General features: G+C 34.4%; 11 protein-coding genes and 1 long non-coding RNA gene across 24 annotated transcripts; 6 read left to right on the top strand and 6 right to left on the bottom strand.

Annotated features, from left to right (window-relative positions):
* Positions 1-11,663: 11,663 nt before the first annotated feature.
* On the bottom strand, positions 11,664-14,514 carry LOC113702790 (scopoletin 8-hydroxylase-like). Its single transcript, XM_072048035.1, has 3 exons — positions 13,870-14,514; positions 13,221-13,566; positions 11,664-12,049 (listed from the first exon to the last, which is right to left on the bottom strand). Exons 1-3 carry the CDS (start codon positions 14,376-14,378, stop codon positions 11,798-11,800), a joined length of 1,107 nt encoding a protein of 368 aa, XP_071904136.1. The 5' UTR covers positions 14,379-14,514; the 3' UTR covers positions 11,664-11,797.
* Positions 14,515-23,870: 9,356 nt separating this feature from the next.
* LOC140006459 (serine carboxypeptidase-like 7) lies at positions 23,871-29,411 on the bottom strand. 2 transcript variants are annotated; one of them, XM_072048428.1, is made up of 14 exons: positions 29,103-29,411; positions 28,858-29,003; positions 28,581-28,657; positions 28,288-28,410; positions 26,721-26,784; positions 26,160-26,197; positions 25,888-25,989; positions 25,676-25,762; positions 25,332-25,493; positions 25,025-25,099; positions 24,608-24,726; positions 24,393-24,506; positions 24,269-24,314; positions 23,871-24,166 (listed from the first exon to the last, which is right to left on the bottom strand). In XM_072048428.1, the coding sequence occupies exons 1-14, from the start codon at positions 29,255-29,257 to the stop codon at positions 24,083-24,085; spliced, it is 1,392 nt and encodes a 463-aa protein (XP_071904529.1). In that variant the 5' UTR covers positions 29,258-29,411; the 3' UTR covers positions 23,871-24,082. The 2 variants fall into 2 exon arrangements, with proteins under 2 accessions (XP_071904529.1, XP_071904495.1); XM_072048394.1 differs by having other exon boundaries at positions 26,682-26,784; positions 29,103-29,409.
* Positions 29,412-31,085: 1,674 nt separating this feature from the next.
* Positions 31,086-38,385, bottom strand: LOC140006493 (DNA repair protein recA homolog 3, mitochondrial-like). 5 transcript variants are annotated; one of them, XR_011814182.1, is made up of 9 exons: positions 38,135-38,385; positions 37,987-38,036; positions 37,846-37,872; positions 37,470-37,547; positions 36,879-36,937; positions 36,035-36,222; positions 34,143-34,205; positions 32,460-32,669; positions 31,086-31,359 (listed from the first exon to the last, which is right to left on the bottom strand). XR_011814182.1 is itself a non-coding variant. In XM_072048483.1 (8 exons), the coding sequence occupies exons 4-7, from the start codon at positions 37,514-37,516 to the stop codon at positions 34,143-34,145; spliced, it is 357 nt and encodes a 118-aa protein (XP_071904584.1). In that variant the 5' UTR covers positions 37,517-37,547; positions 37,846-37,872; positions 37,987-38,036; positions 38,135-38,385; the 3' UTR covers positions 33,317-33,495. The 5 variants fall into 5 exon arrangements, 2 of the variants coding, with proteins under 2 accessions (XP_071904584.1, XP_071904646.1); XR_011814148.1 differs by lacking the exon at positions 34,143-34,205; XR_011814199.1 differs by lacking the exons at positions 31,086-31,359; positions 32,460-32,669 and adding an exon at positions 33,317-33,495 and having other exon boundaries at positions 36,035-36,226.
* Positions 38,386-50,385: 12,000 nt separating this feature from the next.
* Positions 50,386-51,780, top strand: LOC113736576 (uncharacterized). The gene is made up of 3 exons (XM_027263618.2): positions 50,386-50,952; positions 51,052-51,174; positions 51,256-51,780. Exons 1-3 carry the CDS (start codon positions 50,386-50,388, stop codon positions 51,778-51,780), a joined length of 1,215 nt encoding a protein of 404 aa, XP_027119419.2.
* A 129-nt stretch (positions 51,781-51,909) lies between these two features.
* On the top strand, positions 51,910-52,419 carry LOC140038448 (uncharacterized). Its single transcript, XM_072083808.1, has one exon. The coding sequence runs from the start codon at positions 51,910-51,912 to the stop codon at positions 52,417-52,419; it is 510 nt and encodes a 169-aa protein (XP_071939909.1).
* Positions 52,420-64,969: 12,550 nt separating this feature from the next.
* Positions 64,970-68,102, bottom strand: LOC140006550 (uncharacterized). 6 transcript variants are annotated; one of them, XR_011814297.1, is made up of 6 exons: positions 67,702-68,102; positions 67,324-67,467; positions 66,570-66,742; positions 66,024-66,190; positions 65,389-65,446; positions 64,970-65,296 (listed from the first exon to the last, which is right to left on the bottom strand). It is a non-coding gene; the product is annotated as an uncharacterized lncRNA (long non-coding RNA). The 6 variants fall into 6 exon arrangements; XR_011814263.1 differs by having other exon boundaries at positions 65,389-66,190; positions 66,570-66,739; XR_011814224.1 differs by having other exon boundaries at positions 65,389-66,190.
* Positions 68,103-69,783: 1,681 nt separating this feature from the next.
* LOC113720320 (serine carboxypeptidase-like 18) lies at positions 69,784-73,278 on the bottom strand. The gene is made up of 10 exons (XM_027245225.2): positions 72,870-73,278; positions 72,121-72,158; positions 71,861-71,962; positions 71,653-71,739; positions 71,303-71,464; positions 70,993-71,064; positions 70,550-70,668; positions 70,335-70,448; positions 70,203-70,248; positions 69,784-70,100 (listed from the first exon to the last, which is right to left on the bottom strand). Exons 1-10 carry the CDS (start codon positions 73,276-73,278, stop codon positions 70,017-70,019), a joined length of 1,233 nt encoding a protein of 410 aa, XP_027101026.2. The 3' UTR covers positions 69,784-70,016.
* Positions 73,279-100,709: 27,431 nt separating this feature from the next.
* On the bottom strand, positions 100,710-103,064 carry LOC113720319 (tetrahydroanabasine acetyltransferase-like). The gene is made up of 2 exons (XM_027245224.2): positions 102,102-103,064; positions 100,710-101,356 (listed from the first exon to the last, which is right to left on the bottom strand). Exons 1-2 carry the CDS (start codon positions 102,923-102,925, stop codon positions 100,822-100,824), a joined length of 1,359 nt encoding a protein of 452 aa, XP_027101025.2. The 5' UTR covers positions 102,926-103,064; the 3' UTR covers positions 100,710-100,821.
* Positions 103,065-110,360: 7,296 nt separating this feature from the next.
* LOC113720317 (feruloyl CoA ortho-hydroxylase F6H1-3) lies at positions 110,361-112,227 on the top strand. The gene is made up of 2 exons (XM_027245223.2): positions 110,361-110,958; positions 111,417-112,227. The coding sequence occupies exons 1-2, from the start codon at positions 110,456-110,458 to the stop codon at positions 111,988-111,990; spliced, it is 1,077 nt and encodes a 358-aa protein (XP_027101024.1). The 5' UTR covers positions 110,361-110,455; the 3' UTR covers positions 111,991-112,227.
* A 5,311-nt stretch (positions 112,228-117,538) lies between these two features.
* LOC113735317 (feruloyl CoA ortho-hydroxylase F6H1-3-like) lies at positions 117,539-119,273 on the top strand. The gene is made up of 2 exons (XM_027262605.2): positions 117,539-118,041; positions 118,585-119,273. The coding sequence occupies exons 1-2, from the start codon at positions 117,539-117,541 to the stop codon at positions 119,156-119,158; spliced, it is 1,077 nt and encodes a 358-aa protein (XP_027118406.1). The 3' UTR covers positions 119,159-119,273.
* A 4,896-nt stretch (positions 119,274-124,169) lies between these two features.
* On the top strand, positions 124,170-128,748 carry LOC140006617 (zinc finger BED domain-containing protein RICESLEEPER 2-like). 3 transcript variants are annotated; one of them, XM_072048870.1, is made up of 4 exons: positions 124,170-124,530; positions 126,205-126,686; positions 127,898-128,329; positions 128,422-128,748. In XM_072048870.1, exons 2-4 carry the CDS (start codon positions 126,207-126,209, stop codon positions 128,488-128,490), a joined length of 981 nt encoding a protein of 326 aa, XP_071904971.1. In that variant the 5' UTR covers positions 124,170-124,530; positions 126,205-126,206; the 3' UTR covers positions 128,491-128,748. The 3 variants fall into 3 exon arrangements, with proteins under 3 accessions (XP_071904971.1, XP_071904989.1, XP_071904949.1); XM_072048888.1 differs by having other exon boundaries at positions 126,215-126,686; XM_072048848.1 differs by lacking the exon at positions 124,170-124,530 and having other exon boundaries at positions 126,544-128,329.
* An 8,501-nt stretch (positions 128,749-137,249) lies between these two features.
* Positions 137,250-139,008, top strand: LOC113736166 (feruloyl CoA ortho-hydroxylase F6H1-3-like). Its single transcript, XM_027263399.2, has 2 exons — positions 137,250-137,752; positions 138,348-139,008. Exons 1-2 carry the CDS (start codon positions 137,250-137,252, stop codon positions 138,919-138,921), a joined length of 1,077 nt encoding a protein of 358 aa, XP_027119200.2. The 3' UTR covers positions 138,922-139,008.
* The last annotated feature ends 4,568 nt before the right edge of the window (positions 139,009-143,576 follow it).

Raw genomic sequence — 143,576 nt, forward strand, 5'->3', positions numbered from 1 at the left:
GTTCTCTTGGTGAATATATACATGTGTGTGTGTGTGTGTGTCTTGTGAGAATTATTTGAAATGGAGTTGATGTGGTTTGGAACATCCCAGTGGTTAATGGTTGGATAGTTGCCTTTGCTATGTAGTAGGTTGAATTCAACTGAAGCTGGGCATTTAAAAGTAAAATATCATCATTGTATAGAGTGACCTGGACTCAGTTATCCTGAAATTCATCAGATAGTTTATCATGGTGTTTGAAAATATTAAAAAAAAATTCTGGAAAATTATTAAAAAAAGAAAAAGAGCTGTCACAGTATCATCGGCCAAGATATAGCATTGATAGGTCGAGTTGTTGTTTTGGGAGCAGCGTGGTAGACTTTTTCCAACGATTGCACGTTTTGCAAACCATCCGGTACAATGTTCATTCAATTGGTCAATTGGAGTAAAATAGTGTGTCATGGGTATTAAATTTTGTTATGGTTGGAAGTGTGAAACAAAGGTGTTCGATAGATATGGCAACGGATAGAAGGATGACTTGATGCTGGTGCGGTTTGAGGTTTTCAAGTATTTATATGAAGAAATATATCAAAAGGGAATGTTATATGTGTGTATGTTTGGATCAAAATTGTATTATGATACCTTATTATTATATGTTTCGTAAAGTTCATAGCACTAAAACGGTTGGTGCTTTGGTCAATAGATACCTAATGAGTAATTGTTAGTACAATTAAAATCACACCAACTTACCATATAAATGGACACAGTAAAAATTATTGTCCTCCTGTGTATTTGTACAAATTCCTTAATTAACTTTGTTTTTATTTTTAAATTTAACACTTAGACTACGCCATAACGAATGTCCGGTAAACAGACCCAAATAATTTAGACTTTTTTTTTTTTTATTGTGAGTAGTATCTTGTGTTTTACACAGCTGTTCTAAGATTGTAGTACTTGTGTAATAGGTATTCACAAGGAAAGTGAATCATTTTTTTAGGCAGGGAAAGTGAATCTTTAGCCGTGTGAATAATTGATTTGAGATATATTTTAACGAATTAATCTTTCCTATACTGACAGTGTATACATTGTCAGCGTTGGATGAATGACAATTATGTAAAATTTGAATTTGAAATTCAACTTTTGCACACATGTCATTTATCCAACACTGATAGTATATACACTATAAGTGTATATAAGATCTATTCTATTTTAAAAGGAGTTTATCTAAGAGGTGTCCAATAAGATGTATTTCAGGTGTTCGATTTTAAGAAAAGTAAGATTAATTAGGAAAAGTATATAAATTCAAGGGAACAAATTAGGGCAAGTGTATAAATGCAATAGAATGTTATAATTGTTGATATATGTATATACATGATAATCGGTGGGGTGGAATATAAATATGTTAATGAATGACCGATAAGACAACTCGTTTAAAAAGATTCAACAAATTGTGTTTGCTTCTGCCATTGAATCTATTTACTCCAAGGCGAAAACTTGAATAAATCTGGTCTACTAGAGCTAGTGGCCCAAAATTTATCACATTTTCATTGCACATTTAATGCTTGACTTGGTGAGATGATGTGACAAATTTGGATCCACTTTTTGTGTCGAGGTAGGGCTTGTAGACCAGGATTACCTGAGTGTTTGCCTTACTCCAGAATTCCATATTCTAAAATTTGGACGTGTGTTATCCAATAAATGAACCTAAGTTCAATTGCTATTACTTACCAATCAAATCTACTATTCACCCCTTCATCAAAAATATAGTTTTTCTTTTATTGCAAAAGCCTTCAAAACAGGATTATATGCGTGTACACTTGAGCAATTACATGATTGTGTCTTAGAAGGAATGGGTACGTGCAAGGAAAGTGAGTGTACTGTTTAATGGCTTGACATTGACATGGTAAGGATCCCGTTGTCTAAATCAATGAAACTTACATTCTCCAGAATTTCATTCTCTATTGTCAGTATATGCAATTAGTTCCGAGTAGTATTACCTATCGCGCAAAAGCACGCAATCGGATTATTCTCAAGTGTAGCATTCTTTGGTGCTCAAATTCTTTGACAAGTTTTGATTGTCAACATTGTAATATAACATTTTTTAAAAAAATTTTCTTTTGCCAATTTGTTTTTTAAAATTATTTGCATTGAAGTCATCGATATAATTTTTTCAAACTTTCTATTGAACTATTTGAATAATTTATAGGTCAAAGTCTAACATATTATAATACTGATACTATCATTTTTAACCAAAATTAATTACACTCCTGATATCATGACATTTAAGTTATAAAAATAATTTTTTTTATACACAACTACAAATATGACTATTCCAAAGAAAATCTATGAATGTCATACAATACATACACACACACACATATATATATATATGTGTGTGTGTGTGTATGTGTGTGTATATATAGATATATGAGATAGCAACAAATATTTCTTTAATAAGTGCCTACCTAAATCAAACATGGTTACTACATGAATAGATATAATCACAATTATTACACCTCCTGCATTTGGATCAAGGTTTTAATATCTAGATCATTCAGTGAATTGGAAATCTTATTAGGTTAATGGTCACTGGTTCAACCTTTAGGCCAACTATAATCAAACCGTTTTTGACCCTTAACATCATAAATATGTCATAATTAATTAATATATTATTTTCATTATTATTTAGATCATTAAAAACTAAAAAGAAGTAACTTTGATAAAACATGAAATTAAAATAATATTAAAAATAAAAGCCTATGAATTTATGAAATAGTAGAATTGCATAATGGTTTTTAGTTAGAAATATAAATTTAGTAATAAATTTTGAAGTTTTAAACAATTTAGAGCTAAACTATATTTTTTAAAAAGTGAAATGATACAAAAATAGATTTTGCATGAATTAGGGATTACTTTGCAATCTAAAATGAAATATAAGGATTAATTAAAAAATATTGGACGAGTAGTCAGCACTTGCACTGTGTGTATCAGATGAGTAGGGCCAGCCTTTTCGAATTGAAACCAAGAATCGAACAGTTGAGTGGAAACTGTTCTGTTTCATTGATTCACTGGTTCAACCAAATGATTCAACTGCTTTGTTTGGATCCACTAGTTTTTTAAATATTATAAAAATTTTTAAAAAGTATTCTAAAAGATACTCTAAAAAGTAATTTAAATTTTTTTAATATTCAAAAAATATCTCAAAAATATATTTTAAAAAACTCTACTACTCTTAAATATTCTAAAATATTTTCTAAAAATATCGCAAAATATACTCTAAAAAATTTGCTACAGTAAAATTTTTCAAAAATATCCCAAAAAACAACTAATCTAAATGGAGAAATGGTTTTTTTAACTCTATTCTAAGCATGGCAATGCGGGGAGATAGCCACGGGCACCCACCCCGCGGGGGCCTATTGGGGCGGGTGTTGGGACAGGAGCGAGAGGGAATTTTTTCCCCTTGTTTCGAAAAGGGGCAGAGGATGGGGGTACACCCACTTAAAAAAATAAATATATAAATAAATATATATATGTATATAATTATACATATAATATTTAATTTAATTAGTTATAAACTTATGATAATAATATTATTAGTTATATGTATTATATAATGTATATTAGTATATGTAATATAATTGATATTATCAATTATACTAATACTTATATATGACTACTAATAGAAATTATTAATTAGTTATACTAAATTTACTAATACATTTATACTAATCTCTAATTACACTTAATACAATAATATTTTTTTTCTCAAAAAAAAAAAACACAAGTACAATAATGAATTAGTGATTGTATTTGTGTCAAAAATGAAAACTTAACTACTTTAGTTGTATTTATTTTTATCATATTGGATTGTATTCAAATAACTTTTGTTTGATTATTTTTATAAGTTTCAATTGTGAAATTACAATGAATAACAATTTGGTAATGTGTTGATATTTTAATATTTGATTATTTGCTAAAATTTAACTATAATAAAATTATATAATAAATTTTTATTAACCCCGTGCGAGCACCCGCTAAGAAGCATGGTGGGGCACGGGCGGAGGCGTGGGAAGTGGGGGGCGGGGGAAGGGGCGGGAGCGGGGGGAATTTGTAGGTAGCAGGGCGAGGGGTGAGGGAGGGGTGCCCTGGCCCATTGTCGTCCTTACTTTATTCGGTTTCAACCTCTGTTTTAAAACTCGGACCAGACCGGCCGGTCGAACCGGGAATCGGTCAGGTAGCCGGTCCGAGTCATATTAAAAGACCGGAAATTTAAAATCCGATCAAAAATCGGGGTTTGACCGGAAAAAAACCGGTTTTTCCGGTTCAACAGTAATTTTTTTTAAAAAAATTCAAACTTTTTAATATTATGTTTTGACCCCCTAAATTGTTGGTTTTTTTCCGGTTCAACAGTAATTTTTTTTAAAAAAATTCAAACTTTTTAATATTATGTTTTGACCCCCTAAATTGTTAAAACTTATTGATATACCTCAAATATTTGATACTTTATAAATATTGTCCTAAAATTTGATGTTATTTTTCAATTAAATTCATAAATTTAATTCTAAACTTGTTAATATTTATTAAATAATATAAATTGCTACTTGATTGTTCTAATTTCTTTGTATTTTCTTGTTAAATATATTTGAAACATCAAATATATATGAATATACATTTATTAATATCAATATATTATTAGATATTATATATATAATATTTTAATTTTTAAATAATTTTTATTTATGACGTCATCCGGTTCGACCTCTATCGACCCCCGGTCGAACCCATTGACCCCTGAGCCCTGATCTCGGCCAAGTCACTATCCGGTCCGGTTCTGAAAACATAGGTTTCAACCTCAGCCCAGTCCAGAAAATTACCCGATCATTGGTTTAATCGATTTGACCAACCGAACGATCCAGGCTAAAACTTTCCTCAACAATTATTACGAAAAGAATCCCACTTCAAATAGCATGCCCAAAGCAGAAAACATGAAAAAGGCTACGTAGCTCCACCAGGCATACTTCGACCTCCTTTTCCAAGACCCGACGAGCTCCAGAAAAATGGAAATCGAACAACAATCAAGCTTTAACCCTGGCATTAGATTCCGGTTCTGTTTTCAAAAATCATAAATTGTTTGATGAAGATACAGAGGAGAATGCTGACCCTTATACTTTACTTGCTATTGTTTCCTCTGAAAGCATGATTCTTGTGGTAAGTATTGTTGAATGTGGCGTTTGTCCCACATCGGACAAAGCCAGAGGAAGACGGCTCATTAGGGCCTATAAATATATGGCCTTGGTGGTGAAGACATTTGCACCACTCAAGAGAGTTATATGGGCTATTAGTTTCTTGAGTCATCTAGCCCATTCAGTTAAATATTTTAGGCTCTCTTGTTTTGAGTTTAGGAATATTTTCTAAACTCTTTTGTAAGTGCCTATTGGCCTAGGAACCACTTTCCTACGGCTTTTGTATTTCTTCTTCATATTAGAAATATTGCTCCTCCCTCGCCCGTGGACGTAGGTCAATTTGACCGAACCACGTAAATCTTCTGTGTCTTTTATTTGCTTTGTTATCCGTCTTTATATGGTCGGTTTTACCGCCTAATTATTATATGGCTGGTATCTACCACCTATCTATTATATGGTCGGTTATACCGCCTAATTTGTGCTAACTTGAGTTTGTCTATTTCCTGGCCCGGTCCTAACAAACTGGTATCAGAGTTGGTTGTTATATTTTGCAAAGACAGGTTCATCTGGTAGGCCCGTTCATCCAGTGGGGCCCGTTCATCCTGTGGGGCCCACTCATCCTGTGGGGTCCGTTCATCGGTGGGGCCCGCTCACCTTGTGGGGTCCGTTCATCCCTGTGGGGCCCGCTTATCTCGTGGGGTCCGCTCATCCTGTGGGGTCCGCTTACGAGACTTGCATATTTGTTTGGCCAGTTTTTGAGACAAACTTCAGGTTACAGATTTTGTGGCAACAATGACGATAACAAAGACGGTTGTAGAGAAATTCGACAGGAATGTCAACTTCGGCATGTGGCAGCTCAAGATGGAGGCCATTCTTGTTCAAGACAGAGTTGATTTGGCAATTCAAGGAATTGAGAAAAAGCCAGAAGATGTGACAGATGCAAATTTTGCTAAGATGGATAAGAAGGCAAGATTCAGTATTATCCTAAATCTCTCCGATGAGGTATTGCGTGAGGTAGCAACGGAGACTTCGGCCAAGGCTATGTGGGATAAATTGAAAGACTTGTATATGAAGAAGACAGTCGAGAATCGGCTATATTTGAAGCAGAGTTTATATATGCTTCGGATGTCTGAAGGTACATCTATACTCTCCCATCTTGATAAATTTGATTCCATTATTATGGATTTGGAGAATATAGATTCGAAAATTGATGATGAAGATCAGGCCCTATTACTTTTATGTTCCCTTCCCCAGTCCTTTAAGCATTTCCGTGATACTATGATATATGGAAAGGAAATAATTTCGTATCGAGAAATTAAATCTGCATTAAAATCTAAAGAGCAGATAGATAGGGATATTACTGGGGAAACTAGTGGGAGTCAAGCTGATGGCTTGTTTGTTCGGGGTAGATCTGAAAGGAGAAACACAGAAAATAGAAGTAGATCTAAGTCCAGACATAAAAATGTGGTGTGCAATTATTGTAAAAAGAAGGGTCATATTATCTCTGATTGCTTTAAATTGAAAAATAAAGAAAAGCAAAAGGAGAAAAGGAGTGAAACCACCGAGGCTAGTATTGTTGTTGATGAGAATGATGGAACTATTTTCTGTGCAACAGAAAATAATTTTAGGTCTAACAATGAGTGGATTTTAGATTCGGGTTGTTCATATCATATGTGTCCCAATAGGGACTGGTTTTCAACATATGAATCAACTGAAGGTGGAGTTGTCTTAATGGGTAACAACGCCGTTTGTAAAGTTGTTGGCAAAGGCACAATCCGGATTAAAATGTACGATGGTATTGTGAGGACGCTCACAAATGTTAGACATGTTCCAGATTTGAAGAAAAATCTCATCTCTTTAGGCACTCTTGAGTCCATCGGGTGCAAGTATTCAGGTGGAGATGGAGTTCTCAAAATCACTCGAGGAGCTCTTGTTGTTATGAAGGCACACAGATCTGGTACTTTGTATATTTTGCAGGGATCTACTGTGACAGGTGCTGCTGCTGTTTCAACATCATCTTTGTCAGATACAGACATCACCAAACTATGGCATATGCGTTTGGGGCACATGAGCGAAAAAAGCTTGGGCATACTGAGCAAAAGAGGACTTCTGTGTGGACAAAGTACCGGTCCATTGGAATTCTGTGAACATTGTATTTTTGGGAAGCAGAAAAGAGTCAGCTTCAGTTCACCAGCAATTCACAAGACAAAAGGTACTCTTGATTACATTCATTCAGATCTATGGGGTCCTTCTCGTGCTCCTTCTAAAGGTGGTGCCAGGTACATGTTGACTTTCATTGATGATTATTCAAGGAAAGTTTGGGTCTATTTTCTTAAGCATAAAAATGATGTTTTCCTAACTTTCAAGCAATGGAAAGTTTTGATTGAGAAACAAGCAGGAAAACATGTTAAGCGGTTGAGAACAGATAATGGCATGGAATTTTGTGGAGGTGAATTTAATGAATTTTGCAAAAATGAAGGAATTGTTCGGCATCACACCGTCAGGATGACGTCTCAACAAAATGGTGTGGCTGAACGTATGAACAGAACGCTTTTGGAGAGAGCAAGATGTATGATCTCCAATGCAGGGTTGACAAACGACTTTTGGGCAGAGGCGATCAATATGGCCTGTTATATTGTCAACCGTTCTCCTTCTGCATCTCTTGATTTCAAAACTCCTGAGGAAGTTTGGTCAGGTACTCCTGCTGATTACTCCAATTTAAAAGTTTTTGGGTGTCCAGCATACATGCACGTGAATGATGGAAAATTGGAGCTTAGGGCTAAAAAGTGCATTTTTCTTGGGTATGCTTCTGGGGTGAAAGGATACAGATTATGGTGTCCTGATCCCAAATCTCCAAAATTTGTAATCAGTAGAGATGTTACTTTTGATGAATTGTTTATGTTATCTTCCAAGAAGGAGTCGGTCCTTGTACTACTGATAGTACACAGAAACAGGTGGAGCTTGATATTGGCAGTTCTGGTCCTTCTCAATCCAAATCTTCTATTCAGCAAGTGCCAGTAGATGCACTTGAATCTACTATTGAAGATAGTTCAGAAGAAGAGGAGTATTCCATAGCCAGAGATAGACAAAGGAGAGATATTCGACCACCACAAAGATATGCAAATTTAGTTGCATATGCTTTATCTGTTGCAGAAGAAACTGATGCAGCTGGTGAGCCTTCCACCTATTCAGAAGCAGTTTCTTGTGATGATTCTGCAAAGTGGTTGATTGCGATGAATGAAGAAATTGAATCTCTTCATCAGAATGAAACTTGGGTTCTTGTAAAGTCGCCGTCAGCTAAGAAAATTGTTGGTTGCAAGTGGGTCTTCAAGAAAAAGGAAGGTATTCCAGGGGTTGAAGATACAAGGTATAAAGCACGATTAGTTGCAAAGGGCTATAGTCAGGTACAAGGTGTTGATTTTAATGATATATTCTCACCTGTTGTTAAACATAACTCTATTCGTGTTTTGCTTGCTTTAGTTGCCATGTATAATTTGGAGTTAGAACAACTCGACGTTAAGACAGCTTTCTTACATGGCGAACTTGAAGAACAAATTTATATGAGACAACCCCAGGGTTTTGAAATTGAAGGTAAGGAAGACCATGTTTGCTTGTTGAAGAAATCCTTATATGGATTGAAGCAGTCTCCAAGACAATGGTATAAAAGGTTTGATTCCTTTATGTTGGGTCATGGTTATTTGAGGAGCATGTATGATAGCTGTGTTTACTTTCGGAAGTTAAATGATGGTTCTTTCATTTATTTGCTACTTTATGTTGATGACATACTCATTGCTGCCAAGAATTTGTCAGAAATTCACACCTTGAAACTGCAGTTAAATAGTGAATTTGAAATGAAAGATTTGGGAGCAGCTAAGAAAATTCTTGGCATGGATATCAAGCGAGATCGAGGAGTAGGGAAGTTATTTTTGACCCAAAAAAATTACCTTGAAAAAGTTTTGGAGCGTTTTGGCATGAAAGATGCTAAACCAGTATCTACTCCTCTTGCTAGCCATTTTCGGCTATCTGCTGCTCAATCACCAAAATCCGATGAAGAGGAAGATTATATGGCACGGGTTCCTTATTCCAGTGCAGTCGGCAGTATTATGTATGCAATGGTTTGTACTCGTCCAGATATTGCACAAGCAGTCAGTGTTGTTAGCAGATATATGTCTTGCCCTGGTAAAACACATTGGCAGGCTGTGAAGTGGATTCTCAGATACTTGCGAGGTACTTCAAATGCATGTTTGGAGTTTGGAAGAAATAATAATACTTTGGTTGGTTTTGTAGACTCAGACTACGCTGGAGATCTTGACAGGAGAAGATCACTTTCAGGCTATGTATTTTGCATTGGCGGTTGTGCTGTTAGTTGGAAAGCTACTCTACAACCTGTCGTAGCTTTGTCTACTACAGAAGCAGAATATATGGCTGTGACCGAGGCAATCAAAGAAGCCTTGTGGTTGATGAATTTATTTAGCGAGTTAAGTCTATATCAAGGTGTTATTGATATTCACTGTGATAGTCAAAGTGCCATACACTTGACTAAAGATCAGATGTATCATGAGAGGACGAAACATATTGATGTAAAATATCATTTCATTCGGGATATCATTGCTGAAGGAAAGGTCCTTATTCAGAAAATCAATACTAAGGACAATCCAGCCGATATGTTTACAAAACCTCTTCCACTTTACAAGTTCAAGCAGTGCTTGGATTTGGTTGGTGTTCATTGTTCGTGATTTCGGCCCATTGGGGCTTATGTAGCGAAGGTGGAGAAGATTTGTCGATGTTGGGACCACGCCAAGGTGGAGATTTGTTGAATGTGGCGTTTGTCCCACATCGGACAAAGCCAGAGGAAGACAGCTCATCAGGGCCTATAAATATATGGCCTTGGTGGTGAAGACATTTGCACCACTCAAGAGAGTTATATGGGCTATTAGTTTCTTGAGTCATCTAGCCCATTCAGTTAAATATTTTAGGCTCTCTTGTTTTGAGTTTAGGAATATTTTCTAAACTCTTTTGTAAGTGCCTATTGGCCTAGGAACCACTTTCCTACGGCTTTTGTATTTCTTCTTCATAGTAGAAATATTGCTCCTCCCTCGCCCATGGACGTAGGTCAATTTGACCGAACCACGTAAATCTTCTGTGTTTTTTATTTGCTTTGTTATCCGTCTTTATATGGTCGGTTTTACCGCCTAATTATTATATGACTGGTATCTACCGCCTATCTATTATATGGTCGGTTATACCGCCTAATTTGTGCTAACTTGAGTTTGTCTATTTCCTGGCCCGGTCCTAACAAGTATCATTATTGAGATGCAATAAGGTTAATTAGCGTGTGAAGGGTAGTTTGAATATCACAAAAACTAAGATTAAATTTAGTTTATACTTTTAATCAATCAAGACTGACAATACCTTTCATATATTACTATTTATTCCCAAGAATATAGAATATATTTATTCCCAATCAAGTCTACCGTCTAGTGTTTATCCATTCATTGAATCTTTGAGCTGATTTTTCTAGCGGGTGCATGTTTGATACTCATGCACAGTCACGAAAACGCAGTGGGGACATTGAGGGCTTGGAATAGTCTAAGCTGTCCTCGCAAATAGCAGAACCTCTCCATATTGGATTCTCATTGTTAACATGGTTCAAGTTTCTAATGGGTTCAAGTTTTTTACACACCCAGGGTAGACATTCTTTTTGTTTAAACGTCTTTAAATTCATGACATATGTGAAAAATATTTAGCTATCCTTAATGCCAGAACGATAGATTCAAATCAGGTGCCTTATAAATTGAGTATTATCCTATTTAAATTGATTCATGTAATTCTTAAGAATTTTGGTATAAACTCGTACAGTTTGGGTGTAAGTATAAGATTTATATTAAATGTAGTAACAATTCCGCGAAACGGCTGGAATTGAACAAAATTCAACTTGTGAGACCCGTAATACTTTATCTTCTAGTGATGGTATACATGGAAAATTCCTCCTTAGTCTTTACATACAATTAAATTAACTAGATCATGAAGATGGACTTATGTGGACCATTGTAACCCTTCATTTTGTGGCTATTTATTTGATGGAAAATCTAATTTGCAAGTCCTAATTTTATCACCTCTCTACTTTCAAAGACGTAGAATATTAAAATGCTGTTCAAGAACGGAAATTAAGCAACTTGTACAGACCTGAACCAATTAATAACTCCAATGATCATCATACACCAATAACCGATGTCAATCAAATTTAAGCTATTGAATTTTGGTATTTGATAATGTCTTTGATGTTATTCATTTCCTTGGCGGTCAAATGAAGTTTAATCACTCTCTCCTACAAGCTAGGTGGGTTTCTACTTTTCCTTGTTAAAACTTAAAATATACTTCACAAAACAAAAAAGTACAAAACACCTTACTTATACTTTGTGTTATGACTAGCAGCTTAAAATATTGAAAATTATTGGAAGAATTGCTTTCATCAAGCAAACCTATTCGAGATTGACATGAATATTTCGGACAGCATGAAGAATTGTAAATACAACATAAAATAAGCAATCCCAATGTCTTTCAGGATGAACTATTTTTTCTTTATTTCTCACTGAATTCTGAATTGAGAATCCTGTGAAGAAGCTCCATGCTTCACTTCAGTTTGCATTTGTTTTGGCAAAGTCAAGGGATTTCTTTCCTTCATGAGAATGTCCAAAAAAATTGTTCATGTACTCTTGAAATATAACATCACGGTAAAGAGCTCCACCATCAAGCTTTGCAAGATGAGGCAGCGGACCTATCTTCTCTGTTGGTCTCGGAGCAGTGAAAACTGGAATGGAAACTCTTGATTGTTTGCTTGTGGTACGAACTCTATGTTCAGCACTGGTGTACCTCCCATTGCTTAGGATCTAGGAGTCAGAAAAAAAATGTTTTAGTTCCTAATGATGATAGCCAAACAAAAAGAAAAAAATTTTTTGTTCTAAAGGCGCCTAATAAAACAAAAAAAAAAATCTCAATCGGATATTCAACTCCTGTAAAAGTCATTTAGTTGGAAAACTTTGTACACCGGATCGAATATTTAGGCAAGCAAATTACTACCAATTGAGATTTTATGACATGCATAGCTATGTCTTAGCATTTCAGTGCTTCAAATTTTGAATACTAACTTAACATATCATTTTATTGAAATTCTAGATCATAACTACAATTCATTCTGATTTATCTAATTAACTGCAAATTAAGTGTGCAAACTCTAGACAAAGTGCCAAAATTAGTTAATTGACCAACAAAACTTTTTTTTAATGCAACGAGCAACCGAACTTTGGGCCTGTTTGACAAACAAGTTTTTGGCTAAGTTTGTCTGCTACAAGTTTTTTAACATTTTTAGCTATAGTAATCTTAAAAAATTTCTCAAAATTTTTAAACTATACACTTCAAAATATTCAAAAATTTACACACTTCAAAAATTTTTCCTACAATTTTTACAATAATTTATAGTAAAATTTTAGACAAACATAAAAAAAACTCATTTGTCAAACAAGATCTTTATTTGTTACAACATTAGGATTGACAATGGTCAACATTCAACATACTGTTGCGCCAACCCCTGTGCGGAAACATTCATAGGTTTGCAACAATAATTATTATTATCATTATTAGTAGTAGTAGTTTGATTCAAGGGGAGAATCAAAGTCGCATAAGGGAAAAGTGAAAAAGACTACCAACTAAACTAGATCTTGAAAATGTCCGTCACAATTTCTTTTAAAGTCAAAAATACCCATTTCGTTTTTTCCCCTTTTATTGGAGAAGAGGTTTTGGCAGGATTCAAACTTTTGCCAGAAGACTGACGGCTATGGATCAATTGTCAATGTAAATTATAATTTTGGATCTCACAAGTAATCTAAAACAGAAAATCCTTCCTTGGATTTTGGATCTCACAAGTGACTGAAATGTCAATGGCTAGCAAGTAGCCAACCGGACAAGGGGGACAGAGCTATAATGCTTGTGAACCCATAACGAATTATAAAGGTTGACTTGTTCAACTGAACTAATGAAGATGGTGATGGGACGTGAACTAACCTGTAATGAATCGCCAACATTAATAACTAGAGCACCAGGAATTGGTGGAATCTCTATCCATTCTTCTTTTTTGCCAACAAGTGCATCTTCTTCCAGCTTTACATATAAACCTCCAATACCATCTTGCAAAAGCACGGTTAAAGTGCCCATATCAGAGTGGCGCCCTACACCAATTGTTAGTTCTGGATTTGGGCATGTTGGATAGAAGTTCATGTTCACCAACTTCGTGCCAATGAGTGATTCAAGTTTTGAGTCATCAAGGGTCACCCCAAGATTTCCAATCAATATTCCCAACAGCATTTTTACCATGTTAGTGGATGATTTCAAGTAGTCAAGTGCCACTTCCCTGAGGAAATAATCCAAACACGGACATATTTGGTTATAGGAATATATTTTTTTTTGAAATTTTTTTTAGAAATTAAAATTAAATCGCTTCTAGTAAATCGAGAAACATGTAATATGCAGCGTTGGATGATTGATATGTACGAGAAGTATAAAATCAATCCAAGGTGGATCCATGATTGAGGACTTCACCAGTAAGAATATCTCAAGTCCGATTTTCTTCCTGAATCAAATAATCTTTTCTAACTAAGATCTAGCCACTTTGTGACATATTAGCTACTCTATTGAGGTAATCAAGAAAACTTACTTGCACTCTTTAGGCCAATGTTTTCGTGCATCACTGTCATTGGTATATACCATGCTAAGATAATCTTTCCACTCCAGAGCCTTTTCTTGCTCGGGTGCAAAGCTTGTACCGTACTTCACAAACGGACTAGGACTAACTCCCTTCAGATAAACAGCTTTTGCATCTGCAGGTTGCTTGAAAAACCGGTGTGCAGCATCTTTGAGGGACTCCAACAAGTCCAAAGACATGCCATGGTTAATTACCTGAAAGAATCCTAGTGTTTCAGCAGCTCTAATAATGGCCTCCACCACTTGATCATGGTCGGGACCATCAAGCTTTGATAAATCAATTGGGATTGATGAGAAGTGATCTCTCGAGTTTTCAACGAGTTTCCCTATTCGCTCATATGGTGGTTGGATGTATCGTTCTGGTACTTTTGCAATTCCTGAATCCACCAGACCTTTGACACCATTTCCATCTTTCACAACAAAATCAAACAAAGTGTTGCCATCATCGAAACTTGATGCCATATTCTTATGAAGCCTGTTTGTCAATTGCTGAAGAACTCGTGCAAAGAAACTGATTAGTTTTATTGAAAGATGTCCCGGGTGGACTCCTTAAATAAGCAAAGATCCATATGATGGAGACCTTTGATACCAGTGAATCTATTTACTCAGATTTTCCTTTCATAAATCTGAGCATGTATCGAGTAAAGATTTTTCTTAGTGCATGCACCTAATTTGCATCTAATTGCTATGTGAATGCGTATATTCATATTTATTGTTCCATTACATTTAGACACTGTGCCAAATTAATGTCATTTGTGCAAAAAATGTACACTTGAAATCTCTATAACAAGCATTTGTCAGCAAAACCTAAAGTAATATATACACTTGATTATTTCCTTTAAGCTATGTTAAACCTAATTGATTTGGAAATTTCTTTAACAGGTGCCACTAGACACTCAATATTAAACCAAATTTGCTACCTGATTTACCATATTTAAATGTACAGGATCTTGTTTCCCAATTTAACTTCATTTGTTCAAAAAAAGGAATAACAAAAGTAACTATCGAAGCCCCTCTTAACAGGTGTCTACAGGTCAAAGGTGTAACCTGCCGGCACTGCGGCAAAACGGATACAATTCCGCAAGTATGCCATCTCGAGAAAAGTCCAAAATCTATAAAAAATTCTGCCGTCTCATGCAAAGTCTAAAATCGATCGAGCATGCTTCGTCATCTCAAGCATGTATGTGCTATAAATGACCGTATTAAGTAGTCTTCCCTCATCTATTACTCCTAAAAAGAATCAACAAATTGAAGTTCTGTTAGGATCAGTGCGGAACAAACAACAATTGAAATATCAAATACATAACAATTTAATGAGAAACAAATCACAAGCATGAAAGATAAATGACACACAATATTTAACGTAGTTCGGCTCCACCATTGAGCTTACGTCCATAGAGAGAAACCCGTTCTTTATTATGAGAGGAAAACCCTATACAAGAATACAACTTGAACCTAAATCCAACCCTTATATACCATCTCTTATATCCCAAGAACCCTCTCTCACCCCATGTATAAGGCTACATGATGTCCTCTTGTGTGCCCTTATGTGTCTCTTATGTAGTATGTCAACCCATCTATTTATAGGGAATATTATTTGGCCAAAACCCAAATAACAATAGGAAACCAATTCTAATTCCTAGATTTGTACAGAATAGGAAATAACTTCTAATCCTAAACTAAATAGAATATTTCTTGGCTACTATTTCAAGTAACTAAAACTTAGAAAATTAGTTACTTCCACACAAAACAAGAAATCTATCTAAAAAAAATTAAATCAATTTCTTAACAAATCTCCACTTTGGCGAAAATTTCTTTTAACAACCATTTGCCTTCAACTACCAAATAATATAGTACCAAACTACACACCCGAATCAACACAGTCCTGACACCAAATTGATTCAATCGGCAAATGAACATGTGTAGTTATCCCGAGTCCAACCTCCAGTTGACTTGTGAGAAGGTGGCTCAATTTATCATCTCCCTTTGCAGCATTTCTTCTCACCACCACTTGCAATCCGGGATCTCCTTCTATGAGCTCTAACCCTGACCATCGAGGCAACCAAGTGGTAAAATCGCCATATTTCTTCCTATCATCAGAACTGTCTCACCACGTGTGGTTTTCAAGACTCCACCTAAAACGAAAAACTCGTAACTGTCAGAGTCTTCTGGCGCATGAAAATTATATCTATTTGTTTCTTTAGGACACGTGCCACACCACCCAAAAAACATAATTAAAATCTAAAATCACTGGGATGAAGTATCAACCGTTGGAGGTGTGAGAAAATCTCCACTGATTCACGTCTAAAATCAATATTGGACTCCACCTTTTCCTTGACCCTTGAATCACCTGCCTAGATTCATCGTCAATATTTTCATGCTTTTCGACTTCCCATCCTTCACCATCAATACTTTTTGCCAAACCATTGAAACAAGAATACTACTTATTAAATTGTTCAATTAGTAACAACTACCAATCCACTTGATCCCAATAGTTAACTAGGATCCAACCACGAACTTTGTTCTATTACCCAATCTCGCAACCTGAAACTCTGATACCACTTGCTAGGATCCAAGCGCTGAATAAACAACTATTGAGATATCAAGTACACAACAATTTAATGAGCAACAAGTCACAAGTATGAAAAATAGATGACACACAATATTTAACGTGGTTCAACTCCACCATTGAGCCTACATCCAAAGAGAGAAACCCGATCTTTATTATGACAGGAAAACTATATACAAGAATACAATTTGAATCCAAGGCCAAAACTTGTATGCCATCTCTCATCTCCCAAGAACCCTCTCTCACCCCATGTAGAAGGTTACACGTCGCCTCTTATGTGCCCTTTGTGTCTCATTGTGTAGCATGTCAATTCATCTATTTATAGGGAACATTATTAGGCCAAAACCCAAATAACAATAGGAAATCAATTCTAATTCCTAGACTTGTACAGAATAAGAAATAACTTTTAATCCTAAACAAAATAGAATATTCCTTGACTACTATTTCAAGTAACTAAAATCAATTAGAAAACTAGTTACTTCCACACAAAATAAGAAATCTACCTAAAAGAAATTAAGCCAATTTCCTAACATGTAGCTGAAGCTTAGCTAGCATCTAGCTAGTTTGATTATAAATGTCCACAACTTGTTGGAATAACAGTTGTCGTAGATTTTTGACTCTGTATAAGGAAATATTTGACAAGAATGCTCGGAAGGAACTTAAGTTTGCACCTATTTCATACCAAAATCAATTAAAAAAAAACTAGATTTTTTTTCTACTCTGGGCTCTAAGAATTGAATTAAGGGCATTAGAAAGGTACAGTGTAAGATGAAAATCTATTCTTACAACATGACCAATTAATGGTAATTAACTCTAGTATCTTGATTGATATTATGGATTCCGTATTCATTATGGTGAGTCAATATTTAATTGATCTTATTCAGCTAAATCCAACGAGCATTCTGAAATTATAAAAATTAAGGAAGCGATTTTTGTAAATAGGTGTTTAGTGGGCAGTCATTAATGCACTTAATTTATATCCAAGTTAATATTAAATGTGAAAATTCAAGTTAATTACATTACACTTGAATTTAAATAATTTACCAATTTAATTTCACATGTACAAATACATTTGATAATAAAAAATAGAATATCTAAATTAATGAAGCGACACTAAATTTTCTAAACAAAACTTGATCTAAAAAATAAGTGATAACCTATTCTCTTATCACTTAATGTGATATTAATGTGATACACACTCAAATATATCATATTTAGTACTTAATAGTTAAGTAATTCAACAGATTTAGACTTTAGATTTAAGATTTCTATTTTTAAACTTTAATTTTATCAAATGCACCCTAATTAAGATCCCTCTTAATCAGTGACTTTAAATAATTTACCAATTTAACTTCACGTTATAAAAATACTGACTGAGGCCCTTCTTAATCACTGATGGCTGAACAAAGACTCACCAGTTTCCATGTTTTACATTGCCCCCATGCTAGGGCCGTGAAAGTTGCTTTAAAAACTTGCAATGCCAGTTATTTTATTTAGGGAAAATCGTTCAAAATATCCCATATATTTTGCTAATTAATTTTTTCATTCTTTACTTTTAAATATTAATTTTACATCCTTACAAATTCAAATTAGCAAAATTTAATCCCAATCTAAGTTTTCGATCACTTTTTATTCTAAAATCACTATGCTATCCAATACAACCATTTTTTATTTACAAAAAGGTCAAATTTCATTTTTTTAATAGTAAAAATGAATATAGATTGAGTCAGATGTCACTTTTTTGGGGAAAAAATAAATATAGTTCGAGTTAGATCTTACCTATTTAAGAACAAAATGAATAAAAATCAAATCATTTGTTTAACTATAATAAAATTTAACCTTTTGCCACCAAAACAATGGATCATATGTGAGTCACGTAATTGATTCAGAGTAAAATGTAGTCAAAAACCTAGATTGGGATTAAGTTTTGCTAACTTGAATTTATAAGGAATTTAAAGTTAAAATTTTAAAAATAAAGGATGAAAAAATTCATGTGGCCAAATGTGAATGACGGTTTGAATAATTTTTCCTTCTTGCTTAACATATTGTTTACTTGCAAAAAATACATTATTTTACTATTTTGTTCGTATTTGTGTCGCAAAGTAAGACTTTGGTATTGATCCATGATTAAAAAGTTAAATGTGACGTATGCCCATTTGACCATAGTGGCAGATAATTTGGGGCACGCACGATTATACATCCGATAGGCATCTAAAGTCAGGAATATTAATTGAATTATTGAAAGGTCAAAGTAGCAACATAAAATGGATGGAGACTTTTCTTTTTTTTTTTTTTTTCCGGTGATTAGTTTAGGTGAGAAGAGAAAACAGAATGACAAATTGCATGGGCCAGCCATAATGGTGCACTTCGTTTGTCAACTTTCTTCACTACTTCCAAGGGGCCTTCTCTTTTGATGTTTCTTATCTTTGTCCTTAAATAAAGAAATTAATTTATGAAATCACCGTTTTGGCTGATCAAGTCCAGTCCAATATTTCTTTCTCTGCATTTTCAATTCAAAATATCTTGTTGAAATTTCTGGTACTTGGACCAATCGGTGACAAAATATTAGTCATGTCTTCTTTTTTTTTTTTTTAATGTGCATAATGCGGCTAGCCAATCATACTTTGATCTTTGTGGTAGAAATGATGGAGAGCGAGTTCAATTCCAACCGCATGAAGAAAAGGATTTTTGTCTACCTAAGTATACTACAAATTCCACAACGATGTTGGTGTTAGTTATGCATTAATGATTGTCACAATATATGTGGGGTTGCACCTTATACTGGAATTATTTTTAAAAATATAGTATAAAAAAGTAATGGGGTTGGGTAGTCCATTGAATAGGGCTACCCTTTCTTCCTTTCCATTCAACATGTAAATGTTTTACGTTATTGTTCCATCGCAGTGGGAAGAAGATGACATGAAAAATGTCTGTTTCTGATGCACAATTTGTAATAGAAAATGGGTCATTTGGACATAAAAGACTTCATTCTCTCCAAGACCTAGTCTTTTTGTTGATTATTACTAGAAGGTCATTTTGTCAAACGCATGTAGCGGACAATCTAGACAGATGTGGAATCAAAAGAGGAACGTGGCAATAGTTGCTTTTTTTTTTTTTTTTTTACTTCTTTGGTAAATGAAAAATCATCTATTTTTGTCCTTCACATGTACAAGTTGAAGCCAAGTGGCGACTGGTCTAAATTCACAAATAGCTAGTTACGAACCTGTATAAGGCATGAAAAAAATTTTCAACTAAAAAAAATATGCATAAGTACATGTATTTAAATTATTTTTCACCAATTTATAAACCACTACTAGGTTCATGATTCAAATCTTGGTCTTGACCGTTAGAGTTGGGAAGGCTGGCAGGACAAAGTGCTATGAAATGAACCATTTCTGTGGAATTATGAATTACAGCTGCGTATTTATTGCACAAGCCTAAATATGGCCAGGCACGTAAAGAGAGAAACAGTCTTATGAACATGAGCAATCAATTGGTAACACTATAAAACACTATTGTAAGCAAAAGAATTATCAAAAGCATGAAGGATTGGATTTGGGTCTGCACAAAAACTAGTTTGTAATTCCACAGTGATATTAGTGTTAGCATTATTAATGCTTGTCACAAATGTTCATATGTGGGATCATTCTAAACAAAACAAACAAATAACTATAGGTTAGGCAGTCGATAGCAAACGTTTTAGGATATATTATACTTACCCTCTTTATGATTTATTGTTTTTTTCATAATTTTCCTATGATTTTAAAAGATATACATAATCCTTCAAAGGTAGAGTTTGTATGATGAATTATTCCTCACTTTCCATTAAAAATTGAAAGTATTTTCCGTCATTGTTCGAATGCTATCAAAAATGTTTTTAAACCCAAATCGGGAAATGAATCGAAAGAGCTTTTAGTTCGTGGTTCGATCAGTTCGACTAGTTCAATTTCGACTTAAAGGCTTAATAATTTTTATTTATTTTAACGTTAAATAATGTGAGTAAAGCTAAAATATTTATTCTAAACAATAAAAAGTTAGTAAATTTGGTTGAACCACCCAACTTTTATTGATTTTTATTGGTTTGATCGATTCAATTAAACTTTTAAATCAACTATTAAACCGAACTGAAAACATGGCCTCAGCTAGTCAAACCAACCGGTCCAGTTTGGTCTTCAAAACACTAATAAGAAGAAGACGAAAAAATGGTGGTGCCCCCAAAGGTCTTCTTAAATTTTGATTTTACCTATTTCTTTCTTTTCCCCGTTTATCACTTTAAATTTGGTGAAAATGAAAACTATAGAAGCAGTTATGGACCGAGTGATTTTGTTATAGACCCAATAACTGAATCTATATAACCCATACACTGGTCCATTGTTGGTTGTCCACACACCTGTACGAGTAGCCTTGGGCCTGTGGCAGCCCATCATCCTTTTTCGTCCTACACTTTAACTCTGCTTTGCTTCATAGGCAGCGAGTTTAAGAACTACTAAGTCCAGGAGCCACTACAGGGCCCTTTGCAGTCAGAAATCTGCCCAAAACTGATTCAAAAATGTCCGGGCATTCATTAAATTCATGGGTCTATTTGTTAGGCCGAATGGCTAAGAAACCTACTTTTGGGTATCAAGTTGTGGCCAAAATCGATGCCAGCCATTTCTTTGTATTGTGATAGTGAAGCCATTATTTCTAGAGCTGGCTAAATAGAATATATAACGGCAAATTTAGACATACAAGTCTAAGACATGAATATGTTAGACAACTATTGAATGATGACAATGTCACAGTGGTGTATGTTAGTTCATTCGACAACTTGGCAGATCCATTCACTAAAGCTCTCTCAAGAGATATAGTGAAAGCAACGTCGTTGGGAATGGGATTAAAACCCTTTGTCTAGAACCACTAGTAATGGTTTCTTTTGTAAATGATCATGAATTTAAGATGGAGCACAGGCCAATAAAAGTGCTAAATCATTTCGTGAACTATTCTACAAAAGGGATATAATCTTGTGTGTGCTATTTGTATTTTAACTTTAAAGTCATGGTTTAAGCTATGTAGCCACCTTGACTTGTTAGAACAAGTGAAATATTTGCACTGAGAAAAGGGTTTAAGTTCACAAACACCTTTCTCTATGCAAGATAATGTCAGTGCTGATTTAATTTCATTACAAACTAAGTGGGGGATTGTTGGTAATAGTTTGTAATGAAAAAGTTGAAGTTCATTGTTCCACATTGAAAGAGGATAGAGTGCTCATTGTTTAAATATTTCTTTGTCTTCTTTCCTTAACAAATTTGTTTCAAATATTAGTTTGGAGGAAAAGTTTGGTGGAAAAGTTATTTCAATTTATATTTCATTCACTTGAATATAAATTGAAAGATATATAAAACGTCTTGACAAGGGCACTTGGGGCTTTCTGATTAGGGAGGGGTGCTAATTGATTGTCTGAAATATTTATTTTAGGTAATTATTTAGAGGTAGTTAATGGCAATTACATTAAACAGATACATCTGTTAAATGGTTAACTATCTAGACAACTCTTCATTAAGAGTTGCATCTTTAATGGTGTCTTGAATAGGTGCTTCAATTCTTTAAAATTGTAGAACTTTGACAGAATTAAACAACTTTTATTGATAGTTCTTAAACTTTGTTGTATCCTAGAGGTAATTTGTCTAATATAGAAGCCAATAACACTTTAAGGAAAGTGTTTCTTTTTCACACCTCAAAGTCTCAACATCTGCTTAGTTTAAATCAGTTCTTACAATATTTCTATCATGTCTTCCTTAGAGATCGCCACTGTTATTCCAACCTCATGAACCGGTGATTTGAGGTATTGATCTTGGGAATGAAGGAGAAAACAGGGCAACTTTGAAAGTGGAGAATTAAATTAGATGCCACGTGATGAATGCAGGGTCCAGGATTAGCACCAATACCATTGAATAATGTAGTTTCAAGGAGTAAATGTGCGCATAGGATCTGTATTGCTGCTTTGGTATCCTCTGTACCACTATCCGGTCCAATGTCAAATTCAGTGTCAATATCTCACTTATCACGTGAGGGTAGAAAATATTTAAATAAATTGCATATGACAAGTTAAATAAACAGGACGTTTGGCATAAATATAAAAATGTCACAGAGTTGCCATTGAAAAGTAACACCAAGAATCCCATATGGGGATTTGATACCATAATGCACCGGTACATCTCATCTAATTACTTGAGGGAAATTGAAGTTTTGATCCCAATGTTTGGCTTGGCATAATTAAAATGATTTAAGATTAATATAATTAAAGTTCCATAATAAAAATAATTTAAAATTAAATACTAAAAACAAATAACAAAATTCTTGCATAATTTAAATTTCACATTTATTATAATTTTGGATACTTTATATTTGTTAAAGCATTAGTTCCAATTGGTCGTCAAAAAGATTAAAAAAAAGGAATATATTCAGCTGCCGTGTTTGTACAACGAACAAAAAAATTGAAACGAGCACCCATTGCATGCTTCTTTTTATTAATTTGCCAGCGGATTCAAACACGGCGAGTTTTATTAATTTGTTAGCGGCGTCTTTTTATTGGCAGGGATCAATTTGTAATTAGAGTCCACTATGTTCCTCAAACATTGCGAGTTTCCTTTTTTTAACAAAAGAAAATCCAACTAATAAAATAGTCCGATGTGTGTCAGAGACACGACAAACATAGACAGAGAAACAAACTTTTTCTCAGCTACATTTTTGAAGTTTTTAATTTTTAGACAATATTTTCAAGAAATTTGCCCATATGCAGGCTATAAATTGAATGGATTCATATGGATTAGGTATTTTTGAAATATTTTGCAAAAAAATTTACTATAATGGTGTATGTTAATCACATTTTTGTGTTGATAGTCCATTTAAATTAGGTGTTTTTAAAGATATATTTTGAAATATTTTTAAAATTTTATTAGGATATGTTTAAAAATTTATTAAATTTTCACCACCACTACCTACCACTGCCCCTTTCTCCTCCACCATCACCATCTTTTTTCCCTCTCCTCTCCTTCTCCTCTCCTTCTCCCTCCTCCTTTCTCCTCCCTTCCCATTCCCCCGCAACACACCTCCCCTCCCTCTCTCTCTTTGGTTGAGCGAGCCATAGGTGTGGAGGAAGCAAAGAGGAATTGCATGATGCAGAGAATGGGAGGAAAAGGAAAATGGTGAAGGGGAAAGAAGAGCAAGAAAGAGGAAAAGGGAAGAGAAAGAAGGAATGAATGGTTGACGGCAGTGGAGGGAGGGAGAGACAGCGGTGGGTGGTAGTTAGTGGAAAAGAAAGAGGTGGTAGATTTATTTTATTAATTTTTTATTTTTTTATTGTGTTTTTGGATTTCTTTTAGAACATATAAATGTATACTCGCAAATTCACAATCGACCATGGTCAAAACAAATTTTATCCAATAAAAATTCGATACATCCATTTCTTGAAAAGACACATTCTTCAATGACTACATCTTACTCATCTTTCATCAAGAAAGCTTTCTCTTGAAGTAAATGCTTATTAACTGAAATCAGACGGCGTTTGCAATAACATTTAACACTCGAAATTTTTGAATTCTTAAACAATCCCAATTGACTAGAGAGGCTGATAGGATATCCACCTTCCAAACATGGATCTACATTCCGCTGGCTTTTCATATGGAGCAACATGGCCTGCTCCCTGATAAAAATGAAGCAAGATATACAGTCAAATCTAACAGTGTTCTTAACTTAACACAACCTGAAAACCTACACTAAAGCAAGAGAAAGAGGGATTTCTTGCCTTTACAGTTGCAAATGTCATCTTATTTGCATAAGTCCTTGTATAACTGCATGTAGAAAAGAGAATTAATTTGTTTAACTTCATGTTAAAGGTAACTAGGAGAAATCTTCAATTTTCAACCAACCCTGCAACTTGGCCTTGATGAATCCATTGTCTCCAATCATCAATAATTGGGTAATTTAGAGATCTTATCCATTCTTCAGTTCCCAAATATGGTGAGATCATATCATAGTCACCACTGAAATAAATACAAATATTGTGCTTTCAACATATATAACCACTATTAATCCGCAAGTGTGATGACATAAGCTCTACAATACGAATATTTTGTTACCAAACCTGTATATTAGGGATCTGTAACCTTTAGTGCTGAGGTTTGCGTGATATGGTACAATGCTCCCTGCATCTCTTGTGTATGGTAGGCTAAGGTTGCATCCAACCCACACTTTAATAGTCCCCTGTCATGTAATCAAACAAAATATATGCAGAACCACATGAAGACAACAAGAATATTTAGAGAATTATAGTAGGTACAGTTGTGTTAGGTGCAATAATTTCTTGATATTGTATTTGTTACAAGTTTCGATGTACACTTACATTACTTTGTTAAACATATATATTTTGCTTTATGTAACTGTACATCAATTATTGTAAAAACTACAATAATCAGATACAATTGCACCAAATCACAACTGTACCTGTTCGTGCCCAGTTTAGGGAAGCTGGCTTCAAATGGAAAATCAAATTTTGACATGCCTTTCCCACATGGAGGGCCTCTTGGACACTCATGTCATTAGCCCAGTAGTCTATAAGCTCTTCTCCGGTTGCATCCTACGATAACCATGTGGGCAACAATTAATCACAATGTTGTGTTTGGATAGAAAATCATTTACATAAATTTATCTACTGAAATTAAAAACACATTTTTCAATCATTGTTTTATCTTATATATATGATATCAAAAAGTGTTATAATATATGTTTAAAAAATTTATTCCAAATAATCTCCTATCCAAATTTATTGCTTTACACACGATTTCGGAAAGATAATAGCAGTATCTTACACGACATTGAACTGGATTAAATTCCAAAACGTCAAGCTCCTCAAACTTCTTATAGAACGTTTCAACAGTTGATCTCCTGCCACTGAATAAGTTATTTGGTTTTGGTGAAACATCAGGACAAGTGGGCTTCAGCACATGCTCAGGGTTGATGTTATCAATCAGCTGCAGAAGCACATATTTTACCAAATTATTTTAACAGTATAAGTCTATATATCGTCAGTATATGGAAGATTAATTGTTCTTTTTTTAATTTTTTTTCCAACCTTTGTAGGAGGCATAGGCACTTTAATTTATATAGTAGGATAATAGTTTACAGAAACACAGAGGAGAGAAGGATTGCTGACCTTATTGTATGCCTGGATATTCTTCAAGCAGGGCGCATTGCTGGGGTCTATATTTACATATTCTCCTTTACAGGTAACTTTCAAGGACTGTAAAATTATAATATAGGTTAGTTAGCAAATCAAGGGTAATTGTACAGTAAAAAAAATGTGTGACACAATGTTTTAAAAGATTGTCATTCAGCTCAGCAGCGTGTAATTAAAGAAAATTCAACCTCGTAGAGTTCATCAGAGATTAGCGCCGTCCTATGAGCAAATGGGATTGCATGGTTTCCATCGCCTTCAGTGGTCGGTGCTGGGTTTCCAAGTATGTATCCCTGAAGCCATTGATTTTGAGAGCCGTGAGTGACATGTTATCAGTGAAGCATAAATATGAACAATCTAAAAAGCGATTATCAGACCAGGATTAAAAATGATATTTTGTCCAAGTATGTAATGATCTAGCTAGGTAGACTACAAAGAGAGAAGATTACGAAAGTTACAGGACCTTGAGATGAATATGCGGCTCAATCCCAGCAACATTTCCTACAAGGACACCAGATTATGGAAGTTTTAGGGACAAGAATTGTCCTGGAGAAATAAAACTTGTAGTTTTACTTTTGTTTATGGCAACTTCGATGGATTATCTTGTGGCAGAACGCTCTGAACCATTAAGGTCCAACTTGAGAGAGTAATGCCATCACGAGCACTTGTTCATCAACTATAACGAGGAAAAGGAAAAAGGAATATTTTTCTCTTAGAATTATTATATAACCTAGAATTCCAAAGCAACAGTTTCTTTCTTTATTCCCCAAGCATCTTGGAGTTAATATACTCACAGAAAAGAATAAAAAGCCTGCAAAACTTGAAGGAATCTTTGTATTTGTTCCTCTTAATGCTCAACCTACTTGAAGTAAGCGGGCAAGACCCCTAGTAATATATACAATTTGCTTACAAAGGCGTTGGCAATCTCCACTATCAGATTATAGCATTAGCAGGAAACTTGCCTAAATAAAGAACAACTTCATACCATTTGAAACGAGTTGAGCTAAAATTGGAACAGTATTGCCTGAATAGGAGTCTCCTCCAATGTAGAATGAATTGGATTTGTACTCGGGGTTATCATGTAGCCACTGCAACACAATCAACAATTAAAAGCAATCTTATGAAAGGTAATAATCTCTTTTATGATTTTTTTTTTCTATTTAAAGTTGAAAGTCCCAGGTCCTTTCCTTTTTTTTACTAATAAATGAGCTATGGGTGACAGTTTAGCTTTGTTTTTTGTGTAGGCGAAGCAGTCCACAATTTACCACATCATCATAAGTGCATTGAATATTCATAGATCTAAACTCTTATTTTCTTGGGTTAATTACATTTACCTCCCCTAAGGTTTGATCATATTACCAATCAATCCCTATAATTTATCCAAATAACGGTCTCACCTTTTGAATGATCAAACATTTAACAAAAACCCCCTTAATACCGAAAATGCCCTTACTGAGGCCATGTTGCATTAAAAAAAGAACATATTTTTATTTTATTAACCCTGAAGTAATATAAAAAAAATAGAAAAAAAATTTTGCTTATTATTTTATAAAAACCATATCTTTGCTTCCATAAATAGTTTTGAATCAATAATTATTTTAAATCTTAAAAATGAATATTAAAAATTAGATAAATTGAAAGAAAAATAAAAAAGAAGCAATTATTTTAAATCCTCAAGTATGGTTCGAATTTGTGGTTCAAGGCATGTTGCGGAAAGCACAAGACATGTTTTCCTCAATTTGAACCATACTTTAGGAATTAAAATAATTTCCTCTTTTTTTTATTTTTCTTTCAATTTATCTAATTTTTAATATTCATTTTTAAGATTTAAAATAATTATTGATTCAAAACTATTTATGGAAGCAAAGATATGGTTTTTATAAAATAATAAGCAAAAACTTTTTTCTATTTTTTTGGATTGCTTCAAGATTAATAATATAAAAATATGTTCTTTTTTTAATACAACATGGCCTCAATAAGAGCATTTTTGGCAATTAAGGGGGTTTTTGTTAAATGTTTGATCATTCAAAGAGTGAGACCGTTATTTGGACAAATTACAGGGATTGATTGGTAATATGGTCAAACCTCAGGGGAGGTAAATGTAATTAACCCTATTTTCTTTTGTTTCCTATTTTTGCTTTGGTCTTTTACTACTATTAAGTATCAAAGAGTTTTCCCTTTGCAACCATATTCATGCTGTACCAAGTCATTGGAACTGATTCTTAAGGACGCAACTCTGTAGGAACAAAATGGTGGCACTTCCATTTTCCTTTTAAACAAAGAAAGCAGGCGAAAATGGAAAAAGAAATAAACTCTGGGTAGGAAATTTTGGGAGAGGAAAAGAGAAAAAAAACCCATCCCTGTTCACTTCTATCTTTCTTTGATTTTTACATCTACTAGAAAAAATCCACTTAACATGCTAAATTAAATCAAGTGAGACCCTTATATATTCATGTGCAACTTTTTCATTGGCCTAGAAACAACTACTAAGCCTTCTGTATTGTATCTGTGACATCCATACAAATTTGCTAGCATATATGAACACAAAGCCTTCTGATTCATTAATTAGCTGAGTAGCGGTACATGTGTACCTTCCTAAGAAATTCATAGTTGTGTTCAGAAGCTTGCAAATCTGTAGACTGAGAAGCTTTAGCAGTCCTGGCATAAGAAAAGCCAGTTCCCGCCGGCGAATCCAGGAAGATCATGCTTGCAACCTAACAAATGATAACAAATTATTCTGAATCTTGCACTCTATTAGGTTCTTAAATCTTGGAAATTACACAAATGAAACACTTCTGTGAGCTATGATATACCCTGTCAATTTAAACCTCTGTTTGCCTTACAAAAATAACTTAAAGAAAAAAAAAACTCAATTATTGTGTACCTTGGTCCAAGAATAGTGATTTGTCACCAACTCGGTCAATGTCTCATTATACGGTACTGGCTGGAATTTCACTGGCCCTGCAAAAACTCACAAATCAGTGATTTGGTTGAATCCCGCTCCAGTTCATCATCTATTCATCACTTGAAGATTTGAGACGAACAAGGTTAGCATAAAACTTCGTTAAAACTATAGAAAATCAAGATCAAAATGCAAAGGAGGTGAACTTGGGGGAAGGGAGTTGACACGTAAATGCAAAGGCTGAGGCATAAAAGCCAACCTATCCCAGAAGCGAGCCCACGAATTGAAGAGCAGCCAGGGCCTCCAGTTAACCAAATCAAAAGGGGATCTGTTTGAGGATTTGACTCTGACTTGACAAAGTAGTAGAAGAATTGCACATCCTCTGATTCACCAACTCCAATGTACCTGGAAATGTCAGAGAATGAATCAACTGTTTCTTGTAAATTTGATCAACATTAGTTCAGTATCAGTGAGCTGCATATCATGTTATCCTTAGCGACTCACCCTGTTTCGAGCTCAAACGGGAGAGGGCCTTCAAATCCTGGAAGAAACTTAACCACGGAACCAGCCACAGCAAGGTTTGGACGTACTAAAACAAGAACAAGCAGCAAGAAAAGGTTGCCGCAGAAAGAATTGAAGAGCCCACGCACCTTATCCATGTCTTGGCAAATAATCAGAGCACCTAATTGGTTGTTTGTTGTGATTTGCCGTGCATAATATGAAGAGCAAAAGGGACGCCTTTTTGGCAGCCACCGCCTTGACCGTACCTACCGTAGGCACACGGTTCCCGTTTGACACGTGTCCGAAAGATTGTCTGTGTGGACAATGCGAGGCAAAATGCACGTGGAGAGTCCCTCGCGCATGAAATCCATTATACCGCCCATCGAATCCATTCTACCGGTTTCTGTATCCGGAAAAAAAACAAATCCATATTTGGTGAGGGTGTGCACTGGGGGAGGGGGGGGGTTGAGCTTCCATCCCACATCGGAAGATCGTGAGGTTTTTATCCTGAATTTAAGGTCCATGGGATACCCGTCCTGTCACCAATTGATTGGATCGGATTGCTCTCTGGTCCTCTTTAGATTGCTTGTTTATCGGGCCGGTTTATCTGTTAACCCTTGTGCTTACTCTAATTAAGTGTGTGTGTTTGTTTCTGTATCCGGAAAAAGAATCCATTCTACCGCTTCTTTTTTTTTTTTTGCCTTTCATTTTGAACAAAATTTGGATTTCACTAAATCACTCCTTCCGGTACAATTTATGACAAAGTTTTTGTTTCTCTAATTTATTTCAAGTATAAATGCTAGTATTATAATATTATTTATTATTTTTATGACACGAAAATAAAAACGTTCGTCATGCTCCCAAAACATGAAAATTTTGTGCAACTCCATCACACAATTTTTATTAACTTATAATTGTTGTTGTTGCAAATGTTAAGACCTATGAATAATTATAGAGTAAAAAACAAAAAGCTCCCTGTGGTAAGCCTAATACACAGAAAAGTCCTCTATGGTTTTAAAATATACAATACGACATCTCATACTTTAAACTAAGTTGTAAATGTGACGGAATCCGTTAAACTTAACGGAAATGATTTATTGGAACCTAAAAAAAAAATTTATACCTAATTTTTATCAAATATACCTATTCTACCCCTTAACCCTCAATTCTCTCTATTTAGAGAATAAAACAAATAATTTTTTTGAACTGTCTTTTGCTTAATTATAGCAGGGCATTTTGGTCATTTCGTCCATTTCCGTTAAATTTAACGAATTCCATTACCTTTATAATTTAGTTCAAAGTATGAGAGGTCGTGTTGTATATTTTGAAATCATGGGGGCTTTTCTGTATATTCACTTTTTTACAGGGGACTTTTTTATTTTTTACCCATAATTATATTGTGCCGTTGACCCGATCCAATGTGGGCAGGTACCCGTCCGCCCTACTTATCATTTAATCTTTTTTAAAAAAAAGATTTACAGGTTTTGCCCGTAAATTTGGAGATTTGTGTGTCCGTTTGTTAATGTTTGGAGGCTTTCTTGTAATTTTGACCATGTTTGTGCCCTTTTATTGTTCTTTTCCGGACATCAAAAAGCTGCCAAAAGTTTCGTTTTCTTCTCTTTTTTTTATTCTCATTCATTTCTTATGTTACAACTAGGAGAGATAAACCGCGCGAAAGACAAAACATGAATGCCCATAGAAGCATTAAAATTACGTAAATAGTAATTGGAATTGCTCATTAACAACAGAAAATTGTGGGTCAAATGTAACAATATAAGTTCTTTCTCTTGTTTTAGAAAGGAAATGTCGTTACAGATATAACAAGAAGATTCGAAATTTGCAAAAATACTAATATATTAGACGTGAAATGTATGATGCCATGGATACATGATTTCTTTTCGATCCCATGACCTTACTTACCCTAGTTCCCTAGTTTAATGTATAAACTGCGTATTAGCGTGGTGGGAAAAAAATGGAGATGCCCAGTTTAATAAAATGATTTGTATATATTCAAAATGGATCCATTTAATGGAATTGTTTGTGTCTGATGGAATTTAGTTACAGATAAACCAAAAAAAAACCTATAACAAAGAGAGCCTAATAAATTCAATAACGAATTGTCCTACACTAATTACACTGATAAATAAGAAAGCATGCAGCATGGAGCTTGAAACGCACAATGCATCTTTCCCCTATCCAAACGCAAATTTTGTTTCTGCTGCCGCCCATGGCAAGATTTGCTAAGTTCTCCCATGACAACCTAATTATGAAATTATAACAATAAAATCTTAGTATATATTCTATTGCAGTTAGCAATGGGCCTCGGCAGCAATACATGGAAACTGGAAATGGTCAGGAGACATTGATTGGTCCCAAAACAAACAAAATAAACTAAACAACTTCAAAACTGGAAATATTCATACAAAATCTTAACCCCTAGGACCTTTTCCCCTCTTAAGAGGAGCATGATATATACATTTTGTCCATTATTAAGTATCAGAGAAAAGATATCTAAAGCATCTTATAAGTTGTAAAGTTAGAACAACTTGCATGGTAATTCATAATTCCACCAAAGCAAATAAATTGGCTATTCTGTTATTTCCAAAAAACTGTAAGTTAAAAGAATTCCAAAATGCAATCTATTGCAATATGGCCATCCATGTATATAACCCAAAGGAAGAAGTTGGAAATAGGTTAACTGGCAACAAATGATCCTAATCCAATAGATAAATTCGAAACTCATTCTGTTGTCATAAAAGTGAAACATCGAAATAGCAGTTTTTTGTTTTTTTTGGAGGGGGAACAAGGAAGGAGCAGAACATAGAGTCAATGGAATGATCCTATAATGCAAAAACAAAGTGGAAACTTATTCATCATAGGGAGGACATCCTTTTATTATGTTAAAACAATACTTCATTCCAAAAAGTCAGAGGCATTGACATGTAAGCTAGATCGCATAGTTGCTTTCATCCCCAGAGAAACCTGAGATATTCTCATCTAAGAATGTGTTTTCTAGATCTAAAATTTAAAATCTTTTGTGACTGAAAAATTTAAGGTTTGATAGCTCAATTCTTCATCTAGCATATGATAAGAAGCATTAAGAAACAATAAAATCATGAAGGAATATTTCTGTACCTATAAAGGCAAAACCAAGGTTTGTATAGAAGCCTTTATAGGGAAATTTTCTATGCTATAATAATCGAAACTTATTAATCGACACTTAATAAATCCTAAGGTTTTTCAGGCTTTGGAAACACAGAACAAATGCAACTGATCACAAAGAAGTCCTATACTTCTAATCTTCGACTGAGAAAGAAAAGGAAAAACACATAAGAGAAGGAACTGTGTCGAGTCCTATACCTCAAGATGATTGCATGCTAATCCAAGCCAATTCTTGCTTTCATGAAACCAAAGCTTTCTTTAAGTAGTATTAGGCTTTCTTAACTTCGAAAAAAACTGTTCAGTGCTGCATCCAATGTTCCCCAACTGATTTTATCCTCTGGAAGGCTCATTGTGGGCTTCAAAATCCAATTTAATAAAATCACTTGTCGGGCATGTCACATTAGGTTTCTGCTCAGAAAAAAGATTCATGTAAATCAGTCGAAAACAGATATATAACAAAGTTTCATGTATTCATGTTAAAAGCAAGAAATATAAGTTACGAGCTAATCCCATAAGCCAGTCTGAGTTAAATTGCATGGGGATGGTAACATCTCCTATGGACATGAAATTACTAATATTGGCCGATGCCAAAATGCAATACTCCAATTACATCAAACAGATCCAATAGTGATACAAAGTAATAAGGTTAACAAAAAGCAATAGTGATACTAAGTAATTTAAAAGCTTCCATTTCAATAAAGGTTTTCAAGAACAAGACAATGCTTTTCTTTTGCTACACAATCTAGAAAGTGCAAATGCTAATTAATCATAATGGAAATATTCAAATCAAGAATAATTACAGCAGCTCTTAGTTGAAGTCCCAATTAGATAGAGAAAAGTCCTTTCAATGGTATATTTGCACACTAAAACGATGTCAATATGATTCTTTAGAAATTTACAGATGTTTAATGTGACAGCCCCACCTCCCCCTAAGGCGAACCAAAGGGTTCGGCGGACCGCCTGCCCAACTCTCGCCGGAACTTAGTCGATCACCTCAGTCCTCAATTAAAAATCGGAACAAAACCACAGGAATAAATACGGCAACGATCCAAAACTTAAAGCGAAACTTATATACATTTCTATCTCAAAAAGGGAGTGCAAACATCGAATATACAAAGATTCTCAATTCTTCATACATCCAACCCGTGCCAAGCACTAGGGCGAGAACCGTTACAAAATCAGAGGTCTAGCCTAAGGTAGTCTATACAAAGCTCCCGTCCTGGCTCGCCTTCCCCTGTTAAGGAAAACAAAACTAAAGGGATGAACTAAAAGTTCAGTGAGGTTCCGAACACATAATCAAACAATCAATCAATACATCAAACATAGAGTATCAATAATTCAAGAAACATTTACAATGAAAAGCGATAATAACACATTCATTAAAAGGATACGGGCTCACAGGGAGCCATTCGTTCGTTCGTTCGTTCATTCGTTCTCCTGACATTTCCCCTTATTCCTCCGATCATTTGAAAATGCATTTGTTTTTTTCTTTTTTTTTTTAAGTAAAACCCTCGTTCGTTCGTTCATTTCATTCACCCCCTCCTGGACGTTGACCAGGCTCCATCAGAATTCAAGATAATACTCGAGTATACCACTTTTACACCCAAGGTCACCATATCGCTCAACCGAGTCCACTTCTAGCTCGAGTCGATCAGTAACAAAGGGCAGGTCCCAGTTCAGCCAAAAGGCTTACATCATGCACAAGTAACATTTCAATCATTAAATCATTAAAAATTTCACGTTTCGTTTAGGTCGAGCGCGATAAAGTACACACTCGCCTAGAAAACTCGTTTTGGAAATCATTGAAAGCACTTAACACATTATCAAACAATAACAACAAGCCATGAAGTCAAGGAAGATATACAAATAAGGAACATTCACCTATGTACGCAAAACAATGTGCAAAATATCCTTCTGGATATTACCCTCAGTCCCCGATGAAACCTAAGATTAACGAGAAAGAACATTACAGTTCGTCTAGCAAAACAAGTAAGTGAAATCGAAGAAAATCCAACAAATGACGAGTAACATGTATAAAAACGACTTTCTAGTGAAAGAGGGTAGTTAAATCGAATGACAGAAATAACTAGGGTTTCATACACCAAATGCAAAACCAAACTCAAAAGGGTTATAAATTTTCCAACGAAAAACACTTGGACCAAAGACAAGCCGGAATCCAACTAGATAGGCTAAGAAATATTGTTTTCGGGATCACTTATGTGGTTCAAAATCAACTCATTTTCAAGTAGATATTATAGACTAAATGTCTTGATGAAAATCATGTGAAAAGGAGGACAAAAATACCTTAACTTCACATTAAAATCTTACTTAAAAGTAGTTCACTTGTGGCCGATAAAACCCTAACTCTTACCTCTTTATTTTGGTAAGGAGTTAGTAACATTTCGAGTTTTAAACTAAAGAGGTATCATGTTTTAAAATGGAAAAACGGTCATGGTATTTGTCAAACGAAAATATACAAGTTCAAATAGAAACTTAGCCCTCGAACACCTTTTGAAAGAACTGATGAAATTTTCAATGAAATACGTCCAAATTGACACAAAACACATTTCCAAAACCACTTTAACTAACTCACAATACAAGAAAATAAACGGACGGCATTTCCCCTTAAATTCTACATTTTCACCCTACAAATAAAAAACCCATTCTCATACCATTAATTACAATCACACATATGGTCCATAGGTAATAAAACATGTCCAATTAGGGCACAAAACCCCTCAATCAAAACCAATTAGAGACTCAAAAGCCAACCATAAGAAAACCCCCAAAATAAAACCCTAGAACCGAAATTTACCCTCACAAGCGTAAATTTTCCGCAATCAACCGCAATTAACGCACAAAGGTTCCATTTAACACCATTTCAATCCATCAATCTAAGACCAATCCATGACTTTCATATAAAATCAGAAAAATCCCCAATAAATCAGAAAATGGTCCAACTTGACCTAAAACCATGAAACCATCCACAATACAGCATCTTTAACCTTCACAACCCACCAATATACCATTATTAAAACAAAACAATAACTTCCTTAGCAACTCACCTTGCAACTCAAGAAAGGTAGAAACTTAGAGCTTCACTTCCAAAAACAACTCCACTATCACCTTTAACTCACCTAAGCTAGCACTTGAACGGAGTAGCTTGAAAATCCAATGGTGAAAACTCAAGATTGAGGTGAAAATTGAAACTAGAAAATGAAGTTTTCTTTCTTTTCTCTCAAACACACGGCTGGACAAGGAGCAGAAATGAAGATATTTAGGCTCAAAACAGTATAAAAAGAGAGGAAAACAGGCGGTCAAAGTTGGTGGCCGCCTGTGCCACGTCACAATCCGACCAGAATCTGGCCGGATTTCCGGCCGGATACTGGCCAGAGAGGAAATCAATATTTTTTTCAAAAATCCACAACAATCCGGCCAGCAATCCGGCCAAGAACTGGCCAGATTTATGACCGGATTTGGCCCTTCAGTTTTTCACAAAATATTTTCCTCTTTTCCGAATCCGATTGCCGCGCTCAACCGTACTTCCAACACATGCACATATATACATATCTCACACACAAATACATAAACAACAAGGCCTTCCTTTGTTTAAAACGATTAGTTAACAAATTTTCACTTAAGAGGGAGAATGAGAATAAACAATAGGCTAAGAAAATCTGAAAATTCTAGGTTCTCACATTTAATGTACTTGAAACAATAATTCAAAATCAACATCTGGCATTGCAGCATAAGAGACACATAAGATGTCCAACCTTTGGAAGTCCTCCAATCCCAAGTGCAATATCCAGAGCAAATGAACCTATAGACACAACTGGAACTTGTTTGACAGGGGTAGAGCGGCCAAGCCACATGATAGAACCTTTTCCAAATGATGCAGTGATCTTATCCATTGCCTGCCTGAGCACCAAATCTTTCTTTGACATCTGACTTGGATTTTCTTCTATCTTCCATACAAAAAATGACTTATGTTTATAATGAACTAATGAAGCAAAAAAAAAAACAATTGATATTTTCTATTACAAAAAGAGCAAAAAGTAGGTACTCTCAAGTAGGAAAATATAGGTACTCTCAAGCAGGAATAACACTATCCCAGCCAAATGTAAAAAATATCAAACTCAACAAATTTCAGCAAAAGAGCTATACTTAAAAGAACTCATCTGATTCAGAGAATCACAAGCGAGAAAAAGGGCCAAGTGATTGTTACATCAAGGATGATGCACTTAATGTTAAAATACTCTAGGAGAGAGGTACAAGGCCAAAATATGGCAATAAACTTGCATACCTGGGTGCTTTATAATTTTTTTGCCGAGACAGTTGGTTTTAAGATTCTAGTGAACAGAAAACCCCAAAATATGGGGGAAAACATGCAACTGTCACATTAAATAAACATGATGTTTGAAATATTCAAACACTAAGCAAATATATGTATTAGTTTTAACTGGTTTTAGCAAGGGGCTAAAGCCTAAAAAGATAGACTTTATATGCAAAAGTTATTTTACTTTATCTATTTTTGAAACCCATCAAAATGATCACCAAGATAAGAAGGTATGAAGACCAAATGCAAGCCAGTTCAGCGGGAAAATAAACTTCAGGCACCTTTTGGTGGAAAAGTATGAGAGTTGAGTGGATGCCCCCAACAAGCCTTTCCTATAAATCTGCATCAACAAACAACAAATTCATGTTATAACTCATGAAGAAAATGAGAAACAAAATAAAAAAAATAGTACTAATTGAAAAACGATGTCAGAAATGCATCAAACAAAAGACTTTTTCTTTATACAGAATGCAAGTTCAATAATTTTTAAAAAACGGAACAACTTCTGCAAGCTAGCAAAGTAAAACATTTGACTTTCGTAATTGATAGGAAATTATAGTATAATCATTTATTTGCAGCTTCCAACTACTAATAACAAGTATAAACACTATATTACACCTATAACTTCAAAAGAATAGTACAAACAAGCCATAGGTAGCGTAAAAACATTGAAACTCAACAAAGCTATGAAAAACATATTTGAGAAAAACCTGAAATTTTTTTTTAAAAAAATGCTTCAAATTTCTACAATGGGCCATTACCTATCATTAATCGTAACCAAATTGTTCTCCAAAAATACAAAGAAAATAAGAACAAAATCTTCCCTATTTTAAGTAGCCTTTCTTGCATTTCTGGTTTGTTGGGGAAATTACCTGAGAGAGAGGTTGCAGAAACAGAGTGCATCCGAGGGAAGAAGCATTTTGGAGAAGCCTCGCCATCATATTCAAAGGCTTCCACCAAACCCAAAAATGTAATTGACCAAAAAGGAAATAAAAAAAGACAAAGTACAGGAAAAAATAAATAAATTATAGAAATTAAGCAATTTATATTGGAAAATTTCTCTTTGCCTCATACTGTTCAGTTTGCTGCATAGAAATAAATCTTTCAAAGGTCCTTTAGAAATGCATCAATACTTTCGCATGTCGCAATTGAAAGGGCTCCTATGCATTTTAAAAAGGAAAAAAAAAAAAGATACGCACATAGGAAAATAAACAGTAGGGGCAAAGGGAGATCTTGTAGAAAAGTTACCTGAATTGACAGAGGATAAACAGCTTCCTGTAGATTTTTTTTTAAAAAAAAAAGATGAAGAACAACAAGATCAAAAAAAAAGTCAACCAACTTGAAAAGGGTAAGAAAGATAATGAACAACAATATAAAAAATAATCTAACCTGAAAAGGTTTAGAATTTTTTCACGCCTAACGGAGGATGAAAGAGCTTTCTGAGAAAAAAATATATATAGCGAAGGAGAATAATCGAAAAAAAACATGTTATAAATCTGGAAAAAGCAAAGAAAAGCCCTAAACCAAAGTCCCAAACCTTGAGCTAGAAATGATGCTGGCCACAGTCCACACGCTTTGGAGGATTCTAGCACCAGCTTCTCAAATCTCCATCTCCTTCTTTTCATTCAATTTTTTATTCTCTCCCGCTTTGGCATTGAAACTAAGAGTAAGGAAGCTGCAAACTTACAAAAAAATAAGCAAAGAGCGAGGAGGCTTAAGCGTACTGAAGATTTTGGCATTATAATATTGGAAAGGAAAGGCAGGAAAGAAGAAGCGGCGGCGGACAGGTTTTGGAAAGAAAAGTCAGGAGAGAATATATTTTGTGTGTCTAACCCTAAGCTGACAACCCGCGCATCGCGTGGAAAAAAAAAATACTGAAGGCATGCTTGTGGCACGTGACGACGACCAAAAGAAATGAATAGTAACTCCTTTGGCTCTTAGAGTGTTATGTTAATAATAATAATAATGCCCTTGGTGGTCCGGTTTTGCCAGTAAATTTGGAGATTGTGCGTCCGTTTATTAATGTTTGGTTAGGTTTTCTTGTAATTTTGACCATGTTTGTGCCCTTTTATTGTTCTTTTCCTTAACCTTATCGGGATTAGGACACCTTATGGGGTGGAGACCGAGGAGTCAGAAATGCCCACTTTTCTTCTCCTTTCTACGTCGTTGTCTCACTCTTCACCTCATCTTCCCTTCAATCATCCTCTTATTTGTCTCATCTTCTTCCTCTTTTCTTTTCTTGGGTTTTTTTTTTATTCTGACCGAGGGCAACAACAAGAACAATAATGGTCTGGACTTTTTTCTCCTTGTAAGACTGTTTTTCTTTCTCATCATCAAGACTTCTCTAGCCTTTAGGATTTTTTGGAGGGTTTACCAGTCGAATTTTAACATATAATATGTATATATTTGTGATGTTGCAGGTCCAAAAATTTGAAAATGTCTTCCAACATTCAGCATCCTCATGAGAGTCAGATTGTGTAAATTTTTTCCCCCGATATAGAAGAAATACAAGTATTACGGGTCTCCTCTGGCCTCAAGAGGGTTAAGGTTGGACTTGCATTTTTTCTCTCTCGACTTTCTTCTCTGTATTTTTTTTGGGTTTTTTTCTTTCCTGTCATTTTGGCCATGTCTGTGGCACTTATATTGTTCCTTTCATTTTCTTTATCGTAATAATACATCCAACCAACTCGATATAGAAAATGGCAAAAAAAAGCACGAGAACGGAAAGCCAGCGGTCCAAGCAGAAAAGACGTTTTTATAATAAAAAAAAAAAAGAGAGAGGATGCGAGGCTATGATTTCACTTTGAAAGTGTGAGAGCATTATAATTCACAGCATCAGTGGGGCAGAAGAAATCAGAGTATCAAGAGTCTCCTCCGGCCTCAAGATCCTTAAGGTTGGAGCTAGATTTTCTGTTTCTCAGCTGTCGCCTCTATATTTTTTTCCCTTTTTTTCCCGGTAGGAGTATCAATCTATGTTGTTTGCTTTCATCAGAAAGGTGGAGCATCAAAAGTTTTTTCCCTTTAATAACCAGTTCCTAAATTTTTCCTTGCCATCTTTTTTTTTTAACATTACTATCATATCAACATTACTTAAATTTTGTATCAACATTACTATCGTCATTTAACGTGTTTTGATTATCTATCAATATATAATGTAACTTGATTGTGCAATAATTGCTGATCGAACATTTGTAATTGTGGACCAAGCTTGACAAGTTATCTAACCAAAGATTGTTTGACTTTGCTTTACTTGATTGAGGCACAATCAATCACTAACCCATATTTAGAGCTTGAATCAATTGTGGATGTCTAAAATTTCACCCTACATTAAGAGAGTTAAATTTGTGCTCCCTCCGAGCCATTATTAAAACTGTACTGTTCTTTTTTTTTTTTAAGTGCAAAATATTTTTGGTCCTATTCTCTGGTACAACTCCAACTTTCAATATTAATATGATCTGAAACGAAATTAGAATAATATACCATATTCTCGTAAAGTTTTGCTCCTACTAAAACAAAAGATAAACCAATAAATACGATTTTTTCCCACTACTGCCCCTTCCGAACTTTCCATGTCTTTGGATTGGACTGAGATCTTGTCAGATTTGTATAATTACGTGTAACTCTATGTGTATTGTTGGTGCATTTTATTCTAAATAATTTTTTAAACTCTAAAGTCTAAATTTGTAACGCTTACGTCAATATGAGATTTCCTAACAGGAATATGTTGGAGAAAGTATAATGATGTAGAAAACCGAAGGAAGCTAAATCAATAACTGAATAAAAAGTCAAGGCAGAGGAAGTCCTATCAATGTTTTTAAACTCGGACTGGCCAGTGAACCGGAGAGGGGTAGGTTCGCAATCCGATTGGTCCAATCGGTCCCAACCGATCGATTCACCAGTTCTCTTTTTTTTTTTTTTGGGGCAACTTCAATGCTAAGTACTTCACATCTTCACTCTACACTTGGACTTGATAGTTGATACACAATCTAATATGGTTATTGATAACTGAAGTTCCTAAAATGCACTTACCAACATAATTTAAAACTAAATTTAAGTTGAGATAATAATAAATTTTCTAAAAGTTATACATGAAACCTGGAATGATAAAAAGAAACATAATCCCAATTAGTTTCCATTGATACTAGTCCTAAGCGAAATCTACATAACAATTACTACAAGCTAGGCACCAAAGATGAAAAAGGAAAATCTGATTACAACTGCAAAAAATTGTAAAATTATAGTAGTGGACAATACAATTATTACAAGACAAACGGCATCTCTGTCGTGGGCTAGTTGAAAATTTTCTTTTGATTAAAATTTTCAAATATTTGTACTAAATCATTTGCAAATGGAAATAGAAAACAAAAACCTTGAAAAGGAAAAAATTAAACTCACCAAAATGGAAAAACTCTTGTGAAAGTTGAAGCTTCGAACTTGCTTATAAATTAGCTAAGATAATAGCTTGATAATCACGAAGAAGGCTTGAGAAAGATTTTGTCATGGGTATTTGATTTGGAGGTGGAAAGATTACAAAGAAAAAAATGAAAAAAAAAAACCGAGAGAAGAAGCAGAGACAAGAGAACCGAGAATTGAGGAAGTGAAGCAAAAGCCAAAAGGTGCTGTTTGGTGTCTACCGTGTCTTAGTGCTAGGGTTTCCTATTTTTTAATTAGATTTTTAGTTTTGCACTTAAGATAAGTAGGTTCTACACAAAAAAAGCATCTCTTGTGAATGTAGTCTAGTGGTAACAAGTCTTTGTTGTGACTGTAGAGACCTAATGTAGACACCAAAATTTCACCATTTTATTTTTCTTATTTTCCTTCATTTTATTCCTATTTTTGTTCATTTTAGTTAAATTTTATTTATTTTGTTTCATTTTCTATTTCTTGAGAGAAATCATTGTAGAAAAATCAGAAAAAGAAAAGAAAAGAAAACAGAAATCAGAAATCAGTTTTGTAAAAAAAAAAAAAAAAAAAAAAAACTCCTTCATTGCATGCGCGCATCTTCTCCTTTGAGCTGGTACGAAAACCAGCAACGAGCCATGGTACCAAATTTGCAGCTGGCAATTTGAACCCATTCCACTCTTTTTTGTTGTTTTCTTTTTTCCCCTAATCCTTTGCCACCTCAGCCTCTTGATTTCTACCAGAAGAATCTAGAAGCCTAGCCAATCTAATGGCTTAAAATGGCCACAAAAATGCAGCAGAACCTCCATCCTTGATCCTAGGTTTTGGGGAGGATTTAAGGCTATAAAAGGGATAAAAAACACAGCCTTAAAGAAAAAAAAAGGAGTAAGAGTGAGAGGCGGCGGAAGAAAGAAAAACAGAGAGAAAAGAAGAAAGAAAAGAGAGAAAAAAAAGAAGAAGAGGGCACAAAATTTCCGCCAAAAATGTGAGCCAGGGTTGGTAATTGAGTCACCTTCCCTGTCTGATTCCGTTCTCGGTAGAACCTCTTTGGAGAAAGTATCTAACTTCTGGGGAATCTATGATGATTAAGGAAGAAGTTTCATGTTGGAAATTTTTGGAGAAAACCTCAGAAACGTCTTCAAATCAAGGGCCGAATTTGATGCCTTCACATTCCTTAAAAAGCTGCAAAAGAAAGTTCTTGCTACTTTGTAGCACTTTGGGCAAAAGATTTCACGTTTTCCCAACCTGATTTCATCTTCAACCGTTTATAGGTAACAATAACTTCCCTTACTAGCTACCCCAGCAAAACCACAAGCTTGCTTCTTCCTTTCCTTTGCTGCGTTTTTCTGTTTGGTTTCCTTGTTGGTTCTTCCAAAGATAGGCAATCATGTTTCAGTGCTATTAATAATGATGGGTTGAAGTTTCTGTTGGGTTTTTGCTGCTGAATCCACGAAGTTTGCTTGAGTTCATGGCTGGTTTTTCGTGTGCTGAATAAGTTTTCTGGGTTGCTGCGGAAGAAAGGTTGTAGAAGATGCTTTCCTTCGAAGCTTTGCATGACAATTTCTGAAATTTTCCTTTTCCCCCCTCCCCAACTTTTGCCTAATTTCACTATGGCCCAAAATTTGGAAAAAAAATCAATTTTGCCCCTATTAAATTTTAATCCTCTTTTTCATGTGTTAAGTAGGTTTTCGGGCAGAATAATTCTAGACTTTAGGGCATAAATAAAGTTTAATAATTTTTTTTTATTTAATATGTTGGTTGGGTTTTGTAAGAAAGTGAGTTTTTGGGTTTAGGGTTGTTTTGGTTGGGTTTGACAAGTGGATTTTAGTTTATTTTTATGGTTTCTGGTAATGGATTTTGGTTTTTTTTTTTTTTTGGTTGGGTTTGATTTGGCTTTGAGAGATAAAACACATGTTTTTTCAGTTGGGTTTTGTTTGGTTAAAAAGGTAGGTTAGCCTGCTTCTTACCTTAGGGCTTTTAGATGGGCCAGAAGGGTTTTAGCCCAAGACAAGAAATACAATGGCCCAATGGCCTTTTTACCAAGAAGTCTAATACGAAAATTGCATTCCAGTCCTGAACCTTTGAGTTATTTTATTGTGGCTCTAAAATTTTAATTTATTTCCATTAGATCCTTAATGTAATTATATTTGGTCCCTAAACTTTATTTTTCTTTGATTTTGACCTCTCATCTTTGTAATAATTATAATTTGACTCCAAAAACTTTTTTATATTTGTAATTAGGTCCCTAATAGTTTTGATTTCTTAAATATAAGCGATTTATCTTTTTTAATTGTTAATTATACTTCATTTAAGTACTTTAGTTGATAGATTTCATGATTATTTTTATTCTTTATAATTAAATTGGTGTCTTGATCATTTTGTTGATTTTGGACTATAAATAGGACAAATCCAATCTCAATTAACCACAACTTCAAGGGATGTATCTTCTTTTATTATTTTAAACTCTTTTATGTGCTCAAATGTGTTTCTTATATGTAATTGCATGTTTTTGGTGCCTTTTGTTTTTAATTACTCATTTTATTCATTTTAAGTTTCATTTATTCTATTTAATTTTGATGATTATTTGTGAGGTATTTAAATGCCAAGTTATAATAGATAGGTGCTCAAGACATGTATTTAACTAATCTATGTAATAGATAGGTTTTTATTCCCCCCTTAAATTGTAGTTAGGGCTCCAAATGTAATAGTTAGGATTTTATTTGCTTTTCTTTGCTTGTGTGCTTGCATGCTTGTGCGCTTATGTATTTATTCGTTTTCTTTAGGGTCTTTGCATCTAGATATCATGCCTACATGTTATGTGATATATGTGTTTTATGTGTTTACTTGCTTTAATTATGCTTTATATGATTTATTTAATTATAATAAATGCATGACGTCATCACACCAGTCCAACGCTAATTGTGGCATTTCTTCCTGATTTCTCACTAGTCCAATGCTAGTGAAGACTTGAAGAAATAAGCTAGTTCAATGCTAGACCTTTTAGGCCATCCACGCTCTATAATCACATGCTTGAGTGACATTTAGTGCATTCCATGCATATTTTTTATTTTTAGAATTTTTTTCATATCTTGCATGATATTTCTTCTATATATATTATCCCTCTTATCCCTATGTGCGTGAAACATGACATTTAGACTTGCATCCCATTTAGGAGAATAAAAATAGGTTAGCCCATTTGCTTGATTAGGTTAGAAGAGTCACCTTTCAAATATGGGAAATGGACGAGTATGGCTTCTTAGCCTTAGCACGGTCGTATCTCCTCTATAAAAAAGAAAATTGAAGTCACGAATCTTAGTCCCCCGTACTCGTTATGTTGCATTCCTCTCTTTTAGGTCATGTATATTTATTTTCTTCTTTTTTTCAAGTCTCCTTTTTGCATATTTGTGACATCTTTTAAAGAATCATTTTTGGGCATCATATTTAATGTGATTCGCACCAATTAAATTTTGAAGAGATATTTCGACCAACTCGACATCCATTAGGTCTAGATTTGCATTCATATAGCAACATCTAAATGTGATAAGTTTTATAGGTTAGATTAAGAAAATTTCCGACTAAATCTCGCAACTAGTTTTGACTAGATTGAAAGGGTGCCTTAGATCAAGTCTTTGCCTTTCCTTTCTTCAACTGTGACTCCCGAATTCTTTTTTTCTGTTTTTCGAAGACCTAGAGTCGTTTAAAAAGTATTTTATATTTTTTTATTAAAAATACATTTTTAGGTGATTTGGTACATTTAAAGTTGATACCAAGTAACGACTCCTATTTTTTCTTAAAAATACTTTTTAGACTATTATTTTGGGCCAAAATCGTCGTACTTTTAAGTCCCATTTTAGGTCATTTTTTTTATTTATTCTATAAAAAAACTCATTTTTTCACTCATCATTTTCCAGATAAAAAAAAATTGATTTTTCTAACAGCCTAAACACTCTTGGATTTTATTTATTCTAAAAATGGGGTGAGTATTTGAAAATTTTAAAACTACCGGTTTACGATCTAAACGATTTTTATCTGTTCGTCTGCTTTCTAACAATTTTTCATTAACTTGCGGCTTGAGCACAAAATCAGACCAGTGACATGTTCGGTTCGCGGTCCAACCAGTCGGACCGGCCAGTCCGGTTCCGGTTCTGAAACATTGAGTTCTATTGCTCTTGAAGGTAATTTCTCCTACACAAGAATGTGTTTACCATGGGGGATGCATTTGTCGGTAATTACTCTCAAACATACAACAGCTAACCTTGGTTGTGCGCACTCACGAGCAAGGTTTGAGTATACTTTAATATTATTTAGACTATGGAGGAAGAAGAGAAAAGGCAAACGATTGAAGAATGTTTCAATTGTCTCTAGTATCAAACCCTACACCTATTATAAGGGTAAATTGACTTGTCCCTAGTATCAAACCCTACACCTATTATAAGGATAAATTGACTTAACTAGAAGAAGAAGTTGCTAATATAACCCAACAGGAAATGAGGTAAAAAGAGGCAATAATTTCAAGGATTCAAGTTTCTCTAAAATTTGTTTGGAAAAAAATTCCTTTATCTCTTCTTTTTTCAGTTATAACCTAGAAGTCTTGCCATTTGATAAAAGTTGAGCTATAATCGAAACGGTAATACCTCGATACGATTTTCCACCAACATAGAATGGACTAAGATGTACTCACTACAGACAAATTTGTTAGGGAGAAACACCTCAAGAAAATCCACTAAAAGTTCAATATGTAAGTTAGGAACCCAACTCTGATCCAAAAGTTTAACCTATTAGGTTTTGGACCATTACTTACATATTAAGTGCTCTTTTAAAAAACTTAAACTTTTAGGTTTTGAACCATTACTTACATATTAAGTGCTCTTTTAAAAAACTTAAACTTTTAGGTTTTGAACCTTTACTTATATATTAAGTGCTCATTTTTTATCTTTCGACTCAATATGGAATCTAATCCTTACTCATGAACCTAGCAAAATTTGGCTTTGATTACTTTTTCTTTTTATGATGTAAAACTGGTTAAAGTCCCATAGCACAAGACTTTCCTGAAGATAATTGGTCCAACAAATGTTCACGAATAAGTGCTTTGGTGAGATGTTGCAACTCCAAATTTAGAGAATAAAGACAAATAAAGATTAAGATAATACTTCGTCAACTAGCAACAAGTTTCATTTATCAATTGAGTCTTAGAGACTAGGAAGAGCTGTTTTCGGAGTTTCTAGATTATACGAAATCAAGATCAAAATATGGTTGACTGACCAACTCATAATGGCCACTGCCTGCCAACCTTCAATGCGTTTAGGGTTGGACTGAGATGTTGGCAGATTTATTCACTTGGATGTGACTCTGTGTAAGTGTGTGTATTGAGAAGGGTCATTTCAGCCCTCATAAGTACGCGCACCTCGCTTCCGCTACTATTGAAGACCGCCGAAGGGACCGACTCCCCGACGTGTTGGACCCCGAATAAGCTCACCTCGACATGACCCCCACCAAAGGCCGGGGTCAGAGACGTGTCCCTGACCCTGTCTCCTTGTCAAGTCATAGGATGGTCAGGTTCAGATACAATCTGACAACTGCTAGAGTTCAGAACGATTGATGGGACCTGCTGAGGCGCCGCCAATTTGTCAAGTAAAGCTGACAGTCTGGGCGTGGCAGTCCCTAGAGAACGGGTCCTCTTAATCCTCTCTCCCTCTCATATAAATACTCCTAGGGCTCCTGGAAAAAAGGTAAGAGTCTCCTAATCTAATTCAGTAACTTGACCCTCTCTGAAAAGTAACTAATTAGATTGTCGGAGGTGAATCAGGAGATCTAGCCCCATATTTCTTGCAGTTTGAGCAGGAGACTTTTGAGCAGTTTCACTTCCCCACCTGAGGACACTCCAATTGGTGAGGTAAAACCCAATCCATCCAAAAATCACCTCTTCAATTGGCGCTGTCTGTGGGAACGAAGACATCTCAGAATGAAACCCATGCATTCTAGGAGCAGGAAGGCCCTTACCATTGGGACTTAGTCGAGTGCTGCAGCCCAGGAAGAGAACATGGTTGAAAGACATGGGTCTCTAGAAGAACAGCTAGCAAACGAAGAAGCCATGGCTAAGATGGCAGAGTTTGTGGCGAAAAATCCAAATGTCTTCGAGGAGTTAGGCAGGTACTTCAAGAGGCAAGGCAAACAAAAAATTGAGTCCTCTAAAAGAAAATTAGATGAATCTCCCGAATATCCATCTGATGAAGAATCTGATGGAAGAAATTTGGCTAGGAGCGCCTCGAAACGAGCCATGTCCAAGGCTATTTCTAAAATCGCGTCCTTATTTAAGGCCTTCTCGTGGGGTTTACTAGGAAGGCGAGCTGACGAAAATCCTTGGCTCCTGAGGAGGCCCGGAGTGGATTACATGAGAGTTCCGCTCTTCATAGACGAGATCAACGAGGAGAGGCTTTCTTCGAATTTCAAACTCCTCATGATAGCATCTTATGATGGCCGAGGTAACCCGAAAGACCATATTCACGCGTTCATGTCGGCATTCCGATTATATTGCATCCCCGACCCTGTCATTTGTCGGGCCTTCCCGGTGTTTTTACAAGGGACAGTTCGAAAGTGGTTCTGGGGCCTCAAACCTAAGAGCATATCCACCTTGGGAGAATTGGTGGAAAAATTCCTCCATCGTTTTGTATTCTCCAGACCTACGACCAAGACCTCGACGTATCTGTTGAATATATAGCAGAACCCGGGCAAGTTACTTACGTCTTATGTGCAGAGATTTCAAGATGAGAGCGTACAGATACCCGACCCCAATGAGCAGGTGACGATAGCTGCCTTTACTAACGAGTTTGTGCTTGGAACGTTTCACACCGCGATACACAAGAAATATCATCGCACGCTCCAAGACCTCTGGTTGAAGGTCGAAAAGGGCATATAGGCCGAAAATCTTAATCGTATGAAAAGAGAGGTCCAAGCAGTCCGGCCGAGATCGGACACCCGGCGGAGGGAGCCAGGTTGAAGTGAGGCCGAAAATAGCAGTGGTTTCCAGAGCCCCAGCCGTGACCGCCGGAGCGTTTTCGATAGGATTGCCAAGGGAAAGCAACCGATCTTGGAAGCTGAGTTAACCCCCCTAAACACCAGCAGATCCCGTGTGCTGTCAGTGATGGATCAAAGTGAGTTTGGGCGAGCTCCTCCAAAGATGAATGGAAAAAAGAAGAGAAGAAATCCTAACCTGTACTGCCTATACCACCGAAATGTCGGGCATAAGACAGAGGACTGCAACGACCTCAAGAAGGAAATAGAGCGTCTCATTAAGCAGGGTTATCTCAAACAATTCGTCCGACGAGATGCGAGTTACAATAGGAGCGAATCTCGTCGTGAAAGCCGAGGCAACCAACGCCGAGATGACAGGCAGGATCGAAGAAGCAGTTGTTGCCTCCCAGAGGGTCTCAAGGATGCCAGAAGGCCCCCCGAGATGGGTTCCCCAGTCATGAGCCGGTTATGGCACCGGTCATGGGTCCGGACATAGATCCGGATATGGGCCCAACATCGCTAGAGTGATTAACACCATAGCCGGTGGTCCGACAGGAGGGGATAGCCAAAACTCCCGAAAGAGAACTTACAGGCAGGCTAACCCGGACGTAACAGAGCTGAGTTCTCGGTTATCCGAGGTGATCACGTATGGCCCAAGTGATCCCGTCCCGACCGCGTCTAGCAGCCATGAGCTCTTGGTGATCGAGGTACTCACCAATAATTATATCTCAAGAAAGTGTACGTGGATCCAGGAAACTTAGTAGACGGCATGTACTACCGAACGTTCGAAAATCTGAAACTGACAAGAGAACAGCTCAACCCAATCAGGATACCCCTTATGGGGTTTGGGGACATGTTGTTCACCCCGAAGGGATGGTGACGTTAACGGTGACCGTCGGCCATCAACCTTGATGCCGAACCATCCTAATTAATTTCGTGGTGGTCAGGGCCGATTCTCCATACAATCTGCTTATGGGTCGGTCCACCTTGAACGCTTTGCGAGTTGTGTACTCAATGTACCACTTAAATTTCAAGTTCCCAACTCCCGCGAGAATCGCTGAGATGAGCAGCGATGATTATGCCGCGCGGGAGTGTTACCTAGCTACCTTGCAGGCTGCGTTCTCGTCGACATCCGAGCCACGGACCGAGGGCAGAAGGTCTAGCATTTTGTCGATAGACTGCATCGATCCTCACCAATCCGTGAAGCCTCAAAGGTTGGAGAGTGGAGACGAGGCCGAGGATATTATCTTGACTGTTGCTGACCCCAATCAAACCGTCCGCATCGGCACAAACTTGCCCGAGCCGGTCAAAGGCGGGTTGATCAAACTCCTTAGGGAGTACCAGGACGTCTTCGCTTGGACTGCTGAACAAGTGGTCGGGGTTCCTTTCCAGCTTATGCTGCACAAACTGAACGTTGATCCTAGAGTTCGGCCAGTAAGACAGAAGAGGAGACATTTCGGCCCGAAACGCAGCAAGACTGTAATGGAAGAGTTGGACAAACTCATGCCAGCACGGATGATGAAGGAAATCCAATATTCCACTTGGCTGTCTAATCCGATAATAGTCAAAAAGGACACCGGAGGATGGAGAATGTGTAGATTTCACCGATCTGAATAAGGCTTGCCTGAAAGACTGTTACCAAGTGCTCAGGATCGACACGCTGGTCGACTCGGCGATGGGATATGATGTTCTCTGCTTTTTGGATGCCTTCAAAGGCTATCATCAAATAAGCATGAGTGAGAAGGATCAATAAAATACAGCTTTCTACACATATCAGGGGGTCTATTGTTACACAACCATGCCCTTCGAGCTGAAGAACGCCGGGGCCACCTATCAACGGCTTATCAACCAAATCGTCAAAGCTCAGATAGGTCGGAATGTCGAGGCATACGTCGACGACGTCCTCCTCAAGAGCAAGGAGATCTCGGCATTCCTGTTCGATGTGAAGGAGGTACTCGGGGTCCTCCGAACCACTCGGATGATGTTGAATCCCAAGAAATGCATATTCGGAGTGACTTTGGACAAATTTTGGGGGTATCTGGTGTCTCGGTAGGGTACAGAGGCGAACCCTGACAAGGTGAAGGTTATTCAAAAAATATCCTCATTCCGGACCCCTCGCGAGATGCAAAGCTTGACCGGACGCTTGGCCGCCCTTAATCGGTTCCTATCGCAGTCTGCGGCCAAGACATTGCCTTTTTCAAGGTACTCAAGAAAGCGGACAAATTCACCGGACTATTGAATGCCAGCAGGCCTTTAAAGAGTTAAAAGAATATCTTCACTACCTCCCCACGCTCACGTCACCTCGTCCTGGAGAGACCTTATACCTTTACCTCTCGGCCGCGGATGAGGCAATCAGTGCCTTTCTGATTCGAGACGATGGGGTTCAGGTATCCATTTATTACGTCAACCGAGTTCTCCGAGACCCGGTACACCCGAGCTGAGAAGCATGTGTTAGGGTTAGTCCACGCGACCCGTAGACTAAAGCCTTACTTCCTAACTTACCCTGTAAGTCTGCGGACTAACCAACTAGTTAGGCAGATTCTGTCACGCCCCGAGGCGTCCGGACGACTCACCAAGTGGGCTATTGAACTAGGGGAGTACGACATAACCTACGAGTCCCGGACTGCTATCAAGGCCCAGGCATTGGCAGACTTCTTGGCCAAGCTCACCTTTCCTGTGAGCCAAAACGTCATTTTGGCTGAGACTGAACCTCAAAAGTGGATCTTATATGTGGATGGATCCTCCACTAATGATGGTAGTGGAGCCGACTTGCTCCTCAAGGACCCTCACGGAAAGACGTGCTCCTACGCACTTCGGTCTGATTTTGCCGCATCAAACAATGAATCTGAGTATGAAGCGCACATCGCGGGATTGCAGTTGGTTCGAAAACTTGGTGCCAACCAGATCTCAGTTTACAGTGACTCCCAACTCGTGGTGTGCCAGGTACTGGGAGAGTACGAAATTAGAGAGAAAAGTATGCAGCGGTATCTTTCTAAAGTTCAACAGCTGGCAGCCTAGTTCGAATCGTTTGACATTCAAAAGATATCCCAATCAAAGAATAGGCGAGCTGATGCCTTATCAAAACTCGCCTCCACTGCGTTTTCTACTCCCAACAAATCGATTCACATGGAGGTTCTGTCTGAACCAGGGTACCTCGAGGAGAAGGTCTATCCAGTGACCTCAGAAAATACTTGGATGAGCTCTTTCATTAGTTTCTTGGAATAAGGAATTCTTCCAAATGACAAGGCTGAAGCCAAGAAAATTCAGCGCAAAACGGCTAGATACGCGCTCCGATGTGGCAATCTGTACAAACGTTCCTATTTCGACCCGTGGCTGCGATGTGTCACAGTCGAAGAGGGTGAAACATTCTCCGGGAGATTCATGAAAGACTATGCGGGCCGCATGTCGGCCATCATTCGCCTTATTACTTGGCTATTTTTGGCTGACCATTCCGCAAGACGCCCAGGCATTGGTTCTGAGTTGTCCCTCATGTCAGCACCACGCACCCGAACATCATTAGTCAACCAACTTCATGATTCCTATCATCTCGCCATGGCCTTTCGACAGTGGGGGACAAATATCATTAGACCCTTCCCGAGGGCCATAAGTGGCTACACTTATGTCGTGGTGGCGATGGAATATTTCACGAAATGGGTTGAACTCGAGACTTTAAGAAGCATCACGAGCCAAGCCATCCAGAAGTTCTTCTGGAAGCACATCGTCTGTCGCTTCGGATTACTTCGAATCGTCATCTCTGATAATGGAAAATAATTTACAGATAACCCCTTCAAGGCGTGGTGCGAGGAACTTGGGATTAAGCAACATTTTACTTCGGTTGGACATCTCCAAGCCAACGAACAGGCCGAGAATTTTAAACGAACACTTTTACATGGCTTTAAAATGAGACTAGACCAGATTGGGACCTCCTGGCTAGACGAGCTCCCTAGTGTGCTCTGGTTCTATCGGACCACACCTAGAACGGCCACTCAAGAAACTCCATTCTCGTTAACCTATGGGTCCGAAGCGGTGGTTCCCGCTAAATTCCTTACCTCGAGCCCTAGGATAGCGGCCTATGCCGTCGAGGCCAACGAAGAAGAACGAAGGACTGATCTTGACTTCTCTGAGGAAAAAAGTGATGCTGCGGCAGCCCGGATGGTCCTATACAAGAATATCCTAACTAGCTATTATAATTCCCGCGTGAAAAATTTTCGATTCATCCCGAGGGACCTCGTCCTCCGAAAGAACTCGGTTAGTCGAGTTGAGCCACAGAACAAGTTATCTCCAAATTGGGAGGGGCCATACCGCGTGGTCGAGATTAGTCAAAATGGATATTGTAAATTGGCCTACCGAGATACTGTCTTAGTACCTAGGACCTGGCATGCCCAAAATCTCAAATTGTATTTTTCGTGATACTTACATATTATTTGAAGTTACTTACACCTATTCTGCGTACTTAGTTATTTTCTTGGCACTATCATGTGTTGTTGTTAAAGAAAATAGGTGGACAAACAAGTAGTAAACGAATAAAGAAGCAAGATATTAGAAGGCGGAGGCAACAGAAAATGGAAATTTATATTAATATTCAGGACGGGTATAAAAGTTTGCAAGTACAAAAGATTGAGATTTAGAGCCCTACTAAGAGTCTATAGCCTCGGCAGATCCCTGACCCGTGTTCTCGGCTTCCCTCATAGCCGCTCCACCATCTTCTTCGCCTCCCTCAAATTCCGCCATCTCGCGGTTGAACTCTGCCCGCACCTCGACCAGGTTCCTCCCAACTTGAATCCCTTTGGCCATGCGATCGCAAAGCTCCTGAGCGTTCTCGTTATAATTTGCTTTATCCTTAAACAAGTCCACTTGCTCTGCAGTGAGGAAGGGAGTGACCTCTTTGATAGCCGTGGTATAGCCAAACATATAGTTGGGCAGGGTAAGCTGACCGAGGTCATGTGTGAAAGTCTCAGAAGAGCGGAAGGCTTCTACTGCCGAGCTTCCCGCCTTGTTAATTGCAGCCTGAGTTGACTGCTCCTCCTGAAGTCGCCTCTTCTTTTCCTCTTCCAAAGCAGACTTCAAAGAGTTGACGGTAGCCTTGGACTGTTCTATCTCGGCCAAGCGTTCTTTACGGAGCTGTGTTTTTTTTTCCTCAGCCAGCTTCCTTTCCTCCTCGGCCAACTTCAGTTTTTGTTCCAGGACGTAAACCCTGTCCTGCAGCTCGGTAGGGGCCTGATTTTCAAGCATATTAGTGTAGCACTGCATCAACTTAGACAGGAAGGTCGAGGTCGAAGCCAACGCTACCGAGGTGCTTTGCATCAGCTCGTCCGGGGTCAATTTTTTGGCGTAAGAGTTATCTCTTAGCAAGCTGGAGTGGACTAGCAAGTGGTGGGCGACAGTGGGATCCAAGCATCGGTCGTTGACACTGACGTCCCATTCCGGGCACCAATGCCAACCGGGATGCCTCTTGTCGTCCCCAACCTCTTGAGACTGGATGAAATGCCGGTTCCATAAAGATGATCTCATGATCGGCACCTCGGGAGCATGCACTTGAACCTGCTTGCCCCGACCTGTTGGTGGACGAGCCACGATGATTACACCCCTGGCAGGCACCCCCTCTGGAATCGTGGATCCCTGGGAGCTTTCTGGAACTGTTATGGGGGGAAGATGAGCTGGAGTGGCTGCTTTCTTCCTTTGGGCTGTCAAGGTCTCCCCAGTTGCTTTCCTCTTTTGCTGTTTCTTCGCGACTTCAGCAGTGCCCGCGGTGATCAGGTCGAAAACTCTCACCATTGCATAAGACGAAAATATTACTACTTAGAATCAAAGTAAGAAGAAATACAAAGATATGAGACGAGAAATACGATATTTTTGAAGTCTAGTAGAGAAGTCAAGAGGATAATTCGAGCTGATAAGGGCTCGGCTGATCCCACCTTTAACTAGAATCACTTCGGGGTAGGCCCAACAGTTGATCTTGAGGTCCGACCCGGGGAGTTTTTGGAAGTTCTCCTCTTCGTGATGACCTGGAGAAGAATCCTTAGCCGAAGTGGGCGGCCTCCACCAAAATCTCCTAGGAAAATCATCGACGGGAACAAAATGAAATTGTGCTTCCATTCTTTTATGGAAGAAGACGCGTCTACCACTAACTTCTGCACGTGCTTGTTTCGGTTGCCGAAATAAAACCACTCCTTTTTATCGTTGTTCTTGATCGTATAACAGTGGCGGAAAAGAGTCACTGTAGGGGCTATTCCCTGGTTTCGACAGAGCAGTTCGAATCCAATAAGGATCCGAACCTCGTTAGGGGTTAACTAAGTGATCCGAACACCCCAGTACATTAGACTATCCTGGAAGAACCTCGTCATGGGCATTCTTAGCCCGGCTTCCAACTGGTCAACATAGACAGCAACTCTCTCTTTTGGGGGCTGCTCGGCTGTTTGGTGCCCCCGAGGTAGATAAATGCTGAAGCGAGGGTGGAAGGGGTACCGGCGGATCATCTCGTTTGCCTCTTGGAGAGTAACCACGCTGTGGTTCTGAGAAAGTTAGACGAAATCCACTGTTGACAAATCCAGAGGTGCGGCCGGCTCCAGCACCCCCTCGTCTCTTGGTATCTCAACCCCGAGGGCGTCGTCATATACCATCTCAGAGTCCACTTCGCTCGGATCCTGGGATGGCTCATCCCCACCAATTTCCTCGGCTGCCTCCTCCAGGCTGGAATACGAACTCTCCTCTTCTCCGACCGAATCAGGCCTCTTTGCTGCGTTGAAGTCCGGCGTCACTGTCTCTTTATGTGTTCTAACTACCCTAGCCATATTGATAAGGGGAAGGACGAAGTGAACTTACTGGTTAAGAAATGTTGAGATTCGTAGACTATCGATTCGGAGAATTCACACTCACTTCGGATATTTACTCTGATGCTTTTTTATGGTATGCTGGAAATGCTTGCGGTAAAATGTATCCTATTTATATAGATCAAGGGGACAGACGAAAATGTGAGGCGGTTAGGTTTCCCAAGCTGACAATCACTCTCCTCATTTATGACTACCAGCCCTTGTGGCCTTCTCTCACGCGTCCTTTTGTGTTGTCACTTAAAGCTGACACCCCCTGTCACTATTTCACATCTCACGCTAAGCCCATTCTGACACGGTGGCAGCCTCCTGTATCCGTACGGAAGCCCGGAAAAATACAGCTCACCTGGCCTTTCCTGAGGCTTGGGGGGCTTAGTGAGAAGGATCATTTTGGCCCTCATAAGTACGCGTACCTCGCTTCTGCTACTATTGAAGACCGCCGAAGGGACCGACTCCCCGATGTGTTGGACCCCGGATGAGCTCACCTCGACATGACCCCCACCAAAGGCCGGGGTCAGAGACGTGTCCCTGACCCTGTCTCCTTGTCAGGTCATAGGATGGTCAGGTTCAGATACAGTCTGACAACTGTTAGAGTTCAGAACGATTGATGGGACCTGCTGTCGCCGCCAATCTGTCAAGTAAAGCTGAAAGTCTGGGCGTGGCAGTCCCTAGAGAACGGGATCCTCTTAATCCTTTCTCCCTCTCATATAAATACTCCTAAGACTCTTGAGAAAAGGGTAAGAGTCTCTTAATCTAATTCAGTAACTTGACCCTTTCTGAAAAGTAACTAATTAGATCGTCGGAGGTGAATCAGGGGATCTAGCCCCGCATTACTTGCAGTTTGAGCAGGTGACTTTTGAGGAGTTTCACTTCCCCACCTGATGACACTCCAGCTGGTGAGGTAAGACCCGATCCACCCAAAAATCATCTCTTCATGTATCAACACATATTTTTAGTGTAAATAATTCTTTAATAAAAGTCTACAAATTCAACACTTACTTCCATATGATAAGATGATATAGGGTTACATCTAAATATTCTTAATAATTTAGCAAGGTCTTTCAAAATTCATAAATTAAACTTATAAATACTCAATGAACCCTACTAAAGAATACCACATAATTAACTTATATTCATCCCGACATTATGCATCTAAACCTTGATTTACTTTTCATACTGCCTCACGATTTCATGATTCAAATGTTTTTATTTAAATTAAGATCACATACCAAGCTTTTTTAATCATTTTATTTCAATGCAATACCTGTGTATCTAGTTGATTGTGAGTTACGCTTTCTCAGATTCAAATATAAATTTGCGAAAGTTTGGATATTTATCAGCCTTTGTGTTACGAATTCAAGCTCCACCTTGCACTCAAGAAATCCTCTAGACTTGATTCAATCACTTCCAATATTGCAATTGACACCATATCAAATGGCAAATAGAAGCTTAACCACCAAAACTACATCACATAGTTCAAAGTGTCAAGGCAGAACGAACCCTAAAAAGTTTGGTTGAAAAATGTCACAGCTCGGATTTTCCAATCAATGGGATTGTTTATGATGCATTTATGCCTCAGGTTCTTCACGTTGTCATTTATTCATGGTTTCGACAGTCACGTAATTGATTCAGAGTAAAATGTACTAAAAAACCTAGGTTGGGATTAAGTTTTGCTAACTTGAATTTATAAGGAATTTAAAGTTAAAATTTAAAAAATAAAGGATGAAAAAATTCATGTGGCCAAATGTGAATGACGGTTTGAATAATTTTTCCTTCTTGCTTAACATATTGTTTACTTGCAAAAATAGATTATTTTACTATTTTGTTCATATTTGTGTCGCAAAGTAAGACTTTGGCCTTGATCCATGGTCAAAAAGTTAAATGTTCCGTATGCCCATTTGACCATAGTAGCAGATAATTTGGGGCGCGCACAATCGTACATCCGATAGGCATCTAAAGTCAGGAAGATTAATTGAATTATTGAAAGGCCAAAGTAGCAACATAAAATGGATGGAGACTTTTCTTTTCTTTTCTTTTTTCCGGTGATTGGTTTAGTGGGAAGAGAAAACTGAATGACAAATTGCATGGGCCGGCCATAATGATGCATTTCGTTTGTCAACTTTTTTCACTGCTTCCAAGGGGCCTTCTCTTTTGATGTTTTTTTTATCTTTGTCCTTAAATAAAGAAATTAATTCATGAAATCACCGTTTTAGCTGATCAAGTCCAGTCCAATATTTCTCTCCATTTTCAATTCAAAATATCTTGTTGAAATTTCTGGTACTTGGACCAATCGGTGACAAAATATCAGTCAAGTCTTCTATTTTTTTTTTATGTGCATAATGCGGCTAGCCAATCATGTGACGCCCCCACATCTCCTTAAGGTGAACCAAAGGGTATCCGCGGGACGCCTGCCCAACTCTCGCCAGGACTCAAGCAATTCCATTCAATTTAAAACCAAACCGAACATTTCGAAGAGAGCAACATGAATACAAATAATGCGGAAGCGTTCAAACTTAACAAGTCACTTAACATGTAACCAGTACATCGGGTAATCATAATACGACTTAAATTCTAAATACACGTCAGGGCCCAAATTTTTACATTTCAATTCCAAAAGTACAACCCAAACCAGGGTACAGCAAAATATAGAAGAAATCCTAAACAAAAGTACAACGAAGGGTTTCTCCATACTTCTCCGAGATTCGGTCCTGTTAAGAAAAATAAAACTATAGAGTGAGCTAAACGCTCGTGAGGCCAAGAACACACATGCAAGCACATTGTTCAAATAGCAATCCCAAATTTATTAAATAAAACCGTGATATCTCAATAATCAACCATTCGAGCAGGAAAGTAATCAGAAACAATTCAAGGATACAGTAGCTCTCAGGAGCTAAGTTCCACTCGCTCTGCCGATGCCATTCGTATACCTTCCCGCAATGACCCTCCGTCAACCGGGTCGGTATTTCCATTTCTGTAAATCACCACTTACTTCCCTCCATCCACCGTACACCTCCAGGGTCCACAAGTCATTTATAAGGCGATACTCCACGAGTATGCCAAGCAAGACCTCTCATTAGGTCGAGCTTATATATCTCATGGCTCGCCCAGGTTCCCGACCAAGCCCATTGCCGGCTCGAGTCCAAGGTCGACCTATGAGTTTAGGCGTTCCCCATTCATTTGAAAGTCGAGGAGATTCACTCCAACGACGTATGTAGTCATAACATACCATTGCATTTCATTCATTCATTCAATACATTTCATTCATTCATTTGAAATTAGAACGAGTGTGATAAAGTACACACCCGCCCTTATTTTTAAAATCTCCAACAATTACCACAAATAAGCAAGTATCAAGGATTCACACACTTGACACTCACCGAGCAATTCAATAAGGATTATTTTCTGGAAGTTCAAGTGTCCACTGTAAGATCTTCTTGAATGTCTCCTTGTGTGCCTGGCAATTAATAGTGGATACTCACTCAAATATCTCAATTATCAAGGAAGATTGTACACTAGTACAATCTAAAGAATATTTCACAAAAATGAACCTCAATTACTCGTAAATCGAGGTTCAACTTGCATTTTATTAAGTACAATATTATTTGAGTTTTTATCATGAAAATCGAGGGCAAAACGTTTGAATAATACTAAGAGAATTAAGAGTTTTGGAAAAACTCCTTTGCCTTGAAAATTGAAAATTTTCAGTTTTATTATAAATTTTTGAAAATTTGTATCTCTCTCAATATAAGCCCAAAATTGGAAAATTTTATACCGTTGGAAACCTTTTGGAAAGTGTTAAAAGTTCTTAGAAGACACTTTTCCATGAATCTAAGTGGAAAGTACTCAAAAATGAGCTTGAAATCACTGTTCCAGAATGTTCAGGATTGAGCTGGGGTTGATTTTTCGCTAACTTTGGAAATTTGGCAGAATTCACTCGTTGCAAAATAGCTCTTGACATTTATAACTCATTTAGAGGTGCAAGTAAGGTTTAGGTCAGAATAAGCAGATTGAGAATTGGAGTTTCGAGCACCGAGATACGGTTGCTCGAAGTTGGGAAAATTCAAGTCTGGTTAACAATTTCCAGATTTGAGTTTCCAAAATTGGAACCTTAGCTAAGAGTCAAAACGAACTTGGATTGGTATAAATTTTTGCAGTATTTTACTCCTATATGAAAGGTATCTCTCTATCAAATTTCAGGGAAAAATACCCTCGGGAAGGTAGTTAATTAATCATCCAAAGTTCAGGAAAATTTCTAAAGCAACCTGTCTTTTGACTTCATTTTCCAATTCAAATCGTTTAATCAAGAAAGCTATCCAACCATGGTTCATTTGTGAAATAAAGGTCTAAGATACATCCATGATACCTTTGGTAAGTGTTTAGCATCAAGAACTTCAATTAATAAGATCACTCCCAGGTTTTGTCCCAAACCAGTCCAAGTAGTACGGTTTTTCCAAAACAGGGCAGTCCTCTTGTTTTTGTCACAACTCAGTCAATTTAACTCAGAACGGAGCATGGTTTATGTTGTTGAAAAATAAATTCATAGGGCTATAATATCACAGAAGAAATCATTTCGAAATTTGGCACCCAACTAGTTCAAAATCGGGCATCAATTTGCTGCCTTATCACTTCGTTCCAGTTGAACAGAGCAACAGGACAGCAATCTTAAAACGTTTGGTTCAGCTCAGTCACAAAGAATCAGAACGTGCATTTTATCTCAAATTAAAGCCTGGAATGTCTAATTTCAAACGCCACTAACGGCACTTGATTTCGACATCCGAGGACAGAGTTATGGCCGAAACACCACCGCTGGTCAGAGCCATACGTGAACAGTTTCCAGATTTGCTAGTTTCACAAAAAAAATTCATTTGTCCAACCAAACCTCAATATTTTTCAATGAAATTTTTCACACATCTAATACGTCATATAAACATCAGATTCAAGCCATTAGATCATTTAAAATTGGCCTTAAAATGGCCGAACAAGGCAGGGGCAAAATCGGAAACTTTTGCTTCTTGCACCCAATGAAATTTCTATCAATTACACACCATTAATCCATCATTTTAACCACTAAACCAACAATATATCCACCATCAATCGTCAAATCAGCAACAACCCAAGAGTGAGAGTTCATAGAGCCCACTTTCACATTTTTCAATAATATCAAGTCATCTACTTACATGCAAGTACTTAGAGATGCATATCTACTACTATAAATCAAGTTTAAGGTGATGGATCATGTTATACCTTCTTAATGTACTAGATCAGAATTTTTGGCCCTTGAAATGCTCCAAGAAATCGTGATTTTCGGCACCCTTTTTGCAGCTCAAAATGATCTCCTAGTGTTAAGCTAAGTGTGGTGCAAGTTTGGTTGAATTTGGAGATGTTTTGGTGGTGGTTTGAGTAAGATTTGTGAAGTAAAATGAAGAACAATGGAGCTTAAGAGAGAGAGAGGGCTGGTCGGCAGTCTTGAGAAGGAAGAGAGAGAGAGTGATCAGATTTTTAAACTTCCAAGAGAAGATACTAACTTGTGGCCACAAATCACCCATTAGTCAACTCACATTAGGGGGCGTTTGGCGCGATTAGGGTTCGATTTCTCGCGCGTTTGGTTCACTAGTGCACTAAACCTCTAATGCACTTATATTCATGTAAATATTATTCACTCTTAATTATCCCGAAATAAGGGTCTAAAGTCCCTCAAATAAAGTCGCGCGTGTAAAAACGCATACCGTCAATTTTAACGCTATAACGCGAAACCTCCGAGAAATTCTTATAACGATTGTACTACTAACTATCACTTGAGTATTTATTCATAAGATTACCTATTTTAGGACCATAGTACAAGTCTCCAATATTCCAAACTTATTGTACTCCCACGCGGTAAAATCTCCGAGCACTATTCACTATTTTTACTAAACGCACTCCAGGAAATTAATTTTTGAGACGAGTCACTTTAAAAATATAACGAAATTATATTATCATGTATTTAGGTCTAATAAGACTAAAAAATATTCCTCGTGGCAAAACTCCAATTAAATAATTTATTAAGCCATAAATTAGGCTTAAAAATAATAGTTTTTACGAGTCCTCACAAATCATGCTTTGATCTTTGTGGTAGAAATGATGGAGAGTGAGTTCGATTCCAACCGCATGAAGAAAAGGATTTTTGTCTACCCAAATATACTACAAATTCCACAACGATGTTGGTGTTAGTTATGCATTAATGATTGTCACAATATATGAGGGATTGCACCTTATACTGGAATTATTTTTAAAAATATAGTATAAAAAAGTAATGGGGTTAGGTAGTCCATTGAATAGGGCTACCCTTTCTTCCTTTCCATTCAACATGTAACTGTTTTACAAATTCAACACCACTTAATAAGTTCAACAGATGAATTTTTATTTATCAAACATCCAAAGCATCTGAATATCTGAATGAATTCAGTTTCAGCACTTTTTTATGTTATCAAATAGACACTTAGTCTTTTTGTTGATTATTACTCAGAAGGTCATTTTTTCAAACACATGTAACGGACAATCTAGACAGATGTGGAATCAAAAGAGGAACGTGGCAATAGTTGCTTTTTTTTTTTTACTTCTTTGGTAAATGAAAATCATCTATTTTCGTCCTTCACATGTACAAGTTGAAGCAAAGTGGCGACTGGTCTAAATTCACAAATAGCTAGTTACGAACCTGTATGAGGCATGAAAAAAATTTTCAACTAAAAAAAATATGCATAAGTACATGTATTTAAATTATTCTTCACCAATTTATAAACCACTATTAGGTTCATGATTCAAATCTTGATCTTGACAGTTAGAGTTGGGAAGGCTGGCAGGACAGGTGTGAGGATAAAAAAATGATAATGACAACGTGCTATGAAATGAACCATTTCTGCTGGAATTATGAATTACAGCGGTGTATTTATTACACAAGCCTAAATATGGCCAGGCACATAAAGAGAGAAACAGTCTTATGAACATGAGCAATCAATTGGTAACACTATGAAACACTATTGTAAGCAAAAGAATTATCAAAAGCATGAAGGATTGAATTTGGGTCTGCACAAAAACATTAGTTTGTAATTCCACAGTGATATTAGTGTTAGCATTATTAATGCTTGTCACAAATGTTCATATGTGGGATCATTCTAAACAAAACAAACAAATAACTATAGGTTAGGTAGTCGATAGCAAACGTTTTAAGATATATTATACTTACCCTCTTTATGATTTATTGTTTTTTTCATAATTTTTCTATGATTTTAAAAGATATACATAATCTTTCAAAGGTAGAGTTTGTATGAGGAATTATTCCTTACTTTCTATTAAAAATTGAAAGTATTTTCCGTCATTGTTCTAATGCTATAAAAAATATTTTTAAACCCAGATCGGGAAATGAATCGAAAGAGCTTTTAGTTCGTGATTCGATCAGTTCGACCAGTTCAATTTCGATTCAAAGGTTTAATAATTTTTATTCATTTTAATGTTAAATAATGTGAGTAAAGCTAAAATATTTATTCTAAACAAAAAAAAAGTTAGTAAATTTGGTTGAACCACCCAACTTTTATTGATTTTAACCAGTTTGATCGATTCAATTAAACTTTTAAATCAACTATTAAACCGAACTGAAAACATGGCCTCAGCCAACCAACCGGTCCAGTTTGGTCTTCAAAACACTAATAAGAAGAAGACGAAAAAATGGTGGTGTCCCCCAAAGGTCTTCTTAAATTTTGATTTTGCCTATTTCTTTCTTTTCCCAGTTTATCAGTTTAAATTTGGTGAAAATGGAAACTATAGAAGCAGTTATGGGCTGAGTGATTTCATTATAGACCCAATATCTGAATCTATATAACCCATACTCTACGAGTAGCCTTGGGCCTATGGCAGCCCATCATCCTTTTTCATCCTAAACTTTGACTCTGCTTTGCTTCATAGGCAACGAGTTTAAGGACTACTAAGTCCAGGAACCACTACAGGGCCCTTTGCATTCAGAAATCTGCCCAAAACTGATTCAAAAATGTCCTTGCATTCATTAAATTCGTGGGTCTATTTGTGAGGCTGAATGGCTAATAAACCTACTATTAGATATCCAGTTGTGGTCAAAATCGATGCCAGCCATTTCTTTGTATTGTGATAGTGAAGCCATTATGTCTAGAGCGCTAAATAGAATATATAACGGCAAATCTAGACGTACAAGTCTAAGACCGAATATGTTAGACAACTATTGAATGATGACAATGTCACAGTGGTGTATGTTAGTTCATTCAACAACTTGGCAAATCCATTCACTAAATCTCTCTCAAGAGATGTAGTGAAAGCAACGTCATTGGGAATGGGATTAAAACCCTTTGTCTAGAACCACTAGTAATGGTAACCCAACCTTTCTTCTGACACTAACACTAAATAAAAGGTTTAAAAGGTAATACCAAATTATTAATAAGTAATTGTGAGCACTAGAAATTATATTATACCATTCCAAGGTACTAGTGCAGTTTGGTACTTAAGAGGATGAGCATCATACTCTTAATGAAGTTAAATATACTTTCATAGTGCCTTCATAATAAAGGCTTGAAAAGTACTTCACCTATATGATCATAGGAGTGGTGCCGCTCCTACCAAAAGTGGGGATTTTCTTTTGTAAATGATCATGAATCTAAGATGGATCACTGGGCCAGTAAAAGTGCTCAATCATTTCGTGAACTATTCTATGAAAGGGATATAATCTTGTGTGTGCTATTTCTATTTTAACTTTAAAGTCATGGTTTAAGCTATGTAGCCACCTTGACTTGTTAGAACAAGTGAAATATTTGCACTAAGAAAAGGGTTTAAGTTCAAAAACACCTTTCTCTATGCAAGATAATATCAGTGTTGATTTATTTTCATTACTAACTAAGTGGGGGATTGTTGGTAATAGTTTGTAATGAGAAAGTTGAAGTTCATTGTTCCACATTGAAAGAGGATAGAGTGTTCATTGTTTAAATATGTCTTTGTCTTCTTTCCTTAACAAATTTGTTTCAAATATTAGTTTGGAGGAAAAGTTTGGTGGATAAGTTATTTCAATTTATATTTCATTCACTTGAATATAAATTGAAAGATATATAAAACGTCTTGACAAGGGCACTTGGGGCTTTCTGATTAGGGAGGGGTGCTAATTGATTGTTTGAAATATTTATTTTAGGTAATTAATTAGAGGTAGTTAATGACAATTACATTTAACAGATATATCTGTTAAATCGTTAACTATCTATACAACTCTTCATTAAGAGTTGCATCCTTAATGGTGTCTTGAATAGGTGTTTCAATTCTTTAAAATTGTAGAACTTTGACAGAATTAAACTACTTTTGTTGATAGTTCTTAGATTTTGTTGTATCCTAGTGGTAATTTGTCTAGTATAGAAGCCAATAACACTTTAAGGAAAGTGTTTTTTTTCACGCATCAAAGTCTCAATGTCTGCTTAGTTTAAATCAGTTCTTTACAATATTTCATCATGTCTTCCTTAGAGGTCGCCATTGTTATTACAACCTCATGAACTGGTGATTTGAGGTATTGATCTTGGGAATGAAGGAGAAAACAGGGCAACTTTGAAAGTGGAGAATTAAATTAGATGCCACGTGATGAATGCAGGGTCCAGGATTAGCACCAATACCATTAAATAATGTAGTTTCAAGGAGTAAATGTGCACATAGGATCTGTATTGCTGCTTTGGTATTCTCACACTACAACAAAAATGGCCTTTAACAGCATTTAAAGGTGTCAGTATAGATAATCTAACCTGACACTTTACCTTTTCTCACACCTCGGACGAGTGTCGTCCCTTCTAATGTAGGGATAGGTATATAGTATTCAAATGTGTCAAGAAAACTATGCTGTTATAACATCTCATCTGCCAACGAAAATTCCTTTTCTTGATAATCGAAAGTGTCAGGATAGCTATAGTTAGTAATAAGTAGGAGTTTTTTTAACGGAGCTATACTGACACTTTTAACTGCCAGGAGTTTTTTTTTTTAATATAGAAGCAACCTGCCGGTAGTGCTCCCTGCTATACATTCCGTCAATCAAAAAATCCAAAGGACTTGTAAAATTATCCCAAAGAACAGAATGCATATAGTAATCTAAAAGCAAAAGTCAATGCTCAAATATAATTTGTTGAACTAAAAGTCAGTAACAAGTACAAACTTGAAAGATTCCCTAACAAGTATAATTTGTTGAACTAAAAGTCAGGTAACGTAATTGTACAACATTAGCAACGATTCGTGAGAGGTACAGTAAATATATATAGTACATTGTTTGGGTGCCTATAAAGCAAGATATTAAAACCGAGCAACCCATACCGCCAGCGAACTAATCAAAGTGAAGTCAGCTCCATGAATTTCTGTCTAATGTGATAATTGTCTGCACCAGTAAAGTACTTTACGGGCATTTTTTTTGAACATTAGAAGCTCCATGTTCCTCAAACCTGTTAATCGAGAGATAAAACAGACTGAAAATGGGGAGAAAAAAAAAGAGAAAAGTTGAATATTGAAAGGTAGAGTGGATGTAAAAGCTTACTCGGATTTTGAAAACCACATTTGCTGAAAGGAACCAAGTGACGCCAGTATACTCCCACCTATCCAAACAGTGAATGCAACAAGTTAGTCAACGCACAGCATACTGAGATGCATCTAAAGCAATGTAGCTTCTAAATGCAAAGAAATGTCCACTTCAATCTTAAAGCAGAAGCAAATTGGTCTAAACATGCAACTTTGGAGGAAGCACCGAGGCACATCTAGACTATATCGTAAGTAAACATATCAAATATTGTAAATTTTTGTATTTGGAGAAATCCAGCAATTTGCTGACTATATCAAAGTTAATTCTCCTAAAACATCATTTAAATGTTACACGCAAAATTATTGCATAAATTTGCCCTGTAAATTGTATTCTTCCCCATTCAAATTCTCTTACCTTTCATTTTTAAACATCCCCAAATAAAAATTCAGAAAAAATCAAAGCATATAGTTTTGAGAGGGCTTTCGACTTTCTAAGAAACTGATGGACCATTTCTCAAGTTGGAGAAGAAAAGCTCATGAAGAATATATATGCAATTACCACAAAGAAATTAGTTCGAAATGAAGATCATAACAAGGTGAATGTAAAGAGATGTAGAGTGACAACTAGATACCATTTTCAAATAGAAACTCAACTTTTTTAGGAGAACCACGTAATCTCCTTGCAGTAATTTGCAAAAGAGCACCATCTATAAGCATGTGTTGTACCACTCTTGCAATATTTTTGGTATCATCAATTCCAAGATGGTGACTTCCTAGTAGCGGAATTTGGAGTTCCCTCATCATTGAACCATTCCTAGAGCCTGACAATAAAAAAGTTTATCACTACAATCTAAGAAGTTTAACACAACTTGGTCTAATCGACAGCAGCTGCAAACGAGCATTGGGCTGAGATGAAACACTCTATAAAATGCATAAACTCACAGACCAATCTCACACTAATGCAACGTACTCTGAAAGTAGATTGTACAGTAACATGGTGGTCACACAACTAAATCATGCCAACCTATGGTTCACAGAGTGTAATCAACTCAGCTGAATCCAAAGGGAATCATTTTGGAATCAGAAATGTGTAAGTACAGCAAACTCACCCTTCACTTGCCAAAGAGAGATCAAATTAAAGAAAAAGGCTAACATTCAATAGTCAGTCATTAAATACATATTGTATAAACAATATCTCACCCTTAGTTCCACATGGAAAAGATAAGGCCTCCTCTCTGTGTCATGAGAAAATCGAACTTTTCCCTTTTTCTCTCCTGACTTCATCCATTCCTTATTAACATTGGAATGAATCCACATATCTTCCATGTCTTCTTTCGAAGTTCTGGAGTCCCAAGTTGTATTCAATGGACCTGCTACCTCATGTATAAACACACAAAATTTATCTTTCAGCACAAAGTATTATCAAAGTTACAGAAAATGTACACCAATTAAGTGACAATGAAGTTTTTACATTTCAATACGGTTTCTTAAGCAATGTACTGAGTAACATAATTACTTGGGTATATGATGACAAGCAAGCAGAGCATACTGCCCCTACGTAGATGTTATTTTTTTCTACTGCAAGATTTAGAGGAAATAAAGTCTGCTATTAAACTGAAAGACTACTTGATTGTGTTTGGATAATAATATTTCGTACTTAAGTTAGATAGGAGCTTACAACATCACAATAATAATTTCTTTAGCACGAGTAATGAGTTGCTTGCTTAGTAAAAGGGAAAAATACAAGTGATAAATTTCTCAATAGAAAAAATCTGAACAAAAATAATAATAATTCCCTCGAAAAAGTTGAAGGTAGCATGGCATTATCAAATTGTCATCCATGATCCATCCACTATAATAAGGAATAAGGGTGTTTGGAGGCATATGAAAGTGATGGGCTCATTGCTTCTGAACCTTTACAATTGGGTACTATTTACGTATAATTGCTGCATACCTTTCCCTCACAATTGGGCATTGGTTCCAGGGAATTTGATTTGTGTCCCTGTTTTCTTCAAGAAGAATTACGCTCTTTCCTTGTCTTTACTTTCTCATCCCTTTATTCGTTTCCTTGCAAATTTTCTTCTTTCTTCATTCGAACCTTTCGACAAATAGGTAGTGAGCATGAAAAGTTTTGAAATTTCTTTTTCATCAATTCCTTATACGGCCTGAGCTTGATTTTAAATCTAAAGCTCTACTCAAACCTATGATCAATTCCAGCCACTTAAAATCGATTAACAAGATGAAAGTAAAGCATAACCGACATGATTGCAGACAAAGAAGAAAACAATACAATTAAGGGGGAAAAAAGGTACAAGAGTGTGGGAAACTTTACAGTGATGATTTCCGCTGTAGTGGTTGGACTGCAGTGAGATGATAGCGGCAACCTTCGCCTACTCTACACCTCGGCACGCTCAACCTGAATATCTAGTCAGTAAGGAGAAGCATGGGGATGGGTTTCAGAGGAAAGAAGAAAAAGGAAAGAGCACGAGTATCTATTTTCTTATTCTTTTTGTCCTAGCAAAGAGAGCGAAGGCTTATTGGTGCAGGTGTCGTGGTTGACCGAATAGGGTAAAGAAGCGGCCGAGTTAGCAACTGAAAATAGGGGAGTGGGCGGCGGCGAAGGCGGAAGACGGAAGAACCAAAATGGGGGAGTTTTGAGAGAGAGTTTGCCGAGAGAGAGAGTTTGTGAGAGAGATGAGAAGAACCAAAATTTCGCTGGCTTGCAAAATAAAAGTTTTGAAATCTCACTAAGTGTTTTGGCGAAGGAATCTTCCGCCAAAATCAAAAAACATCATTTTATGTTTTAATTTTTTTGGTGTATTTCACATTTTTTCAAGTGTCATGATAGGGAATCTAAAGACACATTATTATTTTTATATCAGATAAAATAAAACAAAATTAAAGTATATATTATTGAATTGATAATAAGTGTCATGATAAAAGTGCTATAATGACAAAAACCAGCAAGTGTCCTTTTAGACGTGTCAGGAAAAGCCATTTTTGTTGTAGTGTCGGTACCACTATCCGATCCAATGTCAAATTCAGTGTCAATATCTCACTTATCACGTGAGGGTAGAAAATATTTAAATAAATTGCATATGACAAGTTAAATAAACAGGACGTTTGGCATAAATATAGAAATGACACAGAGTTGCCATTAAAAAGTGACACCAAGAATCCCATATGGGGATTTGATACCATAATGCACTTGTACATCTCATCTAATTACTTAAGGGGAATTGAGGTTTTGATCCCAATGTTTGGCTTGGCATAATTAAAATGATTTAAGATTAATATAATTAAAGTTCCATAATAAAAATAATTGAAAATTAAATACTAAAAACAAATAACAAAATTCTTGCATAATTTAAATTTCACATTTATTACAATTTTGGATACTTTATATTTGTTAAATCATTAGTTCCAATTGGTCGTCAAAAGGATAAAAAAAAAAGGAATATATTAAGCTGCTGTGTTTGTACGGTAGACAAAAAAATTCAAACGGGCGCCCATTGCGTGCTTCTTTTTATTAATTTGTCAGCGGGCTCTTTTTATTAATTGGTCCCTGCCAGCAGGCTCAAACACGGTGAGTTTTATTAATTTGTTAGCGGCCTCTTTTTATTGGCGGGGACCAATTTGTAATTAGAGTCCACTATGTTCCTCAAACACTGCGAGTTTCCTTTTTTTAACAAAAAAAATCCAACTAATAAAATAGTCCGGTGTGTGTCAGAGACACGACGGACATAGACAGAGAAACAAACATTTTCTCAGCTACATTTTTTGGAGTTTTTAATTTTTAGACAATATTTTCAAGAAATTTGCCCATATGCAGGCTATAAATTGAATGGATTCATATGGATTAGGTATTTTTGAAAATATTGTGCAAAAAATTTTACTATAATGGTGTATGTTAATTATATTTTTGTGTTGATAGTCCATTTAAATTAGGTGTTTTTAAAGATATATTTTGAAATATTTTTAAAATTTTATTGGGATATTTTTAAAAATTTATTAAAGTTTCACCACCACTACCTACCACCGTCACCATCTTTTTTCCCTCTCCTTCTCCCTCCTCTTTTCTCCTCCCTTCCTATTCTCCCGCAACACACCTCCCCTCCCTCTCTCTCTTTGGTTGAGCGAGCCACAGGTGTGGAGGAAGCAAAGAGGAATTGCGTGAAGCAGAGAATGGGAGGAAAAGGAAAATGGTGGAGGGGAAGGAATAGCAAGAAGAAGGAAAAGGGAAGAGAAAGAAGGAAGGAACGGTTGACGGCGGTGGAGGAAGGGAGGGACAGCGGTAGGTGGTGGTTAGTGGAAAAGAAAGAGGTGGTAGATTTATTTTATTAATTTTTTATTTTTTATTATTTTTATTGTGTTTTTGAAGTTCTTTTAGAACATATTACTATATACTCGCAAATTCACAATCGACCATGGTCAAAACAAATTTTATCCAATAAAAATTCGATACATCCATTTCTTGAAAAGAGACATTCTTCAATGACTACATCTTACTCATCTTTCATCAAGAAAGCATTCTCTTGAAGTAAATGCTTATTAACTGAAATCAGATGGCGTTTGCAATAACATTTAACACTCGAAATTTTTGAATTCTTAAACGATCTAATACTTTCATACCCATCTCCCAATTGACTAGAGAGGCTGATAGGATATCCACCTTCCAAACATGGATCTACATTCCGCTGGCTTATAATATGGAGCAGCATGGCCTGCTCCCTGATAAAAATGAAGCAAAATATATAGTCAAATCTAATAGTGTTCTTAACTTAATACAACCTGAAAACCTACACTATAGCAAGAGAAAGAGGAATTTCTCACCTTTACAGTTGCAAATGTCATCTTATTTGCATAAGTCCTTGTATAACTGTACGTAGAAAAGAGAATGAATTTGTTTAACTTCATGTTAAAGGTAACAAGGAGAAAATTTTCAATTTTCAATTTTCAACCAACCCTGCAACTTGGCCTTGATGAATCCACTGTCTCCAATCATCAATAGTTGGGTAATTTAGAGATCTTATCCATTCTTCAGTTCCCAAATATGGTGAGATCATATCATGGTCACCACTGAAATTAATACAAATATTGTGCTTTCAACATATATAATCGCCATTAATCCGCGAGTGTGATGATATAAATTTTACAATACGAATATTTTGTTACCAAACCTGTATATGAGAGATCTGTAACCTTTAGTGCTGAGGTTTGCGTGGTATGGTACAGCGCTCCCTGCATTTATTGTGTATAGTATGCTATAGTTGCATCTAATCCACTCTTTAATAGTCCCCTGTCATGTAATTAAACAAAATATATGCAGAATCACATGAAGACAACAAGAATATTTAGAGAATTATGGTAGGTACAGTTGTGTTAGGTGCAATTATATCTTTGATATTGTATTTCTTACAAGTTTTGATGTACACTTACATTACTTTATCGTGTGTGTGTGTGTGTATATATATATATATTGCTTTATGTAAGTGTACACCAATTATTGTAAAAACTACAATAATTAGATACAATTGCACCAAATCATAACTGTACCTCTCCGTGCCCAAATTTAGAGAAGCTGTCTTAAAATGGAATATCAAAATGTACAATTTTTACATGCCTTTCGCACATGGAGGGCCTCTTGGACACTCCTGTCATTAGCCCAGTAGTATAGAACCTCCTCTCCGGTCACCTACGATAACCATGTGGGCAAGAATTAATCACAATGTTGTGTTTGGATAGAAAATCATTTGCGTAAATTTATCTACTTGCATAATAAATACATTTTTCAATCTTTTTTTATCTCGTATATATCGTATAAAAAAATGTTATAATATTTTTTAAAAAAATATTTCAAATAATCTCCTTTCCAAACACACTTAATTTATTGCTTTACACGCGATTTCGCAAAGATAATAGCAATATCTTACACGACATTCAACTGGATTAAATTCCAAAACATCAAGCTCCTCAAACTTCTTATAGAACGTTTCAACAGTTGATCTCCTGCCACTGAATAAGTTATTTGGCTTTGGTGAAACATCAGGACAAGTGGGCTCCAGCACATGCATAGGCTCGATGTTATCAATCAACTGCAGAAGCACATATTTTACCAAAATTATTTTAACAGTATACTGATCGTGTACATATCGTCAGTACATAGAAAATTAATCGTTCTTTGTTTAATTTTTTTTTCAACCTTTGTAGGAGGCATAGACGGTTTAATTTATTAAGTAGGAAAATAGTTTACAGAAACACGAAGGAGAAAAAGATTGCTGACCTTATTGTATGCCTGGATATTCTTCAAGCAGGGCGCATTGCTGGGGTCTATATTTACATATTCTCCTTTACAGGTCGCTTTCAAGGACTGTAAAATTATAATATAGGTTAGTTAGCAAATCAAGGGTAACTGTGCACTAAAAAAATATGCGTGACACAATGTTTTAAAAGATCATCATTCAGCAGCGTGTAACTAAAAAATATTCAACCTCATAGAGTTCATCAGAGATTAGCGCCATCCTATGAGCAAACGGGATTGCATGGTTTCCATCGCCTTGAGTGGTCGGTGCTGGGTTTCCAAGTATGTATCCCTGAAGCCATGGATTTTGAGAGGTGTAAGTGACATGTTATCAGTGAAGCATAAATATGAACAATCTAAAAAGTGCTTATTAAAAATAATATTTTTGTCCAAATATGTAATGATCTTGCTAGGTAGACTACAAAGAGAAGATTATGATAGTTACAGGACCTTGAGATGAGTATGCGGCTCAATCCCAGCACCATTTCCTACAAGGACACCAGATTATGGAAGTTTTAGGGTTAAGAATTCTTGGAAATTAATCTTTCCTGTAGTCCTGGAGAAATGAAACTTGTAGTTTTTACTTTTGTTTATGGCAACTTCGATGGATTACCTTGTAGCAGAACGCTCTGAACCATTGTGGTCCAACTTGAGAGAGTAATGCCATCATTAGCATGGTTCGAAGACTCAGCCAAGACCGAGACGACTCGGCCGAGTTGTCACCGTCTCGGTTTAGTCCGAGACTAGACCACGACGAATCGATACCGAGATACGTGACTCGTCGAGACGTCACCGTGAAGGGTTGAAACGACCGAGTCACTCCGAGTCATCCCGAGTCAACTCGAATTTTTATTATTTTTACTAATTTTTTAAATTATTTTTGTTTATCATATTTTTTACAATTTTTAGAATATTAAATATTTCAAAAATTCGCATCTCGCCGAGATCGCGACCGATATGGAACAGTCCAGACCGCGACCGCGATTTTGAACCATGATCATGAGCACTTGTTCATCAAATATAACGAGGAAAAGGAAGAAGGAATATTTTTCTCTTAGAATTAATATAACCTAGAATTCCAAATCAACGGTTTCTTTCTTTATTCTCCAAGCATCTTGGAGTTAATATACTCACAGAAAAGAATAAAAATCCTGCAAAACTCGAATGAATCTTTGTATTTGTTCCTCTTAATGCTCTACCTATTTGGAGTAAGCGGGCAAGACCCCTAGCTAAAGGGGCTTCAGTTGCAAGATTATGGAAGGCATTTGTAATATATACAATTTGCTTACAAAGGCGTTGGCAATCTCCACCAATTTCTGTTTCGGCTTCAGTTGCTGCACCTTCATTAGTTTCACCTTGACCTGCTGCACCTCTATTTGATGCACCTTGACCTGCTGCACCTCCATTTGATGCACCTTGAGTTGCAGCACCATTATTTGATGCACCTTGAGTTACTGAACCTCCATTTCTAGCTCTTTTTGCAGAACCAGAAAGGGCCTCCAAGGTACGAGATTTTCTGCTATCTCTATTTTTTCTATTACTAGAGCTATCATTGTCCCTCCTATTCTGACTTGATGGAGTTGGGTCATTATCAACTTGGCTATGCATTTGTGGCTCAGACTTCTATGTATTGTTGTTGGCCTGCTCACATTTTCTAGAAGATTTTTTATATGAATCTTCATCTTTACCAGTATGGTCATGCGCTCATTCTATAGCTGCAACTGATCTACTAGCTTGGACTCATTTTTTTCGTCTATGAGGTGCCGCTGCCTGTTGTGTAAGAATTTCACCATCATCCAAAATCTCCTCTATTACCACTGAACTCTTTGTCTGTGATAACTATTCCAGTTGCTTTTTCTTCTACAACTCATATATTTCTTCAACTGTTACATGATGACAGTATACTTCCATCAACTTGTACTCATTAACCCAACCGCAGAATTGTCTAATGTCTTTATCCGTTTGAAGTTCCATTAGTCAGGGTCAATGTAATAATATAACATGGTATCCTTGTGCCCACACTCTTCCACCATTTTATTTATTTCATGAATTGACATAAAATTAGCATGGCAAAGATTGAAATAATCAATCTCTCCACCTACATAACTCTTGTAATCCTTGTGCCCACACTCTTCCACCATTTTATTTATTTCATGAATCGACATAAAATCAGCATGGCAAAGATTAAAATAATCAATCTCTCCACCTACATAACTCTTGTATTTCTCTCCCTTAATTTTACCACGATGGTGGAGTTTAAGAAAAAATACAGATCTATCAGGGACTGCAATAACAACAAAGGCAAACAACACGATTCTTGTTAATCACCATTTTTTATTGTCATACATGTTGTTCTTCTTATAAAAATACTTAACCCCTATTTGTTAATTAACTCGAATCAGACAACTGCAGTTTGAAAAGTTTATTTTTTTATGAGTAAATTACAAGATAGAGGGTCTTGTAGGACCATTTGCAACCCACTTATACTACAAAAAAGGGAAGTCAATGGTTCTTATGTCCTTTTCTAAACAAGCGGATCACATCAGCAAACCCTAAACCCAATAAACACTCTGACTAAATACTTCATTATACTCAAAACACAAACAACACCATTAATCATACAAAATGTGTACAGATTGTAATATTTCTTACCGTATAATGTGTACGGATCAATGAACTCATCCTTTTGCCTTTTCACCCAATTCACTGCCATTGATCACCGATTCACTGCTAATCTTTGTCTTTTGTTGGTTCTCATAAATCTGGGCACTGATTACTATGATTTTGCTAGATCAATTTTGATACTTTTCACTATCATTGTTTACTTTGTCAAAAAGTTTACCAACATTCCAAACCCCAAGTTAAAGCCTTCATTTACCAGATGAAATTTTTCCCACAAATGCTATGCAGACAAAATTGCCCCTCAAAAAGTTGATTTCCTTCTCTTGTAACGCCACAAATACGCGGAGTGACCAAAACGGTACAGATTTACTAGTTCAGTGACATTTTTGGCTAATAAAAAAGTTTAGTAACCAGAACCGGCACTTCACAATAGTTTAGTGACATATCGTGCAATTTACTCTTTTTAAAATTACAGCAGTGTATATGACTCTGCTAATTTTCATAAAGTACATCAGAATTTTGAATTAACTGCCCATGCCATAGTCTTATCAGTAGAGTAATAATTTTGTAATGAATTTTTAAAGCTCTCAAAGAGATTGGCTATACAGTCTTGGCATTAAGTTTGTCTGCAAACTTTTTTGTGTAATTTCGATTCAACCATGATTGTAGTTTGTAATAGCAACCAAGAAGTTGAGAATTCTGATTCATCATGCATTCAATATTTTGAAACCCAATTATCTTGTCAAGAGAAGGCTGTTACATGGAAGACCAACTGTCACGCCCCAAATCCAGGTCCCTGGACTGGATTTGCAACGTGGCACGCCGTATCTATGAGATCTTACTCCCATAAATACAAGGCATCGTAACCATAGTTTACAAAAATTCACTAAAATTTTAAAACTTACATATACCAATGAAACATATACATTTCAATAAATTACATCTACAAAATGCTTTATTCTAACTTCCTAGAATTTTAAACACCTACCTATATACCTTTCTCACTTATCTTCTAAACGCACATGAGTCGACTTTCTTGATCTGCAAGAAAGATAACTAGACGTGGGTTGAGCGACGTATGCCCAATAGGTAATACTTGCTCCCCTGTCGGATCATGTAGCTATATATATATATATATACTATATATACTTTTACAAATTCGGTCACACCATGCCACATGTATATATCAATTAAACATGTTTGTCATCCCATTTCATATATTACATAAATATATTCCATTGAAAGTGAGAGGCTTAAACATAAGTGGCCTCTGTCTAACGTGGCACTTAGTCCCATAGATTCTAGAGGTGGCCCCCACCAAACATAGCTTAGAAATATACATAATATGACATGATTGTATTCATTGAACATACTTGCAAATCATAAATTATATCAATCATGCCATCTCATTTCATAACATAGCTCATAAACAAGCACATGCAATATCCGGCTTCTGAGTACTCAGTCTAGAGATTAAACCCCTTCTAGGTGGACAACTAATAGGTTTCATGACTACCAATTAGTTTCATTACATACATAGGTCAATCGGCCGAATTCTATACTAGACTACTATTACCATTAAATAGGACTATAGCCCCTACTGTTTATTCCATGACTGTTTAGAGTTTTTCGTAACATAAAATTATTTCACGCGTCACATGCACCTTTCTTTCGTTTCATGAAAATATTCCACTCATTCCATAAAATATTGCATAGCAAAATATTTCAAGTATTCATAATTTCATGCTTGCAAAACATTTGAAATAGGCATACATGATCCATTGCTTCATATACCAAAATAAAGTTCTTACTCGAAAAATATTCATATTTAACATTTCAAAACTACAGAAGGGGTAAGCACCACCTACCTCAAACTACTCTCTTGAAGAAATTCTTAGTGCACCCTTAAACTTGCTTCAAACCTATAATGAATAACATATGTATGTCTTAATCAGCTCATACATCCTAATTTAAAGTTCTTATTTCTATCTTGAATAACCCTAAAAAAGTATTTGATAAGTCTCCTAAAATGGAAGGTTTTTCTTTTCAGAAAGTTTCCTAATTTAAAAGCGTCTCCCTTTTTAGAAGAGGCCATAATTTGGTTATTCATAAAATAAATGCTATGTATTTATTTAACTTACTCATTTGTTTATTTGTAGAAGAAATGGCCGGCCTTATTTAAAGTCACTTTCTAGAGCTGAGACCAACCATAAAAATATATTTCTTTTTATTCAAATAGGACTTAAAAGAAATATTGAACCTTTGGTGTTGTTATTGGGTCCATTTGTCACAACTTAGATTATTATAATTAAATTTAGGTTTTCAAAACTTCCTTAAGAATGTGTGCAACGAGTTCGAGCCTAAGATTCCATGATCAAAGGTGAGGCACGTATTCAAAATACTACAATTTTGTTTTTAAGTTGTATAACATATGTTCATTATATTTGTTTGGGAAAGCTTAATAAGTCCAACAAAATATCCATTAAGCCAATTATCTAGTCAATTATTAATTTTAACTAAAGCTCAATCTCTTTCAACCTAAATCAGCCTTTATTAATAATCAGCTTTAACCCACAATACCAGTTTTTTTAATATATTTTAGCTACCCCATTCTAGTTATCCCAAATTTCGAGGGCTAATTTGCAATTTGCAACAACTCCGAAAGCTAGACCAAATCAACAGTCTTCTTCTTCCTCTTGTTACTAACAAACCATTCTCACGAAAGCAAAAGACATGACCAATCTTTCATTTGTGTTGAAAACTTAGGAATAGAAAACCTTAAGGCATTGAACTATTTAATTATTTTCTTCCTCTATTCCGGCAGTAAAACCAAGAATTAACCACCAATATTTTATCCTTTTAATTCATATTAATGGTGGCCTTGCCTTCAAGTGCCCCTTATGCCATAAAATTCCTTCTATTCTCTAACAAAACCCCAATGATAGGCAGAACCATAGAGGTGTTTCAAAAGAGAAATCATCAATTCCTCCCAAACATTATATAAAGCATGGTCTGGTTACTTCACCTTTTTTTTCATTGGTTTGAGTATTCTTTTGACTTTCTACATTCAAACTAATAGTATTATTAACCAGAAGGTAGTCGCATGGCTTATGAACTTCCATAATCTAAACAAAAACACTTATCAAAACTCACAAAACTTGTACCTAATATTTCAGACATGTTTTGGGGCTACTACGGATGAAAATCTTTGGTTAGTAAAAGAGAAAACTAAGAAATATTAAAAGAAGAGTTCACGGCCTTACTTGTTCATGGTCAGAGGAGCCAAATTCTTGTATTCTTGCCTCTGTCCAATCTCTTGATTTCAACTTTTCCTTTTGCTGACATGTCCTTACTCTCTTATTTTATGGTTTTCTTCTTGTAACGTTGTGAAAGTTTACTCACTATTAGACTAGTTATAGTTGGAGTTGGTTTACGCCACTTCGTCCTAAAATAACTCCACCAACTCAAACTAACTTCCATCTCTTTCTACTTTATCTCCTAGTTTGTCTTCTATAATATCTACAAGTTCATGTTAATTCCTACTCTCTCTTATCATGGCTCTTACTTTCACTTGGTGGTTGAGATAAGATAAGACATTAACATCAATCTCTATAGAGATAAATTAACTAAGTAAATAACTAGTAAATTAATTAATAACATCATTTACAAAAAAATTCGGGGTTTCACACCAACTCCCCCAATTTCTTAACTGTTTGTCTTTTTAAAAAAAAAAATTATCTGAATGATCCACAGACTACAAAGTAGTCCAGACTGGCTTTACATTTTGTGCCCAGAAAAAAAAAAAGTGATATCAAAACACCTTGTAATAAAAGAACACTAAGGATCAAGAATTCGGTCTCTCATGCATGCAGGCCTCGCCATATGGACCTGGCTGCTTTAAATGATCGTATTGTTTTAGGATATGAAATTTTTTTGCATCACTACATGTTTTTAAACAGTAAGCTTTCTTATATTTTCCCAAGTAAGTAAGGGCCAAAGCATTCTAATAGTTTCCTACCCTTGGGCTAGACAAAATCTTACCGTACTATATTTGTTAGAACTTTTCAAAATTTATAAAGGAGCTGCGGATGGAATGTTGTTGGATCGGTCCATGTATCCACTATCCGGCCCGAAATTAGTTGAAACAAAACTAGACTTGTGGATCGAATTCTACCGGGAGAATTGCGAAATTGTATCAAATTGGATCTGCAGGCAAATCCATTAGGATTCGTGGATGGATCCTTAGTAATGGTCAAAAAGTTTAATTTTTTTATTTTGGCACCTTTTCATATTTTGACAGTTAATATTTTTCCAATAGTATCTAAAACATCTTGAAAACTACTGATTACTTGTGTTAGTATGGAGGAACCTATCGGCTAACACAAATCAAGAAAAAGACATGAAATCAAGTTACAGCTCTTGACACAAAACAATCTCATTCTATAAAAGATCATGTACAAAGTGATTTGTTACAGAAATTCACTTTCCTACACTCTACAATACTCTACAAAAAACGCTCCATAGTTTGTCTTACTTAGTTCAATGATTAAAGATAAACAAACTTCAAACTATCCTAAAATATTTGTCCAAGTTTTATTGCATAAAAATACTAGACAAATAAAGTCTAAATAAAAGTGATTTTGAACCATGATTTGAATCCTTTATTTGTTTATTTATCTTTGTATTCTACAGCCATTTTCTTGTAACATTCCCAATAATATCAACTCATTTCACCGAAGGATGGTTTGGAGGAGGATTCAGCTCCTCTCCAATATAGTTTCTTTTCAACTTCCCTCAATTACATTTAGGTGGATCATACATGTATTAATCCAATATCAAAGCCCCAGAATCATTGTTTATAATCATGGCTCTTGACCCTTGATGATTTATCAATTCGCTTTCTGTTGGTACCTTATTTTTGTGTGAATGGAATGACAATTCACTGGGCTTTTGGCCACGATCTTGTAACCTTGAGTTTGGTAGGTTAGATTTAATAAATCAAGTGCGATTCAAACTCGAATAATTCTATAAATTAACAAACCAAATTCGAATAAAATTTTAAAATTTTGAAATCTTTCATTAAAAACCCAACGAACTTGAACTATTTTTATGTAATATGTACTATGATTGCTCTTTACTTCAGTAGCAAAAGTGCCAATTTGAGTCTTATGATTCTGCTCCTTAAAGCAACATCACATCATGAATAATTTATTTGCTTCCAAACGAACAGAAGTGTCGCTGCAATTTGTTGGATCTACTCGCAAAGTTTCCCAGTTTTTCTGTCGTTGCATTATGATTCTGCTTGGAAGATTATCTTATCTTACTAATTAATTTGTTAGTCTTTTCTGTTTCTAAGCAAGACTTTCAGGCATCAATTATATGAAGTAGATGGAAAGAGATTTTTCAAGAAATTTTTTTAGGCGAAGTAAACCACAAAGACATATCACAATTTGTTTGTCAACTTCGGTTATTGCTTGAAACAGGGACCTTTTACATTTTGTGATTTCTTGTCCTTCTTTTCTTTTTGAAGATCTAGATGGAAGATCAAGGAGAAAGGCTTTGCGTAAAGAAGAATGGAAAACGAGAAATTAGATGTGGAAATTGATATGGAAAGCTTCTGTAACAATTCATTTGACTTATGCATGCTTTGGACAATTATAGTGCTCTTATGAACTTTTTTTCTTTCTTTTTTTTTTTTTCAATTTCAGTTGCAGATTTAATTTATATATATTTTTTCAGTAACTTCGTCAATTCGCCTTTGAAGATTAAACATCAAATTGGAGTTAAATTTAAGGGATTTAATTTGCAAGAACTGTCGAGAGCAGGAATGAAGAGAAAAAAGTGATTCTTGATAACATATTTATAGGTACAATTTCATGTTTTTGGTAATTTATTTTTGCTACCCATTCATGATCCCGTACAATTCCACTGATCCCGTAGTTTTTTGGTACAATTCCACTGAGTTTTTTGCCAAAATAACACTTTTTCTAAAAAAAAATTCCCAATTTGATTCACTTTCAAAATTTAATCCCATAATGATATTATTGTTGCCACCTAATTATCCTAATTGTCATGTAGGTAACAAGAAAGGAAAGTTTTAATCTCTCTATAGTTTCTAAAATGAACTAAAAATTTAAATTTTTTTATTATAGAGGCACAAGAAAATAGCATAACTTTGATAATTTCCTTATAATTATTTAAAATAAATTCTACCATTATTGGCCTTGCAATTATTGGTCTCTACATTTTTTTTTGAAATGAATCAAACCTATTATTGTATATTTTTTTTAAAAAAAATAATTTTTTAAAAATACAAAAATTACAATGAAAATTTCAACGAAAATTGTAAGCGATAACAAGAAAAAATCACAAAAACTTCAAAGCTATGATATTCGTTTATGTTATTCTTCCTACTCCTTGAAAGAACTTTTACAAAAAGTAATCACGTTGAAATTTTCTTGTCTAGTTCCAATTGAATATTTTCTAGCATTGGTCATGATGTTTCACCTTTATGTTTTTTTCCCTGCAACTCTTACTTAATGATTTGCACAATTTCCTAACTAGTCAGGAATCGTAATTCAGAATATGAAAGAAAATCAAGATGGAATTAATTAACGGGGTTCTAAAAACAAGTTTCAAATAAGTTGGCAATCATTCAAATAGGTGACAAACCAAAAAAAAATAACAAAAAGTTATACTTTATGAGAACCAAGAAGGCAAATAAGTATACGTCTCTTCTTTATCTCTAAGTAGAGTAGGATGACTTGAAAAAACACTCAATCATAGTATAACTATAATAAATTTCCAAGGAAAAAAAATTTCCAAGACAGATAGGTGATCCAATAGCAAGTAGAGTTGAAATATTTGAACCAGTACTATGCACTTCAAGCTTCACCAATCAAAAGTAACCACTATCTTGCCATTTTTACTCTCACCTACTTCAAACAACTCTTGTATTCTAGTTCTTGTTAAAATTATCAAATAAAATATCAAGAAGAATCAAGGATTATACCTTGCTCAAAGCTTCCGTTGTCTACTCAATCTTCCTGTAAGTTCAATTACTTTTATTATTTTCTATGCAATCAAGTACAAATAATTCAATAAACTTAGAAGATCTTAAAAAAGTCTATCAACAGAATAATTATACAAATCAAATTCTTCATACAATTTCCCAACATATGGAAGTATTAAATACAAAAATAGATACATTAAAGAAACCAGATTTAAAATTCCCAAATGACATTTCAGCCCCTCATTTTCAACCTAGAAGTTTAACAAGAGAAAAAGAACAAGATTTATTACAAAATATTAATAATCAAAAAATTAATAATACAGATAGTATATTAAATAAAATATCTCATGCATTACAAAATTTAACTACAGAAATAAAACCTTCAACACCTAAAATAATACTTTAGATCAAATAATAGAAGAAAATTCAACTGAAGAATTAGAAAATTCATCAGAAGAATCGATAAATTCAGATTTAGAAGAAAATATAGTAATACCAATCGAAAACCAATTTGAAGGAAAAGATCAAATAAATAGAATAAGAAGAAAGAAAATTTATAGTAATAATAACAAAGATTGGAAAATGATAAATAGTTCAGGTATTCTTTCAACATTTTTGGATTCTGCATCATTTGCTTTATCAGAAAGTTACTGGCAATTTCTTCGGATGCCATATCTGTCACTTTCTCTTTATCTTTCTTTGGAGTAGTTGGGAAAGGTGTAGTTGTTGAAATGGTGGTTGCTTGTCTTGTCGTTTTTGGAGTAGTGGTTGGCTGTTTTGTCCATTTTAATTTGTTTGAATGTGGCTCTGATACCACTTCTTTTGTCTTTGAACCATATTTTATTTGTAGTCTTAATTCTAAACATAACATTAATCCTTCTTTTTTCACAAAGGCAAATAATTGTCCAAAAGTAATATTCTCAAAAGAAATTACATCTGTTCCCATTTCTTTTTGTAAGCTATCCATTATTCTTTGTGAAAATAGACTTGGTAATCCTGTTATAAATCTTTCTTTCCAGAGTGATGCATTGCAATCCGGTCTTCTTAATACATTAGTTAAAAACATATTTTTATACCACCTAAAGTCTGATAATGTTGGACATCTTAAATTTGTTAGAAATGTTTTATTAGAATTTAATTCTTCTTTCGGATTTCCTATAAAATACATTAATATTGTTACAATTAAAAATTCTGCAGCATCTGACTGTATTTGAATATTTCCTTGATCATCTTCAATTTGTTGCGTATGATCTAAGATTGATAATTTATCTTGAAGGGTTAGAGCATTATCCCACCAATTTTTTAATTGTCCAGTAAATCCTGAAACTAATAATGTTGCAATATTTCTTTCTTGAATATTTTTTATTTTATAAGCTAATCTAGCCATTCCCATTTCTTGCAAATTATTTAATACTTCATATTCAGCTTTGCCATCTATATTCCATTCATATATTGAATCTCCATCGTATTTAGTGGTACGAAATTTTGATCTTTTTTCGTATTGAATGTCTGGAGGACTTGGTCTGGGATAATAATTTTTTGTACTTATCATTTTCCAATTTTTGTTATTATTACTATAAATTTTCTTTCTTCTTATTCTATTTATTTGATCTTTTTCTTCAAATTGGTTTTCGATTGGTATTACTATATTTTCTTCTAAATCTGAATTTATCGATTCTTCTGATGAATTTTCTAATTCAACTGAATGATTGTTGAACTTCTACCCAGGAGTACACAAGACCAATACTATTCCACATGGAGTTCAAAGTACCTTGGATATTTTGTTGGAGTTTCAAGATTCATCAAGAATTATATTGGTATTTCTTGGAATCTTGTTAAAGTGATATGCTGAGTGAATGGTTTTGTTAAATAGGTATTTTCTGCAGATTTTTCGAGAGATTTTGGAATTTGCTGGATTGGTCTAATTTGGGATGAAGTTGGGGTACAAGCAGCTTGACTATAGGTCAATGCTGGAAAATCTGATAATAATTGGAATCTATTTTGAGTTACAGGAGTAAGACTCATCTCATAATCCTGCGGAGTCTTTGGTCTAGAATTTCCTGCGTTTGAATCCATAATCCTGCACAATTAACAAATAATCTTGTTAAGTTTTTCTTTAAGTTGTTGGATTTGAGTATTATAATATTGAATATCCTCTTGAGGATGGCCTGCTTTTTTGAGGACGTCTTTGAAAATAATATAGGAATTAATTTGCCACAATTCAAATTCAGATGAAAGGCAAATTCAAACTCAGATGAAATGCAAGACAGACTGCTCTATAAATAGACTCAAATTCAGACGAAGAGGCATCGGAGAAAAATCAGTTTACATCTGTAGTGCAAACCTCTTAACTACTCTCACCTACTTCAAACAACTCTTGTATTCTAGTTCTTGTTAAAATTATCAAATAACATATCAAGAAGAATCAAGGATTATACCTTGCTCAAAGCTTCCGTTGTCTACTCAATCTTCCTGTAAGTTCAATTACTTTTATGATAGTTGAAACAGATGCATCAGAATTAGGATATGGGGGAATATTAAAACAAAGAATAGATAATTCAAAAGAAGAATTAGTTAGATTTCATTCAGGAACATGGTCTGATCCTCAGAGAAATTATTCAACAATTAAAAAAGAAATTTTATCCATAGTTTTATGCATATCAAAATTTCAAGATGATTTATACAATAAAAAATTTTTAATTAGAATAGACTATAAATCTGCAAAAGAGATTTTACAAAAAGATGTTCAAAATATAGTTTCAAAACAAATATTTGCTAGATGGCAAGCTATCCTATCTGTGTTTGATTTCGAGATTGAATTCATCAAAGGAGAAGACAATTCTCTCCCTGACTTCTTGACCCGAGAATTTTTACAGGGAAATGGAACGTGAAACTCACAAAGAATATATTCGAAGGTTACGAACTGAAAGAGATAATCCTATTCTTCAAAGAAGAGATGCAAATATTTCACATAGACATTTTACCTATTATATCAAAACCTCTGAAACCGAAATTCAACCCATTCCTTATCATCAAATTCGAAACCATGATACAGTATATATTAAACACATATAATAGAAAAAATTGAAGATCCAGTAGCTAAAAAGGAATATTTAGAAAGACTAAAAAGTTTAATTATTCAAGAAGATAAAATGTCAAAAATAATAGAACCTTTTAGTATTTCAAAATTAATAGATAAATATCCAAATATAAATATAATGAAAAAAGAAACTACCAAAGATCTCCAAACAGAAATTAATAATTTAAAAATACAAGTGAAACAATTACAACAAGAGATTATAGATTTAAAAACAAAAGATTTAGAGATAGAAGCAAAATTAACCCTATTAGAAAATCAGCCTTCGACTTCAAATTCTAAAACAGAAGAAATAAATATATCAGAAAAACTAACCGATGAAGTTCAATATCTAAATACCATAGAACGAATGACATTCCAAAAATGGTATGCTTTAGTAACGATTACTGTAGAAGATTTCAAAGAAACATATGTAGCTCTAATAGATAGTGGAGCTGATACAAGTTGTATTAAAGAAGGAATAATTCCTACCAAATATTGTGAAAAAATGAAAGAAACATTAATGGCAGCAAATAGAGAAAATTTACAAGTAAAATATAAATTTACAAAAGGATCAATATGTAATAATGAATATTGTATTAGACATAATTTTATAATTGTAAAAAATATAAATTGTGATGTAATATTAGGAACACCCTTTTTAATTCAAATATATCCATTCTTTGTAAGTCATGAAGGAATTTCAATAAATATAATGGGAAAAACGGTTATCTTTAGATTTCTAACCCCAATAAAACAAAGAGAATTACAAATATTACAAACCTCTTCTATTTACAAAGCAATAAATAGCATTACTAAAATACAAAAACAAATAAATTACATCAAAGAAGAAAAAACCTATGTAAAAATAGAAGAACAATTAAGAAATGATAAAATACAAAAAAGAATTATAGAAATAGAAAGATTATTACAGAAAGAAATATGTGCTGATATTCCTAATGCTTTTTGGGATAGAAAACAACACATGATAGAATTACCTTATGAAACAGGATTTGATGAAAGAAATATTCCAACTAAAGCTAGACCAATACAAATGAATTTTGAATTATTAGAATTCTGTAAAAAAGAAATAAAAATATTAATAGATAAAAAATTAATTATCCCTTCAAAATCCCCTTGGAGTTGTGCTGCATTTTACGTCATGAATCAAGCAGAAAAAGAAAGAGGAGTTCCAAGATTAGTAATAAATTCTCGAAATCAAACACAGATAAGATAGCTTGCCATCTAGCAAATACTTGTTTTGAAACCCAGGCTGCTATCTATGAATGATTGCATAGAAAATAATAAAAGTAATTGAACTTACAGGAAGATTGAGTAGACAACGGAAGCTTTGAGCAAGGTATAATCCTTGATTCTTCTTGATATTTTTTTTGATAATTTTAACAAGAACTAGAATACAAGAGTTGTTTGAAGTAGGTGAGAGTAGGTTTGAAGTAGGTGAGAGTAGTTAAGAGGTTTGCACTAAAAATGTAAACTGATTTTTCTCCGATGCCTCTTCGTCTGAATTGCATATCCATTCAAGAAGAATATCAATCAATTCCATTATTAAATTGTAGTACAATTCAAAAATATTTAAGTAAAGGATATCGATATATTCATATAGGTTTAATACAAATTGCTGTAAAACCTTTATTCCATTTAGGAGTAGACATCTTTTTGAATTGTGGCCGACATCTTTTTCAAAAGTCATTTGGGTCTTGTCCGCATGGTCCACCAAAAGGATCAAAGGTGGATTCGGATGATCCAGCTGACTCCTCGATTTTGTCAACTTCTTCCTTTTTATCTTGCTTTTGTAAATAGTTCAGGTATTCTTTCAACATTTCTGGATTCTGCATCATTTGCTTTATCAGAAAGTTACTGGCAATTTCTTCGGATGCCATATCTGTCACTTTCTCTTTTATCTTTCTTTGGAGTAGTTGGGAAAGGTGTAGTTGTTGGAATGGTGGTTGCTTGTCTTATCGTTTTTGGAGTAGTGGTTGGCTGTTTTGTCGATTTTAATTTGTCTCTAGTGGTCAGGAATCGTATCACATTCGTTTGATCTCCAAATTTTTGATTGAATCCAGTCCACCATTTAATTTTGAACTCTCTGACCAATGGCATTGGAAGTGGTTTTTCTAATTCTTGATGAATCTTGAAACTCCAACAAAATATCCAAGGTACTTTGAACTCCATGTGGAATAGTATTGGTCTTGTGTACTCTTCCCCCTTTGCTCTTTTGAGATAAGTTTGAAAACCCATTAACACATTTGGAGGTAATATTTCTTTTTGAGGGCCGAACCATTGCCACCAATGATTAAACCAAATTGGAAATTCTCTGGTACAACTTTCTTTGAATGTGAAGAACCATGAATGATTGAATGGTCGATATAAAAAAGCACGATACCATGCCATTTTATAATCTTGATAAGTAAATCCATCTGGAATGAATCTGACTGAGAATGATTTTTTGGAATAAAGAGAAGTCCATTCATTTGGTGAACAAACTTTCTTTATAATACATTTGGAATGGCTAATAATATTTGGATTCTTTTTATCTGGAATAGGGAATATTTCTACAGATTGAGTATCTGTAAGAATCAATTCATAATAATCCAGGGTTTTTGAAGGTTCATCTGGTTGCCAATAGCATTTTGGAGGAAAGATCCTTTGAGTAAGCTGATTGAGTGTAGAACATATTGGTATTTCTTGGAATCTTGTTAAAGTGATATGCTGAGTGAATGGTTTTGTGAAATAGGTATTTTCTGCAGATTTTTCGGGAGATTTTGGAATTTGCTGGATTGGTCTAATTTGGGATGAAGTTGGGGTACAAGCAGCTTGACTATAGGTCAATGCTGGAAAATCTGATAATAATTGGAATCTATTTTGAGTTACAGGAGTAAGACTCATCTCATAATCCTGAGGAGTCTTTGGTCTAGAATTTCCTGCGTTTGAATCCATAATCCTGCACAATTAACAAATAATCTTGTTAAGTTTTTCTTTAAGTTGTTGGATTTGAGTATTATAATATTGAATATCCTCTTGAGGATGGCCTGCTTTTTTGAGGACGTCTTTGAAAATAATATAGGAATTAATTTGCCTTTGAAAAAGAAAGGCTTGTTCTTTTGGAGTAGAGGCAGCCCAAAAGCTGTGTTTAATATATATTGTATCATGGTTTCGAATTTGATGATAAGGAATGGGTTGAATTTCAGTTTCAGAGGTTTTGATATAATAGGTAAAATGTCTATGTGAAATATTTGTATCTCTTCTTTGAAGAATAGGATTATCTCTTTCAACTCGTAACCTTCGAATATATTCTTTGTGAGTTTCACGTTCCATTTCCCTGTAAAAATTCTCAGGTCAAGAAGTCAGGGAGAGAATTGTCTTCTCCTTTGATGAATTCAATCTCGAAATCAAACATAGATAAGATAACTTGCCATCTAGCAAATATTTGTTTTGAAACTATATTTTAAACATCTTTTTGTAAAATCTCTTTTGCAGATTTACAGTTTATTCTAATTAAAAATTTTTTATTGTATAAATCATCTTGAAATTTTGATATGCATAAAACTATGGATAAAATTTCTTTTTTAATTGTTGAATAATTTCTCTGAGTATCAGACCATATTCCTGAATGAAATCTAACTAATTCTTCTTTTGAATTATCTATTCTTTGTTTTAATATTCCCCCATATCCTAATTCTGATGTATCTGTTTCAACTATCATAAATGCTTTAGGATGAGGTAGGCATAAACATGGTAATGACTTTATTTTTTCCTTTAAATATTTTATTTTTTGAGTATGTTCATCTGTCCATGGTTTTGGATTTTTCTTTAGTCTATTGAATAATATTGAACATTCTTGTCTTAATTTAGGAAAGAAGTCTGCTATATAATTTCAACATCCTAAAAATCTTTGTAATTGATTTTTATCTTTTATTTCATCTGGAAATTTATTTGCAAATTCTAAAGCTCTATTTATGGGTTTTATTGTTCCTTGGTATATATCATGTCCTAAAAATCTTATTTTTGTCTGAAATAATTTCATTTTAGGGGCAGAAACGACTAATCCATTTTTCTTAACTACCTTTAGAAATATATTTAAATGTTTAAAATGTTGTTCTATTGATTCAAAAAATATTAAAACATCATCAATATAGACTATACTGAATGAACTATAAGAAATAAAAATATCGTTCATTATATTCTGAAATTCTGATGGAGCATTTTTTAAGCCAAATTGCATTACATTCCATTCGTAATGTCCAAAAGGTGTTGTGAATGCTGTTTTATATCTATCTTTAGGATTTATTAATATTTGCCAATATCCTGATTTTAAATCGAACTTTGAAAAAATCTTTGCATTAAATAATCTATTAAGTAAATCTTTTTTATTAGGAATTAGATATCTAATCCATTGTAATACTTTATTCAATGGTTTATAATTTATTACTAATTTTGGAACTCCTCTTTCTTTTTCTGCTTGATTCATGACGTAAAATGCAGCACAACTCCAAGGGGATTTTGAAGGGATAATTAATTTTTTATCTATTAATATTTTTATTTCTTTTTTACAGAATTCTAATAATTCAAAATTCATTTGTATTGGTCTAGCTTTAGTTGGAATATTTCTTTCATCAAATCCTGTTTCATAAGGTAATTCTATCATGTGTTGTTTTCTATCCCAAAAAACATTAGGAATATCAGCACATATTTCTTTATGTAATAATCTTTCTATTTCTATAATTCTTTTTTGTATTTTATCATTTCTTAATTGTTCTTCTATTTTTACATAGGTTTTTTCTTCTTTGATGTAATTTATTTGATGTTGTATTTTAGTAATGCTATTTATTGCTTTGTAAATAGAAGAGGTTTGTAATATTTGTAATTCTCTTTGTTTTGCTGGGGTTAGAAATCTAAAGATAACCGTTTTTCCCATTATATTTATTGAAATTCTTTCATGACTTACAAAGAATGGATATATTTGAATTAAAAAGGGTGTTCCTAATATTACATCACAATTTATATTTTTTACAGTTATAAAATTATGTCTAATACAATATTCATTATTACATATTGATCCTTTTGTAAATTTATATTTTACTTGTAAATTTTCTCCATTTACTGCCATTAATGTTTCTTTCGTTTTTTCACAATATTTGGTAGGAATTATTCCTTCTTTAATACAACTTGTATCAGCTCCACTATCTATTAGAGCTACATATGTTTCTTTGAAATCTTCTACAGTAATTGTTACTAAAGCATACCATTTTTGGAATGTCATTCGTTCTATGGTATTTAGATATTGAACTTCATCGGTTAGTTTTTCTGATATATTTATTTCTTCTGTTTTAGAATTTGAAGTCGAAGGCTGATTTTCTAATAGGGTTAATTTTGCTTCTATCTCTAAATCTTTTGTTTTTAAATCTATAATCTCTTGTTGTAATTGTTTCACTTGTATTTTTAAATTATTAATTTCTGTTTGGAGATCTTTGGTAGTTTCTTTTCTCATTATATTTATATTTGGATATTTATCTATTAATTTTGAAATACTAAAAGGTTCTATTATTTTTGGCATTTTATCTTCTTGAATAATTAAACTTTTTAGTCTTTCTAAATATTCCTTTTTAGCTACTGGATCTTCAATTTTTTCTATTATATCTAATAAAAATTCTTTGTCTTCTGTCTTAGTTATGACATTTATGTATTTTGGAATACAATTACAATTTTTTTCACTTTCTGAACTAGTTATATCATTATAATAATCATCTTCAGAACTTTGATCTTTTTCATTTATTAATAGATTTAATAATTTATATTTAATTTCTTCTTCATTAACACAGATTTCTGAAATTTTTTCTTTTAATTTGCATTTGTTTGCTTTATGTCCTATCTTTCCACATTTATAACAAACAATTTTCTTTTTAATAAATTTTCTCTTTCTTTCTGATTTTTCTTTGTTAGTGTTTTTATATTTTGTTTTCTTAGTATATTTTTTAATTTTCTTTTTGTATGCTGATGGTGATTTTATTCTTTTGATTCCAAAAGCATCGCAAAATGATCCTACTTCTTTTGTCTTTGAACCATATTTTATTTGTAGTCTTAATTCTGAACATAACATTAATCCTTCTTTTTTCACAAAGGCAAATAATTGTCCAAAAGTAATATTCTCAAAAGAAATTACATCTGTTCCCATTTCTTTTTGTAAGCTATCCATTATTCTTTGTGAAAATAGACTTGGTAATCCTGTTATAAATCCTGTTATAAATTTAGACTTTGAATTTCTTATCTTGTTTGAATTATCTCTCTACTTTAAATTTGCTAATTCATGCATTTATGTTTACATATTCAATTAAACTTTTACTAAAATCGTTGGTAAGACTTGATGCCTTGTAAGACCGTTGGTAACAGGATTACCAAGTCTATTTTCACAAAGAATAATGGATAGCTTACAAAAAGAAATGGGAATAGATGTAATTTCTTTTGAGAATATTACTTTTGGACAATTATTTGCCTTTGTGAAAAAAGAAGGATTAATGTTATGTTCAGAATTAAGACTACAAATAAAATATGGTTCAAAGACAAAAGAAGTAGGATCATTTTGCGATGCTTTTGGAATCAAAAGAATAAAATCACCATCAGCATACAAAAAGAAAATTAAAAAATATACTAAGAAAACAAAATATAAAAACACTAACAAAGAAAAATCAGAAAGAAAGAGAAAATTTATTAAAAAGAAAATTGTTTGTTATAAATGTGGAAAGATAGGACATAAAGCAAACAAATGCAAATTAAAAGAAAAAATTTCAGAAATCTGTGTTAACGAAGAAGAAATTAAAAATAAATTATTAAATCTATTAATAAATGAAAAAGATCAAAGTTCTGAAGATGATTATTATAATGATATAACTAGTTCAGAAAGTGAAGAAAATTGTAATTGTATTCCAAAATACATAAATGACATAACTAAGAAAGAAGACAAAGAATTTTTATTAGATATAATAGAAAAAATTGAAGATCCAGTAGCTAAAAAGGAATATTTAGAAAGACTAAAAAGTTTAATTATTCAAGAAGATAAAATGCCAAAAATAATAGAACCTTTTAGTATTTCAAAATTAATAGATAAATATCCAAATATAAATATAATGAAAAAAGAAACTACCAAAGATCTCCAAACAGAAATTAATAATTTAAAAATACAAGTGAAACAATTACAACAAGAGATTATAGATTTAAAAACAAAAGATTTAGAGATAGAAGCAAAATTAACTCTATTAGAAAATCAGCCTTCGACTTCAAATTCTAAAACAGAAGAAATAAATATATCAGAAAAACTAACCGATGAAGTTCAATATCTAAATACCATAGAACGAATGACATTCCAAAAATGGTATGCTTTAGTAACGATTACTGTAGAAGATTTCAAAGAAACATATGTAGCTCTAATAGATAGTGGAGCTGATACAAGTTGTATTAAAGAATGAATAATTCCTACCAAATATTGTGAAAAAACGAAAGAAACATTAATGGCAGCAAATGGAGAAAATTTACAAGTAAAATATAAATTTACAAAAGGGTCAATATGTAATAATGAATATTGTATTAGACATAATTTTATAATTGTAAAAAATATAAATTGTGATGTAATATTAGGAACACCCTTTTTAATTCAAATATATCCATTCTTTGTAAGTCATGAAGGAATTTCAATAAATATAATGGGAAAAACGGTTATCTTTAGATTTCTAACCCCAGTAAAACAAAGAAAATTACAAATATTACAAACCTCTTCTATTTACAAAGCAATAAATAGCATTACTAAAATACAACAACAAATAAATTACATCAAAGAAGAAAAAACCTATGTAAAAATAGAAGAACAATTAAGAAATGATAAAATACAAAAAAGAATTATAGAAATAGAAAGATTATTACAGAAAGAAATATGTGCTGATATTCCTAATATTTTTTGGGATAGAAAACAACACATGATAGAATTACCTTATGAAACAGGATTTGATGAAAGAAATATTCCAACTAAAGCTAGACCAATACAAATGAATTTTGAATTATTAGAATTCTGTAAAAAAGAAATAAAAATATTAATAGATAAAAAATTAATTATCCCTTCAAAATTCCCTTGGAGTTGTGCTGCATTTTACGTCATGAATCAAGCAGAAAAAGAAAGAGGAGTTCCAAGATTAGTAATAAATTATAAACCATTGAATAAAGTATTACAATGGATTAGATATCCAATTCCTAATAAAAAAGATTTACTTAATAGATTATTTAATGCAAAGATTTTTTCAAAGTTCGATTTAAAATCAGGATATTGGCAAATATTAATAAATCCTAAAAATAGATATAAAACAGCATTCACAACACCTTTTGGACATTATGAATGGAATGTAATGCCATTTGGCTTAAAAAATGCTCCATCAGAATTTCAGAATATAATGAACGATATTTTTAATTCTTATAGTTCATTCAGTATAGTCTATATTGATGATGTTTTAATATTTTCTGAATCAATAGAACAACATTTTAAACATTTAAATATATTTCTAAAGGTAGTTAAGAAAAATGGATTAGTCGTTTCTGCCCCTAAAATGAAATTATTTCAGACAAAAATAAGATTTTTAGGACATGATATATACCAAGGAACAATAAAACCCATAAATAGAGCTTTAGAATTTGCAAATAAATTTTCAGATGAAATAAAAGATAAAAATCAATTACAAAGATTTTTAGGATGTTTAAATTATATAGCAGACTTCTTTCCTAAATTAAGACAAGAATGTTCAATATTATTCAATAGACTAAAGAAAAATCCAAAACCATGGACAGATGAACATACTCAAAAAATAAAATATTTAAAGGAAAAAATAAAGTAATTACCATGTTTATGCCTACCTCATCCTAAAGCATTTATGATAGTTGAAACAGATGCATCAAAATTAGGATATGGGGGAATATTAAAACAAAGAATAGATAATTCAAAAGAAGAATTAGTTAGATTTCATTCAGGAACATGGTTTGATCCTCAGAGAAATTATTCAACAATTAAAAAAGAAATTTTATCCATAGTTTTATGCATATCAAAATTTCAAGATGATTTATACAATAAAAAATTTTTAATTAGAATAGACTGTAAATCTGCAAAAGAAATTTTACAAAAAGATGTTCAAAATATAGTTTCAAAACAAATATTTGCTAGATGGCAAGCTATCTTATCTGTGTTTGATTTCGAGATTGAATTCATCAAAGGAGAAGACAATTCTCTCCCTGACTTCTTGACCCGAGAATTTTTACAGGGAAATGGAACGTGAAACTCACAAAGAATATATTCGAAGGTTACGAGCTGAAAGAGATAATCCTATTCTTCAAAGAACAGATGCAAATATTTCACATAGACATTTTACCTATTATATCAAAACCTCTGAAACCGAAATTCAACCCATTTCTTATCATCAAATTCGAAACCATGATACAGTATATATTAAACACAGCTTTTGGGCTGCCACTACTCCAAAAGAACAAGCCTTTCTTTTTCAAAGGCAAATTAATTCCTATATTATTTTCAAAGACGTCCTCAAAAAAGCAGGCCATCCTCAAGAGGATATTCAATATTATAATACTCAAATCCAACAACTTAAAGAAAAACTCAACAAGATTATTTGTTAATTGTGCAGGATTATGGATTCAAACGCAGGAAATTCTAGACCAATCGAAAAAAAGCACGATACCATGCCATTTTATAAAGTAATTGAAGAATCCATATTCAGCTTTGCCATCTATATTCCATTCATATATTGAATCTCCATCGTATTTAGTGGTACGAAATTTTGATCTTTCTTCGTATCGAATGTCTGGAGGACTTGGTCTGAAATAATAATTTTTTGTACTTATCATTTTCCAATTTTTGTTATTATTACTATAAATTTTCTTTCTTCTTATTCTATTTATTTGATCTTTTTCTTCAAATTGGTTTTCGATTGGTATTACTATATTTTCTTCTAAATATAAATTTATCGATTCTTCTGATGAATTTTCTAATTCTTCAGTTGAATTTTCTTCTATTATTTGATCTAAAGTATTTATTTTAGGTGTTGAAGGTTTTATTTCTGTAGTTAAATTTTGTAATGCATGAGATATTTTATTTAATATACTATCTGTATTATTAATTTTTTGATTATTAATATTTTGTACTAAATCTTGTTCTTTTTCTCTTGTTAAACTTCTAGGTTGAAAATGAGGGGCTGAAATGTCATTTGGGAATTTTAAATCTGGTTTCTTTAATGTATCTATTTTTGTATTTAATACTTCCATATGTTGGGAAATTGTATGAAAATTTTGATTTGTATAATTATTCTGTTGATAGACTTTTTTAAGATCTTCTAAGTTTATTGAATTATTTGTACTTCTACCCAGGCTGAACTTCACATTCAGAGGATTCTTCAATTATTGTTGCCACTTCTACCCAGGCTGCTATCTATGAATGATTGCATAGAAAATAATAAAAGTAATTGAACTTACAGGAAAATTGAGTAGACAACGGAAGCTTTGAGCAAGGTATAATCCTTGATTCTTCTTGATATTTTATTTGATAATTTTAACAAGAACTAGAATACATGAGTTGTTTGAAGTAGGTGAGAGTAGGTTTGAAGTAGTTGAGAGTAGTTAAGAGGTTTGCACTAAAGATGTAAACTGATTTTTCTCCGATGCCTCTTCGTCTGAATTTGAGTCTATTTATAGAGCAGTCTGTCTTGCATTTCATCTGAGTTTGAATTTGCCTTTCATCTGAGTTTGAATTTACCTTTCATCTGAATTTGAATTGTGGCCGACATCTTTTTCAAAAGTCATTTGGGTCTTGTCCGCATGGTCCACCAAAAGGATCAAAGGTGGATTCGGATGATCCAGCTGACTCCTCGATTTTGTCAACTTCTTCCTTTTATCTTGCTTTTGTAAATAGTTCAGGTATTCTTTCAACATTTCTGGATTCTGCATCATTTGCTTTATCAGAAAGTTACTGGCAATTTCTTCGGATGCCATATCTGTCACTTTCTCTTTATCTTTCTTTGGAGTAGTTGGGAAAGGTGTAGTTGTTGGAATGGTGGTTGCTTGTCTTGTCGTTTTTGGAGTAGTGGTTGGTTGTTTTGTCCATTTTAATTTGTCTCCAGTGGTCAGGAATCGTATCACATTCGTTTGATCTCCAAATTCTTGATTGAATCCAGTCCACCATTTAATTTTGAACTCTCTGACCAATGACATTGGAAGTGGTTTTTCTAATTCTTGATGAATCTTGAAACTCCAACAAAATATCCAAGGTACTTTGAACTCCATGTGGAATAGTATTGGTCTTGTGTACTCTTCCCCCTTTGCTCTTTTGAGATAAGTCTGAAAACCCATTAACACATTTGGAGGTAATATTTCTTTTTGAGGGCCGAACCATTGCCACCAATGATTAAACTAAATTGGAAATTCTCTGGTACAACTTTCTTTGAATGTGAAGAACCATGAATGATTGAATGGTCGATATAAAAAAGCACGATACCATGCCATTTTATAATCTTGATAAGTAAATCCATCTGGAATGAATCTGACTGAGAATGATTTTTTGGAATAAAGAGAAGTCCATTCATTTGGTGAACAAACTTTCTTTATAATACATTTGGAATGGCTAATAATATTTGGATTCTTTTTATCTGGAATAGGGAATATTTCTACAGATTGAGTATCTGTAAGAATCAATTCATAATAATCCAGGGTTTTTGAAGGTTCATCTGGTTGCCAATAGCATTTTGGAGGAAAGATCCTTTGAGTAAGCTGATTGAGTGTAGAACATATTGGTATTTCTTGGAATCTTGTTAAAGTGATATGCTGAGTGAATGGTTTTGTGAAATAGGTATTTTCTGCAGATTTTTCGGGAGATTTTGGAATTTGCTGGATTGGTCTAATTTGGGATGAAGTTGGGGTACAAGCAGCTTGACTATAGGTCAATGCTGAAAAATCTGATAATAATTGGAATCTATTTTGAGTTACAGGAGTAAGACTCATCTCATAATCCTGAGGAGTCTTTGGTCTACTCATAAAGCAAATGATGCAGAATCCAGAAATGTTGAAAGAATACCTGAACTATTTACAAAAGCAAGATAAAAAGGAAGAAGTTGACAAAATCGAGAAGTCGGCTGGATCATCCGAATCCACCTTTGATCCTTTTGGTGGACCATGCGGACAAGACCCAAATACTTTTGAAAAAGATGTCGGCCACAATTCAAATTCAGATGAAAGGTTTGCACTAAAGATGTAAACTGATTTTTCTCCGATGCCTCTTCGCCTGAATTTGAGTCTATTTATAGAGCAGTCTGTCTTGCATTTCATCTGAGCAAGGTTTTAACAAGAACTAGAATACAAGAGTTGTTTGAAGTAGGTGAGAGTAGGTTTGAAGTAGGTGAGAGTAGTTAAGAGGTTTGCACTAAAGATGTAAACTGATTTTTCTCCGATGCCTCTTCGTCTGGAGTTTCAAGATTCATCAAGAATTAGAAAAATCACTTCCAATGTCATTGGTCAGAGAGTTCAAAATTAAATGGTGGACTGGATTCAATCAAGAATTTGGAGATCAAACGAATGTGATACGATTCCTGACCGCTGGAGACAAATTAAAATGGACAAAACAGCCAACCACTACTCCAAAAACGACAAGACAAGCAACCACCATTCCAACAACTACACCTTTCCCAACTACTCCAAAGAAAGATAAAGAGAAAGTGACAGATATGGCATCCAAAGAAATTGCCAGTAACTTTCTGATAAAGCAAATGATGCAGAATCCAGAAATGTTGAAAGAATACCTGAACTATTTACAAAAGCAAGATAAAAAGGAATAAGTTGACAAAATCGAGGAGTCGGCTGGATCATCCGAATCCACCTTTGATCCTTTTGGTGGACCATGCGGACAAGACCCAAATGACTTTTGAAAAAGATGTCGGCCACAATTCAAATTCAGATGAAAGGCAAATTCAAACTCAGATGAAATGCAAGACAGACTGCTCTATAAATAGACTCAAATTCAGACGAAGAGGCATCGGAGAAAAATCAGTTTACATCTTTAGTGCAAACCTCTTAACTACTCTCACCTACTTCAAACCTACTCTCACCTACTTCAAACAACTCTTGTATTCTAGTTCTTGTTAAAATTATCAAATAAAATATCAAGAAGAATCAAGGATTATACCTTGCTCAAAGCTTCCGTTGTCTACTCAATCTTCCTGCAGCATCTGACTGTATTTGAATATTTCCTTGATCATCTTCAATTTCTTGCGTATGATCTAAGATTGATAATTTATCTTGAAGGGTTAGAGCATTATCCCACCAATTTTTTAATTGTCCAGTAAATCCTGAAACTAATAATGTTGCAATATTTCTTTCTTGAATATTTTTTATTTTATAAGCTAATCTAGCCATTCCCATTTCTTGCAAATTATTTAATACTTCATATTCAGCTTTGCCATCTATATTCCATTCATATATTGAATCTCCATCGTATTTAGTGGTACGAAATTTTGATCTTTCTTCGTATTGAATGTCTGGAGGACTTGGTCTGGGATAATAATTTTTTGTACTTATCATTTTCCAATTTTTGTTATTATTACTATAAAATTTCTTTCTTCTTATTCTATTTATTTGATCTTTTTCTTCAAATTGGTTTTCGATTGGTATTACTATATTTTCTTCTAAATCTGAATTTATCGATTCTTCTGATGAATTTTCTAATTCTTCAGTTGAATTTTCTTCTATTATTTGATCTAAAGTATTTATTTTAGGTGTTGAAGGTTTTATTTCTGTAGTTAAATTTTGTAATGCATGAGATATTGCTGAAATGTCATTTGGGAATTTTAAATCTGGTTTCTTTAATGTATCTATTTTTGTATTTAATACTTCCATATGTTGGGAAATTGTATGAAGAATTTGATTTGTATAATTATTCTGTTGATAGACTTTTTTCAAATTCCGTACAATTCCACTGATCCCGTAGTTTTTTGGTACAATTCCACTGAGTTTTTTGCCAAAATAACACTTTTTCTAAAAAAAATTCCCAATTTGATTCACTTTCAAATTTTAATCCCATAATGATATTATTGTTGCCACCTAATTATCCTAATTGTCATGTAGGTAACAAGAAAGAAAAGTTTTAATCTCTCTATGGTTTCTAACATGAACTAAAAATTTAAATTTTTTTATTATAGAGGCACAAGAAAATAGCATAACTTTGATAATTTCCTTATAATTATTTAAAATAAATTCTACCATTATTGGCCTTGCAATTATTGGTCTCTACATTTTTTTTGAAATGAATCAAACCTATTATTGCATATATTTTTTTTAAAAAAATAATTTTTTAAAAATACAAAAATTACAATGAAAATTTCAACGAAAATTGTAAGCGATAACAAGAAAAAATCACAAAAACTTCAAAGCTATGATATTCGTTTATGTTATTCTTCCTACTCCTTGAAAGAACTTTTACAAAAAGTAATCACGTTGAAATTTTCTTGTCTAGTTCCAATTGAATATTTTCTAGCATTGGTCATGATGTTTCACCTTTATGTTTTTTTCCCTGCAACTCTTACTTAATGATTTGCACAATTTCCTAACTAGTCAGGAACCGTAATTCAGAATATGAAAGAAAATCAAGATGGAATTAATTAACGGGGTTCTAAAAACAAGTTTCAAATAAGTTGGCAATCATTCAAATAGGTGACAAACCAAAAAAAAATAACAAAAAGTTATACTTTATGAGAACCAAGAAGGCAAATAAGTATACGTCTCTTCTTTATCTCTAAGTAGAGTGGGATGACTTGAAAAAACACTCAATCATAGTATAACTATAATAAATTTCCAAGAAAAAAAAATTTCCAAGACAGATAGGTGATCCAATAGCAAGTAGAGTTGAAATATTTGAACCAGTACTATGCACTTCAAGCTTCACCAATCAAAAGTAACCACTATCTTGCCATTTTTCTTTACCATTCATGGCCATTTTTTGAAGGCCATAGGAATGTTACATAAACTTCACAATAGAAAAGATGAGAATAATCTTTGTTTACCTTGAAATTATCGATTCTAGAAGAATATTTTCATTCAACGAAACGAAACAATATTAAGTATGATATTGAAGTTTTAGATATTGTTAATATAAATATTGGTTTCTTGGAATTACGTCTGACAAGAGAAAGATAATGAAAAGAAAAAAAGTTTGGGAAGATTTAGAGAGAGAGAATCAGGGAAGATATTAGATGGGAAAAAAAAGGAGCATGCCTCTATCTCTATTCTAACACATATGCAGCCAATATGGCAAAAAAAGAATCATATTGGTAATAAATTTTAAAATTAGATTACTTTGAGTATATGTTTTCGAAGGAGAGTTATTTTGGCAATAAACTCCAATTCCACTGATCCTGTAGTTTTTTGCCGATTCACCTCCCGGTTCAGAATTGTAAAACTCTGGTTTTCTACAAGTTTATAAGGATTTCACGGCTGAAAACAGTTTTCAATAGGGAAAAATATTTGTATGTATAATCTCTCAATGTAAATTTTTACAAAAGAATCAAGTTTCCATTGATGTCAAGGGACTGGGGTAAGCTTGAATCCAGTCTACATGGACTCTAATCAAGTTGCTTAATTAGCCTTTGTTGAGATATAAAACCTTCGACTGTAACATGTTGGAACCTATATAGCTTTCCACTAATTTAGAGAAATCAGGACTAAAATAATATTAAGAGTACGTTTGATAAAATTGAAGTCTAAAAATTGAAATCTGATATCTGAAACCATTAAGTTATAGAATTATTAAATACTAAATCCAATACATTTGAGTGTATATCATATTAAATGATGAATGAATAACTTATCATTTATTTTAGGAGCAAGTTTTGTTTAAAAATTTATTGCCACTTAATGAATTCAGATGTTCAATTTTTAAGTATCAAACGCATCTAAACAGTTTAGATATGAATCTATTAAATTTAAGTGTTGAATTGAATAATCAAATAATTCAACAATAACACCGTCAAAAATACATTTGTTGTTTGTGTAATATCGATTTCTTTCTCCAAAAAAATCTTTTTTTTTTGGTAAAGAACTAATATATTATTTGAACTTCCAAAATGTCAATTTTCTCAACTTGTCACAATCACATTTCCAATTGTTGTTTTGGAATGTAGCCATATATGCGAGTAGCTATTACTTGCAAAATTGGCATTATGTTTTATCTAATGTCTAATTGCAGAGAGAGTATTTGACCTATTGATTTTGACGTTATTACCAAACACATTAAAAATTGTTTGCCTTCAACTTCCCATTCACAACACTTGCCAATCTCACAAAGTTGAAACCTCTTGAATTTGACAGAAATATAGACAAAGATAACAAGAAACCCTTTCATTCAAAGGAATCCAGGCTCTAAATTCTTCAATTTATCCATGTCTTCTCTGAAACCTGACACAGCATGTTCTTGCAAATACACAGAGAGTTTAAAACCATCCTTTTTCCCTTCATTTGCTGAAGAATAGGGCAAAAAGAAACAGGGCTCAACACTTCCAAGTAGGTTTCTTGACAGAGGAAAAACTGTAACAGGACCTCCCCAACCAAAGTCCACTGTGGAATGGCCTAAGTGTCTCCAATCAGTAAATCCACTCACCTTTGCTCCTGCTGTGATTCCTTCATGATAATGTAGCTCCTGAAAATCGATAAACGATCGAACATATTCATCGGAGACATTGTATTTGCTCTTGTTGATCAATTCTGCTGTTTTATATATCGGTTGATCGACAAGGTCTCCGGCCTTAGCCTGAACATACATTGGAACACAGCCATTTCCCCAGTATCCTGCTGGTAGCGGTGGCTTGACTAGCTTTCTTACGTTGATTGCATATGCAAACTTAACTTTCTCATCAGATGGGATCCCAGAAGCCTTAACTCTGTTTCACAAATTAAAGATCAAGTCAACGGCAGAGACAGAATTAACAGTTTTTCGATCTCGAGTTCTGAGTTTAAATTTCAACATTAAAAAAAAAAAAGGACTTAGATTATGACAAGAAAAAGTCGTCACACTTGAATTTTTTCAACAAATGTCCAAGAGATACCCGTTTACCACAAATTCAGTGGTCTAATCAACGTTTGATGCTGGCAAAAGAGCCCAAATATTTAAGAATAAACAAATTATGTATTATATACAAATTTATCTTAGAAAATACCGGTGACAACGACCAAGATTTTGACTAAAACAATTCAATTCCTAGTAGTCCTACAATATCAGTTTACTCCTTCAGTTTCAGTTTACAACTAGATATGAAATTTATTCTACTACTATAAAGTCAAAGTCAATATGACCTTTTAATTTGACATGAATATATATATAACTACGCCAACAAATGCATACTATTAGCAATAATTGATGAAACTTTTTATCACTTGGCCAAATTTGTGATGATCTATTAACTAACTTAAATATACTTTTGATGATAATATAAAGATGTAAAAACCAAAATATCACACTCCCTTTCTGCTTAGTAGGGGGTTTCTCTACTTTATCTTGATTGGATGACAAATTAAAAAGAGAAAAAAAAAACCCCCCATATAAAAAAAATTCAAAATATTGCAATTTTAAACTAAAGGTAAAATGGTGAATTGAATCCAACAACTGAAAATTGAACATCAACATACCTAGCACGCCAGATAAAAGCACCCAAAGCCTCAAAAGTGGTAAATTTCGAACCGGTCTGCTCTAATAAAATAGCCTTGAGCCGGTCCAACCACTCATCCTTCACATTGAAAAACTCCCTAACAACCCGTCCGGTCTTCTCCGAATATGGCGGAAAATCCCGGTCAAGACTCAAAAATTCCTGAACCGGAAACTCGACCCGTGGCGGGTTCCTAGGCCCAAGCAAATTCACCCGGTCCCAGACCGGTTCAACCCTGATCTCACTCGCCCCACGAGCCAACTCAGCCATGTGATTGAAAAACTGAGTCGCCCCGAGTCCATCACACAACGAGTGATGAATCGCCGCCCCGAGAACAAACCCGCCACACTTGAACGCCGTGACCTGCAAAGTCATCGGGTGGGAAATGACTTCATCCGGGTTCGGGTCGGGTACAAGAGCCTCCACGAAGCTCTCATCCGGATCGTCATCAAGATAATCAGCCTCGCTCAATGGGAAGTCAACGCTGGCGCGAATGACAGGAACTCCACGACCCACTTGGCAATGGAGCTCCAGACGACCATCCGGCTCCCGGCGGCTCAAGCTGCCGGTGAACTGGTAGTAATGGACGAGTGCAGCTGAGAGGGCTGTTGTGATGACGTGGAACGGATCGGAGTCGGCTTTCTTGGGCTGCTGCTGGGCGTCCGAGTTCAAGTAAACCCGGAGATATCGGAAGGTGACGTGGAGGTTCCGGTCGGTGTCGAGGTGGGATAGTGGGAGGACGTGATCGTCTGTGAACGGAGTTTTGGAGGGATAAATTGTGATGGTTTCTTGAATGTTAACTTGCATTTTTTTTTTTGGGGTGTTGAAACTTGAAAATGACGGGCTTTTGAGGCCAGTGAAATGGGTTGGTTTGATGGGATTATATACAAGTGATGAGGTTTTTGGTTGGTGAGGTGGTTGGGCGGCTGACAACTGTGGAGGGCTGTGAATAATAATCATTGAGTATGAGCATCATATTTTCCTCCTTTTGGAAGAGTGGTTTAGGTGATTCAGCACCTTCCCGGAAAATGGCTTTTGAAATTCTAGTTTACTTTCTTTAAAAGCAAAAAAAAAAAAAAAAAAAAGAAGAAAGAAAGCACAGGCAGATGCATTTTTTTATTGTTGATTTAAGAGATTTTGAAAAGTATTTCAAAAATATTGCTGTAAAACTTAATTTATTTGATGATTTTATAAATTTAAGAGTTTCGCGATTTCTTTTTGTAGTTTTAAAAGTTATACATGACCATTTCATAATTTGAATTAAAATGTTAAAATATCGCAAATGATAGTTTATAATGAAACTTATTAAAATATTGAAACTACCCTTGTTTAAAACCTAAATTAGGTGAAGTAAACAAAATATATAAATATGTGCGTGACACATTAATCTCCTATAGTTTTATGTTTTGTCATATAACTCCCTTATAATTTAGCACTCTACCATATAACCTTTCTCTGGTTTCCAAAATATATACATGATCTCTTTGTTGTTAAAAAATAATTTCGAACTTTACATAGGAATGTTTTTGGCATTTTAATTGATTCTATTATAGAATGTAAATTTTATCATATTGACACTTTAATTCAAATAATTAGAGAGTTATGTACAACTTTTAAAACCACAGGAAATTATGTGAAAAAATACTAAATTGCAAAGGGGTAAGATGTAATTCACCCTAAATTTAAGTGTGTAAGACAATTCAATTTGAGGAAAAGATTAATTTTAATTACGATAAGTGCTCCCATTTTTTTTTTCGAAGCATTAAGCAGTCATTGTTGATGCGATCTTTTGGTGATCATGATCGAACTATCCCGCTTACATATGCTTGCCCTGCATCCTTGAGTCCAAAATGGTAATATCAACTGAGTCCAAAATGGTAATATCAACTGAGTCCAAAATCGTTTCACGTTTCAATACATCAATAACTCCCTACTATATATATTGCTAAGAAATTCATCTATTTTCTCTTTTACCTTATCTACTCAACTTTTTCCACATGATGTACTTTCAGAACCGGAAAGTTCCGTGATGAATTTGAATTTGAATTTGGAGTTATTCGATTCTCTACTATAGCCATAGCAAAATTATTATGGAATTTGTGTCCTAGATACATTTGATTTAGATATGGATCAATGTAATTAATTGTAGACAAAATGTTCTATGTTATAACACGTTATTTTGTTAATGCTTACATAATATGGTGAAAGGCTACAAATACATTGAGTTAAAACCAACTACTCACGAACTTATTGGATCAAAACTCAAATTCGAATTCGTTTTGATCGATCTTGATCGACTAGAATAGTGAGACAAATTCCTAGGAGCCACAATAACTAGACAAGCTCGAGCTTATGTTTTAACATATATATGGTTTAATTCAACCTTTCATGTATACAACCACGGATTTAAGGGGGGGCTGGTGGGGGCTTAAGCCCCCCCCAAGCCGCCGGAAAACCCCCTATATATAGGGACTTCCACTGATTTTTATGTCTTATCAAAGTAGAAGTATAAGAATAGTAAAGCTCTGTGGTAATATGTATACTTATTATCAAAATCTTTTATACGTCTTGATTTCTCTTTTAGTTTGTCCAAAAAAATATTATTCATGGTTTAGAAATGGAAATTGATTAGTTAATGTAATAACTAATAAATGGGTTATTTGATAAATATTTTAACTTGTGAAATGGTGATTTTATGGATTTATAATTTATTTTTTATTTTCCTTGATTAGTTTCTTATATTGGAGTTAATGTAATGATGAATAGAGGACCATTTGACATATATTTTAACTTTGAAATTATTCTTGTATGGATCCTTTTGTCTAATACATATGTTGTGATTAATGATTTGATATGGTAATGAATAAATAAGTCATTTAATAAATAACTTTAACTTGTAAAATAGTTCTTGTAATTATTATTACATTAATAATTTTGAGTTTGTCTTTTTATGTTTTTCATGGAATATACATATCATTTGTACTTGTTGGTGAATTTTTTTTTTTTGCTTAAAAATTAAAAAAAGAGTAGATAAAAAATTTTAGTGTTATTTTTGCCCCCACTAAGATTTTTTTCTGGCTCTGCCACTGCATATCATTTGTACTTGTTGGTGAATTTTATTTTTTTTTGCTTAAAAATTAAAAAAAGAGTAGATAAAAAATTTTAGTGTTATTTTTGCCCCCACTAAGATTTTTTTCTGGCTCCGCCACTGCATGTATACATGTTATTTAAGATTTTAGTTAATAAAGTATCATGTTCATTTTATGTCTTATTTAACCACACGGGATCTTCAATATCATTTTTTCAGTAGCAATTCACATGATAAGTGAGATTGACACTGAATTTGATATAGAGTAGTGACACAGAGGATCCCAACTGTTATTTAACATATACTCCACAACACATTCACTTGTATTGTTCAGACTCAATTAGCTAGATTAAACTAGTTAGGTTCGAGTTTGAGTAAAACTATAAACAAGTATGCACCGACCAAGATTTCCACTTTGGAGCGATTTCGCCTCGCCCCTTCACTCTGTTGACGCAGGCAAGGAGGAAGTAGGTGAGTAACGCTACTTCGCGGAAAATCTGTAGTCTTTTCCTTTTACTGCTCTTTTGAAGAATCAACCATGAATTGATTGACATTGACAAAGCAAATTCTGGTCATTGCCTCATCTTTTCCCAACTCCTAAGAAACACGTGAATATATATAGCTTTGAATTGATTATTTTTATAAGAGTCAACGTACAAAATATTGTATTCCAACGGCAAGATGTGATTTATTATCATTTGTTCGTAACAAATCTCCTAATCTCATAAATGATAAACCTTCATTTCTCTGTCATTTTCCTAAAAAAAAAAAAAAAAACTGCATTTCCAAGGGTTTTCTTTCCTCACAAATAAAGATTCTTGAATTGCACCATAACACCCTCCCGAGCAACCCCTTTTCAATTTTCACGTAAATTTATACTGAAAGATAGTTGCATAAAAGTGTAAGAACACGAGACTTTACTACTCAAGTTGCATTATATACCGATCACTAATATATTACAAGATTCATTATGACAGAAGCTTATGTCCATGGAACTATATATTAAAATGAAGGCAATGTGTTGACAAGAATATTAAACTATGAAGACACTATTATATCTCATTTAAGTTAGATCAGTCTCTTTCTGGGATATCGCGCTTTAAGACTTTACGTTCATAATGATATCATGCTTGCCTTTAACCCTTCGGAGAAGCAAATCTTATGAAATTTATATTTGCTTAATGAATGCAATCGACACATGAAAAAACTTCATATGAGTTCGATGTACTTCTATCTTCAACATTTTAATAACAGACACTTGGTAAATTCCCTCTAAATGCAATGGGCACCAATGACTCTTTCTGCATTTAATGGAAGAAAGACCAAATGCCAAAGTTTTACCTTCGGCTTTATCCTTGATTGAGGTGTTGCCTCTTGGAAAGCTCACTATTATCCATCATCTTCGGTCAAAACTCAAAAAGTATCAGAGGAACATGAGTAGAAGCTTTCCGGTTATGCTAGTGCATCAACAAATTAGTGACAAGGGAGCATTTGAATGGAAATTGGCCTGCTTAGCACCCTAAAACCACATAGTAATTTTGGGTCATTATTGAGAAAATCTGGTTAGGTGAGCCTAGGATTTTAAGGTAATTAATCATTACCTGGTCAACGTTGTACAGTGAGCTAAACGTGCAAGCTGGCCTAAATTTCGCGAATTCTTTTTATCTTTTCAAATTCTTAGCTTACCTTGATTAAAGCTTTGTACTATCAAAAAAGATTCAGAGATAGTTGAAGCAACAATGCATAATTAAAAAAAGGATAATATCAAAAACCTCCCTTGAGGTTTTTCTTAATATCATCTGGCACCTTTAAAGTTTTAAAAATATCAGTGACCTCCCTTACTTTTGTTATTTGTGTAACAAAATTTTTAAAAGTCCTAAACTACCATTCACTTGCTAAATAAAAATACTCCTAAACCACTTTATTCATTTCAAGAAAACTATCACCTAAAAAACAATCTCTTGTAGTACTACTACATCAAAATGTTACAACTTATAAAAATATAATTTTGAAAAATAAAAAGATATTTGAAAAGAAATACACTTGCACCAATTTAATTCTTTATGCTCAAAATTGATTTCTTATAAACTATTTTTTTAACATCTTTTCAACCATTGCCCAAACCATTAAATTGTACCAATATTTATAAAAATCAACTAAAAATAAGCAAATAAATCATATCTCATTTTATCACAGTCACAAAAAATAAAAATATACATAAAATTCAATTTATTATAATTTACAAATAAAATATTACATAATCATCCAAAAAATGAGTAAGAGAGAATGATTGAGAAAAGGAAAAGAGAAGAAAGTGACTTTAATTTCTTTTTATTATTATTTTTGACATCCATTTATTTGATATGTGAATTATGTATCAAGTTAAGGTTAATATAGTCCTTTTACATTTATTAGGGAGGTAAGTGATATTTCAAAAAGTTCAGAGGTGCCAAGTAATATTAGAAGAAATCTCAAAGGAAGTTTCTGATATTATCCCCAAAAAAGAGCGCTTGTCTATCTGATGAAGAGTTCTAGAAAGTGCCTTTCCAACGTCAATCCCGTCAACCAAAACTATTCCGCAGCGTTCAACACGTGGAAAATGAAAGCAGCATAAATTTAAAAAAAAATGGGGGATATGTCATGTGCATCGTCCGTCAACAGAAAAGTCATTATAAAAGTTCATCCTTTTTGGCGGAAACATTCGAAGGTACATGTCACGTGTCCGCGAAAGCCATAACTGAACTTCTCGGATCTTTCACTTTCAATTTCACTTTCAATGTTCTTACTTCTTACCAACTTTGGTAATTTTTTAATGGTTAAGGCTGAATTTTAAAGAAATTATAAGGCCTTACTTTTATGTTTTTTCGTGAAAATATTTTTTTAATTATTTTTTTATATATTAAATTATTATAGTATATTTTTTTTATAAAAATTATTAAAAATTATAATCCAAACGGGGCTTAAGTCTTATAGCTCCTAAAAGAAAGAATTACCAAGGAAAGTTAAATTTTTCTGAGGTTTGAGACTTTGGATAGAAAAGAATTGAAAAGAAAAAAGAGGATATCAAATCCCTTTCAAGTTAGAAACGCTATCCACCTAAAATCAAGTAGAAAATAAGAGAATTTGAAGTGGATTAAGTGAATTATTTTATGTATCACTTTATCCTTAAAAATATTATAATATAACTACATAACTTAATAGAATATTCATGTAAATTCAAGATTTAAGGGCCTTTAAGTAAAACACTATCTTTTTTTTTCCAGTTCTCTCCATTCTCAATTGAAGGAAATTTACTTCATTCCCTTTCTCCTCCAAAACTCCCAAATAACGTAGAAAGATATGAAGTACAATCTTTTCTATTCTTTTCTTTTCTTTCCTTGGTTTCCAAACTAGCAATTAGATTTTCAATTGGTTGAAGCGATTAAATAAGTGTTTTGGCTAGCAAAGTGGGCAACGCCTTGTCCAGCCACAAATCACTACTCCAAATATGGTTTATGGATTCCAAATTTCAACCCGGGCGTACTTTTCATACTTCCTAGGACTCGGTGGAGTTCTAATCGGTGTGCCGCTAGCTGCATCTTCGACCGTCCCCCTCACAAACCTCTCTCCTAGGGATGGCAACGGGGCGGGGGACCCCTCCCCCATCCCCCGCCCCGCCTCCGCCCCGCTTCTCCCGCGGGGGCACCCGCGGGGTTAATAAAATTTTATTATAATTAAATTTTAATAAATAATTAAGTGCTAAAATATCAACACATCACCAAATTATTATTTATTGTAATTTTACAATTGAAACTCATAAAAACAATCAAACAGAAGTTATTTGAATACAATCTAATATGATGAAATAAATATAACTAAAATAGTTAAATTTTCACTTTTAGTACAAATGCAATCACTAATTCATCATTGTGTTTGTGCTTTTTTTGAGAAAAAAAATGTTATTCTATTAAGTGTAATTAGAAATTTAGTATAAATGTATTAGTAAATTTAGTATAACTAATTAATAAATTCTATTAATAGACATGTATAATTATTCATATAATTGATAATATCAATTATATTACATAAACTAATATACATTATATAATACATCTAACTAATAATATTATTATCATAAGTTTATAACTAATTAACTTACATATAATATATAGTCATTTATATATATATATATATATATATATATATATATATATATATTTTTTTGTTTTGCGGGTGGCGGGGCGGGGGTATACTCCCCCGTCCCCCGCCCCGTTTCTAAGCGGGGGGAAAAAAATTCCCCCCCCCCCCGCCCACGCCCCACCCCCGTCGCGGCTGCGGGCACCCGCCCCCATTGCCATCCCTACTCTCTCCCCCAAGAAATAAAAAGAAAGGGAAAAAAAACTAATTATTGTTTTATGAAAGGACAGCGACCGTATATTTTCTATCTTTTCATGATGGATTTAACAAACCAAACAAGACATGAGTACCTATGTTCTAGTATAGTCGAACACTTGTGTATTTGAGCACGAGCTCAACTCTAAAATTTCCAAAACTAAGCAGTAAGCACTCCAAAAATAGGCACAAGCTCAATCAAGCAATCACAAATATTTTTTTTTGGGGTCTTGCAATCGGTGGTATTTTACTTTTAACCAAATGAAATCGAAAATGATTTCCAGCCGATTCGTGTTTTTGAGGTAGCCAAATCCATGATTGTGAGAGCTTAAGTGGATCAGTTATTTCTTTGAAAAAACTTAGGAAAGAAAGTAAGCGCTATATGGGCTTAAGAGACTTGTTAAGGAGCTTTTTACTTGTGGCCTTCATATTCTTACTATCCCCAGTGGGAAATTCAAAGATTGCATGCTAGGAAAAGAAAATTCATGTACCTCCCAGCAAGATTGCGTTTTGCTTGGGGTTGGGCATAGGCCTACTTCCTTTTGAATCAGGAAACACGCTAGAGAGAATTTTCCAAGTTGGTGGTTGTTGGTGTTAAAATTTCTTGGATAACTTTGATAGCTGTATTTCAATTCAGTCATTGTACCATCCTTACATTTCTTTGCTGACTTGTCAAAAGGTAAATAAATACTTTGGCTAAGACCTAACTTAGGACCAAAAATGATGTCCACAGCTCCCTATTCCCCACTATAAGTAGCCAAGCATGGGATGCCATGGTACAAGCAAATAAGCCTCAATTCTTCAAGTTCTTTAGTGCTTTGATTTACCATTTATTCAGTTCTTTCCCCTCCTTCAATTGCCAAAAATCTACAGCAAAAATGGCTCCAGCATTGTCCATGGACTCCAATTCATGGGATGTCATAAGTTTTGCCGTAGATAAGGGTCATGGGGTTAAGGGTCTAGCTGACTTGGGACTCCACACTTTGCCTAAGCAATATATTCAACCTCCTGAAGAACAAATCATTAACAGTACCATAGTTACCGATGATTCAATCCCTGTCATTGATTTGTCAAACTGGAATGATCCAAACGTTGCAGAACAAATTTGCAATGCAGCTGAAAAGTGGGGTTTCTTCCAAATTGTTAACCATGGCATCCCAATTGAAGTGCTGGAAAATGTCAAGGAGGCTACGCGTCGGTTCTTTGCACTGCCGGCTGAGGAGAAAAATAAGCATTCAAAAGACAGTTCCCCATCTAACAATGTTAGATATGGCACGAGCTTCACTCCTAAGGCTGAAAAGGCTTTGGAGTGGAAAGATTTTCTCAGTCTCTTCTATGTTTCCGATGATGAGGCTGCTGCACTCTGGCCATCTGCTTGCAGGTATATTTAAGTAACTTTAAAGTTGTAGCTTATGATCTTAGTTGCATACGTTGCATTTTTATAGCTACCATTCATATGTTGGAGGTACGATAAAATTGGGACCATACATTAGAGATTAGCTTAGCTCCCACAAGCTCAGATGACAAAGCACAAATTCTGAAGCAGTATCTTGATTATTTTAAAACATGAAAAGTAGGAGGAGACTTTTGGCAAGGTTCTTAATCATGCTTAATTTGCTAATAAAGCAAACACAAGTATATATGAGATTCGAAGTTCATTTGTTAAGATGTTAAACCAACATATTCGACCCTAGTATTGCAATTTGTCTCCTAAATATTTAGCACAGCAATATTTTGAGACATATGTTATATATACTACTGCATAAGTAGTGATTATATTTACATTACTTTTCTGATTGCAATTCCTCATATGGTGGAATTTTCTCCCATTCATTGCAGGAACGAAACATTGGATTTCATGAAGAAGTCCCAATTTGTCATCAGAAAGCTATTGGAGGCTTTGATGAAAGGATTGAACGTGAAGGAGATTGACGAAACCAAAGAATCACTCCTAATGGGCTCAAAAAGAATTAACATTAATTATTATCCGAAATGTCCCGAACCTGAACTCACTGTTGGCGTGGGGCGTCACTCAGATGTATCCACCCTAACAATCCTTCTTCAAGATGACATTGGAGGGCTCTACGTGAAAAAATTAGACACTGATGCGTGGGTTCATGTCCCTCCAATTGATGGAGCAATTGTGATCAATGTTGGTGATGCCCTTCAGATTTTGAGCAATGGTCGTTATAAGAGTGTTGAGCATCGTGTGATTGCTAATGGAAGCAGGAATAGAATTTCAGTGCCCATATTTGTGAACCCCAGGCCTAGAGACATAATTGGTCCTTTGGCAGAAGTTCTTGAGAGTGGGGAGAAACCAATCTACAAGCAAGTGCTCTACTCGGACTATGTCAAACATTTCTTTAGGAAAGCTCATGATGGAAAGGAAACGGTGGACTTTGCCAAGATATGAATTCATAATTAGAGTTGCAAAATAATTATAGTAAATAAGTCTGAGTAGGGAAAAAAATTGGTCCAATACAGCTTTCACACAAGTTGTTGATAGGCCTCCATTATTCACATTGAATTGTTTAACCATTGTGTTTGTATCAAGAGAATGTTTACAGTTGTTTTTAAAAGTGTGTTTATAGTTTGGTATTTATTGCCCTAAATGTACCATCATTCAATTTGAACATTATTTTTTTCGTCCCTTTGTAGAAAACTCATTTGTTAGCTTCTTGATATATGTGTTTTCTGCCAAAATTAATTGAGATGCGTTTTTCCCATTTGAGAAAGAAGAACCCATGATCAGAAAAATTAAAAAGAAAATTAAGATGTCCAATTTCAGAAGAAATAAGGTTTATGCCATTAGGTAGGCAATTGTCGTTATAATTTATAGCCGTCTCACACTAATTGCCCTGTTTTATTTTTGTGGTCAATAGAATACGATGCTTTCTGGAATTCCAAAGGAAAAAAACGTGTGCGAGAAAATTACCATAGCATTTGCAGAGTTTTCAGTATGATGCATGAATCAGTACACCACCCTCTTTATGTCTGATGGACCGTTGCTTGATGCTGTTCCAATTCTATGAATAGGCTAATAATCAATATTCAATATGGGGCCACAAAAACGTGGGAAAACGCCGAAAAGTACCAAAAGCCATGTCAGGTCTAGATGTTTAGACAGAGTCTACAAACACCCCAAAAAGAAAAAAAAACATCTATTTTTCTATATTGAAACAGATTATGCATTGATCTCTAATTGTAGCCAATATTTCATCAGGAATAATTTCGAAATGAGAAAGAGATGTATGACACTTCAGCTAAACTTTCCCTAATTCCAAACAAAGAATAATGTAGGCCGGGCCGTCTTCATATAATAGACGGGCGAATTTGATGTTCCTTTTTCTTCTAGATTAACTCTACTTTGCACCTCTGAACTTGTACTACTTTTCTACTTTATATTTAAAAGTCTTAGTTGTATTTGGATTGCATTTTTCATGATTTTTCATGGAACAATTACTGTAGCGATTTGATGTATGTGAGAAAAAAAGGTAATAGGGAAATGTGATCACGAAAAATGACGTAATTTTTTGACAAAAAACAGCAATCCAAACAAGGTCTAAAATTTTGAATACTTCGTACTTTATAGTTTACACCCTCAATTTTAGATATTTTGCACTTTAAATTCTCAAGTTTGTTTTGTGTAACTCAAATCAATGGCAACATTGACAAAATGTTCAAAATTAAGAGTTGAGGATGTAAAGTGAGAAAGGCGTACGAGTTTGAAGGTGCAAAGTAAAGTTAATCCTTTTTTGTTGTCCCAAGAATTTTTCTCCATGACTATCTGTTTTCTTGTATTCAAATTAATGCCAAATTGGTGTTGATGAATGACTTTCGGAATTCCCATTTGTCTAAGGTTTGAAGCCTAGTGCTCTACCATTTCAATCTTGTGAGTGTGAATGCTAAGCATGCCCCATACTTTTTGCCAGGGGTGCATGATGCAGTTAAAAACTCGGGAAAAGAATTTGTCCCCAATTAGAAGAGTGGAAACATGAATTAAGATGTGAATATAATTAAAAGTATAAGGGCTTTGTGAATTAATATCATACCTAATAGGTCTTTAATTCTTCAAAAAAAAAAAAAACAAACACGTTTTCAAAGACAATTGTGAATTAATCTCACCACTAACTATTTTATCTGATTCAGTCGACAATTCAAATGTAGCATCCTAACGTTCTAGACTGGAATTAATAGGAAAGGCTGTGATAAAGGTTGAATTTCATGCATGAGCCTAAATTTTTGTTGGCTTTAGCCATGAAATGGAATCGAGTGAATACTTTTCTGGCATTTTTTTGGGGTCTTAGTTCGCTTATTGTAGCTACTCATCTTAAAAGTCTATAACCGTTCATAAGTGCATTTTGTATTCAAGTTTTTTTTTTTTTTTTTTTTTTGTAACCAAATTTTTACTGTTACAATGAGAAGTGAGGATTGCTTATTCCCTTGGGTCATTGATCAACTTGTGATTTGTTGTAGCCTAAACAAGAAGACCCTTTGGTCCAAATTTTTAGAAGTTTTGGGCAGATGGGACTTCTAAAGTTATTGTGTTGAACTTGATGTTGTTTGTTGCCTAATAATTTTTAGAATTCTGTTCCAAACTTCAAAATTATAACTACTAAAAAATGGATAAAAGTGACAAATACTACAATTTTGCAACAAGTTCTTAAAATTGATGGATATCTAGGTTTTTTTTTTTTTTTTTTGCTTTTCTAGAGCCTGTAAAAAACATTGGATGGAGTATACCATAAATCAAGAAACACCACTTGTTGGAAAAGAGCAGAATTTTCCACTTTAGAATTTCCCATGAAATCAAAATAACTACCAAGTACCAACCCATGAACATATGCCCGCGTGCAACACAACGGAAAAGTAAACATGCAAAGAGACGAAGAAGCAAGTACAGTGTTACCAAAATAAATCGTTTTTTTTTTTTTTTAGTAGTCGGTGGAAAAAACGAAGGTGATTTGCAAAAGACACGTTAATTGAATTTCCTAGAAGATTCACATCGTAATTATGATTCCCCTATGTTTTTTTTTTTTTTTTTTTTACAATTTACACATTGTGAACTTTAGAAAAGTATTCACAGCAATATATATGGAGATGTCAATTGTTGCTAATTTTGTTCAGAAATAGTTCTTGTTTCCATTTTCTAAATTAACCCAGCACGCTATGACTGTCCCAAATGCGTTTAACTATCCTTTTCAACTATCTAATCAAATTTTGTCATACATGTGAGTGATTAGTCATTGACGTAGCCAAAACATTTATTTTGAGGCCTAAATATATGAAGAACGTAGCAACAATTTATTTCAAACTCTCCTGCTTTCCTGTTTTTGTTTTTGGCATTGCTCTAGTATGGGTTTCAAACTATCCGGCTCCTGTGAGGTTTCTCTTAATATCACTTAACTTATGAGATTCTAAAAATATTACTTACCTTTCTTAATAATTGCAAAATGATTATATTAACATTCACTTGATACAAAATTCATATATCAAATAAATGAAGGTCAAAAAATTAAAGAAAAAAATAAAAGTCACTTTCTTCTTTTTTTTCCTTTCTCCAATATTCTCTCTTACTGATTTTTTTGGATGGCTAGGCTATTTTTATTTGTAAATTATAATAAATCAAATTTTGTTTATTTTTTTCCTTTTTTGATTGTCATAGAGTCAGGTATGGTTTTTTTTTTTTATTTTGAGTTGATTTTTAGAATGATTTAGTACAATTTAAAGGTTTCAGTCACGGGTTGAGCAGAGGTTGGGAAAAAAAAAAAGGTTCACACGAAATCGGTTTTGAGCATATGAAGTTGAATTGGTGTTAGTGTATTTCTTTACAAAAATCTTTTTCAGTTTTTAAATTTGCATTTTAATGGACTATAGTTTTGTGATGTGGTGGTACTAGAGAAGGTTTTTTAGGTAGTTATTTTTGTAGGAGCAAACAAAGTTGTTTAATAGTATTTTTATTGGGGTCATTTCATGACCTAATTTAAATTTTCCTTTCCCACAATGTGGCTCTTTTTTTTTTTTTTTTTAAGAGTTCCTTAATTGTCTTATGTGTCACTGAAAGCGCTATTCTAACCTTCACGTTTGTGTGCATCTTTTAATTTATCATCATCAAAATATTTAGTTTAATCTTCACATCTGTTTATTTATGATGAATTTGTTGTTCTCAATCTTGTATAAAACTGAGAAAGTTATTCGTGTGTGAACAACACATGGACCATGTAACCTAATAAAAGAACATGCACTATGTAACCCTTTCTTCCCTCATATATTCCCAATGTTTTTTTTATCCAACAAAGACTATAGAGAAGAACCTAGGTAGACTTGATGACTACTTATAAGGTGCCATGCGTATTTGTGTACCATTTTTATACTAATACGTATGTACTTGATGAATACTTATAATACTTGCAAAGACTATAGAGAAGAATCTTTAGTTGGAGAATTATACCTTGGTAGAATTGATGAATACTCACAAAGTGCCACGCGTATTTGTGCATCATTTTTGTAATACTGTACTTAGTGTGCTGGTCATCGGTTGAAAATATGTATCAAAGTTGAGGGCATTTTGCATGCTTCATTGTACCTGGCTGCTAAAGTATTCCTGTTTTTGTCCCAGTGTGGAATTCAACGATTGGCTGCGTGTGTTAAGGGTTGGAAATTGGAAGAAAAGGATGAATTGCTCTCAGTCATTCTTTTTGAATCCGCACATAGTTTTGTGAAGGTAGCCGTGTACTAGGGGATAGAAATTGACCTAATTATCAAATTTTGTACCAGAAAGCATTACACCAGGAGAGTCAATTGAAGTTGGTGGTTGATAAACAGCTTTTTTTTTTTTTTTTTTTTTTTTTTTTTTTTTTTTTTTTTTGTAAGCAGGAGGGCTCGAATCCGAGACATCTTGCTTACACTCCCTCCCCCCATACCACCCAATCCAACCCTACCCCCCATAAACAGCTTCAATATATACATTGAAGAATTAAATTTTGCAGGAAAATTTACAGTCAAGCTTCCTCATGCATTTATACCCTTGTCTCACTTTGCAGTTTGTCCACATTAACTTCATTTATAATCACTTTACTCCCTTTTATACATTGAGGGACAAAAGTGGCCCTTCCTAAATTTTCAATCATTGGTTTGTTACCTACATAAAGGGACAATTATATTAAATAAGTTAAATCATTTTGTCCATGAAAATAACAAAATAAATGAACAACTTTATTTGCTATTGTTGATTATCCATAATTTACTACAATACAAAAACATTGATGTATTGACCAACGTACTACTTATATCTAAATCATATTCTTTTGTATTTCATGGGCATTATTCAGTTGAATTACTACAATTCATGTAAATATGCTATAGTTCATTATAAATCAATTATTGGAAAAAATATAAATAAAGAAATTGTACCAAAATTGAGAGAGTGATGCTAAACAAATAAAATAATTCATTCAGTGTATGCAAATGAGAACAAACTTGTAGGAAAATAGTGGGAAGGGAAAAAAAAAGACAAACGGAAAATAGGAAGAAGATAAAACATAAGGAAACAAATAAAATATAAGAAAAAAAGAAAAGGGAAAACGAAAAACAAAAGAAAAAAATGGCACAATAGCAGGGGCGCAAGAGGTGTTTAAAGTGGTGATAGACAAAGTTCAAAGGGGTTGAAGTGAGACATGGATATCAACACGGGGTTTAAGTGGATTTCAATCATCATTGTGGTACCATTAAATTCCTTGGCAAACTGGGCAAAACGGTATTTTTTATTAAGACCCTCCATATTTTGAACAAGGACATAACATATTAACCAATGACAAAAATGAAACATTGACGTGCTCCCAACTACCATAAATAATCTACCATGCCATGTCCTGCAAACCACCAAGTCCTTTGCTGTCTTGTTCATTTTTCACTAAGTCCGTCTTTCTACCCTCAATCAAATATCCAAATCATCTACAACAATGGCTCCATCACCATCCATGGATTCCAAGTCATGGGATGTGATAAGTTTTGCTGTAGATAAGGGTCACGGGGTTAAGGGTCTAGCTGACTTAGGACTAGAGACTTTGCCTAAGCAATACATTCAACCACCTGAAGAAAAAATCACAAACAGTACCGTAGTTACCGATGATTCAATCCCTGTCATTGATTTGTCAAACTGGACTGATCCAAAAGTTGCTGAACAAATTTGCCATGCAGCTGAAAAATGGGGTTTCTTCCAAATTGTTAACCATGGCATCCCTATTGAAGTTTTAGAAGGCGTCAAGGAGGCTACCCGTCGATTCTTTGACTTGCCTGCTGAGCAAAAAAATAAGCACTCGAAAGATAATTCACCAACCAACAATGTGAGATATGGCACCAGCTTCACTCCCAAGGCCGAGAAGGCTTTGGAGTGGAAAGATTTTCTTAGTCTCTTTTATGCTTCGGACGATGAGGCTGCAGCGCAATGGCCTTCTGCATGCAGGTATGATATGGATATTTTGTAAATGTTTCTAAATCGGCATCAGGTATAAACTTGCGAAGCTGTACACACAACTTTCCATTATTTTTTCATGATTACAAGGCAAGCATGATATTCCCTAAAGGAAGTATTCTAGTATTGCTCTGCGTCCATAAAAATTTCGAGCTTAGATTGTTTGCACTAAAAAAAAAATCACATTGTTACGATTTAGAGAGCCACTTTTGCCTAGTAATAAGCAGCAGAACACTAATTCTTAGGTTAAGAATATGCAATTAAACATTAGCCGTTGCATGCAAAAGTATCTATGTTTCACGATTTAATACAAGAATTGGCATTCAACAACCAATTAAATGAAAACGAGAAAGTAACAAAAGTATAGATGTTAAAATTTTTATATATAATTATTAAGAGTTCTAATATCGGTGTACCAAAATTTATTGTGGTGCAATTTGGTCTATCAGCCTGTGAATTGTAGGCAATAAAAGCTTGGATTGCCATTGGTCTACTTCCAAAAAGTAATATAATGGACTATCCTTCTATTTGCAGGAATGAAGCATTGGATTTCATGAAAAAGTCTGAGTTTGTAATCCGAAGGCTAATGGAGGCTTTGATGAAAGGACTAAATGTTAAGGAGATTGATGGAACCAAAGAATCACTCTTAATGGGTTCAAAAAGAATTAACCTAAACTACTATCCCAAATGTCCTGAGCCTGAGTTAACTGTTGGCGTAGGCCGTCACTCAGATGTATCAACGCTAACAATCCTTCTTCAGGATGATATTGGAGGGCTCTATGTGAAAAAATTGGACAGTGATTCATGGGTTCATGTCCCTCCAATTAATGGGGCAATTGTGATCAATGTTGGTGATGCACTGCAAATTTTGAGCAATGGTCGATACAAGAGCATTGAGCATCGTGTGATTGCGAATGGGATCAAGAATCGGGTTTCTGTTCCAATATTTGTGAACCCTAGGCCTAGTGACGCTATTGGTCCTCTGCCAGAAGTTCTTGAGGGTGGGGAAAAGCCAATCTACAAGAAAGTTCTGTATTCGGATTATGTCAAGCATTTCTTCAGAAAAGCTCATGACGGGAAGGAGACGGTGGACTTTGCCAAGATTTAAAATATTTCCTTGAAAGAGTTTTGGTTTCTTTTAGTTGTAAAAGAATTATATGCAGTAGAAAACAAGTGTGACTAGGAAAGAAATTCAGGGCACATATATATGTGTGTGCCTGTGATATAAGCTACCAAAGTCCTCGTAATTAATGATGCACTAATTTCGTTATTTTCGTACTAAAAGATTATGCGCAAAGTCCAAACTTTAAGGTTTTGATATTTTTATTGTAGTGACGCTAGGCCTAGTGACGCTAAACCTTGATTTCAGAATAACTTTTTTACATTTTATTTTTTTTACCTATATACTTAATTAACACGTTTGATTTATTGGATTTAAGCACTATTAACAAGTAACTAAAGACACATATTTGATGAATGTGAAAGTAGAAAATAATACTCCCTCTGTCCCGAAAACTTTGTCGTGCTTTGGGAGCTGAACGTTTTATGCACAGTATTAAGTTTCAGATTTGTTTTCCGATTTTGCTACTAGAATGTGTGGTCATTAGTGGTCAAGAAAACAAAAATAACATGTGGGGCCAAAGCTACTTTCAAGAAATGCAATCCGCTAACAGAGAGTGATTCTCACGCATCACTTTAAACCTTGTGTGTATCTCACGGCTGTCTTGCAACTTGAGTTGAGAGCAAATGAAAATCAAGGGGCCCCACTAATAAAAGTAAAGAATGAGGGAATCTTGAAGGGTAAAAATTGAAACAAGAGAATTTTTGTTTTCCATTTTGATTTTGTGACAAACATTTTGGGACAGACCAAAATGGAAAGTATGACAGTTTTAATGGGACGGAGGGAGTAATGAACTACTGTATCAGCTAATCTAAGGTTTTTTTCTTGTCCTTTTTTTTTTTTGGTGAACAAAATTTACATCTTTCTCCCACTGAAGAACAGCAAAATAATCACAAATAGTTATTGAGAGAACAACTGAAATTTCAGTTTTAGTGAAAAACACGTTCTCTTTTTCGTGAAGCAAAATGTAAGTTGGCCACTTCAATCTATTCTTCTCCTACCTCAAATAATTGACCATTCATAAGTCCTTTTCCGATTACTCATAATAGTTGAATAACTTTTTTTCTGCACTTTACCATGTGATAGTCTTTTTCTTTTTTGACTAACTGCAAGTTGAGGAAACAAAAGAAGAAGCCAATTAATTCAAGGAAGACTAGAAACCCGGATACGAGAGAGATTGCTCATTACCACCACAAAATCAGATTATTAAAGATGATTTCAGAAACATCTCTTGAGATTTCTGACAATGTCCCCCGGCTCTTCTGACGTTTTAGATATTACATTTAGCTCTCCTACTTTGAGTTTCGATGTAACAATGTCAGTCTAAGTTTACAAAAAATTCATATGAAATGCTAAAAAGTATTTTTAGTTTCAGTTTTGTCCTTCCATGGCTTGTAAAGAATGGTTCCAGATTACTATTGTTTCTTTTACACAAATGACAAGAATAAAAAAATCACAACTAATGTGATGGGTGTATTACAAAGACGATTCCGTAGTTTCCCGCATGATTGCAAACAAAAATTTTACCGAAATTAACTCGTTTTCAACTTTAAGTAGCTTTTGGGAATATTGTCTTAGAGTCAATAACGGTTCATTGTTGTGAATATGTGTGCATAATGTTAATAGACCAACCAAAATCATGTACTTTTTCCAACTCTGTATATGCTTAGTTGGTAGTCTTTGATTACATGTATTTTCGTGGTTTTAAGGTCAGTTCTAAGTTTAATTGTGGAATCGGTATATTAATTTGTGGTAAATGTCATAGGAGGATAGTCTTATTTATTCTAGATTATTGAGGTTTTCTAGTCAAAGTATGTCAAAATATGAGTCTACATCCAACCTTGTGAAGTACGCTTAAATCCACACGCCTGTGAATTTCTCGATGGTCTCTAAGAATGCAACTTAAATACTCCCCCGTTCCACTTTGATAGTCCTTTTTTTTTTCACACAGTTTAAGAAAAAGTAGTTAACTTTATTGGAAAAGTAAATTTAGATTGCTATTCTCCTAAAATACCCTCACATTAAATATGGTACAATTTTATGGGAACTTGAATTGATGGTAAAAAAAGAATCAACTCTCGTTAAATAGGGTAGGTTTATAGTAATAACTATTTACATTGAATAAGAATATTTTAAAAAAATTAAACTACAACTACATTCTTCAATTAAAAAGTGAATTACAATTTGGAACAGATGAAAAAGGAATACAGGACTATCAAAGTGGGACGGAGGGAGTATATATTTAGAGAATGTGCCTTTTTACTTGAAGAAAAGAAGCATGCCTGCAGAATTTTTCCAAGAAAACTAAGGTAATAAAAAGAAAAGGGAGTTTTTATTATAGGAAATATTTTAAGTTTGAAGATTGATATTAAGCAGACCATCATCTCCGAATTGCAAATCGTAAAATCAAGCAATGACAAGTGTACTAAACTATGAATACAGAAGATTAAAGCATTAAAAAAGTTGGCCTTGGGAGTCGGGCAAATGTCACTATTTTGAAGTTGTGGCAACCCCCTAATTGCAGGCTCTAACAATAATTGATGGCTTCCAAGGTCAAATCCATCACAGCTCTTTCCTTACTTTATGTGTCGGTGCACTGGAAGGTGAGTATATGACTAACCAAATTTAAGTTGTCCAAAAACCTACAATAATGTGATATAGAACTTGAAGAATATTTCCCGGAATGAGAAGAGATATATGGTTGTGTGCCTTTTTTTTTTTCCTAATACAAGAAAAACCAAGGATTTTACTAATGAGATTATTGAAAATCGTCCAGTATCATATACTTGACAAAGTCGGTGTATTTTTAGTCTTCTCATGGATCTACTATTTATATTAGTAGTTGATCGATTACTTATTACAAGCGCACAAGAGATCAATTATAGTAATAAATCATTCAGAATATTTCAAGGATTAAACACGTAGGAATGAATTCAAATTAGAAAAAATGTGAAAGATAAAAATGCTGGAATAATAGTCAAAATAATACTGCAAAGCAAATCATTTCTTTTGTTTGAAAGCATAAATTGGAATAAACAAAAAGTGCTCGAAGGAAAACCATTAAATGTTAAGGTTTCAATGTCATTATTGCATTTAGGTGGGTTGGTGTGAATTTAGTCTATTCCTATTAATCAGAACCTTTGACCCGGTAAAACCAAAAAGTTTCCTCGGACAAACAAAAGTGTTGACCCTCCGTTTAGTTTATTTTTTCTTGTACCTGAGTGCCAGCCTAGCTATTTGGGTCATTTGCCACGAAGTTGCGAAAAGGACGCAGTGGGAAAACAATAGATCATCTTATCGGTATCTTTTTCCTAGTTATGCCAAAGTTCTGCAATGTTTTAAAAATCGGACCGTTAATCGAACCGGTGAAGTGAAAGGGTCGAGATTCAATCGGTCGGACCGGTTCAACCTCGGTTCAATGAATTTTTTAAAAAATAATTTATATAAATATATATGTGCACAAAATAAAACATGTAATGGATAATTTAATACTTTATATGATAAAAAGTTTACTATTTTTGAATAACTTGGATTTTTAAAAATAAATTTTTTAAATTATAAGTTAAAACAAATAAATTTCATCTCAATTTCAATTATATCTACCAAAAAAATCTTAAATATAATCCAAAAATATCACAATATTTGAAATTATACAAAATTCACGTCTATGAGAATTTAGACATTGTGAATTTAAATTTTAATTTACATTTTGGAATTTAAATTTATAATTTAAAAAAGGAAGTTTGGAGCTCGAAGAAAATCAAGAGAATTGAAAATAGAAATGCAAATTTGATAAGAAACAAAAAATGAGATAAAAGTGAGTGGTTGTGGTATTAAATAAATTGGGTTAAAGAAAAATAATTCTTTTTTAACTTTTTTAAATTTAATGGACAAAAACAAAATTAAAATATGGAAGAAAACATCAATAAATTAAAAATAAAGAGATTTGATTAAAAAATGAGTGGCAAAAGAAAAGATGATAGAGAGAGAGAGAGAGAGAGAGTGTGTGTGTGTGTGTGTTGAAGATTAAAAAGAAAGAGTCATGAAAGGATAATATTTTGTAAAAAAAATGGAACAAAAGAAATATGAGTGTTTGTTTTATATAAATAAGTTATCAAAAAAAACTAATAAGATGTGATAGTGCAACGGTTACTACATTGGTATTCTATTACAAAGGTCTTGAGTTCGAATCTTGATAACTACATTTTGCAAAAAAAAAAAAAAAAAAAAAAAAAAAAAAAAAAAAAAAAAAAAAAGAGGAAAACTCAAAAACCGGAAAAAACCGGTTCATGTCTGGTTCAGCGGTTTCGCGGTCCGACCGGTTTTTGACCGGTTTCTTGACAAAGTCAAACCTGGCAGTGAACCGGACCGGAGCCATGGCCGGTTCGCGGTTCAACCGGTCGAACCGGCCGGTCCGGTCCGGTTTTCAAAACACTGAAGTTCTGTCGCACTACTATTCCCTCGCTCCCATTTTAGTAGTTATATTTCTTTTTTTTACATAATTTAAGAAAAAGTAATTAACTTTGTTGGAAAAGTAAATTTAGATTGTTATTTTTCTAAAATACCCCCACATTAAATATGGTACAACTTTATGGGAACTTGAATTGATGATAAAAAAAGAATCAACTCTCATTAAATGAGATAGGTTTATAGTAACAATTACTTACATTGAATAAGAGTATTTTAGAAAAATTAAAATACAACTACATTTTTCAATTGAAAAGTAGATTACAATTTGGGTACAGCTGTTAATCGAACCAGGCAGCTCGCGAGCCGAGCTCGACCCGACTCGATAAGGGCTCGGCTCGGCTCGTTAACAGAGAGAAACGAGCCGAGCTCGAGCTCTAATGAGTACTCGTTTAATAAACGAGCCGAGCAGGCTCGGCTCGTATAAGCTCGGTAGGCTCGAAAGATAGGGGCATTTTCGTCATTTCAGCGTGTATGTGGTACACTAAGTCATCTCCCGTCTGTTGTAGCCCTAATTCCTCCTTTCCTCTTTTGGTATTTCGTTTTCCCATCCCACAGGCCAGAGCCGTCACCCCGCACCCGCACCCCATTCCCTGCAGCCTCCCTTCTCACCGCACTGACTGCAGCCTCCATTCTCACCCCACCCCGCAGCCTCCATTCTCCTAATTTTTTCTTTTCCCCTTTCTGTTAACTTTTTTCCCATTCCACACCTGCAGCCGCAGCCGCACCCTCCTGACAAAAGCAGCCCACTGAATCAAGCGACTGAATTCCTTTCTTGGCCAGTAGCTCGCCTGATTCTTGCCACCGTCACTGACTCACCATACGGAGCAGCCACATGGAGCCACCTCGGTAGAGCCAGGGGCCTCTACCATACCCCGATTCACTGCATTCTGGTAAGTAGTGACTCCGATTCTTTTTTTCTTTTTTTTTCCTTTTCTTTCTTTGTTTTTGGGTTCAAGAATTTAAATTTCAATCAATTTAACAAGCACACATGTATCGAGCAGATTAGAGTGTGCTTGATGATTATATACTGATTGTTGTAGCTGAAAAAGATGGTATTGAAGACTGGCAAATATACTAGTAAATTAATAGTGAATGTCGAAATTGTCTTCAAGTACTGTTTTTTTTTTCTGGAGTGTTTGTTACAATATTTATATAGAATGATTATTGTTCACATTCATCGAAATTGTTCTATTTTCTAACGCTGGCGTTGGATGTTGACGTTAATAAACGAGATAATGTTTTTGGCCCTATGGCTGTTTCCAAGTTTTGCACAAATTAACTGGCCAAGAATGGTAACATCTGCATCAGTAGGTTCCTGCTGATTGCTATTTGGGTCATTAGTTTGCTTAATTAGTTTTTCTTTTTGTGGTAAGAGATGTGTGTTTAATTGGTACCAGTTCCTCTGATTTCCGTCTACTTAATTTCTTTTTTAATCACTTTTTTTTCCTTTTCTTGAAAATTAGCTAGCAAATTTAGTATATATATCCACACACACACATATACTGGGACCATTATATGAAGACGGGGGAGAAATTACAGCTTCGATTGCTTTTCGATTATTGGTCTAGGCAAAGCCTAAGCATAGCAAATTTTAACAACCTGTGGCTTGATATGCATCACTCTGTACATCATTCATTGAATTAGCTTGATGAATTTGGTCAAGTTAATTACGATTAATCATAAGTTCCTTAAAGAAGATGAATGAATGGCAATAATTAATGACACTGCCACTTAGACACTTACTGTCCAATATGTAAAAATCTTGGATAGTTGTCCCCATACAGCTTTGGGCTAGCCTGCTAGAATTAAATGAATTTAGGATCTATATATGGCTCCATACACCCAACTTGATGAAAAAGTGGTTGAATATGTAATAAGTGCTTTCGTTATCAATTTTGAGCAACCAACTATTCACGTACACTACGTTCTATGCATGCTTTCCAATCAAAAGAAGTAGACTGACTTCCCATTTCAATTTGAAAAATGAATTATGGCAAATATTTGTCTCTCTGAAAATAAATCAGGCAGATTATCTTTCATTGCCCATGCTCAGCTTTTGTTTTTCCTGTTTCCTTAGTTTAGTAAAAAAACCGCTTTGCTTTTCTATTTCTGATGATCTGGTTGAGTTTCATTCGAGATGGTTGGCTATAGACTATAGTCAGACCACTGGAGCGCATGTGAATTGTGTACCATCTTCAGATGACACTATTCATATTTAATTTATTGGAAAAGCCACTATACTGTCCTTTGTTTCATCACTGTCCCCATGCACAAACTAATTGGAACTATGGATTCAGTATTTCCCTGGAATTCATCGCTGTCCCTTGTTTGGATTGCCATTTTAAGAGTTTTTAAGATCTTTCTCTGTTATTTCATTAATCTGAATGTAAGGTTGAGAATTGAGATAGGAACAAGTTAAAGAAATGTTAAAATTGACTTGAAGTGGGCATTATTTCTTGGAATCTGTTTTATTACTTTTGTACCTTATTTCTTAGAAATGTTATTCTAAATTTCTGTTTTGGCTAATCAAAATCTGTATTGGTTATTAAATGTTTTTGATTAAGGAATGTATAGCTCTCCATTCAACTCATTTCAAGGTTCATCATCAAGTCCTGTGATGGAGCAAAATAATGAAGACGTGGAACAATTGAATTACAACGAAGAAAGAGCTGATGAGATGAGTGAAGAAGAGATAGAAATGATAGAAGATGATACTAATGAAGGAGGACAGCAAGTAGATAGAGATGGAGGAGCTGGTCCATTTGAGAAAAAGAAAAGAAAGAAGAAATCCAGCATATGGGATGAAATGAGTGAAGTAGTGCTAGATAATGGGACGGTCAAAGTGAAGTGCAACCATTGCAAGGAACTTTTCACCAAGAGTGCAACCGGAGCCACATCTCAGTACAAGAGACACCTGAATTCTCGCCTACAAAGAAAGATGGCCATTGGGGAGCAAAGCAAACAAAAGCAACAAGTGCTGTCATTCACCGAAGGTGGAAGTGATGGTATCACTTCCATCACAAATTTCTCATATGATCATGCCAAGGTAAGAGAGCTTGCATCACACATGATTCTTGCACATGAGTACCCCTTTTCTATGATGAGCATGTAGTTTTCAACAAATTCATGAAAGCAGTTTCTCTATTTTATAAAAAGATTAATCGGCAGACTGTTAAGGAAGATTGTATGAGTACTTATACAATTGAAAAAAGGAAGCTGAAATCATTGTTGAAAGGTGCTTGAAGGATTAGTGTTACCACAGATTTGTGGAAATTTGGTCAAAAAATTCAATATATGGTTGTGACTGGTCATTTTATTGATTCTGATTGGGTGCTCCAAAAACGTGTGTTGAATTTTTGCAATGTTCCTCCTCCTCATACTGGAGTTATTATAGCTGATGCTTTAAGCAAGTGTTTTCTTGATTGGGGGATTGAGAATAAGGTTTCTAGCATAACTGTTGATAATGCTTCATACAACGATGTGTGCATTAGGAGACTTAGAGAGGATTTTTCTCTAAGAAAGAGATTAAGTCTTGGAGGAAAAAATTTTCATGTTAGATGTTGTGTACATATACTTAATCTCTTAGTGCAAGATGGTCTTGGTCAACTTGGTGGTGTGATTGATGTTGTTAGAGAAGGGATAAAGTACTTGAACAATTCTGAATCTAGGCTTCTTGAATTTGCCAAAATTAAAAAACAGCTTCAGTTGCCCTCTAGAAAGCTAATTTTGGACTGCCTAACAAGGTGGAACAGCACCTATTTGATGTTAGCTTCGGGTTTAGAGTTTAAGGATGTCTTTCCACGATACGCAGACATTGACCCCGGATTTCACTATGTTCCTACTGATTTTGAGTGGATGAAAGTGGAAGAAGTGTGTAAATTTCTAGGAATATTTCATGAAATCACTGATATGATTTCCGGGTCCGAGTATCCAACATCTAACATTTTTCTTGTGGAGCTCTATAGGATTAAAGAGCTTTTAAATGAAAAAGCTCTTGACCCTTTTGAGCATATTCGGGCTATGGCTGGAAGTATGTCTGCTAAATTTGATAAGTATTGGGAGGAAAGTAATGTGCTGCTGTCTTTGGGTGCAATTTTGGATCCGAGATACAAAATGTTTCTTATTAATCATGCTTTTCCGGTGATTTATAGTGAGGAGGCAGCTCCTAGATTCATGGCTGAGATTAGAGACATTCTTTATGAGCTTTACAATGAATATGTTGATTGTCACATTGTTTCTCATTCTGAACAACAACAGAGGCAGGTTGTAAAAAAGAGACAAAATGAAGGTTCTAGTTCTTCTAGTAAGAAACAGAAAATGGCTGCACCTACCGTTTTAACTGGTAAAGAAAAGTTTCACATGCATGTGAGTGAAATTGATAGGGCTCTACCAGAAAAATCAGATTTAGATGTTTATTTAGAGGAAAGTAGGTATGCTTGTGATGCAAATGCAAATCTGGATGTTTTGGCTTGGTGGAAAGGGGAAAGATTGAGATTTCCTATCTTGTCGAGAATGGCTGCCGATATACTCTCCGTTCCTGTTACAACTATGGCTTCAGATTCTACCTTCAGTGCCGGAGGTAGAGTAATTGATGATCGACGAGCTTCTATGTCAGTTGAGACGGTACAAATGTTGCTTTGTGGCAACGATTGGATCCGCAGTCTTCATGGCCTAAAGAATAAGTCTCGCGTAAGTAACTAATTGGATGTTTTTGTTGTTGTTATAGTTTCCTTATATCTGATTTTGAAGAATTTTATAACTTTCTTACTTTTGTTTTGTAGGAATCACTTGATGCGGCCGAATCAATCACATTCGAGGAAGTTGAACTTCCTGAATCATTCACGAGCTGATTTGGTGGCTGTTGATGTTGCTTGGTGGCTTATGATATGTTTGGTGGCTGTTTATGTAAACTTTTGATGTTGTAATCTGATATTTGGTTTGGACATGTTATATGATATGTTTGGGGGCTGTTTATGTAAACTTTTCATGTTGTAATCTGATATTTGGTTTGGACATGTTATCTGATATGTTTGGTGGCTGTTTATGTAAACTTTTCATGTTGTAATATGATATTTGGTTTGGATATGTTATTTGATATGTTTTGGACATGTTGTAATCTGATTTGGTTTGGATATTGTAATCTGAGTTTTTATATTAGACCTGGCTTGCAATATTTGGCTTCAATTCGAGCTTGTGGAATTGAAGATGATATATTAGGGAATGTGCTCTTCTTTTGTCCGGCTAAATATGAGTTTGCCAGGAACTGATATGTTCTTGCCCGTAAACGAGCTTGAGCTCGAAAAGCTCGGCTCGAGTTCGTCTCGAATTCGAGCTTGAGCTTCGAGCTCGACAGGACCGGCTTGATCTCAAACTCGAGTTCGAGCTCGAGCTCTCTACCAATATATTGAGTCGAGCTCGAGCGCCTTGTGAAGCTCGAATTAGTAATCAAGCGAGTTCGAGCTAGCTCGATTAGAGGTTCGAGCCGAGCTCGATTGTCATATACTCGAGCTCGACTCAGCTCGTTTAGCAGCTCTAAATTTGGGACAGATGAAAAAGAAATACAAGACTATCAAAGTGGGACGGAGGGAGTATTTGCTAATCATATGGATACGTGTGAGAGTCATTGTGGTTATAATCTGTAAAATATTCCTTTCTGACTCATCCTGCGTTTGGATAGATGCATAAATTAGGGAAGAATAAACTAATCTAGGGGCAGACTTTTCCTCAAAATGGAAAAAAAAAAAGGAAAAAGAAAGAAAAAATAGACTAGGAGTAAACTAAACCTAGTAATTGCCATGAATGATGGCTGGTTTGGTTTGGTTTGGTAGGTGAAGTATTGAGAAGCAAGTAAATGGAACAATACAAAAGGACATAAATTTGGAAAAGAATGCCTTTCGTTTGGAGATTCAACATGTAGCACACAATTACTTTTGGCATCCCAAGATTAGGTTAGACATGGAGCCAGAATTTTCTTATTCTTCCTTTTTTTTTTTTTTTTGGTTTTCTTCACTTGATATAAAAAAAAAAAGATAGAAACGTGAGAAAACTTTTAATTATAAAGCAGACATCCTTAGTCAATCTTGGTGTAGTATATTGATGTCTCATTAAGCTGGTCAATTCAATGGCTAAAAAGTTTTTAAAGCTTGTTACTACTTTAATATTTGCAGGCACTTAGTTTTCTTCATTAAAAAAAAAATGGTAAATGTTTGGCCGCTTTTTTTCCCCTTAGTAAACCACTTACAAGTCTATGTCTTTTTTTCTAAAAGGTTAATTTCTTAAAACTAACTAAACGCAATTTCAGGAAATATGAAAGCATATAGTTCAAATGGGGTAGGAATTGAATAGCAGTATCTCCTCAATCAATGAAACACAATAGGTTAAAGATGTAAATTATTGTCACTAATTTTTACCACAAATCGCTGTCAATTGTTCGACTTCATCCATAGAACTGTTGGTATCTGTGTTTCGAATTTTCTCAAGGTTTCTTTGGCATTGAAATAGTGAAATATACTTAATGAAGTAGGAGCGAACGCCAATTTAATTAGTCCCTAAACTATATTACTAAAACCAAAATAGTCCTTAAACTTTTTTATGAATCAATTTAGTCCCTCAATTATTTTGACAAAGCTGACGTAGTTCTTAAAATGTATCATGATTGAATTTAGTCCCTAAACTATTTTACTTAAGCTGAAATAGTTCCTCAAGTGTATATATACGGCCAATTTGGTCCTTATTTGGTTTATTCACTCGATTTATGGACTTTCTGCAAAGGACAAAATAGGAAATCTATTCATTTTTCTTATTAAAACAATACAAAAACAGATATTTGTTGCGAAATGAACAATGAAATTGAATATTATGGAAAGTAAAAGAAATAGAGCTTCTTATGAAGGGGAAAAAAAAGAGAAGCCGATGCTCAAAATAAAAATTGATATGGATCCGATTCAACCATTAAATGAAGAAAAGAGAAAAAAACACAACAATAGTATGCAAAGAGTTGGAAAACAATATGCTAACATCATGATTACCCTTTTAAGAAATAAAGTTGAAAGAAACTCGCTTTCTATATGATTCAATTTTGTTGCCGATTTGTTGATAAATATTATTTATCTACTACTTCAGTGAGGGGTATGGCTAGATTACCTATTGTACCCTTGATTATTGGTGCAGAAAGTTAATAAATTAGGTAGATTGGCACAATAAGGACCAAATTTGCCACATAAAAATACAGTTGAAGGACTATTTCGACTTAAGTAAAATAGTTCAAGGACTAAATTAGCTCATGATAAAGTTTAAGGACTATTTCAATTTTATTAAAATAGTTGAGGGACTAAATTGCCTCATAATAAAGTTTAAGAACTATTTTTATTTTAGCAAAATAGTTTGAGGACTAAAAGGCCATTATTAGGAGCAACTGTCACTTCAGTTAACAACATATAGCTGAAGTTTTTATTTTTGGTATGCAAAATACAAATTAGTACAAAGGTTATATTAATCTTGTTCTCTTCAGTTTCAAAATTTGTGAAATTCTTATTTGTTCAAGAGGTTTTTTTTTTATTTTTTGTAAGTTGGATGTTTTGAATCCAGAACTTCCTACTTACAATCCCTCTTACATTACTATCCAGCCCAACCCTCCCTCTGAAGAGGTATCATTACTGTCATAGCATAAAGTGAAATTTTTATATTTTTTTAATGAGGCAATTTGAGAGTTAAAGGAAAACTTAAAAATATTTAGGGTGTGCAAATATTATAAGTGGCAAACCAATCCATTTAACTAAATTTATCCATACCCGCCCATGAATAGATGAGTATGGGTATCTTAAATTTTTGTATATGGGTAATAAATGGGTATTATTGAGTAATCCATCAAACCCAATTAACCCATTTAAAATTTTCTTCCCCCAAGCCTCCTCTCTTTCCCTACCTTTTTTTTTTTCAAAATTTTCATTTTGTCATGATGTTAACTACTTTTGCTTCATTATTATTATTATTTGTTGGTTTTATCTTATCATTTTATTTTCTCTTAGTTTGTTTACTTGCTCATTTTTCAACATTACCAATTTATGATAAGTTTTAACCTCTTTTCTTATCTTTCGAAAATGAAATTTTAAATTTATATATGAAAAAAATGTTAGAAAATTTTTGGATTAAGTTTTTATATTAACTTTTATAGTACTTAGTTCAAAATTTTATATTCTTATTATTCAATTATTAAATAATATGTAATTTTGCGACATAGACTATGAATGGAAAAAAATTGATAATTAGATTTATTGAGCATTATAAGTAAATATTTAAAACTAATGATGGGTGCAAAGAGCGGTATAATTTGGTAACTTAGTTTGCAAAAGTGAATTTAAATGATTTTCCAAAAAGTTAAAATAAATGGGTTATAAATGGATAATTGGATTACCCAAATCATTTTTTGACTTTCCCATTTATATCCATCAAATTAAATGGGTATAAATGAGTTAACTTACTTATACCCATTACCCATTTTACCCAAATCCGCCCAAGTCACCCATTTTGACACTTCTGCCAAATATGATATGAAAAAGTTTTAAGCTGCAACAAATGTAGAGGTGGCAAAATGGGCAGGATGGGCGGGATTTGCTTGGGTTTAAGATGGAACCGAGTCATATGGGTTTGGGCCCAACCTTACCCATATATGTTTTGGGACTAATTTGGGCGGGATCACTTTGGGATGGGTTTAGATTGATCCCGCCCAATACCCAAATATATTTTCTATATATATTTTTTCTTTAATTTATTTTTTTTATTTTTTATATAATTTTAATATTTTTGATTTATTAAATTTCTTTTAGTTTTATTAAATAAACATGCAAGTGCTTTATACTCAGGATTATCACTAAAAATTGGATTAACAAATAAAGGAAAAGATAGATATACAATCATGACTATAAAAATTGTTAAAGATAATTTTTGAATCTAAGACTCCGTTTGGATTGGCTATTTTTTCAAAAAATAAGTTTTTCAAATACAATGTTACAGTAATATACAATAACTCAAAAAACATTTCATCCATATTAGTATATCAAATATTTCAAAAAAATTTTATAGTAAAAATTTTTCATATACACTAATACAATAAAATATTTCAAAAACACCCCTAAAAAATAGTTAATCCAAACGGAGCCCTTGCTATTTGAGCCCAATGGGTACCCAAGCATTTTCCAAAATTTCCCATCAATTAATGGGTACAATTGGGATTTGTCCCATTTTAAACCCAATATTAAATTTCAATACCCATCCCGCCCAAAGTCTCAATGGGCATGGGTAACCCATTGGGACTTGGGACAAATTGCCACCTCTAAACAAATGTTATGTATTCTTTCGCCTTAAAAAAAATCACATGATTTCACAATAACTATTATAAATGTCATCGCTCATTGCTAAGAAATCTTTGATAGGAGAATAATAATAATAATAATAAACGTTTACAGCTTTGTTTATTCTGCCGCTGGCAAAACTGAATGTTCGAATTTGACATTCGATGCGTCTCGTAGTGGTATGGCAATGTTGGGTTTCGTTGAAGCGTCGGAGCATAACAAAACCAAATCCATTTAAGAGACAAGAAAAGAAACACACACACACACACTGTCCTATTGTTCAGTAGGTGGGTCAAATATGCATTTACCGGAGAGGTGCAAAGACACGAGGTGGGCTGTCTACTGGCTGCTTTTGCAGTATACTGTCATCGTAAAAATTGTGACTTCCACCCACCTTTGGTATCAAAAAATCAAATTATTAATAATGAATTTTTGACAAGTCGCTTGGGTTAGCTCAGATGGTCTCGGGATAGTTTAGTTGGATCCCGAGGTCATGTATTCGACTCACCTCTCTACTGTTTATGTATTTTTGGAAGGCGGGGTGCACAGACACAAGGAGATTAGTCTAACAAAGTTGGGATACTTCCTGTGTTGAAAAAAAAAAATTTTTTTTGACAAACATAAATCTCAGCAACCAAAGAGGAGATGAAATAAAAGAATGGGGTGTGGCACTAACGTTTATTTCTGGATAGAGGGAGATGATATTACAGTAAAAATTCACTATTATGCTCTTTATTTGTGTATTTATTGAACTAATTAAGCATTGTAGTTTTATATCAAACAGTTGCACCGCAAACAAGAAAATCCAGGAATATAGGATGGCATTTTTGAACCATGAAATACTCGATTTTGACTCTGGTTGAAGGTGTAACTGTGTAACCGAGTGGCTATTAGGACTATATATAGCAGAAAGAAAAAATAGAAAAATAGCTCTTAGGAGCAAGATTTTTTGAACTTAATAGAAAAGTGGAATAACCTATGTTGACGTAAGAGATTTTGTCACTTGGCATTATCTTTGTGACGTAATACATAAAACATCAGCAAACTAAGAAACCAAAAATTCCAAATTGAAGAACTCTAAAACGGGATTCTTATTTCTTCTTTTCTTTTCTTTTCTTTCTTTTTTTTTTTTTTGGTAATTCCGAGTCTAAGGTAGTGAGAAAGTGTGGATGTGGTTTCCGTAAATAACTTTTGCTAAAGAACTTCAATATAACAAGCAGGGGCAATAACACAAATTGCATCGGTAAAAATCTTTTTATTTCCACCTACACACCTCAGAAAGAAGAAAGATTAGGAAATAGATTTATTTTTTTGTCTGCCTTTATTTCTGCAAATAGATTTATTTTCTTTTTCCTCCGTTTATCTAATAATACTTTTGTGCATTTTGATGCTTCTCCATTTATTTTTTCCTGTGAAATCACTTAGACAAATTCCTACAATATGACTTATTACACATGTTTGAAGAGTGAGTCTGGCAGTGAGGCTCCATATTGAAACCGTGGATCGGAAGAGCTCGAATTCAGCCATTCTTTTTGAATCCGCACATGGTTTGAAAGTATGCGTGTGTTAAGGGTTGAAAATTGACCTAATTATTACATTTTATACCAGACTGCAATCTACGTACGGAGTCAATTGAAGTTGGTGGTTGGTAGAATAAGTTTTCTTTTGACACCTTCAATATACTCAAGAGTTAATCTTTGCAGGATGAATTAAACTTAAACCCCCTTATAAAAACCCTTGTCTCACTTTGCCCATGTCAACTTTATTTATTATCACATACCCCCTTTTAAAAGTTGAGGGAGAAAAGTGACCCTCAATTCGTTTATTCTTTAATTTCTTTCGTGTTTCCTTCTAATTTTTTCTTCTCTTTCGTTTCTTCTAAAATAGAACGTATTGATAAAACCTCAATGATTGTTTTCTAACCTGCATATAGTAACAAATACTCCCTCTATTCCAAAATATTTTTCACACTTCGAGACTTGAACTTATTTTCAACTGTGCCAAGATTTCAAATAATTTTGATCTGAGTCCCAGCAATACCCTTCTTCAGTTTCTATGTATTAAGATGTGTGGAACCCAAGTCTTAGGAATGTTTCCTAACTGTTTTTTGGGAAAGCATCTTGCACGACCATTGTTTGCATTTGCTGTGAGACTTATGCATATCAAGTGCAATTCTTGTTGTTTCTTGGGGCCTGCTGAAAAATTAAAAGAAACGTGTACATTTAAGTGGAAATGGATGAAAGTTTTCATTGCTAATTGTGATAAGTGACATTAATTTTGAAACAGTTCAAAGAGTAAAACATGATACTTTTAATGGGATGAAATAAGTAACAAGATAATTGAATAACAACGTACTACTTTATATATAATAAGTAAACCCATTATGTCCATATTGAATAACAAGATAATTGACCAACGTACTACTTTATATATAATATCACATTACTTGTGTTTCATGAGCATATTCAGTTGAATATTGAATTACAACAATTCGAGTAAATATACTATAGTTCATGATAAACCATTTATTGGAAGTGAAAATTAGAAATAAAGAAATTGTACTAGAATTGAGAGAATGGTAATAAAGAAATCGATGAATTCATTCCAAGTATGCAAGTGAGAGCAAACATGTAGGAAAGTAGTGGCAAAAAGAAAGAAAAAAAAGACAAGACCAGAAATAAAGGAAGAAGGGGAAACATAAGAAAAAGAAACAAAGGTTGTGGCATCAAGAATTTGAGGTTCTATGTTCAAATTCCTCCTTCTTCACAGTGAATGAAAGGAAAAGAAGTATAAGCGAAAAGAAAGGAAAAGGGAAAAGAAGCATCAAAAGAAAAGAAAAATAGCATAACACTAAAGGCATATTTGTCCAATAACCATAGTTATTAAAGCCAACTTGATACGAGGACCGAGTTGGCGGGTCAGTGGTTCAGCAGGCGGGTCACGCTATATAATAAAAAAAATATAATTAAATAAACATATAAATTATAATATAACTACATCAATTCTTAACTATTAAAAAGTCATAACCTATTCATATTTCATAGTTCATACACACAAGCTATACATATACATATTCTTTAGTTCATAAATTCATATTGATATTATATACAAATATAAATGATAAATCTAAATGTCAAAGAAAGAAATAAGCTCTAATTCCCAAATTCCTTTTCAATTTTTCTCATCTAATTGTCAAAAAGATGACAATGCCCATGCTGGTGTGGCTGATCAAATTAAAAAATTGGATAAAAAGGTAACTTCAGAAAAATTTCCAAAACTCGTCGGGTTTAGCGGGTCACCGATCGACTGTCCGGGTCAAACGATTCAAAGCGAGTCATGTGCAATTCCAATCCAATTGTTAAATCGGCGTGATTCCATGGCCGGTCCACTGATTTGACTCATTCAACTGCCTGGATTAGGGGTGTTTCGCGAATCGAGCCGCTCGCGAGCCGATCGCGAGCGGCTCGAATACGAGCTCGACTCGAGCTCGTCAATATCGAGTTCGAGTCGAGCTCGAGCCAATTAAGTCGATCTCGAGCTCAAAAACATTAAGCTCGTTGGCTCGCGAGCTCAATTATATTTTTATTTTTTATTTTTTATTTTTTATTTAATAGTAAATTACATATATATCCCTAATATTTTATTGTTTGTTAAAAAAATTATTATTTTATTCATTTTTAAAAATAAATATTTATTTTTTATTTTTTAAAAATAAAATAGTTATTATTATTTTTTTATTTTTTAAGCTCGAGCTCGAGCTCGACTCGAATTTGACTCGAGCTCGAGCTCGAGCTTGATATTTTGAGCTCGTCGAGCTCGAGCTCGAGCTCGAGTTTCACAAAATTAACTCGAGCTCGGCTCGTTTAGCCAAAGCTCGACTCGAACTCGGCTCGTTTGCACCCCTAGCCTGGTTGGGCCGGATTTAATAACTATGTGAATAACACTTCAAATTCAAGCAAAAGGGGTTTAAAGTGCTGATAGACAAAATTCAAGGGGGTTTCAGTGGAATTCATTCATGATCGTATTATCTTTAAAACCCTTGGCTAACATGTTTTGGTCAAAAAGGTACTTTTTTAATATTCCTTACTTTGAATAATGACATAACGTACTAACCAAGGCCAGAACTTGACGTACTTCCAACTACTATAAATAGCCTACCAAGGCATTCGCCATGAACCATCGAGTCCTTTGCTGCCTTGTTCATTCTTCATTAAGCCAGTCTTTCTACCTTCCTTCAAATCTTCAAATTATCTACACCAATGGCTCCATCATTACCTATGGATCCCAACACATGGGATGTGATTAGTTTTGCCGTAGACAAGGCTCATGGGGTTAAGGGTCTAGCTGACTTAGGCCTTGAGACTTTACCTAAGCAGTATATTCAACCTCCTGAAGAACAAATCATCCACAGTACCGTAGTTACCGAAAATTCAATCCCTGTCATTGATTTGTCAAACTGGAATGATCCAATGGTTGCTGAACAAATTTGCAATGCAGCTGAAAAATGGGGATTCTTCCAAATTGTTAACCATGGCATCCCTATTGAAGTTTCAGAAAATGTCAAGGAGGCTACTCGTCAGTTCTTTGGATTGCCTGCTGAGCAAAAAAATAAGCACTCGAAAGATAATTCACCAACCAACAATGTGAGATATGGAACCAGTTTCACTCCTAAGGCCGAGAAGGCTTTGGAGTGGAAAGATTTTCTTAGTCTCTTCTATGTTTCGGATGATGAGGCTGCAGCACAATGGCCCTCTGCATGCAGGTTCGATTTAGCAATTTTGCAAACCGTATTTTGTAAATCGGCATCAGTTATAACTTATGAACTTGAAAAGTTGTGTACAACTACTTTCTATAATTTTTTTCATGGCTACAAGAGAAGCATGATGTTCATAAAAATATATATATGGCTAATATTGCTTTGCATTCACAAAGATTTTGAGTTCGACGAACCCAAAAAAAAAAAAAAAAAGATTTTGAGTTTGATTCTTTGCATTAAAAAAAACCAAATATTAAAATTTAGAAAGCCACTTTTGCCTAGTAATTAGTAGTTGAATAAGCAATTAGACATTAGCCATTGAACCTAGCAGAGAATTTTTTATTGCCAGAGTATCTATGTTTCACGATTTAATACCAGAATTGGCATTTAGCAACCAATTAAATGATTATGAGATGTAAACAAAAGTGCAGGTGTTAATATTGTCATAAATATTTATCAAAGGTTCTAATATCGATGTCCCAAACTTTCTATGGTGCAAGGTGGTTGATCAGCCAACAAAATGTATGCAATAAAAGCTTGGACTAATGCTACTATTCTAATTCCAATTACTAATATTATGGACTATTTTTGTTATTTACAGGAACGAAGCATTGGATTTTATGAAGAAGTCTGAGTTTGTAATCCGAAGGCTACTGCAGGCTTTGATGAAAGGACTGAATGTGAAGGAGATTGATGAAACCAAAGAATCGCTCTTCATGGGTTCAAAAAGAATTAACCTTAACTATTATCCCAAATGTCCTGAGCCCGAGTTAACTGTTGGCGTAGGTCGTCACTCAGACGTATCAACACTAACAATCCTTCTTCAGGATGATATTGGAGGGCTCTATGTGAAAAAACTGGACAGTGATGCATGGGTTCATGTCCCTCCAATTAATGGAGCAATTGTGATCAATGTTGGTGATGCACTTCAGATTCGAAGCAATGGTAAGTACAAGAGTGTTGAGCACCGTGTGATTGCAAATGGGATCAAGAATCGGATTTCTGTACCAATTTTTGTGAACCCTAGGCCTAGTGACATTATTGGTCCTTTGCCAGAAGTTCTTGAGAGTGGAGAGAAACCAATATACAAGCAAGTTCTGTATTCGGACTATGTCAAGCATTTCTTCAGAAAAGCTCACGATGGAAAGGAAACAGTTGACTTTGCCAAGATTTGAAATATTTCCTTGAAAGATTTTTGTTTCTTTGATTTGTATAAGAATTAGACTAGTAAATAAATGTGACTAGGGAAAAATTTTCAAGTATGTATGTCTGTGCCTGTGATATAAGCTATGGAAAGTCGTTATAATTACAATTAGACTAACTGCATGTTATTTTTGTACTGGAACTCGTGTTCTCAGCCTCTAATGTTTAAGGTTTTGGCATTGCTAAACAATGATTTAGGATCAATTATTTTACATTTTATTTTTCTTTGGTATTACCTATAAACCAAATTAACATATTTGATGAATTGGTTTTAAACCATTAATGAGTAACTAAAGACGCATATTTGATAAATGAGAAAGTAAAAAAAAAAAAAAACAAATAAACTTTGGTTTAGTGGTTAAAGTTGAAATTTCAAAAATTAGAAGTTCTAGATTCAATTATTCTTTTCTCCCGTTTCACTTTTTAAATCTCACGTTTCAAATAAAAAAAAAGCACACGTACACACACACTCTCTCTTTGGTGAACAAAGTTCACATGCAAAATCACAAGCAATTGCTACAAAGAAGACAAGTAAATTTTGCGTTTTGGTGAAAAACCTGTTTGGTTTTTGTATTGTAAAACATCATGATATGGAATTAGATAAATTTTTAATCAATGGTAGGCTTATGAAAATGGCATTGTCTACTTTTTTTTCCCCCTTTTTCTTTACCTGGACAAATAGAGTGGCGTGCTTTTTGGTACATTATCCGTGAAAACGGGTGCATGGAAAATGACCAAATGTAAAGCCACAGAGCATTTGAAGAGTTGTCAACATTATTATCGCTAATGGACCGCCGATTCTGGGAATTATCGCTAATGGACAGTCGATTCTGGGAAAAGGGAAAACGCTTGAATCAGTTGTAATTTATGGCTCAGCTAATAACCAAATTGTCAACCAGTTAATTGAATTCAAAAAGAGCAAAAAGCCCACTATTTTGAGAAAGTGGAGCTTAATTCTCTCTAATTTCTTTATTTATGGAATTGCGTTCTCCTTTAAAAACAAGAAAATGACATTTTGCTAGATGATTATTTGATTATTTTCGTAACAAATACTTTTCTAGAAGATTTATTTGTCTAATTTCTGGATCCTAAGCCTGCAAGAAATTCTAAATGGCTATATATCCTCTGCTAAAGGAGCAATCTATCTTAAACACATAAACCTTGTCCCTAATTGCATAGATCAATGGCGAGATAAATTGCCATTGAATTTTGACTCTAATATACCGTGGTATAGCGGTTTTGTTTTTGGGTCTTAAAATTGATTTTTGAAGCTTCTTATCATATTCTTCTTTTAAGAAATCATAATCACAATTGCATATCTCATCATGTTTGCAATATCCACGTTAATTTATTCATGTACATTTTCTTCCAAATAACATACATGGATTAATTTTTTTTTTCCCTAAATGAATAACAAAACTCTGACAAAAATAAAAAGGCAAAACTTTGACTATTGAAACAAGCTAGTATTTCAGTTCTACTACACAAAAATATATTCCATTCATACCAAATAATGCGAGCCAGCTGATGATGAACCCCAATTGGTTGGTAAAACAGTGAGAGAATGGGCGTTTACTGAGCTTTTTCCAAGAAAGAGAGCAAAAGAGGATGACCGATATTGTGTTTGGATGGTCAAAACTAACCTCACCATCATATCCGGAATAAAAATTGGGCTTAATTTTTTTTCTAAAATACATACAAAAGAAACTAAAAAAAAACGAGTTGGAGAAAAAATGAAAAATATACCACTTTTGATTTTCCTTTTCTATGTACAGTATAGAACTTTTGACTGGATTTTGACACATAAGTAAGTTGAAAAGTGTTTTAAGTTTTCTAGCGAAGACTAATTAGTCTTTTACACGGTTACAAGTCTAGGTCATTGTTAGGTAATGGTAATGGATATGTCATTGTTGGGCTGGATTATCTTTTCTTGATTAATGGACACAAGCTTTGAAACTTGCAAATGACTCGTGCCTAAATTCAACCCTTTTTTTGCGAAGCAAAATGAAAGCTGGCTACCTTCAATCAATGCAAGTTAATTATTCTTGTGCAACATGAAATAATTGACCATTCGTAAGTCCTTTTCCTTTTACTTGAAAGAGTTGAATAACTTTTTTCTTTACTTTACCATGTGATAGTCTTTTTTTTTTTTTTGAATTAAATGCAAGTTGAGGAAACAAAATAAGAACGTTGTTTAATTTAAGGAAGACTTAAAACCCAGAAAAGAAAGAGACTGTCCATTGCCAGCAGCAGAACATGCAGATTGCAGTTATTACATTTTTTGGGTCAAATAATGGGTACGAAATTGACAAGAAAAAGAAATATAGATACCTCTAACGTGGTGGGTGAAATAGAAAAAGGATTCCATAGTTTCCCTTAGTAGTGAAAGAAAGGGGGTTTCTGGTAAATGGGTACGAGGGACAGGAATAGCATTAAAATTAATGATACCCATACACATTTTTTGGTATATTGCTATGAGAATCATTCAGTTAAATTGAAAATGTTAGTTTTTGTCCCTATTATGCCTCGCTTATTGTTTGGGTTTCAAATTAATTAGTTCTTTTTTTGTTGTTGACAAGAAAACCGCAACCGTTACCTGAGAATGCGCACCGGATAAACCCCATCCCGTGCAATAGTTTGCCAACCATACAGAAGGATAAGATGCACTAGACAAACCCTATGCGACGGGCAGATATCCCAAGAGAGGTTCGAATCCAAGTTGATAGGAAAGCATGATACAAACTTTACCATCTCGATCAACTTAAGGGACATTTCACTTTCAAGATCATTCTACCATTTCGGCCAATTCAATTAATTAGTTCTTTACTGAAAAGATCATTCCACTTCCAAACAAAACAAGGAAAAATGACCAAAATCCCTACTGATACCGAGGCTATGATTTTGATTTCGATTCCAATTTCATAATTTAAATCAAGCACCTCCCATAATCTTACAGAAATTTACTCACTATAATTGCGTAATTTTGGAATTTGTGTTAAAAATTCCATGACAGTTCCTTTTGCCAAATATTTGTAATTTGTGGACTAACGTGAATTAGGCCACAGCATTTATGTTTTCCTTTCATTGACTAGCATGTAATGTCCAAAACTTTAGTTTAGACAACTATGCAGTATGCATGTATTTAATTGGTACTCCTTGATTAAATATATTCTTGTGGATGTGACAAGAAAACCTTAATAATCTGGAATAAATAACACTAAACTCGTTTCACATTTATCAGAGACTAATATAAGATGCCACAATAGAACTTAGAACGGACCTTGTGAATTTCTGGATGGTTTCTCAGTAATTTAAAAATAAGAATAATAGATATGTATATTATTTGCAGAAAAGGAATGGGCCTGCAGATTTTGCCATGCAAACTACTGTAACAAAAAGGAAAAAGGGAAATTTTTCAAAGAAACACGTTGAGTTTGGTGACCGATATTAGCACACCAGCATCTCCGGATTGCAGCAGCATGTAGCAAACTTTTAGAGATAGAAATATTGATAGATTGTACTTTGTTGTTAATTTTATGGTTAATTTTCTCTTTATTCATGTCAAATATTGTTTTAATTGTCAGATTTTACTTGTAATTGGTTAGTGGTGCTGATTTTAGGGAAATGTGCAAAACATGATTAAAAGGAGCAACTTTCCAACATGCTAAGAATTTGATTTGATGGTGGCGCGTTCGGGACTTGTTTCCAAGTCCAAGTCGAACTCAAGGCAGCTTTTGACAGAAGATTTGGAAGACTTTAATTATCTTTAATAGTTTTAGTATTGGATTAGGAAACCTGAAATATTATCTTTAGCAGTTTCTTTTTCTATTTAGAAAACGTGTTTTAGTATTAGTAGTTGATATTAAGAAGGAAACAAAGAAAGAAAAGACGGCCCGTTTGATTGGTAGTTCGGCAGAACAATTGTAAAGGAGAGAACAGACTCTGGGGAGCAGTGGAGAAAAAGACCGCCGCTTGGTTTCTCTTTTCTTCTTGATAGATCATTTTTTTAAAAAAACCGTATGCAAGTATTATCAAAACTCCTATCGTTTGGAAAAAAAAGAGTGTATTATCAAGAAACTCTTGTGAATTTTTCTCCATGATGCATAGCTAAGCTTTTATTTTCTAACCGAGGAATAACAAAGAATTTGGCTCATCAACAACTGTGAGATTTAACTGTTTTTATTAATTTCTTTTATTCGTTAGTATTTGTATGTTTTCTGATTTAATTTCTCATGGTTGTTTAATTGTTTGAATATTAAAGGCGTCTGATATTTAATTCAACCTAACAAACTATTATTAGTTAGGACAGTTAAATCCGTAATTCTAACTGAGGAATAACAAAGAATTTGGCTCATCAACAACTGTGAGATTTAACTGTTTTTATTAATTTCTTTTATTCGTTAGTATTTGTATGTTTTCTGATTTAATTTCTCATGGTTGTTTAATTGTTTGAATATTAAAGGCGTCTGATATTTAATTCAACCTAACAAACTATTATTAGTTAGGACAGTTAAATCCGTAATTGTTTAATTGTCTTAAATTAGTGGCAACTAATGTAATTGGTTTCATGTTAGAGAGAATATGATTTAATTTAAATAAACTCTGGTAGTGTATTTATTGATTAGAA

The sequence above is a fragment of the Coffea arabica genome, chromosome 1c (genome assembly GCF_036785885.1).
Source record: "Coffea arabica cultivar ET-39 chromosome 1c, Coffea Arabica ET-39 HiFi, whole genome shotgun sequence".
NCBI classification, from domain to species: Eukaryota; Viridiplantae; Streptophyta; class Magnoliopsida; order Gentianales; family Rubiaceae; genus Coffea; species Coffea arabica.

Coding starts and splice junctions, on each gene's coding strand:
- LOC113735317 (XM_027262605.2), top strand. CDS start 117,539: ATGGCTCCATCACCATCCATGGATTCCAAGTCATGGGATGTGATAAGT. Junction 118,042..118,584: donor CAATGGCCTTCTGCATGCAG/GTATGATATGGA, acceptor TTCTATTTGCAG/GAATGAAGCATTGGATTTCA.
- LOC140006459 (XM_072048394.1), bottom strand. CDS start 29,257: ATGGATAAGGTGCGTGGGCTCTTCAATTCTTTCTGCGGCAACCTTTTC. Junction 29,004..29,102: donor CCGTTTGAGCTCGAAACAGG/GTGAGTCGCTAA, acceptor TGACATTTCCAG/GTACATTGGAGTTGGTGAAT. Junction 25,763..25,887: donor TCTCTGATGAACTCTACGAG/GTTGAATTTTCT, acceptor ATAATTTTACAG/TCCTTGAAAGTTACCTGTAA.
- LOC113720317 (XM_027245223.2), top strand. CDS start 110,456: ATGGCTCCAGCATTGTCCATGGACTCCAATTCATGGGATGTCATAAGT. Junction 110,959..111,416: donor CTCTGGCCATCTGCTTGCAG/GTATATTTAAGT, acceptor CATTCATTGCAG/GAACGAAACATTGGATTTCA.
- LOC113720319 (XM_027245224.2), bottom strand. CDS start 102,925: ATGCAAGTTAACATTCAAGAAACCATCACAATTTATCCCTCCAAAACT. Junction 101,357..102,101: donor GCTTTTATCTGGCGTGCTAG/GTATGTTGATGT, acceptor TTTGTGAAACAG/AGTTAAGGCTTCTGGGATCC.
- LOC113702790 (XM_072048035.1), bottom strand. CDS start 14,378: ATGGCATCAAGTTTCGATGATGGCAACACTTTGTTTGATTTTGTTGTG. Junction 13,567..13,869: donor CATTGGCCTAAAGAGTGCAA/GTAAGTTTTCTT, acceptor TTATTTCCTCAG/GGAAGTGGCACTTGACTACT. Junction 12,050..13,220: donor ATGTTGGCGATTCATTACAG/GTTAGTTCACGT, acceptor TCTGACTCCTAG/ATCCTAAGCAATGGGAGGTA.
- LOC113720320 (XM_027245225.2), bottom strand. CDS start 73,278: ATGCATAGCCAAGTTGATAATGACCCAACTCCATCAAGTCAGAATAGG. Junction 71,740..71,860: donor TCTCTGATGAACTCTATGAG/GTTGAATATTTT, acceptor ATAATTTTACAG/TCCTTGAAAGCGACCTGTAA. Junction 71,065..71,302: donor TTAATCCAGTTGAATGTCGT/GTAAGATATTGC, acceptor TGGTTATCGTAG/GTGACCGGAGAGGAGGTTCT.
- LOC140038448 (XM_072083808.1), top strand. CDS start 51,910: ATGAGACTAGACCAGATTGGGACCTCCTGGCTAGACGAGCTCCCTAGT.
- LOC140006493 (XM_072048483.1), bottom strand. CDS start 37,516: ATGCTTCTTCCCTCGGATGCACTCTGTTTCTGCAACCTCTCTCTCAG. Junction 36,938..37,469: donor TTCTGCAACCTCTCTCTCAG/GTAATTTCCCCA, acceptor TTGTTGATGCAG/ATTTATAGGAAAGGCTTGTT. Junction 36,223..36,878: donor TCATACTTTTCCACCAAAAG/GTGCCTGAAGTT, acceptor TATGGAAGATAG/AAGAAAATCCAAGTCAGATG.
- LOC113736576 (XM_027263618.2), top strand. CDS start 50,386: ATGGGGTTCAGGTATCCATTTATTACGTCAACCGAGTTCTCCGAGACC. Junction 50,953..51,051: donor CCCAACTCGTGGTGTGCCAG/GTACTGGGAGAG, acceptor GACATTCAAAAG/ATATCCCAATCAAAGAATAG. Junction 51,175..51,255: donor CAGGGTACCTCGAGGAGAAG/GTCTATCCAGTG, acceptor CCAAATGACAAG/GCTGAAGCCAAGAAAATTCA.
- LOC140006617 (XM_072048848.1), top strand. CDS start 126,935: ATGGTTGTGACTGGTCATTTTATTGATTCTGATTGGGTGCTCCAAAAA. Junction 128,330..128,421: donor GCCTAAAGAATAAGTCTCGC/GTAAGTAACTAA, acceptor TTTGTTTTGTAG/GAATCACTTGATGCGGCCGA.
- LOC113736166 (XM_027263399.2), top strand. CDS start 137,250: ATGGCTCCATCATTACCTATGGATCCCAACACATGGGATGTGATTAGT. Junction 137,753..138,347: donor CAATGGCCCTCTGCATGCAG/GTTCGATTTAGC, acceptor TGTTATTTACAG/GAACGAAGCATTGGATTTTA.